The following is a 142,313-nucleotide window of genomic DNA, read 5'->3' on the forward strand; positions in this document are numbered from 1 at the left end:
TGTTTGCACCTTAACTCAGGCACAGGCAAGTCTTATAATTGGATCACAACATGAGGGCAGCAGTATGGTTGCCTTTTCCTGGCTGCTTACCAGCTGGCAGCCTCATGCATGTGCTGATGCCTACCCCAGGGGCAGGACTTCAAACTTCTCCTTCATGAGCTTCTGGGGGCTCCTGCCTTGGCAGGGTATGACCCTGGGGTGACACAGAGAGCAGCACCAAGTCGTAACTCCAGGCAGGGGAGGGAATTGGTCATGGCTGCAGCGAGGCTGCACCAGGCAGCACAGGCTGGTAGGAGAGCAGAGAACCAGGATGTGAGGGCAGAGGCTGGCACTGAAGAGCTCAGGAGTGGCCTGGGATGATGGGCTGTGGAACACAATCTGGACCTGGAGAACCCCCTGCTGGAAATATCTGCCCTGGGGCTGGCTACAGGAATGGGCCTGGAGAAGGAATGCACTAGCCTTCAGGAGGAACAGAAAAAGAATCTGGAACAGCCTGGCACATATAGAAGGACCCCTCCACAGCATCCCACCCTACACATCAAGAAAAGAAAAAAAACCATGAGGACAGCAACACCACATGCCCTGTTCATAACACTGAGACTTTTCCTATACTTTTCATGCATTTATTTTATTTGAATAGTTTAATCTGGAAGGCTGGGAACCCTTGAGGGCTGGTGCCTTCCCCAGTTGATGGCTCAGTCCTGGTCTGGTCAGCCCCCAAAACATGAATTCCTCTTCATGGTCACTCAAGGTGACCATGCCGTGTCAGCCTCTTATTAGCTGGAGAGGTATAGGGACTATTTGTCCTCCTCTGGCCCATAGCAGAGCTTTCACTGCCCTGGCTGGAAGTGGAGGCCTGAAGCACAGCCTCCCTTACTTCCTTCTGAGTCTCTTTGTACTCTGCAGGCATGACAATCACAGCAAAGAGGGTCTTCTAATTGTCTGCAGCTAACTTAGACCCCTCTCTACTGGCTGTGGAGGAGGTGTTGGGGAGCTCACTGGCATTGGGTCTTGCAGCACTGCTGAAGGAGGCTGGGATGGGAATGAGACTCTCCTCAGGAGGCAGCAGAGCCAGGGACACATGCAGGTTACTCCCTTGCTCCTGATGGCACAGGTACCCTGCCAGCCCAGCAGATGATAGCTGCTGCACAAATATCACCATGGCAAAGATCTTCACCTTGTTATGGACACAGGAGGAGTGTTGGGTAGCTCTGGAAGCTGTTCATCCAGTTCAAGGCCTGGAGGTTGCCCACAGGATGCCTGGGTATCCTTTCTGAAGCCCACCATTAGGGTGCTTATTTTCCTTTTCCTCTTCTCTCCAATATAATATTTGTCAGCTTAGAGGAAAACACCCCAACTATGGTCTTAGGCCGCATACTGTGGCTTATGCCCCAAGGACAAGAACATTTTGCCTAGACTATCAAGCTTGCAAAGTTCTTCTGAATCCTTAAGAAAATTTATTTCTTTTCATTCCTTCAGGCCTGGAGGCACCTGCTCTCTCAGCTGTGAAGGCACCACATGGTATTTGTGCTATGTGGAGGAGTGGCAGCTGATCATTTTCCTACTGAGCAGTGTTCAGCACAAGGTACCCAACAAACTTAGCCTGCCCCAGGAAACAAACATAGGTCTTAGACAGCCTACTTTTGGTTTTTGGTTTTGTTTCTTTTTTTGAGTAGGGGGGAGGGGAGGACACATAAAAAAAAAGAAAGAAACTTAAGATCTAGACATCTTCCTCTTCAATAAGGCAGAGTGGTATGTGTATTGTAGGAGATGATTCTATGATTCTACCTACAATAATTTAAAAGGTATCTGGAGGGAAATTAAAGTCTGTAGTCTTCTAGTTTCCTGAAAAATTTCACTGGCAGTGAAAAATCTAATATACAAATAGAATCTGTTCACTGAACAGCTACACTCTCCAGGTGCACACAGAATGATCTTCATACTCATCTCATAAGTATTTACATGACCTATAAAAATATTTCTAGATTCACTCTCAATTCCAGTAGCATCTTAGAATACTTTCTGCAAAATTCTTAACCCATATAGTGCCTTGTAGCATAGTGGTTAGCGGTGGGAATTCTTGACAACTCTAATAAATATAAATAAATTTTACCTCTCATCAGAAGAGCATAAAGAGATTTATCCAGAATTTTTTTCTGAAGACATTTTGACGCTCATGAATCTCACTTAAGGAATGCCCAAACTCATACATTATACTATAGTTTCACCAGTGGAGAGCCAGGCCAATTATAATATGGGAATTCTAAGAGGTAGGGGGGAGGGAGGGAAGGAAGAACAGAAATGAAATAATACTCCTTTAAGTTTTTAAAAAGTATGGCTACCTTATACAGCTCCTAGCACACCTGTAGGAAGCTGACCAACTTCCTTGGCTTCAGAGCTGCCGAGTCCATTTGTGGGCCCTGAAAATATAATACTGTGTTTTTCAGTGCTAGTGTCTTAATTTGACAAGGAAGTGAGTTTTCTTAGGAAGTTGGGGTCAAACTAATCAGTGGTCAGATTTGAATATTGACACCTGGCGTGACCACTGAAGAATTGGACACACCTCTGAGAACACAGTGGGGTAAAAGCAGAGAACGCCCAGGGGAACTCTCACTTTTGTCCCCGTCAGGGAAGAGTGCAGACCTGCCCTGCCCAGCCACAGGCTGGTGGGCAAGGGGAAGCCATGCGGCCTAGGAGAGGTAGGCCAGGGGGTGAAGGGACTGGAACCAGGCCGGACAGAAGGGTGGAGAGAAACTGAGGTGTCTTTGTTCTCCCCCTCCCCAGAGTGGGAGAGAGAGAGCGACAGAGAGCCTGTGCCACCTGGAAATTTGATATCATGTGCTGGCAGTACAGAGTTGGAGTTCTGGGCAGTCAAGATTTCAGACTTTTAACCCCTTCTTGGATAATGAAAGCTTTGTGAAACATTAATCCTCCTTGATCTGAAAGAGAAGAGAGACAGCCTGGGACCTGAGATGTTAGAAGAAGAAATCTAGGTGGGAAGAGATGGTGGAGTGGCTTTTGGCTGGACTTTTCATGTATAGCCATAGACTGAACCAACTTGTCCTGCAACAGAGACTGCATTTTTAGGGGGATGCAATGGTTAGAGCCAAGAGAGTGGCCTATTTCAGTAAGTGATTGTATGTGCAGGAGTGGGTGAGAGTGACCTGCTGCCATGATGCCAAGAGAGTGACAGGAATGAAGAAAGAAAAGTTGAGGAGGGTGTGGTGGTGCCCTCAGTCTTCAAGGAAGAAGAAGATCTCTGTTCTTGAGACCCTCGATCCCAGGGGAGGAGAAAATGGGGGGGACTGTTATCCCAAAATGAGAAACTATTGTTCTTTTGGTCCTTGGCAAAGCATCCTTAAAAGGAACCCTGTGAGTAGTCTCAGTCCATGCACAGTGGTGACAGCACTGTACATGGAAGGAGGATGTCATGATGGCAGATTTTGTTCAGGCAGTGCCATGTGTGACATGGAAAAAAAAGAGGTCTCAACTGTGTTTCCTGTGGGGGTCTGTGGTGCAAGAGAGACTCCTCTCTCCCTTGATGGACTGAGAATTGATTATCTGAGGGGTGGTAACTTGATTGAGGGTCCAAGTTTTGCCTCACTGTGTTTTGTTGGAAATTGGGTGGGAGGAGGAGGAGTGTTTTGCAAGGTTTTTGTTCTGAATTCTATGTATGCCTTTTATTATAGTTGTAGATTAATAAAGTTCTTTATTTTTAAGCTCGAGCCTGCTCTTCTCTGTTTCTGGTTGCATCTCACAGCATTCATTTGGGGAAGGTGTATTTTCATGCGGGCACTGGCATTGCACCAGTGCCAAACCATGACAGACGTCCATAAGTCTAGATCCTCATAAACAAAAGTTTTTTTCCTGGAACTGCTGTCAGGAAACTAGGTAAAACAAATTCTATCAAAGCTGTTTATTACAAATCAAGCACTTATATGTAAAAAAAAAATATCTTTGTATTATTAGTTTTAAAGTGAATTAAAAGAGCTTTATAGACATAGCTGGGGAGGGAAAGCCTATGGAAGCTTAAGTTTCAGACTATCCTGGTATCTTCAAAAGAGATCAGTATTGAATATATAGCTGTATCAGAATTGAATATATAGCTGTCAGACAACTTGCTTTGTACAACTGTAGCATTGCTGGACACGATCTGGCTGTTGTTTATTCCCTATTTTTTTTTTTTTTTAGTTGTTAGAGTTCAAAACAAACACAGATAAACTAAAAAAGTTTATTTACCTGTATTTTTCCTTTAATTCTTAGCAATCACACCAAAACAAAAGTAAAATCAACTAAACAAAAACATTGATTTTAATATCCACAAAGTGTCTGTTCACACCTCATAAATAGGGTGGAAAGAATAAGAACAGCCAGTCCTATAATTATTAAACACAGCAATCACACTGTTTAACTTATTAAAATATATATTCCAGATATGCTCAAAATAAATTAAACACTAGTTAAACGTAGTTAAAGTACGTCAACATGCCGTTCTAATCTAGCTTTTTCATAATACTTCACATACTGAGATACTGGGATGCATTTTCACTTTTGTACAGCCTGTCAATTCCATCTTAAGGCTTTTTTGTTTCTGCTGTGAATATCATCCACAGCTTCAGTTCAGCACCATCTGCTATACACCTTAGGACTCCCAAACAACAGTTTTTCCCTTCAAAACAGCAATCATTTGGAGTAATAAAATCCCCTACTGTGTTGGTATAATTTGGGAGACATCACACAATCACAAATTTTATTTAATGTTTCTCAATCAACTATTTTACCTACTTTTTTCCCTTCATTTTTATTAGCATTTTGATCATGCTAGATAGAATTGGTCTCTTTTTGCCTGCTGATTCAAAAGTGATAAAACGTGCAGGAGAGACAGCATGTTAAATTTTCTGTGCTGTGATACTGTCTTGCTCAGAGATTTATGAAGAATTGTAACCTTTCTGGAAACCCTTATCATCAGTTCTCCAGTTCTTAAAGACAAGAAAAGAGATAAGAGCAAATTCCAGTGCTGAGGTGGCAAGTGGTTTGAAGACAATTGAGTGAAGACAAAGGGATTTTTTTTTTAATATCCTTTGAAACAATTTTTCAAATGTTTCAAATAGTCCTGATCTGTCTGACAGGAAATTATCTGTTTTAGAAATTTTCCTTAAGGCTGAAAAAAGCCTTTAACAACTCTGTAGAACCTTCTAAATTGAAAAAAAAAAAAAAAAAAAAAAAAAAAAAAAAAAGCATAGTTGCATTTTCAAAATGCTTCCAAGAGCATATCATGGCTCTGCACTGAGGTAGTACTACACCTTGTGGCTCCAGAGTCTCAGAAGCTGAGATGTATGTGTGGTACGGGTACATAAGTACTACCAAAACAAGTCAGTTTGCACCAGAAACATCTACCAGCACAGACCTTCATATGATAAGCAGCCTGTAAAGTTAAACTAGACTGTGAAAGGACTGATTCCAGAATCCAAGCTAGCTTCACTAGCTCTTGTTTTTTCTACAGTCTGCACTGAAACCCATCCACAGACAAATTAAGTGCTTGGGAGCTTTGCTTAGTTTTCATTAGTACCCAAAGCATATCATCGAGCTTTGTAACTGTGTGCATACTGAGTTTTTCCTGTTCCACAGTTCAGCATCACAGAGCACAAGTACTCACAAGACTAGACTAGACTGCTGCATAATTAGGAGTGTTACCATCACAGGGCACTTCAAATATCCCTCGTACACATAACATTTAATTTTTCTTTAGTTTGCTTATTGATGCAGGAAATTATTAAAGCAAAAATTAAATGAAAATTGACTCCAGCTTTGCTAAAATGTAAGTAGTTTCTCAACTGTTTAGTCAATTCCTGACTGAAAATACACTGTACTTTCTGCGTATTGCAAAAAGAGAAGGGCATAACAAGATTATGAATTAAGGCGTTGTTTGAGGAGATATGAATAGCTAAGCTGACCTCGTCTGCTTGAAAATAACCAGAACAGTGCTTATGGTCCAGGAAACTTATTTACAAAAAGCCAACAGTAATCAAGAGTGTTTGGATACAACACACATAAAATTAGATAGCACAATGTACATCAGGCTGAGGCTTTTTTTTTTTTCAGCTATCATAGAGAAATGCAGTTTGCCTGAAAAAGCCAATAAAAAAAATATTCCAGGAACCACAGAACACTTACTAAAACCTACAATAAGGTCTAACAGCTAGTATGAGACGAGAAATAAAATTATTTCTGCTTGAAATGATTGCTCTAATCATGGTACATAAATAGCAAGGATATTCTTCTCTATTTATTTTTCTCTTTTTCTTTTTTTTTTTTTTTTTGGTTGGTTGGCTGGTTAGTTGTTTGTTAGTTTTATTGATGCATTGGTTAGTTGCTTGATTTGTTGTTACACAACAAGTTTGCTGTAACACAGAATTAAGAATTTTGTACTTAATCATGAACTATGCCATAGTTCACATACAGGTTCATAAGTCTGTGCAAGAATTCTGCACTTATAGGATCACAGAATGGTTTGGGTTGGAAAGAACCTTAAAGATCATTTGGTTCTAACTTCCCTGCTGTGAGCAGGGACACCTTTCACTAGACCAGGTTGCTCAAAGCCTCATCCAGCCTCGCCTTCAACACTTCCAGGAATGGAGTATACACAACTTTGACAGCAGTGATGAAAAGTTAAAAAGTGTTTAGATACCATGACTTTTCAAAGCCAATTTCCCTTCAGCAGTGAGTTTTTTTACCAAGCTTCAGGACTTAGCAGTCCACCATTTAATTTGAAGATTTTTGAGAAAGCAAGTTACTACCAAGTGCTTTTGAAATTAGTTGCAGCATGGTCGTCTTGGGCAATTTCATAGTCATCTGTGGCCGTTAACATGACTTGTTCTTTATCTTTCACTTCTTATTCCAAGGCATTAGTATGTATCCTATGTGGCTTCAGTAGTTCATTCTTTTCATGTCATGAGTTAATTTTTTTTTTCTGAGAATAAATACTTCTTGTTTAACCTTCTGATATTACTATTAAATGAACACATAGCAGGAGATAGCAGAGAAATAAGAAACTATATGTTAGAATCAACAGCAAAAAAAAAATCTCCTTGATAACTGCAGTCAAAAGCATTCAGAATACAAGCTGGGAAGGCAATTATACAGAAGACATTTTGGTCTTCTTTGTGCAAAAAATGAACTTTGTTAAGTCTCTGTGTTACACTGTTGTAACTTGAATTATTTCATAACCCAGTAAGATTTGTCTGGTTCAGCAGAAACCTTATAAAAATGCATCTTACTTTCAGCCACAGTGCCAGAAAGAAGCATGAGATACTTCAGCTCCATGACTTTGTAACTATATTTACACCATAATTTTTTTGTACATGTATTAGGCACTAAGTAGACCGTAAACAGGGACTATACAATATGTCACTTTAAAGCAATAGACAAACTTATTACCTGTATATCTTCCCTGGAAGATATATGTTCTCATACCTAGCATCTGAAGGCCACTGTTTAAAGCAAAGAACATATTAAAATCAATTTTTATTTACCCGACTTTGAAAATTAATTAATCTTTTAATCTCTATAAATTGAAACGCTATATTTTAGGTGATGGTACTCTCTGACATCAGAATTCACAAGCACACTTACAAATGCAAAACAAGTACAAAGAGAATCCTGCACACAATAAGGCAAATCATCATGCTGATAAAGCCCCAGTGTCATCATCACAGCAATGGAGAACATAGGAGCTGGTGACACATGATAAAGAAAATTACATAGAAGAATTTGAAGAACAGGTGGAATACAAACAATCAAACAAAAAAACACTAACTGAAACCAAAACAAAACAATCTAGCTGAACTTGTGATTATATTTAATGCTCAAAAACATAAATTTCCTTCTTCAATTTCTTTTTTACCAATTTAAAAATATGGAATTTTTTTCTAAAAAGAAGGCCACCTATGGAGTAACTAATTTATGTTACGGATTAATTCTACTGAAAAAGTGATAATTAAAACAGGAAACATTTCTTTTGTGTCAGCTTCAGAATAAATGTAAACTGTTCTCTCATATGCCTTTGGTTAGCCTTTTGAAAATGGAAAAAGTAGGGAGAAAAAAATCTTACTAATTGCAAACAAGTCTCTCTGCTCAATTAAAATTTAAACTAAGTGGAATAATTGTACATATGGCATGCATAACAACAGCAATAACATCCTGTTCAATTCACTGCAATGGAAATCTTTTCCTGCTGTTAATGGTATATAATGTCACCAAATTTGAAAAACTGAATTAAATAAAAAGCGAAAATATGATTCCTTAAAAATCCTTACAGAATGAAAAAACAAGTACCTGACAGGACCTCAGGAAATATGTTTATGACTGTAAGATGGCCAAAGGTTTAGCAAAGGATGACATTCATTGCACAGACCTGTTTCCTGGTGCATGCAACAACGTTTCCCAACAGAGGGGGTGGAAGATGTGATTGCAGCAACACCGTATTTTTAAGCTTCATAAACTCAAGACCCCAACACAGTAGGAAAGAACTATAAATTTTGAGTCACATAAGATTAATGTCGTGATCTCTATGATTAAAAGAGAAATTATTCAAAAAGAGCTGTTACTGAGACTCTGACACCAAACTTTTTTGTGATCATTGCTGACTGGCTAGCAAAAATTCTGTAATTCTGCCACAGATTAATATAATATTTTTGATTATTTGGAGCATCGGTACCAGTATCAAAATTTTCAGTCTATTCTGCATACACAGACATTCCATTTCCCAACAAAAAGCCGTCAGCTCCTTGTCAATTAGAATGTTATGAAATGATACTGCAAAATTTATGACCATCATCATCAACAGACTTCTTATTCCTCAGTATGGCTAGCTGACTGCTGTGTCATATGTCATTAGGCCTGAGCATTACAGTATTTTCTTTCTTGATGTCCATTCTCATTAATTTTTTTGAGCTGTACGTAATACAGGTAGATAGAAACTGCTGATAATCTTTATCTTTTAAACAAGGTTTTTACTGATCTAAAAGTAACCCAATTGCATTTTTAATAGGAAAAAAAAAAAACCAAGACACTGTTCCATCTAAAAGAAAAAATGGCAAAAATGATCATAAATTGTCTTTAGTCAGTGTTAGATGGGCAACAAAAAACTATCAGTTTTACCATACTTTGATGGATTGGGGAAAGAATAAACCATTTACATGGCCTTTTTAAATCAGATTTTTCCAGTAGTTTTCACAATGTGAAACACATTTCTAATAACATCAAAATTGAAGATTTCAGCTTCTATAAAAAGATTTTATAATAATTCATAGATAGCTTGCATCCAGCCTTCGGTTGGTTGGTTTCATAGAATTCATTTTCTTATTGATAATTTAATTTTAATTCTATATATAAAAATCTGTTGAAAATTATTTCCTTTTATTCTAATGACTTCTCTTTTTTTTTAGTTTGGTTTCAGATTTTTGTTTGAGGCTTTTGATATACAAACCAGCTGCATTCTTCAAATGCACAACATGAGCCTCTAGATCAGTGGGCTGAACAAGAAAGAAAGGGAAGGAAGGGCTTATAGAGAAGGACACACTAATTCATCACCCAGTCAGTCTTCATTGATTAGTTTACTGTCAAGTCTTTATTTCTTCTACCTCTTCCAAAATAGTGATTTCTTCTTGAAGATAAGTTGCATTTAATTTTCTGAGGCAAAGAAAGACATAGTAGACATGGAAACAAAAAGTTATGTCCTTTAGGGGAATGACAGTCCAATGTCTACCTCAAGTTAACATGAAAACATCTGATAGACACACCATGGTTATTCAGAAATAGCAATCTAATAATTAGGCAAATCAAACCTTTCTCAGTCAGAGTACGGGGATTTACATAACTGAGAAATAAACATACAATTACGGGTCAGTGGTGGCACAGCATCAAGGTACATGAGAGGAAATATCTCAATATCACTGTATTTAAACCAAAAAACATGGAGTAATTGAGGGCAATAGATGTAGCATATTAAGCCTATGTCTACAGAAATATGAAACCCATGAAAAATCTCATTCTATGTACCAAAATAAAGTACAAATCCTCAGCTGCTAAAAACCTTCACTGATTGAAATGGAGCTACATCCATTTCAATAGCTAGAAACAGAGCACTGGTAGAATAAGTCAGTGTGTCTTGCAATCAAGATAAAGACATGGAACCAAGATAAAAGTTCTTAGAGAATTACAGCCTTTCCACCCCCACTTCCCCACCATTTCCTCAGCAGAATAAATATTGTTTGGAACAGGATTACCCCTAGTGTAATGAAGACTTGATCAATTCCCTACCAATACTGAAGGTGCAAGTGGAGCAGCAGTCTCACAAGCTCTCTGCTTATGCTGCGCACCAGCACCCACAGACTTAGTGGCAGATGCTTGGGCAAAACCTTTTTGCCTAAAGATGGGACTAAATTGTGTTTTCTGGTGTAATCTTCCTCCAGTTACAAGGGGTAACTGCCTGGCCTATTTAGTTTAATTTTAAATTTCACAAATGCATAAAGAGAATGTTTGAAGGTTTAAATACTCTTTTTACCTTTTTTAAATTTCATTAAGAGGAAATAGGGAAAAAATGCCTGTAATAGGAAAAATAAACCTGTCACATTTTTCCCAACATTATTTAAAAGACTAAAGACTTTGTTAGAGCCCTCACAACAGACTATGAGCTAGTTTTCAGGTAACTACTAAAAGATTATATAAATTTCTATGCATCTCTTCAGACCCTGAAAGTTTGGACCTCTATTCCTGTTTGGGATTTTCAGATTTGTCTTTTCTTCAAGCAAGAACTTCACAACGGTTTTTCAGTTCAATTATCCTACTTCCTAAATTATTTAGCTTCCTGCCAAACATTGTTTATACCTCTCTCTTTTTTCTCATGCTGGAATCAATGCCATCAATCCCTTGAGTGTTAATCAAGAGAAGGGAATTAATGAAGTCGCATAATCTTGTCCCATGTCACAGACATTTCTTAAACCACATAGTAAAAAGAAAGAAAAGCATGCTAGACTCAAGAAACCAGATTAAAAAAACACACATATAGTCTGTATTTGTTTGCTGGAACAGGGAGCTGGAAGAACATGGAAAGATTTCCCTGAGTAAAAGATGGCTATTAAGCTTTGGTGGAACCTCATACATTATATCACAGAAGACGCAGGAATTCCCAGATTGAGAAAAATAGCTTTGTCCTTACCTTTAGCATTTGTTACGATTCTGTTGAAATTTCATCCATATACTTAGCCAAAAGAGCTCCGTCCTTTAATTCATCTATTTGCTTGATTGATTGTTTGTTTTTCAAAAGCTTAAATGAACCCACAGAATTATTTCTGTTTAGGTGGCTGAAATATATTTAAAGCCAGTAACATTATCACATCAATAATGAATGCACATATTGGGTTTTTTGCTGTGTGAAATTTGTTTCCTACCTGTTGGGTTACAAGAAATTTTCTTCAAAATCTTTGTTTTCCTCTGTCCAGTTTTATGTTGAATTGTTATTTCACAAGCAGTTAGAAAAACACAGCGCAAAAGCATCACAGAAACAACAGTTGTGTAAAAAATTCAACTAAAATGTGTGTGTTCTCATTAGTCAGTATGAAACATATATTTCATAATTATAAGCTACTGGTTATAATAAAAATATATCAAAATATTTCTGCTATATCAAAATATTTCTGTAAGGCAGACTCAAAAAATATAACAAATATAAAACAAAGGAATTACTCAAAGTGTCGCATTAAAACAGAGAATGTATACCATACAACATATTAATTAGGCTTTATATCAGTACTGATTTTGAAAGGAATGTATTTTCTCTTTTTAAATGGAAATAGATTTGTTTTTAAGTAAACAGAAGAATTTAAATACAAGAAAGATATTTTTATGCCTGTGATATTCAGTGACTTTTCATTGGCCTTATACTTGTGTTTTCTGCTTCATGTTTATCCTACTTAATCTTACTAAGTTGAATGTTCCTGCAGTAAATTTAGCAGAAGCTATTATTTATTTTAGCAGAAACTATAAATTAAATCTATTTCCACTCTTATCTGAAAGATCATATAAAATGTGGTCACTTGTTTTCCAAGATGGTTTGAAAACAAAATATAATCCAGAACTGAGTCAAAAAAATCCTTCTCCTTAGGTACATGCGGTGATCCTGGAAAACTGCAGTTCATATATCCATAAAATCAGGGATTTGTTAAGGTTAAGTTTGGAAAAGATCTCTGAGATCATTAAGTTCAACTGTTTAACTAACCTCTTTGTGGTCATCACTAAACCATGTCCCCAACTACCAGACCCACACGCCTTTTGAACACTCCAAGGGACAGTGATTCCACCAGTACCCTGGACATTCTGTTCTATAGTTTGAACATCATTTCCGTGAAGAAATTTTTCCTGATATCAAACCTAAAATTCCTCTGGTGCAATTTGAAGCTGCTTCTTCCCATTGTGTCACTCTATTACTTGGGAGAAGAGGTGGACCCCCATCTGGCTACAATCTCCTTTTAGGTATCTGTAGAAAGCAGTAAGGTCTCCCTTGTCCCTTCTTTTCTCCAGGCTCAACAATCCCAGGTCCTTCAACTGCTCCTCATGTTGCCAGGTGAAGAATTGCTTGCCCCTAGTGGGCTAATACAATGATAATTTTGCAAAAATCATTAGTCCATGGAACTGCACAATCAAATGTTACGATAAACATTAAACAAGGAGAGGAATAAGAATTTACACTTCATTGATCTAAGGACTCACAAAATAGCGAACTAGACCAGACATGTTAACTTCTCTCCTAATTTGTAAAAATAGCACCAGTTCGTCATGTGGTCAGACACAACTGTGAGGTGGCTGACCACCAGAGATCACCAACAACACCTTCAAGACAGAAGAAGCTATGTGCTGATGGAAAGGAATATATGTTAATGGCTTTGGGAAAATTATTGTCACATATATCTCAGAAAACCTATGAATAGGTATGTGAAATATAGTATGCAAACAGGAGCTTTTTCCATACTCAGCACATAAAACAGGTGGAGCTATCTTCTGTGTATCTGGTGTCACAATGAAGAATGTCCTGCTCCCAAAATATAAAAAAATTATAATCTTAGGGAGTTTGCTTTTTTGCTGTTTTTTTTTTGCAACACTCATAGAATCTGTGTTCCCTATCCTTCCCCAGCTTTGATGACATTCTTCAAACTTGCTCCAGGACCTCAAAGTCTTTCTTGTAGTGAGGGGTCAAAAACTGAATACAAGTACACCACTGCTGAGTACAGAGAAAGGATCCCTTCCTAGTTGTGCTTGACACACTATTCCTAATATTCTCACTAACAATGGCAACATAGAAACATGACTTTACTTCCACGCTAATTAAAAGCTGTAAATATTTTTCTTATCTTGCTTTTCATGTTGCTGTAGATTTTGCACACCTCCTTAATAAGTACATGGCATCAGTGGCAGTACTAGGTTGCTGGACAAAAGGAAAGAGAAAACCTCTACAGCTCTAAAAGTAGTAGCAATCAAGATCTTGACAATAACACATGGCAAAGACAGTGAAAGTACTGGAAATTAACACTAAAAGTCGATTTTAAATTTCACCTTGTAAGTTTTTTAATTAAAAGGGCAAGCTAATTTTTTACTTCCTGGTGGCTCTTCCTGGCTAAATCTTTTAGGAAAATATGTGTGGTTGAGGTTTACTGTGCTTAAACAAGCTTACATTATTCAAACAGGTGGTGTTATAAGGTGAATTAGAACCCATAGTTTAGCAACAAATTTCCATTTCCTATTTGGTGACAACTCCCGGCAAAATAATGATACTGATCTTAACAAAACACTTGATTATCTTGCTTCAAAACATATTTCTGTAACAAACTGATTAATTTCTGAGAAATGAAAGCTTCACTGTATGTGCTTTTTATTTTTCTGTACAAAAGGAATAAAGAATTCCAATATTCAACTGACTAATCAAATTCACTCTGAAATGTAAAGAGTTCATAAAATTAATGTTTCTGATATTTATATTTAAAATTGTACTCGATTTGGCCAGGATGAAATTTAATTTCTACACAGCAGCCTTTTGGGTGCTATGGTCTGCGTTCATGACCAGAACACTGTTGGTAGCACACCTGTGTTTTGTTTATTGCTGAACAGTTCATGCTTGCACAGCATTAAGGCTTTATCTCTTCTCCCTTCTCCCCCTGTGAACAGACTGAGAGTGGAGGGCACATAGCCAAAGAGCTGACCAGATCTGGCCAATGCATTATCTCCTACCACATGACATCTTGCTCAGCAGTGAAAGTTCAGGGAGACGAGGAAGGGAGGGATCTTTGTTGTTCTGGTATTTATCCTTCCAAACAACCATTATGCTTTTGCCCTGCTTCTCAAGGAGCAACATCTTCTGGGGAGTGGCAGACACTCCTCATTTTCCTTTCCATGCAGCTTTTACTTTTTTTATTAAAATGTTGTTGCCTCTATCTATGAGTCTTCCCACCTTCTTTCTTTTTTGTCCACATTCTGCAAATGTGAGTGAAGAGCTAGGTGGATGTTGCTGGGGCAACTTGCTACACTCACTCTATGATTTAACATGATTTTTTGCACTATCCATTCACTTTAATTTTTCCTCTCTACTGCTTATCTTCTCTGATTAATGTATTCACTGGAAAATCTTTACTTTTTTACCTTTCTTCCCCCTTCCCCTTCATATTTCCCTGTGGAAAAGTATGTTTGAACATTTTAAAAATACAAGGATAATTCAATGAGACAAATGAAACAACTATGTGTGTCTCTGATGACACACAAAACTAAGATTCTTAAACAAAACTGTAAGATGTTTAATTTTCATAGAACCATAGAGCATGCTGAGTTGCTACAAATCCTAGCCCTGTGCAGAACCCCACAAAAGTCACACCATGTGCTCAGGAGCATAGTCCAAATGCTTCTTGAAATCTGTCAGGCTTGGTGCTGCGATCACTTCCCTGGGGGGCCTTGTCCCAGCGCACAAACACCTTCTAGGTGACAAACCTTCTCCTGATATCCAACCTAAACCTCCTCTAACTCAGCTTCATGCAGTTTCCTTGAGTCTTGACACTGGTCAGTATATTCTGAGGGTGGGATAAGGCATATGTTTAAGGTTTGAGAAATATTTAAGAATATCCATATAGCTATCCCTTCAGAATCTTATAAACAAGCACAAGGACTTACCTTTGAATCTAATTCAAAATTTCCAAAAATATAATCTGATTTTAAGGTGGAATATTTCATGATGGCAACACAGTAAACATGAATAATATTTTAAGAGACATTGCAGAAGTGTCCCATGGGCTTTTGCATAAAAAATTTCCTGATGCAAAAAGAGTTTCTTCAAAATGAAGCACATTCATTTTGCTTCATTGGAAATAAGCAAATGAAGTACTTGTGGAAAAATGAAATCATAATATGGAGACGCCCTAAAAGTTCTGTGCAGTAAGAAATTGGTTAAAATATGAACCATGTGACTTCCCCTTGAGCATTTCTAATATGATGACAAGAATCAAGATTTGTCAGCAAGCAACATGATGAAAAATCTCTGTGGGCATCCATAGAAAACCAGCGCATTTTTTGTACATGCTTGAGTATGTGACAAAACTCTAATATTGCTTCATACACCAGTGCTTGAAGCATGGATGTAGTTCAGTATGCTGCATGCCATTTTATTCACCAACATAAATAAAAAAGACAAGGAAGAAAAAAATATTTTTTTTAAAAGGGGGTGGTGGCTGATACTCAAAGTAAAAAGACAGAGTAGACATCCTAGAATCAATGCAAATACCATGGAGAGAGAACTCCAGATCTTACAGAGTATATGAGAATTGTTTAAGAATGAAAAATATTGCTGACGGTATTCATTAGAGTATTATGTATAAGGACAGGGGAAAAAATCTATTTTAGGGCTTTCTTGGTACAGAACAAAACAAGTACTGACTAAACAAAAATAAAAAGGGAGAAGGAAGATTCTAATTGTCAGAATACGAGGCTTGACAGCAACTTTTGGGAGCTCTAATAACATGAACTTGGGAAAAGGAAAATGATGTTATGGTATTTCCCATTCCACTTGGCAAAGAAAACATGGATTCATACATTTTAAAAAAAGTTATATCTATCAGAAGGTAGGTTGATGGAGCAACTTTTACAACAAGACATATGCGTCTTCCCACAAGAACAACAAATGTAATTTAAAACATTTTACTTAGAGGTTAGCATAAGATAATTTTGTAATATAAAACTATAAGACTGGACAATTTTAAAATAATTATGAGTAGCCAACTCAACACTCATTTAAGACCAGCCAATCAAGTCAAGAAATGTAGTGAAGAATGCAGTGGTTGAATTACAAACTTCGTTGGCACATTCTCTTAATGACTTGTAAGCTTGGTATGACATCTTAGAGGACTTTTTGTTAAGTACAAAGTACAAAACTTTTGTTAGTTTTTTATTAAGTACAAAGTACAAAAATCACTGACATGTGGCATTAACACCTATGCTGGTTTACAAAACAATGAAAATAAAAATACTTCTGTCATGGTTTGACATGGAAGTGAATTTTCTCAGGAAATTGTGGTCAAACCAATCAGTGCTCGGGGTTGAATATTGGCATTTGGACTGACCACTGAAGGCATGGACATGCCTCTGAGAACACAGGGGGTTAAAAGCAAGAACTCCCAGGGGAACTGTCTTTTTTTGGTTCCAGTCAGTGTGGAGTGCAGACTCTCCCCTGCCCAGCCTGAGGCTGGGTGGGGCAGGGGCAGCCATGCGCCCAGGCCAAGGTAGGCCAGGGGTTGAGGGACTGGAGCCAGGTGGGGCCCCTGTGCATGGAAGGGTGGAGAGAAACGAAGATGCCTTTGTTCCCCCCCTCCAGAGGGAAAGAGACAGAGAGTCTGACAGCACCTGGAATTTGCTGGCAGAGGAGAAGGAGAAGAGGGTGGGGGAGGTGCCCAGCGTGGGAGTTGAAGTTCTGGGCAGAGATTTCAGCCCTCTGGGGAGTCTGAACTTTTAACCCTTTCCTGGGAAATGAGGGCTTTGTAAAATATTACTCCTCCTCAATTTGTAGTGGAAGAGAGACAGTCTGGAACCTGAGATGTTAGAAGAAGAAATATTTAGGTGGGAGGAGATGATGGAGTAGCTTTTGGCTGGACTTTTCTTGTTAGCCATAGACTGAACCAAATTCTCCTGCAATAGAGACTGCATTTTTAGGGGGATGCAATGGTGAGCCAAGAGACCTGCTTCAGCAACTACCATCACAGGAATGGAGAGAACAGAGAAAAGTTGAGGAGGGTGTGGTGATGCCCTCTGTCTTCAGGAAGAAGATGGTCTCTGTTCTCTCGGCCCCAGGGGAGGAAGGAAATGGAGGGGACTGTAGTCCCAAGATGAGAAGCTGAACTGTTGTATCTTTGGGTCCGTGGCAAAGCATCCTTAAAGGAGCCCTATGGGCAGTCTGTCCATGCACGGTGGTGAGAGCACTGTGACACGGAAAGGAGAGTGTCACACTGGCAGATTTTCTCTGGGCGGTTGCCATGTGTGACAGGGAAACACAGGAGGTGGCAACTGTGTTTCCTGGGGGTCTATGGCACAGGAGAGACTCCTCTCTCCCTTGATGGACTGAGTATTGATTATCTGAATGGTGGGAACTTGATCAGGAATCCTGAGTGGTGTCTCACTGTGTTTTGTTGGAAATTGTTGGAGGGGAGGAGGAATGTTTTGGAAGGTTTTCATCCAGGATTTAGTGTGTGTGTCTTTTATAGTAGTAGTAGTTTAATAAAGTTTTTTTTTCCCTTTGTTATTAAGCTTGAGCCTGCTCTGCTTTGCTCTGTTCCTGAACACATCTCACAGCACTTATTTGGAAAGGTGTATTTTCATGGGTGTGCTGGCATTGCACCAGCATCAAACCTTGACAACTTCCAATAGCCAGTTAAAGAAAACAGCAACTGCTGACTTCAGATAAATAGAGCACTTGTTCTGCTACTGTCTATCCAGCTATATCAATCTAAATTCTATGGCTGCTTTCTTTTGATATCTTCAGAGTTTTTCACCAGATATATTATTAACATCAAATTATAACTTCTTTTATGAGAAAGAACTACATTTTCAACATCAAAAATGGCAAGAAAATTGTAGTTTTCTAAAACAGCTAAATATCTGCTGAAGATATCTGTAAACTTAGGGAGAAAAAAAGAAAGAAAATAGATATGGTCTAAAAAGTGTGGTTGAAACAAGAAAAATATTAATGTAAGTTTTTTAATTGTCAAGAAAAACAATAAAATAACCTTGTGAAATTTATGCATCCATTACATAATTCAAGCTATACCTCCTATATGACATTAAAGCTGCGGTAATAATCACATGGTACTCCTCTCTCTTTTTCCTATCACATGATAATTTCTGCAGATCTCTCTATGTAGTTAGTGTGAGAGAGGATAGCCCACATTTCTGAAAACAAATCTCACCTCTCAAGCTGAATCAACAAGTTTCAGAAACCTCACAGAAAAAAGTTACTAAGAATGGTGCTTCAAGTATTCTAATGAAAGTTGGCTTCACTGAGACAGAGTGAGACACTACAGGAGTGAGAAAACACAGAGGATGCCAATTTGTGGGACAGCACGTTTTGTAAGATAATTTGGCTAAAAATCAGTAACAGAGTACTTATATTATGAGTTACAGTCACTATAAGCCCAAGTAGTACATGATATCCACAGGATATTAACAGCTTTTGAATCTAAAGACATTGCCCCATAGAAATGGAGGAGACAGTTGTAGGAAATGTGCAAGCTGGAGACAAGGGAAACATCTGTGCAGCTCCAGAACTATTCAAAAAGCTGCATGCAATAGAATGATGATGATGATACTGTAAATTCAGATTTACTTCTTATTTTTGTCATTTTATGTAAGGATTCTGGAAGTAGGGGAAAGACCTACAGTGCACTTGATAGTCTTATCCACAGTGCTGGAAGTTTCATCTAGATACCTTAAACTTTTTTATTATGTCAAATAATCCCCTTCAATCAATTTCATTGCTACAGTGTACTCACTACTTTAGTCTACTCCCTTCAATTCTACTCAAACACCTGATTAAAAAAGAAAAATAATGTGAACATAAAATTCATGCTATTTTCTTTAACCAAACTGATCAGGACAGACACTAAAATGCAGGGACGTGTCTAGCCTAAGGCTTGTTGCTGCAAGAGAAATTAATGTATATGAGTGCATGTAATGTCCTGAAAATTGCTACCCCAACATCAAAAGTCAAAGCAGATAATGGGAGAGCTTTTCCCTTGGAAAAATGCCACTGATTTCCAAAGTAATAATAAGATGGAATCAATCACTCCAATGCTGGGTAGCCTCCCTTCTAATAAGCCTTTCTACATCTAATGTATGGCAAGCCTTTCATATTAAAGTGTTAGATATTACAATAATCTTCAGAAGCACTAAAACTGGGGAGCAAAATCTTTATATTCTGAAGTATCCTTATGAAACGTGATTCCTAATAATTTGATCAAAGTCTCTCTAAAGTGATTGTGAAATGGTTCTAACAGAAATTTATAACACATCTATTTGTGCCTCAAGGCCATAATAACACCAATCCCGAGGATAAGGCAAACAGCAATACATATAGCATTTGTGCTGGACAAGCCAGTTTCAGCAGCTGCATGCCAATCGTAGGCATGCATCTTTTCTCCATCCAGGCAAGGAAAGAACATTAAATGCCAATGAACCAAGGTGCTCTCCATAGCTATGGGTATTCTCAGTTCAGTCAGAGAGAAAGAGAGAGATTTCTGCCAGGCTGCGCCTGGGAAACAGTTGGAAAGGAATGTAAATAATTCACTATCTCTCTTGTTGTTCACATTGTTTATAGATATGTTCTGCTACCGTGCGTCATTCAGAGCGTACCAATGGTGTGAGATGTTTTTACTTTAAGACCACTGAAATTAGTCTGCACAATGTTCTCTATAAATAGGGCGGTGTATTCGAAATAAATCAGTTCTCTTTCACGTTCTGAATTGGAGTAATTCTGTTCCCGTCCTGCCTCAACGGCGACATACAGCTTGCCCGACTACCAGTTCATTTTGCAGAACCATAACAAACAGGGTTAAATAGGAGTATTTAAGATTACTGGATGGGTGGGAGCTGTGCTTTGTGAATGTGGGAATTTGTGTGGGAACAGTTAGCCAGATTCCCCCAGGGTTTAGAACAAGATCAAGGTGTAGAGTAAGAGTAGGGAGAAGGGGCTGGAGGCTGTTACCTGTTTCTCATATTTGAGAGCATCTGTCAGCTCCAGCTACTCGAGCCAATTCTTTGTTCATACCGCTTGTGGTGCCAAAAATATGTCACATTAAGAATCTCAACCAGACCAGAAAGCAAGTCTCCCCTGCTCTTAGCTGCCATTTCCTCAGCACTCTGCTGTCAGACAGAAGACATATGAGGAGGTAGCTTTCTTGTCACCACAAAAATCTTCCAGATACACCACTTGTCTTGCTATCTGCCCTTATAGAAAACCTCTATGGTTCCCCATGTGCCTCACAAACTGGGAGCAGTTTGCATCTGGCTGAGTTGGAAATGGCCTTGCACTTACCTTCAGACTTCTCACTCCACGTCTATATGTGTGACATGGCTACAATAGTATATTTCCTACCCACATTACGAAAGACAGCAGAACAATACTAAGCCATGGCAGTTTCTAGCAACAGGTGTAATTCTTATGCTTTCTACCTACAAGTACAACCTCTCTAAAATGAAAATGAAAATTTCTTTCCCATAAACAGAGGACCAGAGAGATTCAGAAAAATTACCTTCCTGCTTCCCACAGTGTAGTACTTCTTAATATATAGATTTTTTGAAAGAGAGATGGCTAATGTGTATCTTGAAGTGACACAGATGAGGAGCAGCTAAATCTTCTGGGCTAGAAATCTTTCTAAAACTTCAGAAAGCCAAGCTCATACAAGTTTGGAGGCATACTTTTTTTATAGACCACTGGTAAATGATAAATTAATAAAAATCTTTCATGCTGAATTTAGAGCTACGTGGACTAGAGCAGACAACATATGGTCTGTTTTACATGAAAGAGACAATCTCTGTGACTGTGAAATGCTGCAATTTGTTTACCATCCCTCTCAAAACCAAAATAACTCCTACAGCCTCTATTCTCTCTGCATTACAGGATTTCTGCTAGCCGGTCAGTCCTTGCTTTTTGCCAACAGATGCTGAAATTTTACCTGCAGGAATAGACAGATAAGGCTAAATACCAGTTAGTTGTCTGTACGTTGCTTTTTGACAGTTTTTGTTGTATCTGGACACAGGCTTCCAGAATGCCCCTTTTGGTCAGAATGAAGACAAAAAGTAGGTTCTTAAATACAAATGTGTTTTAAAGCTGCATAATAGATAAGTAATAAAATATTAAGGGTGAAATGTAGATTGAGACATGATGAAAAGTTAAAACAAGGAAAAATCATACCTGATAAAGGTGTTTGATAAGAAGTAACCTTGACAGTAATAGTGAACATAATTTCAAATTATACAGTACTAACCTAGTCTTCCTTAATCTGTTGATTTTGTTCCATTATTTTTTGGTTTAGTTTCATTAAAACTACCTCTATTTGCAGTTTAGATAGGAAATGTGCTCATGCTTCAAAAGACCTACATAAGACATGAATCTGGAGAGAATCAATTTTTAAATAGCAATTTGACAAGATAGCCAGAGCAGTTATAGGGAGGAAGAAGTGCATAACCCACAAATTCCAGTACCTTTGAAATTAAAAAGCTTCTTGAGGTGTTCTAGTACAGTCTGAAAATCCTTCAGACGTGGAAGAACAGATCTGTTTATTTTATATATTGCAACATTAATGGAGAGTGAATAGAAGTCACAATACATTTTGAAATTAAAAGGTATTCCTGGCTGAAGATGTAAATTTCTGATACTTTCCAAAACTCCTCTCTCATGTACCATGCAACTATTCTCTCTGTGATATTTACAGCCACCTAAAATAAGAACTGACCAAAAAACAAATGAAAACTTTGAAGCTTCAGGTCTATGCAGCAATATAAATTAAAACCTTTCCAGAACTCTCAAGTCTACAATCATGCCTCTCAGACAATAGAAGACTACTCATTTAATTCAGAAACACCTAGAGAAATCTGTTTTGTAACATTTTAGGACTTTGTCTTTTCTAAAGCCTCAAACCTTACTCCATTCACACAATTTATTCTGGTAATACCTTATATTGTCTCCTAGAAATTTAGTAAATTAAATAGGAGAAAAATGCCACGAAACTGGAAGGTCTTAAGAAAACCTGAGTCTTGCACTTTGGATTGCAGTAACACATTGAACCATATTTTGAAGTGCATATACATCAGTGTTTCCTTCCAATCATCTGACCTTGATGCTGTACAAATAATTAAAGCCTTAAATTTATTTTTTAAAAATGTTGAGAACACAATAATAGTCACCAGTTTTCCCTTTAAATAATCTATATGGCTTGTTTGAATTAAAAATTCCAATGGAAAACTTGTCCAGGAATGTTTATCTCTCTCCAAAATAAGTATTGGAATGATCAGTGAATTCTAAGTCAGTGGTTAATATGCCTTAGGTTTTCTTTGTTTCTGATATTTTTTATGTCTATATGATTTCAAATAAAAGAAAGAAATATATTATAAAGAATTCACTGGGGGCTTTTGAGGAAGGAAATTGAAATCATCAGCCAGATATGAAAACTGTTGAAATTAGTAACTGCACAAAGCACAAGGAATGGACTGCAATTCCCAGAAGATTGCATGTAAAGTGCAATACTTAAGTGTCGCAAATATGGCTAACAGGTTTTTTCCAGAGTTCATTCCTATTCCAGTACTACAGAGGTGCCACTTACAACTGTTATTCTGATAGTTCACAGCAGCATTTCCCATGTGTATCTGCTACATTGATTTTAAATGGATCAGAAAATGTGAGGAGCCAACAACTGCATAACCTACAATGGATAACCTACAACTTCTTCACAAGCTGGTTGCTAATGAGGCAAGGCTGTAGTTTGGTGAACATTTATTTCAGTGGAAATGCTTTACTAAACCTCTTTGTGATAGTAGAAACAGTCAAACAGACAGAGAATTTACCAGAATTAAAACACCAAAAAAATTTAATCCACATGAGTTCCCTGAGGGGACTGAAAGCAGTATGAAGAACAAATTATGCTAACACAACACTAGAAAAAGACATTACTGTCAAAGTAATACTGACCTTACTGGTGACTTCAGAGATTTCATCTGAAACTCTTCTCACCTCCACTTGGTATTGTATATTTAAAACAGTTTTACTTATTGACCTGAGCTTCTCAGAGCTACTCATATTTCTCATTTGATTTTAAACACAGAAAAATCCACTTTTATTTTTTTCAACATCAAAAACAAAACACCTCTAACAAAACTGTAGCATCCAAGGACACCAATCCAATTGTTTACTTAGTGAAAAAGTATCTACGTTTAGTAAAGCCTTGTAGTACTAAAGACAAAAAAGGAGTACTATAAAACAGAGGATATTTATTGTGTTTCCACAGTTCTGGGTTAATAGCAAATGAGATGTAGTCCCAAAATCCTACTAACAGGTTATCCAGGCCTTCTTTAAGGGCAATTCCTCCTGCACCTGGGGACGAACAACCCCAAATGTCAGACTAGGGGTACAGATAGACAAAGCAGTTCTGCAGAGAAGAACCTGGTGGGTTACAGGCTGTCCATAAGCCATCAGTGCTCTTGTGCCCAAGAAGGTCAATGGTATCCTGGGTTACATCAGGAAGAGTATGGCCAGCAGGTTGAGGGTGGTGATGGTGTCCCTCCACTTGGCCCTAGTGAGGCCACATCTGCAGTGCTGTTATTTTCCAGCTGGGCAGCTCCCAGCAGGCTGGGATGCCCTGTGTTATTCCTCCTCAAGTGCAGAAGTTTACACTTCTTCTCACTGAACTTCTTGAGCTTCCAGTCAGCCCATTTCTAGAGGTTTTTCGAGGATGAGAGCACAATCCCTGAATGGCAGCACAGCACATCAACTACTCCTGCCAATTTTATGTCATTTGCTGAAGGTACACTCTGTCCCATCATCATAATAATAATTAGTTACTAATTAATTACTAAATAAGATATTAAACAAGCTCAGATGCAGTACTGTCATCGGGGATCACCAATTGACACTGGCCTCAAATTAGACTTTGAGCAACTGACCACCACACTCTGGGCCTGGCCACCATTCCACTAGACCAGGCATTTCAATGTGAAAGCTTATATAGCTGACCAGGCATGAACTCTTCCTGATGAAGCCACACAGCTTCCCATGATGTTCTTGTCAGTTTGCCTAGAAAAAGTTTCCAGAGACTAAAGTGACATTTGCCTTCTGCCACTATTCAGGCATTTCTCCCAGGCACCATGACCCAATCATTTCAAGGCATTGTTATTGCAGGGAAGTCTTGACGTCTTTCTTCAATTATTCTGAAGCAAAAGCTCTGAGAATTTTGGCTTAATAAAAATATATTCTTCAGCTAGTCCAAAGGGGAAAAGGAACCCTGGGATATATTATGAGTAGAAACTTTTCTATAGGAAGACTTTCTAACAAATACAAGGCATACTTATAGCATAAAAGCAGATATTTATTTTTTATCCATATCAAGGTGTCATCAAAGATCACTTCAATGCAATTAAAATGTTATTGCTTTCTTTATATTTTCATTCCTGAACCATGAAGTACCATGATATGCCAACATGTTCTTTGACAGACAGCTTCCTTAGCTATAGAGAAAGTAAACTTGGCAATACAGACCTCTTTAAAATGTAAAAACAAAACCATACTTACTTTTTTTTGTTGTTGTTAGTAAAGGCTTAATCTCCTTTAGTTGCTTGGTTTTATCAAGTGTTGCCAGTAGTGATTCCTCAAGTGACCAATATGTGAACTGAACTCACTTTCTCTGAAGGCCATCAGAGCAAATGGATGACCTGGCATACCTCTCTGGGGCCAGGGCAGCACCACAAGCTTGGGATCAACTTATTTTTGAATATTTATCTTGACAGAAAGTTGTATAGATACCACAGCTGAAATATTATTACAGTTTTGAAATCAGCAAACACTGAATAAGAATGAAACACTGAAAAATATTTCATCAATTTAGAGCTCTACAGTATAACAAATTGGCTTTTGCAAATGTATTTTTTTATGTCATTACATAATACACAGGCTCAAAGGCTGACTGCTACAAATTGTCTGAACCTATGTAACAAAGGAAAAAGAAAATGCAATGTTGTATATGTAAATTTGTATATGTAAATTTGTATATGTAAATTTGAACTCAAATATTGCTCTTGTATAGACTGATTTTCAGTTCTCTAAGATGATAGTCTTATTTATAGATCTATTCACCAGAATTTGACCAGCTAATTTAATTACTTTATAAATGCCACTGTTGATTATAGGAAAAGGTTGGAAGTATTAATGAGAAATAGAAACTCTGAACAAAAAGTTCAAGCCGAAGCAATATGTTTAAGATACAATTGCATTTTAGATATAAAAAGCATCTTTACTAAGATTTTGCTGAACCTTGAGTAGTTATGTTGAAGCTGGCAAGAAAACAGAAAGTTCCAGGGAGTAGTAAGAGACAGTAACGATCCTTTCATATTAATGACAGTCAGCAGATACTGAAAACACGATGCAAATCATCTATTTACACTCAGAAATACCAGAGCTGTTAATGCACCTGTGAAGTGAAGAAGAGAGCAAGCAGTAGTAGAGAATGTAGTCACAGCTGGAATCAGCCAAAGTAGCAGATTCAGCTATTGAAAAGAGATGAAGAGACACTCTTCCTGAATTGCTCAGTGTGTAGTAGTTACTCTAGAAGTACAGAACCAGAGTTATGCTGAGTTACAGTTCTATTTATGAGGACCAGTTCAAATGAGGTTGCAAAATCAGGAGAAAAACCATTATTTTCCCACCTCCTCCCATCCGTTATGAAGCAGGAGCTAATGTGTGCAGAAAGTGATACCAAGAAAGCATGAACATTGTTAGTAATTGCTGACTTCTCACTGAGAATTGCTGAAGTATCCATTTGCCATCTGTACCTCTCTAGAGAGGTTTGCTGTCTACTGGGGGCTCACATTCCCAAAGTCACAAAGAGGCTGGTAGTAAAACCAGAGGACTACCATGCACTCCTACTCTTCCAGTAGGAAGAATAGGTAAAACCAGAGGACTACCATGCACTCCTACTCTTCCACACAGAGCCAAATTAGACTGCCACAAGGAGTGTGAAAAATATCAAAAGGGATTTCACATCCTTCAGAAAGATGTTGAAAGGATAAGAACCTTGGGTATGAATGGGTAGCATTCTCCTCTATACCCCTAGCTGGAGACTGGGGATCCAGAAAGAAGATGAATGGATCAAGAGAATGGTTGACTGCATGGCTGGTGCCATGCTCAGGGTTTTGTCTTCTATGGTCTAGGATGAACCCTTGAGAAACAGCTGACTGACAGTGGGGCTCACCTGATAGGATAAGATGAGCATGTTCTGGGAAGGAAACTGTCTGGACTTCTTGGCAGAGCTTTAAACCATAATCAACAAGGGAAACTGATCTATTTCCAAGTGTCAGAGAGGAACAAGGAAACAACAATACTTCCAGGAAACAGCAAGGAAATACCTGTAAATCATCAGCAAGAAATTAGGGAAGGATTCTCCCAAAAGGTGAAGAGATCTCCAGCACAGAAGGGACTATATATATGTAGGTCAGAAAATAAATTCCAAGAAGAGTGTTCATGCTTTCTTGGTGTTACTTTCTGCACACATTAGCTCCTGCTACATAATGGATAGGAGGAGGCTGGAAAATAATGGTTTTTCTCCTGATTTTGCAACCTCATTTGAACTGGTCCTCATAAATAGAACTGTAACTCAGCATAACTCTGGTTCTATACTTCTAGAGTAACTACTATACACTGAGCAATTCAGGAAGAGTGTCTCTTCATCTCTTTTCAATAGCCGAATCTGCTACTTTGGCTGATTCCAGCTGTGACTACATTCCCTACTACTGCTTGCTCTCTTCTTCACTTCACAGGTGCATTAACAGCTCTGGTATTTCTGAGTGTAAATAGATGATTTGCATGGTGTTTTCCTTATCTGCTGACTAGTATCAACAAATATGGTGAAGGATGTAATACTGAAAAAGCTCTTTGCTTCAATCTTCTCCCACCACCAGACATCCCATGTCTCTTAAGTCCCCAAACATCTAGGTGGGATGGGGGAGTGAGTTCTCTCCCACTGTCAATGAAAAGCAGGCTTGAGATCACTTGATGAAGCTGAATAATCACAAGTTTACAGGACATGATGACATGCATCCAGGGTCCTAAGTGGTGATGTTGTTGCCAAGCACTTCTCCATCCTATTTGAAGGGTCATAGTGATTAGGTGAAATCTCCAGGGCTTGGAAAAAAGGAAACATCACTCCTATTTTTAAAAATGGGAGAAAAGAAGACACAGAGAACTGCAGACTGGGGAGTCTCACTTCTGTACCTGGGAAGATCATGCAGCAGATCCTCCTAGAAAATGTTTTAAGGCACATAAAAGACAAGGAAGTGATCTGAGGCAGCCAGCAAAGGGACTGCCAGTAGCAGAGAGGGGTTGGATGAGCTGGGCTGACCCTGCAAACTCCACGCCCCCTCCCTCAAGCCCAACTAAACAGCTTCTGGCCCCAGCTGAACCAAGGCCCCACAATAATGTGGGTAGTATGGAATTAAGCAGTCCCAGAAACTACATCCCTTTTTTACTATAACCACAGCACTAAGGGCAAGTTTTACCTGACCAAACCGGTGGCCTTTTGTGATGGGGTGACTGTAGTGGTTGACAAGCAAAGACTGACCATCGTCATCTCTCTAGACTTCTGTATGGCCTCTGACACTGCTCCACACAATATCCTTATCTCCAACATGAAGACCAATTGTCTTCGAATTGGACATAGATTTGCAGGGTGGACTGCTTGGTAGGTAAGGATTTGCTAGACAGACACATCCAGTGAATTGAAGTCAATGTCCAAGTGGAGCTAATGACTAACGACATTCCTCAGGGCTCTGTGCTGGGACCAGTGCTCTTCAATATCTGTCTCAATTACACAGACAGTGAGATCAAGTTCTCCCTCAGCAAGTTTGCAGACAAAACAAAGCTGAGTGGAATTCTTGATACACCTGAAGAATGAGATACCATCCAGGAGGATTCGGACTATCTTGAGAAGTGTGCCCATGAGAACCTCATGAGATTCAACAGGGCTAAGTGCAAGGTGATGCACCTGGGTCAGGGCAATCTGAGATGTGAACACAGATGGAGAAGCACAGATGGATTGCTCTCTCGTTGAGAGCAATCCTGATGAGGACTTGGGAATCATTGTGAATTAAATCCTGGACATGACTAAATAGTGAGAACTCACACCCTAGAAAAAACAGTTGTGTCCTGATCTGCATCAAAACCAGCATGTCCAACAGGTTGGAGGAGATTATTTTCTCCCTCTGCCCTGTCCTTGTGAGACCCCACATAGAGTGCTGCATCCAGCTCTGGGATCTTCAGCACAACAAAGATGTAGACCTGTTGGGAGGGCCATAAACACAAGCTGAGGGTTGTCTTCTTTGGAGACAGGCTGAGACAGCTGGGCTTGTGCAGCCTGGAGAACAAACGCCTTAGGTGACATCTTATGGCAGACTTGCACTACTTTAACAGGACTTAAAAAAAAAAAGAGGGAAAGCTATTTTTTATGCAATCTGATAGCTTTAGGTTAAATTGGGGAGCCATTTTAAAATTTATATTAGAGTTAAATTAAACATTAGAAGAAATTCTTTGCTCAGAGTGTGATGAGTCACTGGAACAGAGAAATTGTGGATGCCCAGCTCCAAAAGTGTCCAGTGCCAGGTTGGATAGAGCTTTAAGCAACCAGGCCAAGTGGAAGTTGTTCCTACCCATGGCAGGGAGAGGTGAAACTAGGTGATCTACAAGGTCTTTTCCAACACAAACCATTCTATGAAATCTTCTACAAACCAGGACCTAGAGCCTACCTCATCAAGAAAAGGCCATTCAATTTTTCATTTTGCATGGTGCTTCCTTTGCAGAAAGTAAACACAGTAAATCAGTTCTGATGTTTCATAAATGTTCAAGAGGAAAAAAAAAAAGAATATATTGTACAGTGTTAACTGTAAACTAAGCCAGTATCTGATGCGAGACTATATTATTCCTAGACATTCATTAATTAAATATGAGGTTATTTGCTATTCTTGTAAGTTTGTCTTCCTGGCTATCCTTAGAAACAAGGGCACAATACAGAATAAGGAAAAGGAGCAAAATTAAATATGATTTTTTGATTTACTTTTGCACATTGAGCCCATGAGTATTCTACAAGACACATTTCAATTCCTCTGAAAGCAGATTCCTGCTTTGAAATAGCAGTTACCTGTAAAGTAGAACAAAGTGTTGAGTTTTAGGAGGTGTTTGGCAGCTGTAGAAAATGCAGTGCGGAAAAAAAGCACATTTTCCTTAAGGTATCTAAGTACCTGATATCAGAAGCTTGTAAATAACATAAATTGCCATGGTACACAAAATTCCTGTCATTCATAAAATTATTCACTTTCAAAAATTGAAGAAGTATTAAACATACCAATAACAGAATTTTCTTTGGTAGTGTTGTTTCCTAATAAAAGATAATAGTTTAAATTATAATTGCTGGTAAAACAGGTAAAAAAGCAATACAATTAGATCTAATTCAAAATTAGATACGTTTTGAGATGCATATTTTTTTACTACAGTGGAGGACTCTAATAAAGTTATATTTAACATCATATGATAAACATGTAAAGGACATAGAAGTATGACTCAAATGGAATTTGCTGAAATTAGGTATTTCAGTAACAGCTGGCAGCTGGCATTATTACTGCATGTCTTAGGTGTAATGGAGACTGTCACACACCATCTTCCCCTTAAAACAGGTATTTTTTAAATTCTGTTAAAAACAGTGACCAAAAAAAAAAATCCTATTCTATGGATAACATTTGAGGAAGTGATGTTCTACAAGAGCTAGGAATAAAAGGTCTCACCCTGTGGAGGACTTGGGGATACTAATGAATGTAGAATAGACCGTGAGCTAGTTATGTGTTCTTGCAGCCCAGAAAACCAGCCCTATGTTGCAACAAAAGGAGTAAGGCCAGCCAGTCAAGGGAGGTGAGTCTCTGCTCTCCTGTGACTGCACCTGAAGTACTGCATCATTTTCAGCACAAGAAAGATATAGCCCTTTTAGAGTAGATCCAGAGGAGGGCTACAAAAGTCATTGAAACACCTCTTCTTTGAGGAAAGAGCTGGAGTACCTCTCCTTTGAGGAAAGGCTGAGAGAGTCGAGGTTGTTCAGCTTGGAGAAAAGGAGTCTTATTGCAGCTATTCAATATGAATAGGCTTATGAGAACATTGGAGAAAGACAATTTTAACGGGATTTCGAATGACAGGACAAAGGATAGGTCACAGTAAGAAACTGAAATAGGGTAGATTTAGTTTTAGATTGGATCTAAGGAAGAAATTATTTTTGACAAGCTTGGTGACTCACTGGGTGTTGTGGGTGCCCCATCAGGGGAAATATTCACGGTCAGCTTGGACGGGGCTTTGAAAACCTGATCTAATGAAAGATGTCCCTGTCTATGAGGGAGTGATTGGGATAGATGATCTTTGAATGGCCCTTCCAATTGAAATCGATCTGTGATTCCATGAAAATTGGATTGAAAGGTGTCTGAAGTTAAATTGGAGAACACTATTTGGACCCATGACTTGATTGTTACAGATTTTTTTTAGGAACATGTTAACCTGAACTTAAAAATTGCTGGTGATTGAGAATTCGTGTTTTATAAGTAATCTCATTTTTACTTTTAAGGAAAAACAGGCCTTTTGTTTCTCATTCAGATATGTGAATTGAAGTTTTAGTCTTCTGCCTTGTGTTTGCCTGCTGTATTAAAAAATCCTGCTTCTTTCATTCTTTCATTCTTGCATATAAATGCAAGATCATTCATTAGACAGGAATGATCTTGCATTTATAAACATTGACAAGCAAATGGACTTATGAACAATGCTGTTCAATGAACTTAAAAATGCATGGATTTTATTTATGCTAATTTTTTGTTTCTGTCTCCAAATTATTTGTAGCACTTTTATCTGTGACCACAGAAAATTTTAGAGTAAGATTAGCAGCAATGCTAAGGACTAATACGACATGTCTGTTCATGTACTTTCTGTTTGTGTATCCAATACTGCTAATAGTAGAATTTGCACTGGGACTTTCATTTTGTTAACTGAGTTTGCATCTCTAGTTTTTTATTTACAACTCCATTCTACAATTACAGCCTTTGTGATTTACTTTCCTATAATTTTCAGTGGATCATATTAGACTATGACAGAATTCTATAAATAGAATTTCAAATAGAAATGGAATTGAAATATAATTTCTATATCAGAACAGATTTCTCTCAGATGTTTATTACATCAATATCAATACTTAATCAAATAAATTTATAATTTCAATAAAATAAAGTTTGGTAGGATAGTTTCACATAGCCTAATTTCTCTAAGCCCACTTTGACACTATTTTATCCTATTTCAATTTCTTCATATTAATAAAAAATTTTTCTTTTATTATTCTGCTTCAGACCAATGTCAATTTTTCTTATTTTTTTAAATTTCCCCCTGGATCAGAACTTGCTTAAAATCAGCATTAACACCTGGAGACGAATTTGTGTGAGCTTCACTTTGATAGTAACATAACTCCAGAAAACTGTAAGTGGAATAAATAACACATCTACTCTTGGAAATGTTTTTTTCTTTTAAAATATTGAATGCTAGAATGTTGAAAAGAAAACATCTAAAGTTCTTTTTCTATACAGAAGCCTGAGGAGCTTATCCTTTGTTGCTTTGTGTTTTAAATATGGCTACTTAAGTGACATTCTACTGAACAAAACTGAAAATAGCTCATCCATAACAAAAAAAACAAAGATGTAAATATTATCTCACCTAACTGCAGTCATAAGTTTAGGACCATTTAAATTCCATAATTTGAGTCGAATTTCAGTCTCAATTCTCAAAGTCTCAAGTTTTTTAGATTAAAAAGATTGCTTTATTAAACAAAAAGTACATGTAAATCTAGGTTTCTGAAACTCTATATATACTTAAATAATTGTATATAAACAAATTATTAAATAGCAAGCAAAATAATGTTTCACCAGCAAACTCATTCTTACACTACTTGGAAAATTCCAACAAATATCCACAAAATCCTGTGATCTGAAACCATTAATATAAGACCTGTATCATCATTTTGCTGATAGTATTAGCTGACACCGCTTAGTGCCTTAAAACCTTACTTAGTATACTGCTATACTATAAGACTGCTTAGCACAGAAATTTCAATCACATTGGTACTTGAATTTACAAACAGATTAGAGCTTAAAATATGTTTGAATAAAAGGAGAAGTGCTACAGTTTCTAGATGGAAAGTTGTTGAAACTTATCTAAACTGAAAATTCCAAGAACAATTTTCTCACAGAACAGAACAGAGAATTTCTCACAGAATTTACATTCACACAGAATGTAAATGCAAACTATGGGTGTGTTCTCATTTGGATATTGTAAATACCGAAATGTGTGTTTGGTCTTAAGAAAACAACAGATCACATTCATTTTCTAAATCAGTCTATCCCCTTTTATAAAATCAAATCTCTTCCTAAGATCACGTTTTGCGTTTTGCTGTTTCAGCTACAACATACAATGTCTTCATTCTTCAGCTATGCCTGTGTATACTTAATTACAGTGGATGTTTACTTTCAGCAGGTCTACATGCAAATTAGTGGCGGTTGCTGTGAACTTAAAAATAAACATGTTGACTTAAAATGTGAAACAGCATCTTATGAAAGTTCTGCCGCTCCTTGTTTTATCTGTAGTTGCTTGAAAAGACTACAGAAAAAAATAAATAATTCAATATGATTTTGATGTCATTCTGGCCGTCAATATTTTCATGTCTTTACTATTCAGGTGGATTAAAAGAGAGTTATATAGATATTCAGTAGAGTTCTAGAGATTTTTAATCTTCAGAGCTGGAGACTGAGCATTACTTTTGTAGTGTAGGAAGGAGTAGACTCTGTAAAAAGAGAAAAAATAAATAAATCTCAGACTTTAGCTATGTAATCCAGCACAAATAAATGAAGCCCTTAGCTAGAAACACCTGGGTTTGGTCTTGTTTCAAAGGTACTCTGCAAATTATCTCTGTTTCTCAGATCTTCTGCCGGTTCATATTTTATGGAAGATATTCCTTCTACAGTCTGTTTTTCAAAAGCAGGTATTGGCATTATCTATAGCACAAAAGTTCAGAAGCAGAAAATACAAAAGTGATTCATGATCCAAACTCTTCATAAAAAGCAGGGAAGTAAGTCCTGTCTAGGAAGGAAGAAAACTGTATCCCTGAGCTGCTTTGCCCCAGAAGAGCATAAACTTGGCCTCTTCTCAATAGGGTCAAATGCAGGTTTCAGGCAGTCTGTCAGATGTCCATGTTTCCTAAGACTGTAGATACAACTCCATCACTACATATTTTACATCTGTCTCTGAAGCCAATTATGACCTCAGTTTTTTCCTCCACTGCTTTCTTCTCTCAGTTTTAACCACTGCTGTTACCGTTATCAGAATCCAGCACTTTTATAGCAGACTTCAGTTTAGAAATAGAATAAATATTCATATGCACAACTTATAGATGTTAAGGAACAGAAGTTTAGCATAAGAACAGGAAAAGTATTATGAAGTCACACCCTTCCTTTATATTTCTCTTTTAACAGGTTCTGTAGGACCACTATATAGACCCTTAAATTAAATGCAAGGAATAAAAATCTACTGTAAGATTCATTCCACAAAAGGCATTTCTACACATGAACTATTAAAGGAATTAAAATGAGCCTATGGGGTATTCTGTGTCACATGAAACTTTCCCCTTTTTCCTAAGAAATCTTATTAAAGGACACTCAAGTGAGCGAGGATTTCTCAATGATGATAAATATAAAACAGAACAGAAACATGAAGAAATATATAAAGTTTCAGGTGCTATGTAATAAAGATGAAAGCAGGTATTTTACTATAATTGTATAGTGGTTAAATAGTTAGTACCTTGAAGCAGATAATATTGTCAAAGAATATTCTACCAAAACAACAAGGCTTTCATATATATACTGTCCTTGTTGAGGAGGAGAAGCACTTCTTCAGGAATTCAAAATCACTAATACTTATCCCAAGAGAAGTAAGTAAATCTAGAGAATGAGAATATTCTTTGTGTACACCATCAATCAATTGAGGTTAAGGCATATACCAACACAATTAATTTTGTATACCTTTGTTCAATATCAAGGGTATTAATTCAAGTCCAAACTTTTAACAAAGCAGATTTGGCATTTTACTATTAGTCTTATTTAATACAATAAAAGACAACTAGAGTTTAAGGGTCTATTGCTTGTCCTCTTAAAAATGAATGGTCACAATATATATCTGCATTTATGTTCAAGATAGCAGAAAGCTTACTGCAAATTTACACATACCCCTTTCCCTTAGGTCTTCAATGTATGCTTTCATAAACTCTTTCTCAACTTGCTCACGTTCACGTTCATTTTCTATAATTTCTTCAGTGTCTTCACATACAATCGTTTCTACCGGACTGTCCTTGAGACTTACAAATCTAGGCAGAGATTAACACAAAAACGTATGTAAAGGCAGCTGAACAACACTGGCCATAATGAATGACAGTTTAGAAATTACTACCAGAGCTAGAAGCAGAAATGTAAAGAACATTAGCTCAATTTTGCACTATGCCATAGTTAGGATACATCTATTATAGAAATACAGATTTCAAAAGGACCTTTCTCTATAATCCACCTTCCATATAAAAAATTATCAGGTTTATCTTCTTTTCATCTATCTACATAAATCATTCTTCATAATAACAGGTATAGTTCTTTATTACAGAGCTTCTGACTGACTACACTGTAATTTCCCCATCTGTTAATGAGCAATATGAACTTCATCCTAACAGTATTGCCTAGCAATCTAGAATTTTGCCACAGTCATTTAGCTGCAATATGTGCTTCCATTTTTTGGTTATTGCATTACTTGTCTTTTACAATACATGAGAGGACATGCATTATTTTGTAATTGAAAATATTGTAAAGGTAAACTTTGCAGGTGAAAAACTAAGTGGTTACATAAACAACTTATATCATATGCAAATAAGTGCATAGCATTCTGAAAATCTCCGATTTTTGCTCCAAGAAGGAAAAAAATTTAAGTGCTGTTACTTTTAAAAGAACAAATGTTCCAACAAATTATGGCTTTCTAAAATTTTGATGAATTGCTGTAAGTTTGTGATCAGCTTGTGACTTGTTGGCCCAGGTACCCACCAAACACCTCTCTCTGCCCCTCTCTTCAACTAGGCAGGAGAGAATAGCAAATGAAAAAATGGTAAATAAACTTAATGAGAAAAGTAAAACCTATGCATAGAAGAAAAGCAAAGGAAAGAAAAAAAAAAATTACTCTCTAAATCACTCTCTCTTTTCAAAAGGTAATGTCTAGCCACTTCCTGGGAAGCAGAGACTCAATATATGTAGCTGGTTTCTTTGAAAGACAAAAACGTCAATAACCCATGATCCACCACCCCTCTCATTTCTTTTAGCTTTACATGCAGAGCATGACAATATATGGTATGAAACATCCTTTTGGCCAATTGGAGTCAACTGTTCTGGCTGGTGTCCCCAACTGTCCATGCTGTGTCCTCTCCCAGCCTCCAGCTCACCCTCACCCTAAGATGCTTTCTTAGGGGACAGCCTAAGATGGAGAGACAGCCTTGATGCTGTGCCACCACTGTTAAACAACTGCTAAAAGCACTGATGTGTTATTAACACCTTTCTAGCTGCCAGTGCAAGGAATAGCTCTAAGAGAGGAGGGTAATTCCATCCACAGCTTATTCCACTCTGAACCAGACCCAGTGTAGAGTCTGAAATGGTTCCATAATCAAAAACATGAACATTGCCTGCAGAAATGCAATATCTCTGTAACTGCAGACTACAATTTAGGTCTTTTAGTCTTATCCTGCATGCAGCAGTAAGGTGGTATTTTACAGCAAACTACCAAACCAATGTGACCTTACCTAACATTTTCCTAGCCATGTCTCCCTCCCCCAGCAAGATGCTTTTGTCATCACTGAGCTTATCAGCAGCTAGATTGCAGGCTACTGGTCCCACCCTGAAGCATGGTTTTGCAACTCCAGAATTAGAGATGCTATGGCCCAGTCTACCCAGGAATAGCAGTTTAGACATAGAGATGCACAATGTGGGTAACTGTAGATGAAAATCATAAAGCTGCAGATCCTCTGTAATTTCCAATCTTTTTAATGCCTCCTTTACCACTCTGATATAAATTGGGTCAGAATTTGTAGAAATATGCTAGTGAAAGCATTTCTTCTGGGTGTATCTTACCTTATCTTCTTAAGAATATTTCCCTTTCTCTCTCACTTTTACTTACTTTAAACCTGTGGTTGACTCACAGATGGCTGTGGGTATCTCAACCAGGTCATCACCACTGACAACCAGCAAACTGAGCTTTGGCATATTGACAAGAGCTCGTGGAAGATAAGTCAACTTGTTTTTCTGTAGAAGAAGTGTCTGCAATTCATCTAACCTGTAAAGATGTCAAAGATAGAGATGACGTAAAATATTTATTTGAAATAGGAACATCTAGCCAAGATAGTAATACTGACTTGATCTTGTGTATAATAGGAGCAATTGCATGCAACATCTTTGTCTTAAAAAGTCACTCAAGCACTACTTTCACAAAATTTCATCAACTTTAATGGAAATCTTCAGTACTGGGTCAGCATTATAGTATTAATAGCATACCACTGACAAGTAATCAGAAGCATGCTCAAGATAAAAGGTTACCAAATTTACTGTGTTTTCATACAGAAAATGTGGACAGAACATGATATAAAGTTTCACCATGTGCATCCTGCAGCTAATGAAAGATACAGGCCACCAGACTACCCATATGCTGGTTTCTATGAATCAGATATGTCTGTGGTAGGCAGTACATCTCCAGCTATTGTTTTTCATTAATAATTAATACTGTGGGGAGCAAGAGAAAGACCAGCTCCTCGTCGAAAGGTTCTTGCAAGTTGTCCCAATGAAATCAATTTAATGACAGTGTTTTGTGGAGGAACTTTTGTTTTATTTCCCCTGGCTTTCCCTAATGCAATAGAAATTTGTGTCTGTGCCTTTATTCCTTGTATTAGGTAGAAGACAAAGAGCATAGCAAATTGATGAAAAAAATTTGTTTTATTTGACTGGAAGGGTCCCTTCCTAAAACGCTGTTGACGGGCTATGCTTGTCAGGCCCATGCGGTTTGTTTGAATTCAGGTAGAAATATTAAGTAAGGCTTCAGTTTACTGTCAACTCATCTTTATTAATCACAGACTATTGTAATGGTATTACAGACAATGATAATTCACAGAGGTTCTTTGACACCACAGGCATTGAAATAATGAGTCTGAGTGAGAGTATTAGTTTACTGATGTGGGGGTTATCCTGACATTTTTTAGTCTTCTAAATGCACATGAGCCCAAAGTCAAACAAAGAAAACCTTATTTTTTGTTGTCTGATTATGCTATTATAGCATCAAATCTGGCAACTCAGTACAAAATGGAGAAGATAAAATGTAGAAAGGGAATAATTTGAAGCTAATGGAATATAGATTACAGGGGGAAAAGGTTCTATAAGTTGAGAAGGTAACCTTCCCTAAAGGAAAAACATCCTCTTAGGAACTCTTTGAAGTTAGTTAAATCTCTGGTCAGATTCTCTGGGAAAAGATGGCAAGCTTATGTTGTTTGTTGTGAATTACTAGCACAAGTTGAGACCAGTGCTGCTGTCAGAATAATCTGTGGTTACACCATGTCCCAGAAAAGTCTTTTTGCCCAGCAAAAAAAGGCCTTGCAAAAGTTAGGAGTGAATGAGTTTTCTGTGAAGTTTATTCTGCCTCAGGGATTTCTATTCCCAGATAAATAAATAATCTTGAATGTTTTTTTAATAAACTTTACTTAATATGTTTGGGTTTTTTCACTTAAGGGTAGGTAAAGTTTCATAAACCAAGTTGCCGCAGCACTCTAGAGTAAATAGTTAAGCTCACGGATAAGAAAAGTGCTTTCTTAGGCTAGCAAGTCCCATTAAAGGGATCAGAATGATTTTTTAAAAACTAGTTCAAAGTGGTTATCTAAACTGGGAGAGTGAGTATATGTGCACACATTCGTATTTACTTCAGAGTAGAAGGGGAGGATTGTCAATGGGGTTTTTGAATTTTACCAATATTTTTCTTCTTTACTAACAAAGCTTATCAGGCTCTTTGAGTAACTCAAATATGCTTTAGTTCACTTTCTCCTCCCCATCTACCCTCCAGAGAGTTACTGCTGCCAATTCCATATGGTGAGTTCCCTGTGCTGGAACTGGAGCAGAGTATATCCAGTGAACTTCCCAAAAAAAACAATACCTAGATAAAATTACAAATTATTATGAAAGCAGCAAAAAATACATTTTGTTAACTGACTGCCATCAATGAGCTAGTAAAATTAGATTTTGTTCTCAGACCCAGTCCATCAATAACAGAAATATTAGCGTGCAAAAATACCTGATACATTTCCAAATATGACTTTCCATCAACAGTGTCCCTTGAAAGCTTTTTACTTTCTAAATTTACTTAAGAGTTCCTATATCTGTCATTGAATTAAAACATAAACTACCTGTCTATATCTTCTGGGAGATCTTTCAGGCTGTTGCTGCTAATATCCAACCACTGCAAATTAGACATTCGGAGTACACAAATTGGAATAGAATGGAACTTGTTTGCTGACACATCCACAAATGTGAGTTGTTTCAGGTTACTTAGCTAGAACGAAATGGTGCTTTATTTTAGTTACTTTTTGCAAATACAAGAAGACATTTCATTCATCAACCATTTTTATTTCTCTTAAAGCACTTAGAAAGATAAAAATTCTTTTATCCATTTTCAACCATTTTCCAGCCTTGTCTCTTAGTCATCATTTTATAAAGAAAGTAATTCAGAAACCCCTACCCCCCCAAATTGTTCATCACCTTTCTTACAGCATCAGGGGACTGGATGAAATTTTTATTCTTTAAAACCCTACAGGTTTAGATGACAAGTCTGGAACCAGAAAATTAGTAGGTTCTGAGGTAACAAAAGATAATTTTTATAACTAATAGGTTACCATTCTCAAAAGCAGAGATTTGATAACCCTATCAAAATTACAAAGATTTCCTTCACTATAACTCTACTGTGCACTGAGAGTGTATTACTAGCACATTATTAGAAAATGAAACTATCAATTTTAGCCAACGGATAATTAGGTCCAATATTTTTCAAAGATCTTTAAAAACACATCCTCCATACTGTGAACTAAATATACAATAAAGTACACTAGATATTTTTATTGAAATAATTTTCAAATGAATTCTATTTTTACTTTATAAACACTAAATACAATTAAGATTAAGTACAAATGTAAAATATACCTGTTAAAGAAATTAATGTGTTGAATAGAGTTCTCTGTGTAGTGAGTCAATTATACACTCTACCAATGTTCATAAAACCATGCAGCCAGCTAAAGCGAATGTCAAAAGAGTATAAATGTTAACCAAAAAAGTATTATAGAATAGAAATTGTATTTCTGAAGTTCTAATCATCAGTCACCATCACAATTCAACTCTACAGATCATGATACAGAAAAAAAGTAGCAAAAAAATTTCCTTGGCCTTTACCTGAAGGTACCTTAGAATATAGAAATAAAACCTCAAACCAAACACATTTACCACTTCCAAGGCAAGCAGAACACATGCAAAAGATAAAATATGAAAAAATTATAAACTAATAAAATACATTATGAATCCTTGACAATTATTTTTTAATTATTAAGAATTAAGACCTGCAGGGTTTTTTTACATTTTCTATCCCAGCTCCTTTTTATTGCAATACTGCCAGACTTTCATCTTAATTTGACCTTTGCTATTTAAAGTCCTCATCCTCACAGCATGGTGCTGTGACAGAGCTAGTTTCTTTAGGGACATTTTGATGGTGGATTTTTTGTTGTTGGTTTGGGGTTTTTTTTGTGGTTTTTTTTTTTTTTTGTTTTTGTTTTTGTTTTTGTTTTTTGGTTTTGTCCTGCTTTTTGATTTTGGGTTTGTTGTTTTGGGTTTTTTTGGGGTTTTTGTTTGTTTGTTTGTTTGTTTTTGTGGGTTTTTGTGGGGGTTTTTTGTTGTTGTTTGTTTGTTTGTTTGTTTTGTAGTGTTGGGGTTTTTGTTGTTGTTGGGGGTTTTTTTTGAGGGATGTAGGTTTCTTGTTTGGTTTGGGGTTTTGTGGGGTTTATTTGCTTGCTGTTTCTTTTTTCTAGTTATAGCCTCATAAGCTGCAGAATCTTATCATCTTGAGAAATATTTTCAGGGAGGTTTATTGAAGCTATCCTATTACAAATTACTACACAATGAAGTTTATCTTTCAAAAACATAATAGAGGTTCAGAGTTCCTGTAGTCAAAGGTATAATTTCAAAATCTCCCCCCCACTGTCTTAAAACAGTCATGGGTGAGTCATCACCATGGATATGTCTCACCACAGATTCAAAGTAGGCAAACACATTTTATTGTGACACTTTTAACTTTCCAACAATTTGTCATTTTGGAGACTGACTAAAAGCAATGAATATTCCATCATATTCTGTAAATTTTCCAGATACTGAATCTATTTTCCAGAAAAACAGAAAGCACAGCAACTCTTCTAGAATGTAGGAAAAGGACAGTATGGAAAATAACTGGTACCATCTTTATACTGCAATAACTTTGTGATTTCAAATTATTATCACAATTTCAAATCCCAAGCAAATATTTAAAGTTTCTCTAAATTCTGAATAATTTACTAAAATTGCTGATACATGTATTTCAACAAACTCTGCTCCCAAAAATTTTGCAGGTACAGAATTAAAATCATATCCCACAAGTTTAAATGCCACCCAAAATATTCTCGAACCATCCCCAAAGAAGAAAAGCGACAACCTCTAAATACAGAGTAGCAGATACATGTTAAAATATACTTTCTTTACTGTTCACTCAAGTTCCTAAACACTTTACTTTTACATACAGTCACCTGTCACACTGAAACAACTTGGTAACATTAAGATTAGATGGTAAATTTATATTTCTTCAACTAGTCTTCCTGAAAGTGCTTTATGGAATTAAATATTACAAGCTATCTTAATATAGCAGTATTACTTTTTTAAGAAATATAGCTGTTTCTTCCATTTTTCAAATAGTATGGTATATTGATTGGTTTAATACTTTAATACTTGGTTAGATCAAAATATACATTTTCAGGAGCTTGTATTCCCATAAAAATGTACAAACAAAACAAAAGACCATCTACTCTATCAACACAAATTTTGGTTCAGCATGCCACAGAACATTTCAAGCCAGGTTATATTGTGTAACCTGCAAGCCCTCAGTACTTGTACAATATTTAACAAAGCTGTCCATTTTCTAGAGTGTGCTGAAACCTAATGGAGTTTTTAATTTAATATCTTCATTATATGCTACCAACAAATGCCTTTGATAGATGATGCATTGGAAATTATGGTAGCTGTGTATTATATTTTCTGAAGAAAACATTTTGTATTTTATTTCTTCTTAAAGGACTGATGGATTTTTGCACCTTTTGCAACATGTCATCTTCAAACAAGAATGGGTCTCATATAATTTTTAAGTTATCATTCATTTTTGCTTGACATTGATTTTTACTATTTTCCTTTATGATGCAACTTTGAATCAATCACTATATAGCTTTATGCAAGTTCCATTTAAAAAAAATAGCCATATTTAATAGTCTAGATACCTGGGCAGACTTATTGCATTACTTATGTTTAATCATTCTTGTCATTTTTCTTTGACAAACTGCACCATTTATCTTCATAATTTTGTGTTCAGACTTACTCCAGATAACATTGTAGAGGTCCACTGCTTCTTTTTTCTCTGGCAGTTAAACCTCCAGTTGAAAGAAGAACATGTCCTGGACTGAACTATTATTTGATTAATGGGTGTGGTTTTATTTTTCTTCTGCTTTTTTGCTGTGAAAGGGATTTGCATATAAAGGTTGCATGTTTATTTACCATGAATTGCCTACTACTTAGCATCAACACATTAAAAGGTGCAACATTGTGTTAAAATACCATATTTTTCAGTGACATGTAAATAACAGAAACTGCAACCCATCAAAGTCAATACATGATAAGACATGCAAAGGATTAACCTAAATAGAAATGTCTATCCGTGCATTACAAATGCTCTTTTGCCTAGAAATTTCAGAAGTGATGTCAGAGAAAATTTGTACCACTTCAGTAGTACAGACTATCACATATATTGTTTCCCATAGATTGACACATTATTAACCTGATGAACACAGTGGGATACGTATGAAAAAGAAACACCCTAGGAGCAGACTGCATAGTTGTCCACTTAGATATTGTGACTTCAAACCAAGTGCCTATCTTTTCTTTCATTGAACTGTAAGTGTAACCTTTTCTATAATTTCACTGACATTCATGGATAAAAGCAACAATTACAGAAACCTAGTACAAGAATCTTTAGAGGCAGAATATACCTTTCATGAAGATACAGTTGTATATTTATAGCCCAGTTCACCATAAGACTGCTAAATTGGACTCTTGATGGGGCAAAGGCGTTCAATAGTCAATCCAATGGCTTAGAAACAGAGTACTAATTTCATGTGTTTTGTGACAAAACCCTCTGAAGCCTAAAAATAGATTAAATCAAACATTTCATTTGGTAGTATCTTGTGCAGTGCCTTAAAGAGCACAGTTATCTGTCTCAAGCACTGTTAAGGCCGCTGTTAAAGAGAAGGACTTTGCCACGAGATGAGATAAGCACAGAACAGAGTGATAGGATGGCACTAACTCCAGGCCTGGTGGAGGTGAGATTGGGCTAGTACATCCTGGACAACCCAGAAAAAAATTCACACTGCGGTAAAATCTGTAAAGAAGCAGCTGATCAAGTGCTTATCACCAAAGCTCACCCCAAGCTATGGTATGGATAGCATCCATAATCACCGAAGCTCCTCTGAAAAGACCTCAATTGATACCTGGAATTTGGAAAGTAAATTAAGCCACCACATCAGGAGCTTGAGATAAAATAAAGGTCGTGCTATTGTCTGAGTGTTATCTCATGGGAGAGGTTAATAAAGCTTCGGGAGAAGAATCTATCACTGATACTGAGCACAAAGAATGCAGAATTTATGGGCCTCAAGGAAAGCCAACTCAGTAACTGTGCTGAAATCATCTCCATCTGGATAAAAGGTAATTCCTGCAGGGGAAGATCATGAGCACCGACTCACAACCTACCAACCCAAGAAACCCACCAACTCAAAAGGAGATAAAAACTAAGGACATGGTCTTACTACGATTGGAAGTTAGGTTATCACATGACCAATAGAATAAGAGAACAGTGTAGCCAATGATCATTAATTCCTTTGTTTTCTAAAATGTATAAATAGTGAAGAGTATTGAAAGACATCAAGAATGCCACCACCAAGAAGCCCAGGGTGATTAAGGGCCAGGGGGACACTGCTGGATTCAAGGGTGGCAAATGTCTTCTACTTTATATCTCTCTTTCCCCTCTGCCTTTTCTACTTCTTTCTTTCTACCTCATACTTATTGTTAAATAAAATCTGTGTTGTTGACTTCAGCATATGCTGTTGTTTGCACCTTAATTAGGGCAGAGGCATTTCTCACTGATTGGATCATGATATCTTGGTAAGCTATATCCAAGAAATATAAGTGAAAGACAGTCTTCACTGTGATGGCATCATTCTGATTTTGAGTGCTAAAATCCTAAGCCTTTTCTAGAGCTAATCCACCCACAGACATTGTTGTCCTTATGCCAAACCATTTACTTGGAAGCTTAACATTGTCCCCTTTCACTGTTCATCATTTCATCATCCAAACAGCTAAAGTTTAGTGTCTAATAGGGTAAATACAGCTATGATGTTAGATAGAATCTTAGCTAATCTTCTTAGAATTAGAAGTTCATAGAAAGAGACTTCACTTGTTATTAAAGTAGGTTTTTTGTATGCACAAATCTTTCATTAGATCTACAGAAAAATGAGGAAATTAGTTTTATGCAATATTCACAAAATACATGCAATACATGCAACACATGAAATGTTCACAAAAGTATCAGGTATTGATCATTCACAGGTGATTGAAGAATCACATAGTAATAAGGGCAGGACTATCATCACACAGTTAAAAATCTCTATTAATGTGAATTATGTTTTTAAGTATAGGAGCTGTTCCAAGCCAACATAAGAGTCACATGTATGAAATTAAGTTCCCAATTAAGGATTTCCTGAGTTAAAGCCAAAACAAATCTTCTGTCTCAAAAAATAAAATTATGTTAATTACTTATGTTAAATTTTCATAGCTTTGATGCTGCAGCTACACAGTCTGCATATATTATTTGCCATCATAAACTTTGCCATCATAAAATCATCTCATATTCAAATTTCCAGAACTTGTAAATTAAGGACACACTTTAGAAAGGAAAACTAGGCTCGACCAAAGGTCAATTAAAGATTTTTCATTAACTTAAATAGCTCCAGTAGCTCAATTTGGGAGTGTACTCTTCATGTTTCAATTAAAATCATTAGAGGAGGAAGAACAGTAATGCCAGTAGTATATGGACATTAAATGACCTATCCATTTGGATAGGTCATTTGGAGACAAAGTGTCTTTGAACATACCAAAAGACTCTTTAAAGATATATTCTCTTCCTTCACCAAGAGATTATCAATATTGCTTACTCTTACAACAGAATAGAGAGAAAGCCAAAAACATTTTTTCATTTCCGCTTCAAGGTGCATAGCAATTGAAGAAATACTATTCAGATGGTGCCATCTTAATTATGATTCAAGCATGTACAACGATTCTGGTTTGCCATGACAACACAATGCACCCTGGGAAGTTACCCTTCTGGTTCAAAAAATCAAGTATGCTCAATTTAGCTCATTCTGAAACCCAGAATAAATCACTATTTTCCAAAATGAGATATGGGAAAAACATCCAAAAGATACGGAAATTTTATTCTGTAGCAACTTTAAAATATATTATAAACAAAGTTGACAGCTCAAATAAAGAATTATAGTACATTAGCTATAAATAATTGTATAAATACAGAATATAAATATTCTATGGATAAATAATTATATAAATAAAGAATTATATTACGTTTTGTTTTACATTGATAAAATAGAAAACATTCACTTCAAAAGAAAAGATTCTCAAGGATGTTTGAAGAGGTAATATAAGCATAAGAGAACTGAGTAATGATGCAATATTGACAGACGGAAAATAAATAATTAGGAAAATTGTGAGAGAAAATCATAGAGATAAAACTAATAATGTGGTTCTGTAGTTCTAATTTTGTTACAATCACCCCATTTTGATGATTGATGATGAAATCGTTTCACCTTATATATACTGGGGCTGAGCAACTACAACAATCTGTGTTCTACACCAGATTGAGCAGAGATAGCCTAACAAGCTTGGAAAAAAGATTTTTACAAAATGCCAGCCAGAAATCAGCTTGCTAATAAATTAAGTGGAAGACATAATGTTATGGCAAAAAAGATACTTCTACCTCAGCAGCAGAGGTCAAAAGATTTGCAATTTGTGAGCCACATTTATGATACCAAGAATAAGCATCTCTGTGGTTTTTTTGCTTTGCAAACAGAAATGGTGGAAATTCTTTTTGTCATGGCACAGAGTAACTTCACCAAAATCACAAGATTCCTACCATTCACAAGTGCTGAGAACTACAGCAGCTGTGAACAACTGTCTACCAACAGGAGAACCCTGCAACTTGGATCTGGATTTGTCTTCTTGAAGCAGGTGTGAAATTCACAATGAAGATAAGACTACTTTGCACGCTGTGACGTATCTTATCTGGAATTAGACCATGTGTAGTACAGCATATTGTTGTAAAATATCCATTATAAAAATTATTTTTCTTTTCACTCCACAGATTACATGTGTAAGACACTGATAGTATACAAACCTACAATTGAGGACACTGTCAACAATTCAACACAACAGGTCACTGCTTTGTGGCTTGACAGGATTACAGCAAATTTTCTCTTCCTCCTCTTCCTTCCTTTCTTATAGTGCTGCTAGACACACATGGGTTTTTTATTTACTTTCCTTCAGGTAGTGACAAAACTGACAGGAAAATTTTGACTATCTCTCTTCCCAAAGGATTCAGTTCTCCCTATTTTATAACTGTTATTCTTAGGAAGTTTTATGTTGTGCTTTGACATAAACATGCAAAAACAAATTGAAAATAAAGCTAATATTAGTACAATAATCAGATATGCAAGAGGTCTTTTCCTGACTTGGACAAGAAAGCTAAGGAATGGCAAATATGTAGTGTGTACAGTGAGCAGGTTTTTGTACAAATAGATATCTGGCTACTTTCTAAGAATTTGTTGGTGCAATTAAGAGCACGAGGCTGTGAATTCTTACAGTTTTTAGTGCTGCATTGCTACTTTGCACCACTCCATCCAGTTTGTGACCGAATAACCTTAGGGCACGCATTGAATTATGTTGTTCTTATTAGGTGTCTGATAAATATAAAAAATAATACTTATTCATATACATACTTTAGAAAGCTTGCAATGAAGCTGGACTTTCAAAATGCACTTTAGAGATAGAATTTGCCTAATGTGAAATTTACAGAGATGTGACACAGGTTCTGGAGAGCAGTCCTCTAGTAATACTACTCTGCCATGTAGTCTTTGGTAGGAATGATAACATAGCAAGCCTACAAACATCATCTGCTTTTTACTGGAAAGTCTGGAAATTATCTTTTTCTTGGTTGGTTGGTTGATTGGTTGATTGGTTTTTTCCTATTATACGCTAATGAAGCATTTGCTGAAATGGTTTATAAACAAAAACAGCTGCCTGCAAAGAATATATCTGGCCAGGTCTTCAGTGTAGCCAAGAGGATCTTGTATTTCTGGGAAGCTGCTAAGTCTAAATTATATCAAGACCTCTTCCATTAGCTCGGAGTACCTCAGGAAGATATAGGCATGAATGCAGCTGAAGGCTTGTTCCATAAGCCCCTTGGATTGCTAAATATTGTCCTGTGTCTCTTAAACAAGAAAAAAATGGCTAACAAAATCAGTCATCTGGCCTGTCCCAGCATAGCTGTTCAGAAGACGAATTGTGTAGAATCAGGTTTCATGGTACTGAAACAGTATAACCTCAGATACATTTTACACTTTTATTTCTGCACCCTATATCAACATAAGTAGCTTACACACAGAAATTTAATACTCAATTCCCTCTAGATTGTGTCCAAGCTACTTATCTTTGTTTAGCTACATATTGCTGCTAGAGGCATATACAGCCCGAGTAATTTTTTAATAATAAAACAAAAAACTTTGACATATTTGTGTATATCATGTGCAATATCAGATAATATTTTCTGTGGCCATGACATTTTACAAATACCTATATAATGTTTTGAGCATATAAAAGCATGAATATAACAAAAGAAAGTATGACTGCTGAGCAAACACATAGGAGTAACATTTATTATTAACAGCATGCATCTGAAACTGTCAAGATTTTCACAACTGAAAATAAAATCTAATACCAAGAAGCAAAAGCTAATGCAAGAACATTTATTAAACTGACTGAAACTTGGGAAAAGATGGAAAAAATAAAAAAGTAACTTCATTAAAGACTTGCACTCACTATGCGTTAGTGATCAAAAGAGCAAATAAATTGTTGGATATATATGTAATGTGATATACAATAATTAATCCCAAATTACTTCCCACTAAGTAAAACAACACTACACACAAAACACCATAATTCCCAATTTTTCACTAGGTAAATTATAGTAATATAAGGGATTTGGAGATGAACAATAAATAATAACAGAATGAAAATACTTTGTTATTTTCTTTAAATTTTCAGTTTGCAGTAGTTCTGAAAGACCTAAATCAAGATTAGGAAAAACTGTAAAAGTTAGAATAACTGAGTGAGAAATTGGTAATTCATGATGTATTTTTCCTTGACAATGTTCCTCACAAGAGCAACATAACCAAAAAGCATTGCACCTCTCAATAAAATGAAATCTCTACACAATTGCATTCTAGAATTTGCAACAACATGTTTTGAAATTATTTTGCAGAATTCTGATGAAAATGACATTTAGATAAATAATGAAAACCTCTATTTCTATATCACAGTCCAAAGAAGCACAGTTCAAATTGTTTCAAGCTCAGAATATAGTAGTTCTTGTAAAATAATACTGCTTATTGAGATTTCAAATGTCATAACATCTAAAAGTTTAATTTTTAGTGAAGCAGATCTGCAATTTAGGGTTTATTATTCTACTGATATCATCATTACCAGAGCACAAAAAACTGGAAATAAATCTCAGTGATGCAAAGCTCTAAAAAACACACAGAATAATTGTCTATTGTACTATTTCAATACCATTAATAGTGACTACAAACAAATGGGAAAAAAAGTGAAAAGAAACACAGTGGCAGGAAGTCACTTACCAAGGTGAAAAAGTACATCACAGAAAGTGTAACACAGGTTTCCTGATTTCTAGTCTTAAGATGCTGAGGACCACTCCAAGTATGTAGTATAACAAGTATATCAAGACCTTAATTATGGCAATGAAATTAATTGAGATTTAAGATTACCTATATTTTTTAAACCTTCTCATTTCTTTCCTTTTTTGAAAAATGTAGTTCAACATTCTTCAGTTCTGAAGCATCAGATTAGGTCCTCTAATCTCAATAACTTTTGTTGCCTCTAACCACTATTTAAAAGAGCATTTTATAACTGAGAATGAAACATATTTCAGCTATATTAAAGACAGTTTGAAGTAGCCTGGCCTCTCCTTAAACCAACTCTCTTCACTGAAAGGAGTGTATTCAAAGACAAACCACAAGAGCAGAAAAGAAAATAAAATCATGAAATAGTGATGCCCACATGTGATCCAGACACTTGTAGCCCCTCTGCTGCCACTGTCACACCCTTCAGTCATAACTTTCAACTGACCACGTCTGTAGTGCAAGATGAAATGAAATAAAAGCCTCAAGACTACATGGCAGCTAGCAGATGACATGACTGAAGCTAGGAGTCAGTGGCAGCTAGCCCTCAGCAGCCATCTGTGGTGCATACACTCCCCAGTCATATAGCCATATAATCATGTATCGTGTAACCAGGCACAGTCTGGGGAAGTTCTGTCACATTTTCTACACACAGGCAAGTACTGGCCACATATACCCAACATCCACACTGCACATGTAAACTGGGACGTGGAATATCAAATTTTGAGTTACAGAATCTGGCAAACCAAGGCTATCAGTATCACTTTGGATTAGTCCAGAAAGAAACAGTTTGATGTGGCTACAGGAATGTCAATGATGGGGAATCCAATAGAACACATGTCAAAATTAGATTAAAAAAAAAATAAAAAGGTTGATTTTGCAAAGTAAAAGATAAGAGAATTCTGGAAACCTTATTCTTACAACACTGTGTTTTAACCTTTCCATGACGTCTATAACATTTGCTTTTATTATACATAAAATTACACATCTCCTTCTAAATCCCATCAGTAGTAAACAACTATATGACAAGACAAAATAGTGAATTAGATGGATAATCTAAACAGCAAGTGGAGAAATGTCTCCATTTCTTGTATTTGTTCTGAGCTTTCTAGTCATTCATTTCTTAACCTCAATTCATCCTACTTTGTACTACAGTTTAGAAATCCAGGCTCGTGACTTGGCATCTCTTCAATAAGTAAAGCAGGAACCACTGGGACATATCTTTCTTTGAATTCCCTCACAAATTCAACATCTCCTCCACTTCATATTGGGTATAATTCTATGCTCTTTTGTCCAGGACTAGTAAGGCAGAGGTCTTACCTGAGCTCTATATGAGATAAAAAATCCTGGCATGATGTCTACTTTCAACTGATCAGGCTATCTCTGTCTTCATATCTTTCACATTGATCAATGATGACTAAAAATGACAACCTCACCAGGTGTTTTTTACAATTGTGAAGAGTTGATCAATCATGTAACTACCTGTAATTAGTTAACAACTGATATATACCCAGTAATAAATTAAACACATTAACTCTCAAACTTTATTTTTCTTGAGGAATAAATAATACCTCTCATTGCCTGCAATTTATGAAAAAATAAATAGCATGCTTTTCTCTCCCTTCAGCTATGACTCTGTTTTGATTCTCATCAATACATGTATGTTGGCATGAGAAACATTTTTCTGCAAGACAAAACATGCAAGTCTGGTAGTGCTATGTATTTGTTCTGCTCTCTGCTTCTATTCAGTAGCTATATAAAATCTGCCTCAGATTATCTCACAGATGAATGGAGGATATATTATTAGAATTTTGAGAACCTATTTTGCTTTTAAAGAGATTTGGAACTGTTTTGAGAGAAAGCAGAGCTGGAACAGTACCAAATACTCTTTCCTACCACTGAGTTCCTTTACAGTTATATTCATGCTTTTTGTAATTATATAGCCATGTTTTAATGCTCACATTATGCCCCTTTGGTCATTGTTAAGTCTTCCCTTATGCTGTAAAACTACTTGTCTGTCATTCTCTATTACAAAAACGTTTTAGACTGTGAAGGTGATATTACTTTTACTGAACTAATGTAAAAGGTAAAGGAAAGGTCACTGGCACCACAGCATGGAGGTAAGTATGGGTCAGCTCTCCAGTGAAGTGGACTGTTATTATTAGCTGCTGACTTATTCTGATAATGAAGTGGTTTTAAAATGATGCTATATAAATTAGAAGGCTTTGGAAGCACAGTGTCAAGAGGATCAACTGACATATTTTCTCATGCTTAACTTCATAATCCCATTTCCTAACATAGATCCATGTCCTTCTTTAGCCTCTCAACTATTAAAACATTTATGAGTACTCCTTGCAGCAGTAAGGCCTCTGAGAATCTCTTCTGACACCTAACACCTTTGCACCTGCTTTTTTGGGTTTCACACCCCTCCTGTTAATGTTTGATATTGCATCTTATACCAGTTCCATAACACAGCTGTTGTTTTGCATGGATTGACACTGTGACCGACTGCATTGGAAAACAAGCTTTAAGCAAATTCAAAGAGAATATAAGCCCTGAGCAAAGAAGAGGAAGATAAAATTCTGTCCAATGGAGATGCAACCAAGCCAAGCAATTGGAAAACCCCTTCTGATACTGAAAAATGTATGTGCAGAAATGATGGCCCAATTACACTCAACTGGACTCTTCCAAGTGATTTGAAATGAAAAAATTACCAGATGTTGCCTTCCCAGTACCAAGTTAATCCCTTTATTACAGCACTCCTCTCTGTTTTGTGGTCCTGAAAAACCTCACAAATTTTTAGTAAATCTTGTATATGACTCTTCTGCAATTTACAACCATTTTTAACAAATATGATACATGGCTCCTTTGCAACCTCTGAAAAATCTTACAGATGTAAAGATTCAATAGATTCTTTATAGTCCCATTTAATAAGACAGGAAGGACCTGTGGGTAAGTTCTTCCAGTGCCTTACTGGATGGTGAAACTGCAGGGAAGTTAATGTCCTGTACATTTGATTGCATTTTTTATTTATAATTGTTACATGCATTAAAAAATAATAGCAATGAAACAAGACAGGTTTGGAAGCATACAGATTTGAAGAATAATGTGCTGGCAAAACAACATAATATTTTACATTTCTATAGAGATGGCTGGTGTCCCAACCTACCAGGTAATGGCTTTGAGATGTCTCAGTCACTGATTACAAAGACAAGAAGTTATATGAAAATGCCCAGTGGGGACTTATTTGAAGTCTACACACACACGCATAGAGCTTATGCCTCTGTTTTCCTGCTAAATGCATGGCTTTGATGAAGAGGACTGGACAGACTAAGAAAAAGAAGACAAAAGAGACTGAAAATTTTCCAGTTATTGAACCACAGTTTTAAAATATCAATTGGAATTGTATTAATGTATAAAAAGTTATTTATGTCTGTTCTGAATACTGTTGTGTTTGAAAACCATAGGTGACTAATGTTAGTGCCTAATAAATCCCTGATCACATCAGAGGGTTTTTTAGGGCCAGACCTGTTAGCATTATTAAACTATTTAAGAGACAACTATTTATAATTATATTTTTCAGATAAGCAAAGATAAGAAATAGCACCCATTATAACTCCCGTGACCATAGAAAGCCTTTCCAGAGGGAATGCATTCCTGGACCTGTAGGTCATTAATGCAAGTAAACTAATTGGTGACATAAAGATTAGAAGCAGTTATCATACGTTAATGGAATTCACAGTCCTGAGGGATATGAGTCAGTTGAAGAGCAAAGTCAGGACCCTGAGTGCGGCTTTTGTTCCTCGCTCTGGTCTCGGGCAGCTGAGAAGCCCAGCTAGGCGCTGCCTTTTGGTGAGACCAAAGCTGCCGCGTGCACAGGCGCTCTAGGACTGAGCACTCCAGCATAAGTACACAGCTTTGGTAGCTTCATGCTGAGAGGAAGCAAAGGGACGAGAGAGGCACACTTTGCAAGCTTGAGGACGTTCGTTTCTCGCGTGGCTGCAGCAATGGCTGGAGCAGCCGTTCCCAGGCGGCGCGAGGGCAAAATGGCCAATGGACAATGAAAGCATTGGGTTAAATAGGGGGCAGGTGGACAGGGGTGGAAATCCCCCTCACCCAATAGGGACTGACAACAGGGGAGTGACATGGAACATAACAACCTATGGGAACATAACAGAGGTGGGTACAGTGTTCTGGTCAAATAGGATTGCAAAGGTGCGGTGAATGATACAGAACTTTCAAGAAGAACCCAGGAGTGGCTACGAGATGCACATATAAGAGCTCCTATGGTAGACAAATTGGAGCAAACCATTATGAGGGGAAATCGGGGTACAGAGGACCGACCTAACTAACATTTATTAAAATCCCTAACTGAACCAACCTGGCATACAACACCTGAGCTTTAGGAAAGCAAATTTCCAGCTCTTCAAGGGCTTAGTCAATAGCAATCCCTTGAGAAACTTATGTCAGGGACAAGGGTGAAAAGCAGAGCTGATAGGTGTTTAAGGACACCTTCCATAGTGCACATGACTTTTCTATGCCCAGGTGTAAATGATCAGGCAAGGATGACAAGGCACTGGAATGGCTTATCAGGGAACTGCTGGTAAAACTAAAGGGAAAGAAGGAAATACATAGCGGAAGCATGTCAGGTAACCTGAGAAGACTATGGGAATACAGTCCATTTGTATAGGAATGGGGTGAGGAAGGCCGAGGTGAAGCTATAAGTGGATCTCTGCATCCCTGTGGACCTCCATGGGCTGCAAAGGCACAGCTGCCTCCCCATGGGCTGCACCATGGGCTGCAACAGAACCTCAGCTCTGACACTTGGCACACCTCCTCTGCTGTCTTCTGCACTGAACTTGGTGTCTGCAGAGTTGTTCCTCTCACATGTTCTTACCCCACTCTTTTCTGGTTGCTACTACATCTGCACAATAACTTTTATTTTATTATTAAATATAACAGAAGCATTGCCACCATTTCTGACTGACCCAGCCTTGGCACTGGCTCTCCCAGACTTGGAGGAAGCTTCTAGCAGCTTCTGATAGAAGCCACCCCTGTAGCACCCACATTACCAAAACCTGGCCATGCAAACCCAATACAATATGCTAAGGCACACAGAAGACTGGGAGGCAATTCAGGACAGCCAGCAGATCTTCACCAGGGAAACGTTCTGCCCGCTCAGCCTAGTGGCCTTCTACAGTGGAATGACACCATCAACAGATAAGGAAAGGGACATCTGTATGGATTTCTGTAAAGCCTTTAACATGATTCCCCACAACATACTTCTCACTGAGATGGAGACACAGGGATTTGATGACTGGAGAGGTCAGTGAATAAGGAACTGGCTGGCTGGTGTCATCCCCAGCGTACTGGTAAATGTCTCAATATCTGGATGGAAGTTGGGAGAAGTGGTGTGCCTCAGGGGTCTGCATTGGAACAGTGTTATTAAATTTCTTCATCAATAATATAAGCAGTGGGATCAAATGGACCCTCAACAAATTTGCAGATGACACCTAGCTGAGTGGTACAGTTGACCTGTTTGAGTGATGTGATGTGATGTGATGTGATGTGATGTGATGTGATGTGATGTGATGCGATGTCACCCAGAAAGATGCAATGTCATCCAGAGGGACCTGTACTAGCTCGGGAACTAGGTCCACATGAACATCATGAGATTTAATAAGATCAAGTACAAGGAGCTACACCTGGGTTAGGACAATCCCAGTATTAGCACAAGCTGGGGGATGAACAGATGGAGAGTAGCCCTGCCCAAAAGGATTTGGGGTGCTGATGGGTGAGAGGCTGGACATGACCCAGCCATGGGCACTCCCAACCCAGAAAGCCAAATGTGTCCTGAGCTGCATCCAAAGCAGTGTGGGCAGCAGGGGAGGGAGGGGATTCTGCCCCTCAGCTCTGTTCCGGTGAGAGCCCACCTGGAACCCTGCATCCAGCTCTGGGGTCCCAGCACAGGAAGGACATGGACCTGTTGGAGTAGGTCCAGAAGAGAACAAGAGAAATTATCAGAGTAATGGAAAACCTTCTCTGTGAAGACAGGCTGAGACAGCTGGCATTGTTTAACCTGAAAAAGAGAAGGTTTCAGGGGAGACCTCACTGTGATCTTTCAGTTCTTAAAGTGGGCTTCCAATAAAGATTGAGACACTTTTTAGTAGGAACTATTATGACAGGACAAGGGGTAATGATTTTAAACTAAAAGAGTTTACAAACAGACAATATAAGGAAGGCATTTTTAACAACGAGGATGGTGAAACACTGGTACAAGCTCCCCAGAGAGGGGATAGATATCCTATTCCTGGAAACATTCTAAGTCAGATTGGATGGAGCTTTTAGAAACATGTTCTAATTAAAGTTCCTGCCCATGGCAGGGGGGTTGCACTAGATGATCTTTACAGATCCTTTACAATCCAAACTATTCTACGGTTCTATGGTTTTGAAAGGTCTTCATGTCTGTGCTTGCTTATATTAGGACTTAGCTGAAACTGTGCATCAGAAATACAAGATTTAATTTTATCTTTTGAAAACACAGTGTGTTAAAGCAACTATGAAGCATAACATTTTAATTTCTCTGAATTTCAAAGATCAGTATATACAGGATTGACATGAAAATGTGGGTATTCATAGATGCATATTCTGCTTGACAAATTATTCATATACTTTAACAGTCTCTAATTCCTTCATTTTGCACTACCTAGATGATATAGAAAAAAATCTGATCACGTACTGGGACTCCTCAGATATAGCATTGAACATTGTTCAAGGCATAATAACTTTGAAAAAAAAACTTTTTAATTTGTTTTCTGTATCAGAACATCTAGTGCAAACATTTCTGTCTTGCTCCTGGTACTGTGGAATGTCTTGGTCTTGCCTGTCCTGTGACTGACATCATGTGCCATACCAAATGGTACAGATGGAGGTAATTAGAACTTCTTCATATTCTCTCCCTTCTCATTGAAGTTCCTTTGGGTCACATAGATACTGTTGGCTGCAGCAACATTATTGCCAGAAAAAAAAAAAGGAATCCACAACAAAGCTGTCTCTTTAAAATATCATGCACAGGAAACTAATTGCATAATTCAGTAAATAACTGTAGAAAGCAATACTTTTTTAGAGGAAAAAACACCTGAAAATAAAGTCAGAGCAGTTTTTCTACAAATTTGAACCAGAAAATACATTATTTATAATACAGTTTTTTTTTTTCCTGGAAGAATAATTTTATTGCATAACCTGTATAAAAATAATAGTGAGAGTAAAGCTATCCAACAGTTAAAATACAAATGCCAGCATCATACTAATTCTTAAATTCACATGCAAAATATACAAGAAATTTGGAAATAAATCTATCCATCTCCTTCTCCCTGTAACTACTAATATATAGCATCCAGTATAATGACACTGGTGGGAGAGGGACTGGATAAGGTACAGGGCATGCCTCTCCTGAGCACCTTAGCTGGAAGAACAAAGTCCTCTCAACCTAAGGATCTTACAAGATACGTGTTGTATCAGGGACAATTGTGCCCAGGCCTCATAGTGTACCTACCCCTACTGAACTTGGCTACTGAGGTCTGTAAGTATCTGTTACAAGCTGACGACATAAATATAATGTCATGTAGGTTGACTTTTCTTATGTACACTTATATTTTATTTCAATTTATATTTTCACTCATGTCTGGAGGAAGACAAAATTCATTTGCAAGTGCAGCTAATATAGATTTGAACTCCACTGCAGATCCATAAAATTTCTCTGCCAAGTTTTACTTTCCATTGATACTAATCAAATATTGATTTTAACTAATATCTAAAATGTTAGACATAACATCTAAATATTTAATTAGATGATATCTAATAAATATCTAAATCTAAAAATATTAGATATCCAACAATAGAACAAATTTTTAAAAATTAAACTCAAAACATTGAAATAGATTGCTCTTCCTTGGACATAATATGGAATGATATGAAGTCCTAATCCTTGAGAAAGTAAAAGATGAGAGCACATATCCTCAATTTTTTTTTCACATAGCATCAGATTACCTCATTTTAAGATTTAGTGAGATGACTTACAGAGTGCTGAAAGTGGCCTTTACAAACAGAGAAAGAGATTTTTGCTAGAAATGAACAGGCAAGTGAGCAATTTGCTTTCCTCCTGATGCTATGGCACAAGACACGTCCGTCAAGGAACAGTTCCAAAGCACAGCCAAATAGAAATACTGAAAAAGTCCAGGCACTTGGACATACATGTTCCTAATAGGCTGATACAGCTACTCCATGAGGTGCATTTGGGCTAGAATAATGTTATGGTTTTGGATGGGGTGTCTCTCTGGCCATTACTCTATGTAAAAAAACAACCCAAGGCAAAATTAAGCTTCAATAATTTCTACTGGGCTGCAGTTCACCTTTATTACTTCTGAATAAGTTTTACACTGAAGAATACTGATGCCATTCTCACACACTCCTTTAATCTTCCCAGACAAACTTTTAAGGACTTGAAAGTCAAATAAAAATTTAACTTCCTAAGAGAGGATAAACAGGAAATTTTTTTATCAACATTCTGGTTTTTTTTTTCTATTAGTTACCAGGTTTTCTCTTTCTTCCTAATGTTGTAAAGAGAAGCCATTCTCCTACCAAAACAGAGCTTACACATATTTGTTGTACTATAATCTCCAGTTCCCAGTACTGACTCCACATGAGAGACACAGCCAACCCTTATGAGCATTTCACTGGATTAATTGATTTTAGCAACAATTCTATTGGACAATAAATTATATAATCTAACTTGTGGTCATTAATGTTTGTATTGCTTGTCTGTGGCAACATGCTGGCAGTGTGGGGAGTTCAGGGGAAGATGCTCTGCAGAAAGACACCAGAGGCTGCCCCAAATGTATACCAGCAATTCCAGACGGCTCCAATGGAAAGCTCCTCAGCAAAGCTCCTCAGCAGTGTGTGGTGCCACTCTAAAAACTGATTTAAGAAAGAGGAAAAATTCCACCCGAGAAAGGGGGAGAATAAAAAGAGTGAGAAAGAACAGAGGGAATATCAATTCAAAGCAGGAGGAAGTGGAGGTGCTGCATGGTGGAGTAGTCTCCACACTACAGCTCATGGAGGACTCATGCCGCTGCAGATGGATATTCCTGAAAAAAGCTCAGCCCATGGGGAGACCCTACACCAAGGGAGAATAAAAGTGTGAGGATGAAGGAGAAGCAGCTATAAACCACTGTGTACTGGCTGTAACTTCCCTTGCCACCTTGCACTGCTTAGGGATGGAAGAGGAATCTGAAATTAAGTTGACCTTGGGAGAGAGGGGATGAAAAGATTTTGTTTTATTGTCTTTGTTTCTTACTACTGAAATATATATTGACAAATATTAAATTAATCTTCCCAAAGTACAGTCTGTTTTGCCTACAAAAATAAATGAGAAAGAATCTCCTTGTCTTTTATCTTTAACCATGAGATTTCTCAAAATATTTCCTCCCAATGTCACGCTGAAGAGGGGGATGAAGTGATCAGACAGGTAGGCATTTGGCTGTTCAAAGCTAGCCTACCACTATTTTTCTGTTTTCCCTTTTTAGACTGTTTAGACAAATCCAATGTTTTAATTCATTAAACAGTTACCTGCTAATCACTATAACTATTTGTCTGAGAGTCAACATTAGACACCTATTATGTTATCAAGGATTCTGATGCATTTGTTCTGAATAACATAAGCTGTAGTGAGTATGCTAAAGGCCAAACACTTAGCAGCATTTCACATCATTCAACAAAAGTGTCCCTTTAATTATATGTTCAGCTTCCAAAGTTGCCCTTGAAATGTTGATTCTGAGAAACTGAGTTTATGATCTAAATCAGAAGAGCTTGTGTAGCCTACCTCCCAAATCACTACAAATATAAATTGAGTTTCAGCCTCCAGAGAAACACAATAAATAAAGCCAATATTTTCTTCTTGACCTTTTGTACCATACTAACATGATGTTGCTTGTAGTTTTTACTATTCTATAAAGTTATTTGCACAACTCCATTTTTTTTTTCTGTAAATTTTAAGTGAACCATTAGGCCATAACCTATACTCAGTTTTGTGGCTTCCAATTCCATTGAATAGGAGACTTTAGGAAGGAAACAATATTTTAGAACTCTCCAAAAGAAACACGAGTCTCTCAGGCTCAGCCCTGGAAAAATTCATTACATGCACAAGTAGGTTTCCATGCAAAGGCTACCCATAATGCATAAACATGGGTAAATCCTTGCGCTAGAAGACCTCTGCAAGCAGTTGGGAAAATACTCAGTGGTTTTAAAACAACGACTGGGGGTAAATTTACCGTCCACAAGTTTGAATATACTCACTATTCTGAGATCATTTTGTTTAATTCATTTTTCTAATCAGGACATATGATTTCCTGATTCCATTATGAATCCTTTTTACTAGTCAAATTCTATCTGTTTCGTTCCCTGGCTTTGGTATCCAAAGGAGAAGAGGCAGGAGAAAGGAGACCTGCACTGCTTATTCTGTTGCTAGCCTTTCTTTTTCAAGTCCATTTATAGTGGGAAGATTCACTCTGTGTTTCCGTTTCCTTCACATTTTTTTTAGCAATTCTTTTTAGATAAACTACTTTACTATGAAAAGTCAGTGGAGAAAATTAATTACTATTACTTTCCTCAGAAGAGAACATAAGCAGGACTAAATCAGATCTCACATAAGTTTAATCCACTCCAAAATTGCCTGTGAATCACCAGCAACAGATGTTTAGAGAAAAAGTAGGAATCAGTAAAGAAGAGCCTGACACTTTTCCCTAAAGATCCCTCTACTCACCCCCCAGAAATCAGGATATTAAGAACCTGAGAAATACAGATGACAGCTAAAATTGTGGTTAGGTACCAGCCAATGATTTTATTTCCCCCTGATAATAAGTCTCAGAGCAGCTGTGGCAGAGAGCAGTTATGCAGCCAACAGAAAGAAAAATAATGTTGGTGCATGCCTGGGAGTTCTTTTCTCAGTCTATTATACATTCATGTCATTCCTCACACATAATATCCTTTTCAGAGAGATATTTGTGCTCGTAGCAAAATGTAGTGCTGTTTATAGAACTTTCCATACAGTTTTTAAATGAAAACAGACACTGGGAACAAAGTGTGTATGTGAATATGACTACCAAGATGCACTTCATTTTTACAGAAAACAGCTATTTGCAGCCGTCTGCTTATTACCACAGCCAAATCCCCTTTAGGATCCTGTCGTCCTTCATATATCAGAATATATGCAAGTAAAATTTAGTCACTGGAAAACCAAAACAAAGTACTTTGGCCTTATTTAAGTGCTTCTAAAGCATTTTCAATGATATTACTAGTAAAACATTATTGTTAAAAACTACAAGGAATATGATTTAATCTGTTAGGAAAAGATTTGAACACTGTGATAAAATACCTTTTAAGCCAAATAAAAAAGATGGAAATGAACATAGATTGTTATCTTACTTCAAATGGGAGCTCTGTTATTTCCATATTTCCAGACAAATCCAGTTTTTCTAGATTCTCACAATCACCCAGTTCTGGAGGAACTGACTTCAAATTATTGAAACTCACATTGAGCACTTTGAGGTTTTTTAAGCAGCCTGTGAGGGTAAGATAATTCAAATCAGTGTACTTAAAAAAAAAAAAAAAAAAACAAAAAAAACCACAATAACAAGGTATACTCAGTTAAGCAAAGAAAAATCTTATTGTGATGATGAGTAAGATTAATAAATATTTTCTGCAGTGATCACTAATATTTTGAGGCACAGTAGTGCACTTAATCAGCAATGTTTTTAGAGAGAGTTTGAAAGGAGACAGCAAAGACTTTCAAAGATCTTGATTCTTCTAACAGTGAGATACCTTTTGACCTCAGCTGAAACTAGAGAAGTTGGCTTTTGGTTTGGCCACTGTAGAAAATTTGCCTGCCAACTGAAATGCGTCTTAGCAACTTTTATACAACCTCTTCATTGAGAATAATCACTCGTACTAAACTTTCAAGAATTCTGTCTTTAGTATTCTGCACTGCACACTTTTGATTATATAATGGATGTGTTCATGTATTTCATTATTTTCTTTATTGTGATTTATCATATCCACTGGCTTAATTTAAAGGCTGTTATAATATATTATGCTACATTTAGTGACAAAGTTTTTTGTTTCTTCAAATTATAACATTACATAATTGTCAGCAAAAGGAGGCTTAGAAACATAATTAAAATGCAATATCCTGGAAAAAAAAGCAAGTTATTCTGTGATATAATCAAACTGGAAGAAATTTGAATGTATCAAACCGCTAACATGTTAGCAAAGGAATCATTAAATACATAACAAAATGAGAACATTTTATGGAAAGCCACTTGTTGTATGACACAAATGATCACAGAATTGCAGAATCACAAATGGTTTCATTTCGAAGGAACCTTCAAAAATCAAGTACAAAGCCCTGTCCAACTTAACTGAATACTTCCTATGGTGAGTCATGCACAATTTCTCCAGGCATACTGTTCCAATGTCACATCACCTTTATCATAAAAAATTTCTAAGGTCCAATCTGCACCTACTCTCTTTCCATTTAAAGCCATTGTCCCTTGTCCTGTCAGTACAGGTACTGGTAAAAAGTCGCTCCCTACTTTTCTCGTAAATGCAATCTAAATGTTGAAAGGCAGCAATAAGGTGACAACAGAACCTTCTCTCCTCCAGTCTAAACACTCCCAGCTGTCTCATCTTTCCTTCATAGAAGTGTTCCAGACCTCTGGCAATCTTCACAGCCCTTCACTGAAGCCATTCCAACAGGCTCATGTCTTTCTTATACTGGAAGCCCCAGGACTGGATTAAGTATTCCAGGTGGAGTCTCACAGTAACCGGCTCCCTTAAACACACCGGTCACACTTTTTTTGCTCAAGATACTGTTGGCTTTATGGGCTGCAAAAGCACATTGCCAGCTCATATCCAATTTTCATTCACCAGTATTCTCAAGTCCTTCTCTGTGGGGCTGTTCTCTATCCATTACCCCCAGTTTGCACTGATACTAGAAATTGTCCCAGCACATGTGCAGGATCTTGTACTTTCCCTTGTTGACTTCCATGAAGTTCACATGAACCCACCTCTCAAGTTTGTCAAGGTGGTCCTGGATGGCATCCCTTCCTGTAAGGATATCAACTGTATATACTCAGCTTGTTATCATCTACAATATTCAGCTCTACTCATTTATTTTCCTGTTGTATTCCCTTCTATCCAGTGACAGAATACAGCATTCAGAAGGAAATGCAGAAGAAGCACAAATGCAATTCAGCAGTTGGAAACTGGGAGAGAACAGTATCATTGTCAACAAATTCTCAAAGCAGACTAGATATTTCTAAAGTAAGACAAGACACACAGCAACCAAAAACTTACATTAATCAGAGTCCTAGGTCTGGTCAGGACAGGGCTAATTTTTACAGTAGTTGATAAAGGACATGGCCAGGACCCAGATGTTATTCTATACCACCTCACATCATTGTCAGGAGTGGGAGAAAGAGACTTTCTTCCAGAAAGAAGGGGTTCTGGTTTGGCCAAGTAACCATGGCAGAGGGAGCCATCTGATTTATTAATTTTCTATTGTCAGGGCTTTTTTTCTATGTGAATCACGTCTTTTCTTGTAACTTCTGTTATTAGCATTGTGGCTGTTACTGTACATTTTATTAACTTATTGCTCTTTCAGGTAAATTTTTCTTCTCTCTGTGTGTAATCTTTTCTTTTTGTTCCTCCCATTCTCCTCTCCAGAGTGCTACAGGGAGAGGAGAAGGGGAAAGCCAGGGAGCAAGATAGAGTGGTGCGTGGTTTGAAAAGTCTTGGAGGGCCACTGAATTGGGGGGTACCATTCCTAAATCATAAAAATCAGCCTTCTATTTATAACCATTTTTTTTTAAGAAACTGGTGTTTCATTAGATTTGGTTGACACTGCAGAGCACAAAGTGTCCTCAAGTCAGTGTTATAGTAGTGTTCTTATCCTTAAGACATTAACATTTAGTTAAACTTCTTCCAAAGCAAATGTTGCCTTAGAGTTGCTCACCTTTTGCACCTGTGGAAATCCTCACCAGAAGCTATTTATTGCTTCCACAGAAAAGGAGAGAGAAGATGCATAGAGAATAGAAAGTCCTACATTTTTTTTCCCCCTGAAAAATTGTTGCCAGAGCCAGAGACATGCAGTTTGATGGCCAACACTAGCAGTCACCAGATCAAACAGCATTTTATATAAACCTCATCGTTTTCCTTGGACACAACATTGTTTTTAAATGATGACTGGACTGCCCAAATCATCTAACATGTGGTAGGCAAGGCATATATTGTGATAACTCTGTTACATTAATCTCTACAGGTTACAACAAAGAAAAACATAGGGTCTTCCAACCAGCTTCCTTCCAGTTCTAGCTCTGCCAGAAACTGAGACGTATTTCAAAATTCAGCTTTCGTTTTAGGATGGTGACCTTGTTTTCCTTTACTGTAAGCTGCTGGTTTAGTTAAAATAGAAGAAAATATTTCTGTAAGACTACAACAGGCTTACAGACAAATTGTTTGGCCAGTACACTGTCTGACAAGGGTTGTTGGGGTAATAAAACAAATTTAATTGTGTCAACATGTGAACTATGTTTTAAGCACCTAAAAACAATAGAAGTTTAGTCTACTGATCAGAAAACATCACCAGGTTTAGCATCATCATGTAGATGAAGATATCACATGCTAAGTCTCAAAACCGTGAATTTACCACTTCATTGCAGCAAAATAATGACTGAAACAGAAATGCCTTAAAACTAGAGACTCAGAAAATCGCAATTTACTTCCTTAATCAACTAATCCCTTCTTAAAGGAGAGCCAATCCCATTGGAATGAAAGAATAACCATTTATTCAATAGCCCTGGAATGTTTTGCCTGTTCTTTCAGCACTGGAATGTTGTACTGGTTCTATCTGGAATGGAGTTCTTGCTTCTCATAGCAACTCATATGGTGTTATGTTTTGGATTTATCACCAAACAACGCTAATAACTGAGCAATACTAACACAGCAAAAAATTTTGTTTCTCACTCTGCTGCCCCAGTGAGTCAGCTAGGAGTAGGCAAGAGGCCAAGAGGTGACAGGGCTGACACATTGGATCCAAACTGACCAAAGGAATATGCTATAGCATATAATGTCACATTCAGCAGTAAAAGCTGGAGACAGGAGCAGAATGGGAGTGAGTTGTAAGGTCTCTATTGCTTAGAGACTGAATGTGGATCAATTTGTGGTGAGTGACTGCTTTTGCATCATAGGAGTGTTTGCTTCTTCTTTTTAAACTGTCTTTATCCTGATGCATGAGTTTTCTCACTTTTGCCTTTCCCTTTCTCTCCCCATCCTGCTGTGGGAAACTGGACTGAGGGGCACTGACCAAGCTGTATGAGGCTTAGCTGCCTGCAAATGTTAAACCACAACAGATGTTGCTAATTTTTCAGTCACTGAAATTTCCACCTCTCAGTTCCATTAGTAATTGAAGAACTAACTACTAATGGACTACTAAGCAAGGCATCTGGTGTTACAAACATGCTAGTCACTGTCTCATCTAACTCTGTTCAGATGGTTAACTGATGTATTAGAGATGTGGAGCAGAACTATTTATGAAAAAGAAATCACAAAAATATAGCAGTCTTTCTGGGTAGTGTGATGGACTCAAGCACAGCTTCTCTGCCTGGCTTTCACAGCACCTAACACGTATGCCAGTGTTCCCAGTATGGTTTGCAGGTATGAGAAAAAAGATAAGTAAAAAATGCATCACATTTTTTCTTGTGATATATAGTCTCTCTCTAACATGACAGAATGGTACTACAGATTCTACAGTCAATTTACAGTAATCACTGTAACTAAGATTATGAAAATTACTGGGAAAAGGCATGCGTCATGCAATTGAATTTTATTTCCATAACAAATGCAGGAAAACATAGATGACTGGGATGAAGCTTGCCAAGATCTGCCTGCAGGGAACAGTCTCTTGGAATTCTATAGGGGCTATTTTTCACCTCTGGGCTCTTCAGTGGATTAAGTTATGCCACCTGACAAGTGAGTAGTAGTCAAGCAATAACACGCCCTCTAGGGCGATAAGACATATGTAAGACTAACCAGGATCTCCTGGATAAAATCCTTGCATGACCACTTCACATATTTTTTTTTTTTTTTCATTTTTTTCATTTCATTTTTTTCATTTCTCACATTCCATTTGAAAAGTAGCTTATTTTTTACATCTGCTGCTGTTATGGTATTATAAGAAGTTACTGAGTTTCATAATTTTCTTTATTTGGAAAAATCTTCAGATTGCTAGCCTAAATTTATTTGTAGAAGTTTTATAAACATTCATTCTTTTATCTAGTTCATCTTTAAATAGATTTTTTTTCCTTCCCTGGTGTTTACTTCTGATGTTTTCATAGGTAACAGACATCTCAGAATTAATTTTCCTAGCCTGAATAAGCCATTTTTTCTAGTCTCTGCTGACAAAATAAAAATTCTCCTCCTTAAATGGTGCTAATAGACTTATTTTGCATCTGTTGTCATCTAAAATTACTGGATAGTCCTCCTGTGACTGTTCGATTTGGAATTTCATTTCTTTATTTTTTTGCTTTTAATGATCTCTGACATGCTGCATGAAAACTGAATACATGATCTTGAGCTCTGCAACTGTGAACTTAATCTCTGTATTTTTTAGAAGCCTATCTGCTCATCAGCCTTACCATATTTCCACCTGTTTTGCAGTGACAGCACACAGACAAACTATGTCAGAAAATTTCAGTAACCCTATTCCTAAAAATTACAAAGTGATAAAGTCAAGACTGATCCTTGAGAAAATCCACAAATTACCTTCTTCATGACCAACACCTTCTCTTTCTAAACAAACACATTTTTGTCTCTGGTTTAACAATTCTTTTGCTCATTTTATAATTGTGGCATCAAAGTCCATTCTGTTAGAGTCAAACATTCATTTTCCATAGTTCTCTGTATCAAACACATCATGGAATGCCAGGTAAACAAGATCTACTGCTTGAAGCTCAATCATATTTTCAAAAGATAGAAACCAAATTAGTTGGGAGCAATTTGCTTTTCTTTTATAAATTTTTTATTTCAACCTGGTTTCCATTCAATACCACATCTCTAATGACTCCTTCCTCTAAATAACAGTTTAAAATTTTTGTAACAATGTAGATAAGGATAGAGTTGGGCTATATGAGCTGTTGAAATGGTAATACAGATTACAGAGTGAAATCTGCCAGGCTAATTCTGTCAGAGAGAGAGCACAAATGTGTGACTATAAAAAACATCCATGAAAACTAAATATTCTTAAATCCTGTGTCTTGACCGAAGGAGCACAAAATTGTGGAGGGATGAATCCCAAAATAGTCTTCAAATGACACAGACATTGTAATTTGGAGGAGGGAGAATAAGAAGAGTGGTAAGGCAGTATGGACTTTCACAACCCTGAAACCTGCATCTAGGGGCTTATTTATGTCTTCTTCGTGCAGAAGTTCTCCACCATCTTTGTTATGGTGCCCAGTAAAATCAGGCCTAATGAGCATGTAATACAGCCATTGAGGCACTTTAGGAGGGGAGGGAGGTGGTGACATCCCTTCCATGACTGCACAAATGCAAAACAGGATTTGACTCCCACACATGTGACATATACATTCATATAATATTCAAGCACAACTTCTGAATTAAAAGTAGTAATAGTAAAATCATTGCTGTACAATACCGCTTTTAACTACGCTTAATATTGCTCAATTTTCCCTCTATAAAATATGTAAATTCTGGAATTAAACAGCTAACATCTCTGTGTTTTCCATGAAAAGGCAGTAAAAGCCAAAATTAAATCCATGGCCTCCCTGAAAGTTTTCCAAGATTTCTTTTTTAGATGGGAGGTCCAGTATCATAGTTTTGCATTTATTCAAAGCTAAAATTTTTAATTCATTTTTAAAAACCCAAATTGGTAACTAAATACTGTAATTTCTTATAAATAATGCAGCATTCTAATAATGCTAGTACAAATTCACCTTTAACACAAGCCTATATTAGTGGTTCTAACAAGGTGTCAGAGACAAAATACAGATGAGGTTACAGAATGCCTTCATTATCTAAGGATCCTATTCAATGTAAATGTAGATCCACTTGTAAAACACTGGACAACTTTTTACATTAATCTGCAAGCACAGAATCATTAAATTATGGAATGGCTTGGGTTGGAAGGGACCTTATAGATCATCTAGTTCCAGCCTCTCTGCCATGGGCAAGGCCACCTTTCACTAGACCAGGGTTCTCAAAGCCCCATCTAGTCTGGTCTTGAACACTTCCAGGGATGGGTCATCCACAGTTTATCTGGGCAACCTCTTTAACTGCCTGATCACCCTCAGAGGAAAGAATATCTAATATCTCAACTAAACCTACCCTCTTTAAATTTGTGGCCATTACCCTTTGTTCTGTTACTACATGCCCTTGTAAACAGCTATCCAGCTATTTTTATAGGTCTCTTTCAGGTACTGAAAGGTCACCCCAGAGCCTTCTTTCCTACAGGCTGAACAAGCTCATTTCTTGACCCTGTCTCTCAGCCTGTCATCATAGGAGAGGCCATGCATCTCTCTAATAACCCTTGTGTCTCTCCTCTGATATCACTCCAACAGGTCCATGTCCTCCCTGTGCTGGGAGCCCAGAGCTGGATGCAGGGTTCCAGGTGGGCTCTCACCAGAGCAGAGCAGAGGGGCAGAATCCCCTCCCTCCCCTGCTGCCCACCCTGCTTTGGATGCAGCTCAGGACACATTTGGCTTTCTGAGCTGGAAGCGTCCATGGCTGGGTCATGTCCAGCCTCTCACCCACCAAGCCCTTCTCAGCAGGGCTGCTCTCCATCTGTTCATCCCTCAGCCTGTGCTGATACCAGAGTGTGCCTCAACCCAAGTAGAGCACCTGGTACTTGATGTTGTTAAACATCATGGGATTCACATGATCCCTTTCACCCTTTCTACTTTCTTCTAAAATGGGCACAACTTTTCCCATCTTTCAGTCACCTGGGACTTTACCTGACTGCCATGACTTTTCCAGTGTCACAGAGTGGTTTAGTGGCTACATCAGGCAATTCCCTCAAGCTTCTGGGATGCATCTCATCAGTTCCCATAGATATGTCTATATCCAGGTTCCTCAGGAGGTCATGAGCCTGATCTTTGCTTAGAGTGCAAGTGACTTAACTCCCCCAGTCCCTGCCTTCAGTGCCATCCACTCAGGAAGTTTGAGAAGAGAGGCTGCCATTGAAAACTGAATTAAAAATGCCCTCATAAAAACAGTCAACTTGCAATACCGGTGTTTAATACTGTCTCTTCAAAGGGAGGATATAAACAAAATTTTCCTCCATTTCGTACAAGACTAATCTGTTGGAAAAATAACACTGAATACTGAATAAATTACCAAGGTAATAGATGAATTTGCAGTTCCTCGGAATAGGCATTTATGATTCCATTTCTTGGAAACTCATAAAATAGATTTGGAATCTTATTAATAGAAAAAGCTATTTTAGGTATCGAGAAGTCACTTAAAAATCTATTACTAATAGTTTTCCTTTCTGAGTTCTAGAAAATTGGATTAATTATATGCACAAAGGAAGTTTTATACTGTGCAGTAGAAATGAGACAAAAATTCCCTGTGATTTCTTAATAAAGTATGTCTCAAAAGTAATTATTTTAATCCTAAATATTTGGAAAATCAAAAATGGGAGAGGACACAGTACAAATATTTTATTAACAGCTCTTTGAGAAGTATAATGGATTATCTGTGGGACAAAAAAATCCAAATATAACCTTACAGTTCCATACCAGCACAAAGGCTTTGGGAACATATGAAACTTCCATCCACTACTTCCTATGTGAATATGAGAATATATTGAATATATTGTTGGATAGGTTCAGTTATAACAATTATTAATGTACTAACTCTACTTTGCATACAGCAATTGCACTGCAGCCGCAGAGTCAAAGCCAAAGCTGTAATCTCACTCAGAACATAAAGAAAATCCCCTGTCTATATCCCATTCATTATTTCTTCTCTGTTGTTCCTAGACAAACCATTTGAAGACAGACAACTCCATTCTGCAGTGGCTTTTTTGTTTGGTTTTTTTTTTACCATTCTGATTAAAATATTTGCTATTACAGAAAAACTATAAAATCAAAAGTATTCTCAGCTGTCTTCTGTTATAAATATGTTCTTGTTCATGTACATATGTGACTATAAAAGTGCGATATGAAATATCTGATAATGGATTCAACTCTTTCTTCTCTCTGATTCAGAGTGGAGCATTATATTCTAAATCTAGTAAAACAGGAATATGAACTTCAATATTCCAGAAGTCCAGAAACTTCTACTGCAGCAATAATTCTTTTCATTGAAAATAATCTTATCACCTGATGTTCTCTCATACCTTTACCTCTTGTGAGAATCAAAAATTGTCAAAATATGTCTCACTACGTTATCCTCTGCCGGATGATTTGTTGATCTAAAGTTGACTTCAATTCTGTCTGAAGATTAAAGACTCACCAGGATGTATGTCACTGCCAACATCAACTATCTGTCATTGCTCTCAAGTACATTTCAACTGTGATATTTGCCTAGTTATTGCTATTTTGTAAGCAGAAGACAAAATGATGAATACTTTAGCACTTAACGTTTCCAGACACCTTACCTTCTGATTTAGCACTCAGTCCTCACTCTTTGCTTAGATAGAGCTCCCAAATCACACCCACATTGATAATTTTCCTTGTGAAAATTTAGTAGATAAGTTGACTTATATATAAATATACTTAAAATATGAACTATTTCATTTAGAAGCAGTATACAAAAACTTCAAAATATCCAAGACTTTCCATAATATTGTCTTATGAAAACAATTAACATTTCCAGTACACATTAATATCCATCTCTATATGCATGTATAATACATGAAATAAAAGCACAGCTATTTGCAAGCATATCCCCTTACATGTAAACAAAGAGAGGATTACAAAAATTAATTCAAAGCTCCTCTGTAATTTATGCCATAACAAAAAGGGCATTTCCACTGCCTTACTAACAGGTGGCCTATCAAGACACAACATTCAGTAAGACTGAAAAACATCAGGAAGTTTTGGCAAAAAAAGTTCTGAACAGTTCAGGTACAGAATCTTGGAGTGTATTTTTGTATATTTCATTTTAGACTACATCAGTGATTATGCATCATTTTGTGGATAGGCTAGAATTAAACCTAGAATTAATATATAAGTTTATATATATAGAATTAATATAAGTTACATATATATATAAAATATGTATATGTGTGTGTATAAGTAGTATCTATGGCTTAGCAAATTTGTTAATTTGCTTATACGGTGTCTAATGTCCAAATCTGTTTCCACAGAGGAATGCTTAAATTTGATGAAACTTGAAAAATAAAATTTCTGAAAAGTTCCCAGGTAAGAGGAGGATGGTGAGTGCTTTAACACCATGTCTGAGGGAAGCCCTACAATAAAGCATTTTCTAACATTCTCTGGCCCTTCCAGGCAAACATTTGCATAAAAAAAACAGCAACAAAAACATTGGAAGAAATAAATCACGGGTATAAACTAGCAAGATAAATATATCAGAGGGAAAGTGAATAAATGGGAATTACATAAAAGCTACTGATGAGCAGAAATCCCATCATTTTAATGCAATTGAAATAACAGTGGTTGCTACTAGAAACAATGAGACTTTTTTCTTTATTTCCCAAAAAGGTTTGACACAGGCTCTACATTACCTTCTACTAGAACAATCTACTTGTCCCCTGTTTATCAGTAGTGTTCCTCAGGGCTCAGTGTTGGGGCCAGCCCTCTTTAGAGTCTTTATTACAGAATCACAGAATCACTGTGTTGGAAGAGACCTTCAAGATCATTGAGTCCAACCCAGATCATCAAGTCCAACCCAAAGATCATTGAGTTCAACCCAAAGGCACTATTGTTGATCTGGATGTGGAGATCAAGTGTCCCCTAAGTCACTTCACAAAAACTAAGTTGTGTGGGAAGATTGATCTACTAGAGGGTAGGAAAGATATTCAGAGTCATCTGGACCAGCTGGATCAATGGGCTGAGGACAATTATATGAGGTTCAATAACACAAAGAGCCAGGTCCTGTCATTGGGTCACAACAGCCCCATACAGCACTACAGGCTTGGGAAAAAGGAGCAGGAAAGCTGTCTGGCAGAAAAGGACCTGGGGATACTGGTTGAAAGCCAGTCAAACATGGTCCAACAGTGTGCTCAGGTGGCCAAGAAGGCCAAAGACATCCTGGCCTGTATCAAAAATATTGTGACCAGCAGGACCAGGGAAGTTATTGTCCTGATGTACTCAGCATTGGTGAGACCACACCTCAAATCCTGTGTTCACTTCTGGGCCCCTGTCCTGGTTTTGTCCAGGACAGAGCTAAACTTTGCAGCAGCCAGGAGGGGGTATTGCTAATACCCAGAGGTTATTCTATACCACCTCACAGAGTTTTTCAGGGGTAGGAGAAGGGGGAACCTCTTCTGGTCAAGTAAGTGAGGGTGGGTGTCACTGCTTTGCTCTGTAACTGACATTCTAGCTGTTTCCAGTAAATTGTTCTTATCTCAACCCATGGTCTTTACATTTTGTACCTCAAATATTCCTCTCCACACAGCTGAAAGGGGAGAAGAGAGTGAGATGGAATGAGTGAGTGCCACGTGGTGTGGAGTATGCCACGTGGTTTGGAGTGCTTCAGTGCGAACATTGAATTGGGGAATACCCAATTTCTAATCCACAACAGCCCCAGACACTGTGGTGATGCAGTGTCAAGAGAAGGGTAACAGAGCTGGGGAACACAAATTTTATGAGGAACAACTGAGGGAGCTGGTATTGTTGATCCTGGAGAAAAGGAAGGCAACTTTATCACTCTCTACAACTGCTTGAAAAGGAGAGTATAGCAAGACAGGGGTCAGTCTCTTCTCCCACATGAAAAGTAGGAGAAGTGAAAGGATGAGAGGAAATTACCTCAAGCTGCACAAGAGGAGGTCTAGATTGGATACTAGAGAAAAAATTCTTCACTGAAAGGTTGGCCAGGCATTGGAACAGGCCACCCAAATAACAGGCAAAATTACCATCCTCGAAAATGCTAAAAAAAAATGTGTGCATGTGCTACTTAGGGACATGGTTTAGAGATGAACACAGTGGTTCACAGTGGTTTATGGTTAGCCTCAATGATCTTAGAGGCCATTTCCAATCTTAACAATTCTGTGACTGAGATCTGTGTTCGTGCCCTTATTGTGGAAACAGATTTTAATAGCACTAGTGATGTTTTTTTTTCCTTAAGGATCATTTTCATTAACAGTGCATAACATTATAAGAATAAAGAAAACCTTTTCCTGCCTCTACCTGCCTCAATTGTTAAGCAACAGCCCCTTAAAACCCTTTGTTTAATGGTTTAGGGTAGCCTCTGGCAGGAAATTAGCAGCCTCTCCCCTTTCTTCCATGCTATTTCCACTTTCTTCCAAACTACATCTTTTAAGGTGTTTGTCCATTAAACTCACTGACCTATCTGAGTTCTGCAGTCAAAGGGCTGATAAAACAGTGTTCATTTTATGTTCATTATTTCCTGCTTGTGTCTTGTTTATGATCTGTTAGTGCGTTTAGATGCCAGACTGAAACTATAAAATAGATCTCGATGTCCATGTAAAATTTTCTTTCTAAAATATAGTGCTAGTAAATAAACCAAAAGCATGAGTGTTACTTGACTAATACAGTAGTAAAAGAGCAGAAGGTTCTAACTCAGATTTCTGTGTTTCAGGATGCTCTCCCTCTTCCTGTTTTTCTTAGTTAAACTTTTGATATCAAGGGAAATGGAAGTTTTAGTCTTTAAGCTGTTATCTCTTAGTGTACATAAGGAATGGCACTCATGGGAAAAGCTTAGAGCTACTGTATTTAAAATCAAAGGCTGAGGTATTAGTATACCTGGGTGTATGAGCAAGACACTGGCAAACCCACAATGGGTCCAATTTCTTCAGCTCTCAAACATGCTGCCTGTTACAGCTATATTTTTTCCTTGTAAGAGTAGTAAATCCCTCTCAATACCAATAAAATCTGTCAAACAAGCTTTTCTATTGTAAGACCTAAAACCATAGGAGAGGTAGAGCGTTAAAATTATAGTTATGTAGCTTAAAATGGCAAGTGCCAAAGTATTTAAGCATTGAGAATTTGTTTCTTTAAAACTTATAACATCAGGTTGAGTAGATTTAGATTAGATATCACAAAGAAATTCTTCACTCTAAAGGTGTTGAGGCACTGGTACGGGCTGCCCAGAAAAGTGGTGGAAGCACCATCCCTGGAAACATTCAAGGCTAGGTTGAAGAGGCTCTGACCAACCTGGTCTAATGAGAGATGTCCCTGCCCACAGCAGAGGGGTTGGAACTAGAAGACCTTTAAGGTCCCCTCCAATTCAAATTTCTCTATTAATCCGTTACTCTATGATATATCTCTTTAATAAATTAAGATCTTTACTGAGTATCTCAAAAAAAATTTAAATGCATATTTTTTGCAGAGTTGTATTTTTTGTTCCTTTTCCCCTGCAATCTTATGTTTCAATTCATCTTGTTTGAGGCTTAAAATTCTGTAATATTTCTATTTTTCTTAATCTGTAAGGAATATGAAACACCACCTGTTCCCAGAAACAACTCTCCATCTACTTGAATACAAGCAATAACTGCCTTATAATCAGATAACAAAAGTGTGCTAACTTTTTCCCATACTATATCCATGATTCTCAATACAATTTGGCAAGTATAATTAAAGCCAGAGAGATATAAAAATGTAGTGGGGACTGTTCAGTGTAAACAAGGAAGACAATTATCAGTAAATTAACAAGAATATCCATGGATGCTCATTTCCCTGCAATAGAGTTAAATGGTATGAGTATAAATATCTGAATATCTTGGACCAACTCACCAATCTCTGCTGGAAGATGGTTGATTTGATTTTTTGACAATTCCAGTACTCTCAGATCTTTAAACAGTGCAAGGTAGGCTGGAATGGTTTGTATTAATGTATTGTACACATGCCATTCTTTCAGATAGATCTGTTCTTTCAGAGAATCTGGGAGTTCCTGTAAATGAAATAAGAACAGGTAAATAGAAAGCATGAACTTAGAATTTTGTTATTCTGTTTCCAAACAGGGAGAAAAATGCACTTTGCCTTAATTATCTTGATGTAGAATAGTAGTTTGATAAAGCCTTACAGAAGCTGTTTGCTTTTGAGGAGCACTGCAGCTGTCTTCATCACATATTCATTTTTTTAGCACCTAATGAAATTATTAGCTCTAAAACAGAAACCTATCTGAAAAACTCAATCTGTTTGGTGTCTCACACATTTCCTTTTTCCAGATGGAGGATTTCTTTAAAACACATTTCAGTGCTTTAATTCACACATCAAGATGTAGTAAAAAGCAGCACAGGAACAGAAGAGTACATAGAGAATATCTAAATAGGTTTTACTAAAAAAAAAGAGATGTCATTTTGTTCTGAATGCCTGCCAATGTTTCAAAACTTGTTTTCCAAGAGGGAAGAGAAACCATTTCAGATACTATACACATATATCAGCTGGTTTAAATTCCTAAGATGTTGCAGCGATGTTCAAAAAATTTTAGAAGATTTCCTTATAAATAATAAAATTTATTATAAAATTATAAAACAAAATTGAATTTTAAATCAGTCCACATTTGCAAGTATTTTTTGATTTAGTCATGCAGAATCCTTTGCTTTCAAAATTCAAAATAACTTTGAAATTTCCTGTAATTTCTGAGTTATTTTCAGGTTATTCTATTTAAAAAAAGTCTTCAATACATGATGAAACTTAAATTTATAAAGCCTTCCATATTTACAAAATTTCTTTAATTAATTGGTATTCACTTCAGATGTACATGTCTTTGTTTGAATTATGTCACCAAATCCTTTGAACTTGAAACAGACAAAAATCAATTCCAAAAGTTGAAGGTCAGATCATTTAAACTCCACTTTCTTAAGCATCGCATAATTAACCAGTCTGTCCTAGGTTTTATAACACTGTACACTGGTAACGTGGAATAAAGAATCTGGAAGAGGTTCTGCCACTAACTTTGCTCTGTAAGAAGAGATGTGAGAATTTCAGCCTTTGACTATTTTATAATTTTCAGATTTGTTTTCTGTGCATGAAAAATATGACACAGTAAGAATTACTGGTCTTTATAAAAAGAATATTGCCCTCTTCTTTTTTTTTCTCTAGATTTCATACATCCCCCAAGACATTTGTAGGAATGATGCATTTGAATTTTTTTTATTAATGCTGAACTTCTGGATTAGCAATAGTGCTACTTAACTCTTAGTTAAATTAAATCATCTAATTGTAATTGTAGACATACTGGACTTGATCAGAAGCCATTTTTTTGTTGTTATTGCTACTCACTTCAGTTAATTTCAAATTTACACATGCAGACATAAAATCTATGTTTTATTTTTCTGCCTTGTGACCTTCCCTTTCATATTTGATACAGATAATTTCATTTCTTACTTCACTTTCCGATTAGGTGTGTGTGTGTATTGCATTGTGATCCATCTATATTTGTCAGTTTATGACAATTAAAAAATAAAATTCCTCAAACGCCTCAAGGCTGGTAGCAAGAAATCTCTCCAACTTTGTGGAATTAGTTACTATTCCTCGTCTTCAGTGCTGCACATTCTTTTCAGCAAAATAAAATAACAGAGGACAACAGCAAATGCAATAAGTATTCTCTTTCCTATCTTTAAATAATGGAAAATCAGCACAGAGGGGATAGTATTTAGCTGGAGTGTTATAGATATCTCTGTAGGGAAGAATCATGATTCAGAGAGAGAGATGAATAATCAAATTGGAGGGGAAAAGATGTCTATATTAACACACACTATTTTCCACTCTATTTCTCCACAGTGCAGGTCAGTCTCTGCTTTTCTATTGACCTAATGGTTTTTTGCACTTTATTGCCACAACATACCATCTCCAGCTCATTGGTGGCAAATACAGCCCTTTCTCCTCTGAAGCCAACAGCTATGCTCTTCTCCCACACTGAGGGGAAAAGAAAAAAATTCTCCTTGATACATTGAAAACAATGCAGCACACAAGGCTTTCTACCATATCAAACTCACTCACCATTTTAGAAATAATAAGCCAAAATACAATAAATATTTGTTTATTATTAATGTATAATTTTTTTTTAAATCTTTATGTCTGCGTTGACTTGTTTAGAGCACCAAGATATCCCTGCGCAGCAACAAAAATACATTTAGACACGACTACAAAAGAATGGAAGTTGATTCCATTTTTCTACCAACTGCCAACTTGCTTTCCTTTCTTGTGAGTATTTCTTTATATCATATAATGCAAGAATGCAAATACTTTGCTACTATGTGCTTTTTCAATATTTTTCATTTTAAAATGCATTTATGTTTGTGTCTCTGAAACATAAATTGATGTGATATTTTGTTTCATTACAAACTAGATGGGAAACTTCCACAAGCTTTATGTTTGCTTTACTCTCTGATTCTCTTGTGTTCTTTTGTAATCTTCTGCTGCCATGCTAAAGCTGGCAGCCTGCTGATAAATTGCTGCTTGAAGACTGACACTTGGAGGATAGTCAGTCTTTTGCCTTTTACAGCAAAACAATACCTCAAACTTGTTTGATTTTTGGGAGAGAAAAAAGTTTTAAAAGGAAATAAATAACAAACATACAACCATTGCTGATTATAATATCTCTAATTAGGAAAGAATTCACCTGCTAGACCTGAGCCTGAACTAAAGCTGTGATCAAAGCTTAAAGAAGTTTAAGTTTGGTTTATTTTCCAGCTCTATACTTTTATCTGTAATGAGCCAAAATAAAATTTTGGATCCAAATCTCCCACTTGTCTAAAAAAATTTGAACCTAGTTCCAGGCACTCCCTGCTGCAGGTCCCCAGCACAACACTGGCACTGTCCCCGTGTGTCCCCTGTTGTCCCAAAACAAGTGTGTGTTTTCTTTGTCCCAGTGTGTAAAAGGCCAATCCACACAAGCATTCTTTTATTAATTTACAGTTTTTCACAGAAAGGGTTGCTGGGCGGCAAGCCCTAAACCTAAACAGGGCAATTCAACATGTAGTTCATCCTTCTGACATCTGGACATCACTCCCCAACCACTGGCTGCCCAGGGTGATGGCACCCCAAGCAGCTGAAGGCAGACAGGGCTGGGCTCAGCAGGGCCACAAGCACTGGGGCTATGTGGGAGGGGATGGTTTAGGTCAGCTGGAACCTCTGTGTGGAGAGTGCAAGGTCTGCCTTATGCCATGCATTGCTGCTTCCAGCTGGGTCCACCCAGTCCCACACAGCTCTGCACATCCCACTGAGCTGTTATAAGGACGCTGGGGTATGGCCCATTGCCACAACAGCACATTCCAGGGCCCTTTGTGATGCAGAGGTCTCATGATGCCTAGAGACCACTGTTACACAGGGCCACACTCTGGCCCTGAGGTTACTTAAAGAGCACTAAGACCTGGAGTGCCCAATTGCAGGAGAACACTTCCCTCAGGAGGTAGCATCTTTCCTGGATCACTCCTGGCAGAGGCTACCAAAGAGGCAGAGGGTGAAGGACTGGGGGATGGGACCACCAACTCCTTTTCCTCCTCGTCTTCCTCTTCCTCCTCTCCATCTTTCTCCTCCTGCCCATAGGTGGACTACATGCAGCCATATGTGGAGCCTTCCCATTCTGAGGAGGCTGTAATCTGAAATTACTGGTACAGTCATAGGCAGCACTGCAGGCAGAGGATCACTGTATGCCTCTCACCACTGAAGCTCAAGAAATGTCCAAGGCAGCAGCTTCTGATGGCATCAAGCAGGTGACAGCAGCAATGGCAGAGAGCCAGGGAGCTGCTGCACACAGCCCCTGCTGCCCACCCCCAGCTCCTCACCAAACCCTCTGGAAACCCACACCCTCGGTGGGCAATGGTCAGGGGCAGCAGCAGGGGCAGGTCTGGAAGTACCAGAGACCAAAAAGGTCTTGGTAGAGGAGAGGGAATGCTTGAAACTCTACGACTTCCAACACCTGTTTCAAGTGGAACACAATGAAAACCAGAGTTGGAGTGCTAGAAAAGAGAAGCTTCCCCCACCCCTCACACATCAGGCATGGTCAGAGTACTGGGGTTTTAAAAATGGAGTATCCCACCTCAGTAGCCAGCTCTAAGCAGTAGAGAAATGGGCCCAATTTGGACCCTGTTTTATGAGCCCCCCTGGATGGCTGAAATGATGGGTATGAGGATGACAGCACCATCCAGAGCAGCAGACAGAGAGAGACAGGAATCTGCAATTCACAGGCCCTGCTGGTCAAGCAAAGGCCTTAGCTAAGAGGGAGAAATACTTGGAAGATAACAGAGACCATGAGCTGTCCCAAGAAGCAGACAGAACAGACAAAAATTGGAATACTGAGGAAGAGAGTCTTTCCATGCTCCTTCCACATGAGGCAAAGGAAGAGCACTGGGACAGTCAACTACACACACCCACAAGGCACCAAATTGGATCTGCCAAGGTGGGTCCATAACAGGCCTTCTTATGACCTGGATCTGCTGTCTGGCTTGGACAAAGACATGGATTGAGAAGAAGAATGTTTTTCAACCTTGAAAGCGATGACATGTGGGATATGAGGGAAAGAATCCCTTCCAAAGAAAACACTTTCTGGGAGGAAGAGTTGATGGCATGAAATAGGAAGTCAATTGAGCATATCCTACACACGTCTGCACCTACAGCTATCCCCACGCAACAGGCCTCTCTTTTCAGAAGGACACTTGGTGCTCTGTGCAAGTTGTTCCTGCATCACAGGACAGCCAGAGCTATAGCATCCTCCTCTCAGCTTCAGGTGGATCTCTGGAGATGGTAGCTGGCCCTAAGCCTGTGCAGAATCCCTGCAAAATCCCAGAAGCTAAGGGGCTAATGTGTATGTCTCAAACAACAATACACAGATGGATAGCTGAGGATCCAGCCAAGTATTTTGGCAATAAAAGACAAGAATTGTTGATAATAACCAAGGATTTTTGGTAATAACATGCCATGGGAAAGAACAGGATGTGGCTGGAGAAGGCAACCACACAGTAGGCTGTGCTGGCCCAGGTAGTGCAGTGCTTTTCCAGGACAAACATGCTTGTTGTACCTTCCAGAGATAAGCACAACACAATAGCACCTAAGCACATGAACAAGGCCAAGATGCAGCATTTGACCGTAGTGGGATATTAAGGCCACCCAAAACCCCCAAAGGCTTCTAAGAAATGAATTTCCAGAAACATCTGAAAGAATGCACTGTTCATGATGACAAATTTGCACGGCAAGTGAGACACCTGCCTTCAGGCAGGAAAACCTCTCTATAAAAAGTGCCTCCAGTCAAGTCCAGGGGGAATTTCCCATGTGATATTAGAGTTGTGGAAAAAGGAGATAATTGTTTCCTCCTTGTTTCCTCCTAGTTATTCTCCTTGAACCTATTCTGTTTGGCCAGTAAAAAAGCCAAACAGAAAATGGGGATTGAACATGGATTATGGAAAATTAAATGCTAATACTGCACCTTTAACAGCAGTAGTGCCTAGTATTGCTGAGTTAATTGCCATAATACAGGAAGCTCATCCAAGTTTAGCTACCACCAATGTGAAAGATACGTACTTTATGGTTTCATTTCAGGAGAGCCATTGGAATTGTTTTGCTTTCACATGAAAGGAGATGCAATACACTTTCACCAAATACTGCAGGGAGACTAGGGCTCCTCCATGCTAGCACATTTTGCCCTAGCCCAAAAATTATCTACAGTTCTAGTAGATAAGGGGATAATAATATACTGACGATGTATTGATTAGGGGTCCAGACACACATAAAGTGGGAAATATTCAAAATTGTATTATTGAGCACCTTGAAGATGTAGGGTTAAAGATCCCAAAGGATAAAATTCAGTGCCCTGCTTCAGAGAAAAAAATCTTGGGAAGGGCAGTCCTATCTGTGTCCCTGCTGAGATGTTAACCTAAGTGTAGCAAGTAACTGTGCCACAAATAAAAAAGGAGCAAGGATACCTAAGAAGCTCTGCCCATAGCCTGTCATCTCTGCACTTCTATCCCAATATGGTACCCTTGAAAAAGCACTGAGGGATGTTACCACTCCCAAGCACATACTCCACAGGCCTAATCTGGGACTTTTCACCCTGTGGTTTGACTTTGGGCCCAGTTCCTGGAAATCAAGATGCACTGAATGAACCCATATCAAACAGGCAGTATTTGAGCAATCCCTCACAACCGCTGCCTGTTAAAGACTATTTTGCATCCATATATGTTTAGTGTCCCTAAATATATTTGATGGACTATAATGACACCTGGATTTGCAAGATGAGGAACTGTCTTGTACCATTTGGATTAGCTTTGAAATTTAAGATACACCTTATATAGTTATCAGACCACATCAAGGGCAATAGAAAACATAACATGGCAAATGTATACATCAAGCAATTGGACAAAGTGCACCTCTGGAGAACTGAAATTGCAAGTCCAACAAGTATCAAAAAAGGCTTTACAAGTCCCATTGCTTAAAGAACAATATGTATGTGGAATGTTAAATTTACCCAACACAGAATGCTGTATTCATTATGCCTCCACTTCCATTAAGGAAGTGCAAGCTAAGATGAAAGAAATAACTGGCTAAACTGCAGAATTGTTTCAATCCATGAAGCCAAATGACTGGTTTAATGGCTGGAGCCCCATGTAGACATCATGGTTGATGTCTACACTCTGATCATTAGAACTTCTTAGGGTGGGGCTCATGGTTACTGCAGTTCGGAATGATGTTGTTAACTGGATTCATTTTCTAAAGTATTGGAATGGTAATTGTTTCATACATGATTTATTGCATTGTCTCTTCAGCTTCATCCTTATTTTCTCCCTCTGTATGATATGTTCACATCAGCACCATGGATGAAGACATGATCAAAGACTACAACTATTGATCAAAATTTAAGTAAGGCAAGGCTTAATAACATTTGCAGCATATACTTTAAACAAGCACTCACTGGTAGCTATCTTCTGCTTGAACTATCTCCTCTATCTCTTTATGTCTTTCTGCCTCCTCCCCCCCCTCAGCCTTTTTTCCCCATACTTTTAACAAAGTTGGCACACAAAGTAAAATTGGTGTTCTTCTACCAGTATTTGGTCTAATTTGCACCTTCATTTGGGCAGAGAAATTTAATATCAAATTGTAACAGTAATTTACTGATAAAACTCTGTGAGCTTTTTTGGACCCTCTGACTTTTGTCATTCCTTTCAGCCATGAGCATTTACAAATCTGTGGTGGGACATCACAGTCCCAAGGGAGGAGCATGAGGGCTTTTTGTGGGCATGTCAATCAAACAGGATGTTTTGCCAACCTTGCTCACTTGTGCCTGTTGCTTCATGAGAGAAAGAGGAGGGAAAGCCTATGCCGACAGGCAGAGCAGGAGAGCCCCCATGCTCCTCTTCTATGGGCCAAGCTGAGACCCTGCCCTTACTCTCTCCCATGCCTCTTGCACTCCAGCTCCTGACTGGCTGGAGCCCAGAAGCATAGAGTGATTGCATCCCGGCAATGCCACCAGGCTATACATTCTCCAGGCATTTTGGGTCACTGGTTAGTTGGTGGACCTGGCAGTGTTAGGTTAATGGCTGGAATCAATGAACTTAGATGTCTTTTCAAACCTTACTGATTCTATGATTCAATGAAATATAGTATGTAGTGGGACCACCTTTAATACTTTTAATAATAAATGTGGTCATGACTGAGTCAGGAATGTCATTTTTTTTTTTTCCCCAGGGGGAAATCTCCAGGGAAATCTCTGGAACTTACATACATGCAAGAGAGATTTTTCCCTGTCCATTCAATGCAGCAATGCTTTTTGACCCTTTGTAGGAAATAAATACATCAGTGTGAGAAAAAGTTGGGAATAACAAATGGAAATTTTTCTGTTCTCGGTGAAAATACATATTATATTAGACAATAAAATTGTGAGAATAAATACAAAAATAGTAATTTGCTGCCTTGTTTTGTGAGGAAATTAAATGCAAGAAAATAATGATTTATGAGTAATGAATTTTACCACCACTTACTTACTTGCACATCTGACATTAACGTGTTTTAAAGTAGGTATGCATCCAAATCGTCTACTTAGTAAAAGCAGTATAGCCAAGAGCAGTCCTATTCTGTATTTGAGAAGCATCATCAGCTTCCCTCTGCCAATATTGATAACATAACATTTAAAAATTTGTTTATCCTGAATGTTTTGTGAAAAATATATAAAATTCACCGATTCACTAGAGAATAAATATTCATTAATTAGCAGCAGAAAGTAAACACTCAGAGGGGAAAAAGTGTTAAAGTGATTTAATTTAAAAATTCATATGAATATTCATGGCATTATTTTGCCTCAGTTTCTAGTTCTAATGGTGTTGTTTCTCTGAAGAACTAATTTAATTGAGTAGATACATGTTTATGTGTACAGAGGTTCTCAAGTGTTGCCACAATTGTGCTTTTTTTCCCTAGATATTCAATTCAAACACAAAATTCAAAGGTCCATAATACATATATATATATGTGTGTGTATATATATATGTGTATATATATGCATATATTTCACAGTGTGTTTGCCTGTAAAACTCCCAAAAAATATTTTTTTTTTTTATTTTTCTGAAACATACCTTGGAAACCTGAAATTACTTGTGGCACAACACACCATTCTCATGCTTTCAAAGTCCCAAGTGTTTTGCAAACACAGGAAGATTTAGGAGACTCACTGTTGGGGCAATATAACTGGATTATGCCCTTTTTTATTAAAAGAGAAAAAGAAAAGAAAACCCATCCAGTTTCATTCACAATATCAGATTGCGATTCTGTGATTATGAGACCAGACCATTTTTTACAGTATGTTCTTTTCTTTCTTAACTACAAACACTGATTCATTACTGTCCCCAGCTGGCAGAAATGCACATCCATGGGAGGTAGTCACTTGAGTCACAGAACCACAAAATCACAGAATTAATTAGCTTGGGAAAGACCTTTGAGCCCATTGAGTCCAGGCTATGACCTAACACCACCTTGTCAAACCATGGTACCAAGTGCCACATCCACTCTTTTCTTAAACACCTTCAGAGGCAGTGATTTCACAAATTCCCTGGGCAACTCATTCCAATGCCCAATCACTCTTTCTGTGAAGAACGTTTCCCTAGTGTCCACCCTAAAATATTTGTCCGGTATGTAAAAGGGAGACAAGGACCCCTGAACCTTAAGGTTGTTATCAAACAGCCCCAGCCAGATGGAGCTTTGACAGATAAAGGTAAGACTATGTCATAAATGTAGTTATCAACCACTGCCCATAGGCTGAAACTAACTACATGGACAGGCATGGTTAAACCACAACCCAAGTTACAAAATGTCTTTCAGATTCAGAGGGACTTGAATAAGGATCTGCATAAAGAGAAAACTATTTTTTTCAGAATTCATATACTGTTAAATTAAGTTCAAGTCTCTTTAGCTACTTCTTTGTGCCTACTTGTCTAACCTAGTATTTTTTTGTGTGAGCATTTTACTTTCATGTGAGCTACACAGAACGCTGTAGTATGCCATTCACTGTTGCAATCTAACATTTTCTCCTTTTGTTTTTCTGGAATCAAAATAGTTTTCATTTCTGTACTTATCCCTTTCAAGGCAAGCCCAGTGCTAGCTGTATCATGTTTAAGACTCTTATTCCTGCTTCTAAGAAAACCTGATTTGTATTTGATTCTTCTTATTTCCAGATCTCACTGTCACTCTAGTTTTGTTAAAAGCACAAGCTGCACTGCTCCCTTATCTACTTTAACACTGTGACATAATTCCTTGGCTATAAATCCATAAATCACTCACTCTATTAATTTTCTTCACAGAAATATGTGCCTTTAAGGAGGCCCATAGTTGTGAACACTAAAAGGAGAAATATACCAGAAAGTGTTAAAACTAATTATTACAAAATTATTACCCTTTTTCCCTTACTATTTTGTTGCTGTCAAAGAGCTTTATCTTTTCTCAGACATGTTAAAATAAATACTTTACAAGGAACAGTGGCTCTCCACCTAATGAAAATACATTATCATATCAATGATATTTGACAGGTGGGGAAAAAAGTGGCATGAAGTCTCAAAAGAAGGAATTCCTAATAGTAATTCAAAAGATGGCATCTGCTCTGCTTTTCACCTTTACTAAGCTTCTCAGAAGAGGGTCTGACATTATTTTCAAAAAGGCACGATCCAGATTATTTTCAAAATATTTACCCAAGTTATCCCAAACTCTTGTGACTGGGTGAATATTGTTAGGTATCCACAAGTACTCTGGCTATGTAGGGTATGCTCAGAGATAAGGAAGAGACCATGTTCTCCAGGTGCCTTATAGCCTCATGGCGCTTCTGCTGAAGCATGACCAAAGGCAATGACTACATTCCTCAACTGCTAGGTTAATAGTTTGTCTGAATGAACTTAAGGGTCTTCTCCAGCCTAAGCAATTCTATGATTCCATCATACAGTGTTTTACAAATCCCTTTTTTAAACTCCTACTCAACAATGCAGAATCAGTAAGCCAGATGCTATATGAATATGGAGCACAAAGCAGCAGCTTCTTTCTAACCAGGCTACATTTTTACCATCTAGACACCCTGAGCACTCTGACATTGACACCTATGAAAAGGATGTGTTAAAGCCACATCCCTTTGCTGGGGATTACTCCTCTGTGTGACTTAGCTTCCCAGCATCCATAAAAAGAAATGGTATAGCTCAGAAGCAAGCCTTGTTCTCAAAATTAAACCTCTAAGTCACACCAACAACCTGCTCAGATTTAGCTATCAACTGTCTAGAGGATATATTACTGCTTCATAGATGAGAGAAAAGGGGAAACATAATAGAAATACTTATCAGCTAAAAGGAAGATAGAAGATTCAGCAGCTCGTCCCCAAATGGATACTTTACAGGACCGTGCTATTTGCTACTGCCAATGGTAAGTGGCCAGTCAACAGCAAATCCAGCTTGTTATGTGCCCATAAATCTGCACAGGTAATCCCAACTCTGACTTCTCCGAGTCCCTGAGTGCTTAATCACCAAAACTTTCAACTCATAGGTGTATTTGTGTGCAAAACACATGAAAAAAAAAAAAAACCTAAACCACAACTGACACCACAGCTCCCAGCTACATAACATACACACTTCTCTGAGAAAACAGTCATATGTCCACAGATTTTGTTCATGTGCAGATTGCCAGACTGTGCAGCATTGTTTTTATAGTCTGAAAATTCATTTTGCTTAAATGTGAATACCTTCTTTTTGTGAGAAAGTAACAGGAGAAAAGACTATAGCATCTGATTCTGTCTTTGGTTCAGAAGCAACAGTTCAGATTTTAAAGAGCAAAATAAGTGGTATGATTTATATAAGGGAGAAAAACTTTAATTTTTTTTTGCAGTAAGTGGATATACACTTCTTTTGGAATTTTGTCAAGTGAGTTTTCACAATTTTAAAATAATTGTCAGCTGTTAGAAAGTGATGTTTCAATTTTAAAGGAATACTGATCTAAACAAATCAGCTGTGATTGTATTTTTGTCTGCAGACATCTGAACTACACCAGTTTGTTGTTGAAACAGGAAACCCCCTTTAGCTAGACTAGAGCTGGACAATGAGACTTGATGGCTGTTTGATATGAACACATTGAGCATCTGATAAGAAGATATCAAAACCCATGGTGGTTAGGAATGTACTGCTCAAGGTGGCATAATATAACAGTACATAACAGTACTCCAATTTCTCTTAAATTGGATTTTTCCGAACATCAAATTAAAATTAAATATTCTGGAAAACAGAACAAAACAGGTGTGTTTGATTTTGCCTCCTAATGTAAAGCTTAGCTTATGGTGACAAAGCAAAATTTTAATGGTTTGGCAAAAGGAAATAAGCAACAGAAAAGTTTAATTATGCAACCTTCTACACCCTGATACATTAAGGATATTTGCAGGTGCTACTATATCAGTATCTAAGGAGCTGTAATCTCTGTGTCTTTTTTTTTTTTTTTTCCCTAAAGTACCTCTAAGGTTTACAATACCCAAAAGAATGTAGTATTTGACTACACATCTTAAACATCACTTTCAAAATCCCAAGTTCTTGAAAGAAGAGATATGATAGCTCCCGAAAAAACAGTCCTACCAGATGAATGATTGGTATCAGTTGAAGAGTCTCCTTAGTAGAGTTGAATGGGAACCAGAGTTTTCTATAGACCAGAAATTTCAGATATTGTATGTCTATTCAGAAGAAAATTAAGGCAAGAAAGAAAAATGAAAACTGAAAAAGAAAACACCATCAGATTCAAGATCAAATCTAGGATAAAGTTACTTACACTTCAGGTCAATCAAAAAATAATTCTAGCTTTTTTATCAATGTTTTGACATATTTTTTGAATGACAATGCTACATGAAATTCAACATTTTAATTTCACATTATCATTAATAAAGTAATGTTTCTCCAAATACATTTCCATCAAAGCTTTTACAACTCCAGAAATCTTCAGACTATCTCTAACCCACCACTTGCTCAATTTCAAGCCAACACTAATTCACATCTTACCTGCAAGCTGCTATTTCAAAACAAACACATCTGCAAGTCAAATGTGCTTTTTTTCAGTAAGACCCTTGTGGATTGATGCTAATATTAGTTTTAAACTGAGCAGAGGTTGAGAAAGTCTTATCACACCATTAAAGCAATAATACAGATCTCTGATTAGTAAAAGACAGCAACAAGCCAAAAAACATTTGCATCTCTCTTCATGCTCTGGGGAATATTAAAGAAAAAGACATTGTTGCAATATTATTGCCCATACCAAAACTTTTGAGAGGGATGAATTACATGTATCAACAGAGAATTTAAAATACTCATACCTGAAAACTAAACCACTAGTTCAGGCTGAGGTAGAAAATACTTTAGTCACTTCTAAACACTGTGCAAAAGCATCAATTTCATATGCACTTGCCATAAAAAGAGTGAGATTAAAAGATACGGTCCAAGACACCCAAACTCTTCACCAACAGAAACATATTTTCCATTAGATTTACCGTCCACTGCTCTCCAGAAAGCTGAAAAATAAACTTGTCTTGTTCTTTATTTACTCCATCTGATAAGGCATGACTCTTCTTGAGCTGAGGATTCTTCCCATGGGTGACCAGGTTCTTCTCACTGATGTCTACAAAGCCATTCTTGAGGTATTTTGATTGAGGAATACCTTTCTTACGGCACTCTAGTATCAAATTCCATTCCTGTTTTATCCTGAAATAGTGCCAAAAAATGCTTATGTAAAAAAAATATGGCAAGTAAGTTCTAAAGCTTATTCTGTGTTTGCAGAAGTACTTAACAAAATATAATTATTCATCTAAGCTATTGGCTATTTTTTAATATGCATATTAAGAAAATGTGCATTTCCTGGAGTTACACTAAGATTTTCTAGACATATGTATAGGTTTCAAGTGATCAGAATTTCATTCACTGACTATAAAACACTGAGACCTAAAGAATAACCAAAATGTGGAGACTGTGGAGCAAACTGTTACAAAAGTGGGAAAGTGGAACAAACTGTTACAAAAAAGAGCAAAAATTATACCCTTTATTTTGATAGGATAGGAAATATGTTCTTACAGAACAAATTACATGCATAAACAAAATCAAGTACCTGGTGATATAGGAAAACGTTTTCTTTGGGAAGAAAAAAATGGTAAAAAGTACCTTTTTTCCCTGCATTTTCTTGATCAAGTATAATGAACTATTTTAATTTTTACACCAATATCTTCTTAGAAGGCAAAGGTCAAAGTTACCACATGCAAAGTGATTTCAGATTCAGTTTCAGTGTAACTTCTACATCACCTCCAAGGCAAGCTTTTTCTCATAACTTCAAGTGCAAATTCAATTTGATATAATTAGCATTGTCAAGCATCCTCTTGCTTTTATTTAGGAGAGATATGTCAGTTTAGTCAATTAAAGAGCTGCTTGATTAACAGAAGCAAGCCTTTCATACACCAAAACAAGACTCTGCAGGGCCCCTTGTATCATCAATCTGACCTCACACTTTGAATTCTATATCCTGTGATACATAAGGATCGTTTATGTCATCTCCATCCTCTGACAGAAACTTTAAGCTAAAGGATTGAAGAAAACTGAGAGCTTAAGAAGGACACAAAGTTCAGGATGAAGTTACTCTAGAGAAACTAAATATGTTATGTCCTAGAAAGAGAAACACATGCAAGTTTATAAAGTTCAAATAGGAAGTAACAAAATCTTTACACATATTACCACTTAATCATGGGGTTCTTTTCTACAATGCTAGGATGTAAAAAAAAGTCACATGAAACAGAATCATGAAGTAATAGAATTATATTGTCTGAGTTTACTTGATATGATAAAGACAAGAAAATAGGTTAAAGCAGATACAGTTCCTTAGCCCACACTGTGATATGTCATCAAGTTGTGACTAGTATTTCTAAATTTTCTGTTACAGAGGGAGAAATATCCAAACATCTGATTTCACCAAGCAGCTACTAAGGATATCCCCACCAGGTGCAGTCTAGAAGTGCTCAGATGACAGAGTTTTCCCTATCAGCAGACATGATAGTTCAAAAACCTTTCAAATGCTTTGACACATGAGCCAATTCAATTTTTAGTGTTGATTTTAACTATTCAATCTGTCATTTGTATGCCAGAAACTCCCAACAGAACTGATTGTGGATATTGTAATAGCAAGAGATTGCCAGGAAAAGCTATAAAACAATATTTCCATATACTATAAGGAAAAATAAATAGCCCCAAAACACCTACTCATATTTTGTTCCAAAACTTGTGTACCAGTGAGTATAGGTACATATATAATATGTATAATATATGTAGATATAAAAGCTCTGTACAGCTAGGAAGTGAAGTGGCATGGGGAAGGTGTTAACTGAATTTCAAGGAAGAGAACAAAATTATCTGAACTATTAAGAGGCAGGAGCGATAAGGACCATAGGATAAAACAAATAGAATTCTTTTTTTCTAAAATATTCCAAATTTTACTTAGCACTGCTGTTCTGCTCTTTCTCACATTCTCCAGTCCTCCACATAGAGTTTTTCTGTCCATCTCTGAGGCTTAATTCTGCATTACTACCCTCTCATTTCCATGGAATTCCTTCATTTTCTATCAAAGCAATAAATATTTCACTCACTGCGCACTTTAGTGCACTGAAAAAGATTGCACAAAGTGCAATACAAAATGGGGGGTTTTGTGTTCATTGCTCTTCTTTCAAGCCCCAAAAATTACTGACTCATTCCTGACAGTATAAATTCTAAGAATGTTAGAAACTTAAACAACAGAAATAAGACGTCAAAAAGTCTAACTCAATAAAAAGTAAGCTGCATTACTACACACCAGCACTGCTCTGTCAGGTAGACCCCATGAACACTAGAGTAGAAGAGGGCTCAGGTCTAAAATTTTACTTTCCCACAACAAGGAATATAAAAAATTGTAAGAAGGGAGTTACATTAAAGCTGAAAAAACAAACTGCTCTCTGCCAGTCTCCTGATAACATGTATAAAACACAAAACTCAGGAGGTCATTGCTAGCCAAGTAAAATAAAATGCATACAACAAAAATGGTTGTTAATCAAATCAGTCAGTGAAATATTTGCCTCAGAAGAAAGACAGGGGTTAAAAATTAAGCCTACTAGATAATTCAGCATGTATATTGCACACTGATATGGAAATCCTGCGTCAGATTTTCTCTTTAGTTGTATATTAAGTTATGATAACATGCTCTGTTAGTCTTTTAAAGAATGCAGGTATTGTGTACAAGCACATTTAGAACAGATGGAAGGTGAATTAATAATGGAGCAACAAAAGTACATAATTTTGTACAGTACATCTCAGAATGAAAACATTGTATTTTCCATGGGCAAAGGGTCTAATAATTTACAACACTTGGCTGTACCCTCAAGTTAAACACTACCCAAATTAATCACTATGAGCCTTACTGCCCTGGAGTTGCAAATTATGTCAAACCAGTGTGTATGTATCAGGAAGAAAAGATGACAAAGCTGTAAATTTGCAGGCTCAGTTGAAACCAAACCAAAGGGATCCATTTGGCTACATGGTTGTCATTCTGCTCTGTCATTGTCAAAAAATTGAGATGATAGTACCTTTTAAGGGATCATTATGAAAATAAAGACCTTTTTATGTCTTCATTTCATGACAATCCTCAAATTATACAGAATTTCCACCATATTTGTCATATCGGGAAGCTATTACATTAATCTTTAGGAAAGATATCTAAAAGAAAAGGCCTCTAAACCAGTGAGGCAAAAGAAAAAATATTCACACAAATAAAATAATCTTTTAAATATTATATACTTTTAAGAAATTATATTTCTGGTCTTGACATTTTAAAGATTCCTGATATTCCAGAAGCACATTTCCACAAATGACAAATAAGATACAAAACCACAGCTCTCCTGAAGTTTATGTCTTTTTAATACTATTTAACAATAAAATATTTTCATCTTTCTCTAGGCCTTGTTAAAGTCAGATTAAAAACCAACAATTATTTTCAATAGTAAGAAAAATGAAGATAGCAAAGTCAAGCCGAATTTAGATGGGATTATGGATACAAAAATATTTTTCTTGGCCCAGATGAGATGCAAGGTTCCAACTCAGCTAACTGTTATAGTATTTCCTCTTCAATTATACAAATAGTTCATAGAATTTTAAAAAAGGCTGGTTGCATGCTGCTTATGTTTGCCAAAAAAAAAAAAAAAAAAAAAAAGAAAAAGGAAAATTAAGTTTCATACCTATATATCTGTAACACAAAAGCACACCTGGCACTAAGGCAGATGTATGTGGTATAGAGGAATTTTAGTCTGGCAAGTTATTTTCCAATATATAGCTTTTTTACAGTAAGCTTTCAGGACAATATGTTACAGTTATGAAACAAGATCAACAGGGAAGTAGAGGATTCAAGTATTTTCTTTTTGGTTAGTGCTGTATTCCCCTTCAGGTAATCATTTCCCAAATGCTACTTCACTATTGGAGTATACCTTCAGAAAGAAGATTCACAGCATATATTTTTCATTATTATTACATATATTTCTTTTCAAGGACATGGTAGTTCCCTTCTTGAAATTTTATTTTCTCCAACAAAATAATGAATCTAATCAATCTGATGCAAAGAGTTACTCTACAATAAACTCAGTAATTGGACCTTTCAAAGGAGCAATCAGCTTGGAAAAGAAATACGCATTGGTAGAGATTTCAGAGCCATCAAAGCAAATGAGGAGTAACTGGGTTTCTTTCAATTGTTCTTCCTTCAGCAGGTACCCTCTGCTCAATGTCTGATTAGAAGCTCTTGGAGGAAAGCTGTGATTCCTAGGTAAGGAAAGGAAGTTTCGTTAGATGGCACTATTTCCTCTAAACCAGGACACAAGAACTGACTGGGACACTACATGGTAGCACCAGTTTAGAACTCTTGAGCAATGTTTAAATCAGAGCCACTAGCCACTCAGGATCATTAAATAATCCTATGGAATTTTTAGAAGAGCATCGCAGTAGAACTGGAGCTCAGCCCAGTTCAGGAATATTATTCCTGATAGATGAGTAACATTTGCTTCAAATTCAATTGGATTGATTTAATTTCAGTATCCGTGCCAGGCTGTTCCATGCAATTTAAAGGATTGTGGCTGAAGATCAGCTTTTATCTTACAATGCACTTCTATGCATTACTTTAGATGCATGAGCTGTATGCACAAGTGCCTACAAACAAATGCAAATAACTTAGTATTTTTATTAGTGCTGCAGATCGAAACCAAAATTGTTGACTGTAATTTGTGTTTGCAGACAAGGGACTGCCAGCTCCAGGTTTAGACTAGCCTGGAAAAAGTTCTGCACTGGGTATTGAGTGGGAGAATACAGATAAACATAACAAATAAAATCTTAGTTAAGGTACAAATAGAGATATAGCACTGAAGTTTGGCAGAGAGATAGAGACAAATATTTTTTATTAACAAACACATAAACTCTCAGGGAAAAAAAAAGTCAGTCTGCCTGCAAATTGTAGTTTTCTTGTTGCTTTTTACTTTTAATATTCAGGTAGTATATAATTCAAAAAATAATATATGCACTTTGAATTATCCAGACTTTGAGAAGAAATTTTTGGAGAAGAGACAGTGGAAGAGGTAGCTGAACAAACTTTTTGCTGCATGTGTGTTGGTGGGCAGAGAAGGTTGTGCCATTTCACAGCAAAGATTTAGATAGCTAATCTGGGCAAACAGCTCTGGCATTTCCTCACTTGAATGCTTAATTTGTTAGCTTTCAGATTTATCTTACCTACTTTTCACACAAATGACAAACATGTTGCACTCCCTCAAAAAAAAAAAAAAAAAACGTAACTGTATACATTCACTCTTTTTCCCATTAAAAAAAAAAAAAAAAGAGAGAGAAAAAAGAGAACAAGTAAAAAAGAAATCTCAGGAAAATCATCATACCAGATCAAGGTCATCTGACAGCTTTCAGGATTTTGGGGAACAATTAAAGATGGTTTTGATAAAAGATCACCACTACAAGAATCTAAAAGATTAAGTATAAAACAGTGCTATTAACACACACTTCTTTCCACAATATGCACTTTCATAAACATATAGGAAATCTCAGCACACTTTTTTAACAGTTTGTGGTTCATATCGTATGGGAGATTTCAAATTGGCTTGTCTGACAGGATCAAGAAGATGGCATAAAATGAAAATAAGTTTACCCAACACTGTTCCATTTCTTTTTCTTTTATATTCTGTGGTTGGTTTACGTGTGTTCTTTAAACTGCCACACTTTCAGAGTCTCACAAAACCAAAGAGGAAACAGAGGGCTGAATTAAATCCTTGAAGAAAATTTGTCTCATACCAGTACCTCAGAAGGCCAGTATTCTCAGTAGTTTGTTGTCCAGAATCAGCTTTCATCTGGTCAGTTGCTTAAACATCTAACTTGTAAACAAATCTTTACAAGACCTCACCATTTATGCTCAGCTGAAGCTTTTCATTCATTTGTGGGATTTTCCTCTGAAGAAAATCTTCAGTCAAAAATTATCTTACAAGTTACAGTTTAATGAGGCTGCATGAACTAAATTACCTTGCCCCAAGGCAAACAGAGTTCCCTAAAGGTTGACTGGGAGTTTGTCCTCGAATAATACATACTACATTTCACTGCATATTATCAGGTCATTTTACATAGTAACAGAGTATATAAAGGAACTGCACAGCCTCAAAGACATTAGCAAATTATAACCTCTTTGAGGATAACTGGGGTTTGTTAAGCAAAAAAAAAAAAAAAAAAAAAAAACCCAAAGTCCAGATTCCAAACTCTGTTGCATGAGTGTATTTGCAGAGAAACTCTTTTAATTTCAATCCTATTTAAAAATTCACTCTGACTTCTGGCAAAAGTGATTATCTAGAGTCTTAAATGCTAGAATGTAGTCTTCATATCAGGAAAGTTCCTTCTCTAAATGTCTTTTGGGAATTATCATTTTGAATTAAAATACTTTCTTACTGTGGCAGAGCATGAACTTGCATTGGTTTCAATGGACCTACCTGACAATAGTAAAATTTTTATCCCTGAGTATGATACCTGAATTTAGTCAATGCAGACCTCCATAAAATAATATAGTATATTTATACAGGAAAACATTATTTCTATTATTTAATTATAAATACAATTTTATCTATATTTTCAAGCTAAAAATCAGCAAAGTCTTCTCATATTTTTGGTCCGACATTAGAGACCACTGAAAAGCACTTAAGAAATAACTTGTGAGCTGACATTTAGGACCTAAATGCCAATGGCCATTCCACACCAAATAAGACAAAGAGGATTTTTGTTTAACTGAATTTGTCATAGTATTACTAATATTCTTATTGCTTTGACTATTATTCTACCAGCTTTGACCATTCTATAAGGCCTGCACCACAAGAATGAATACGAACTTTGCCATTTGTTTCAGTGGGTGTAATTCATACTCAGGAGACAAAGTCTAATGTATTTCCTCCTTTTTTTCCAGGAGCTCTACAGGTGGAACTAACTGGAAAGCAATCTGAGTGCACAAAGACACAAAACTAAACAAAGTACAATACGTAAATTGCAATTTAAAGGAAGAAAAAGTCCTTTGCGCATGCAGCAAGTGCACCTAGGAACTTTTATTTCTGTGCATTATATCTCAAATTTCCTATCTTTGAGTGGTATGGGAAATTAGGAGAATAAATTTGGACATCATTAGTAGAAAAAGTGCAGGAAAAGTGGTGAAGCTCCACTCTTTCAGATAGAAGAATGGCTACAGTAATTAACCACAGGCAGAAAAAACAGTGAGAATGCATTCATGGAAAAGACAAGTCATTGTAAGAACTTATTCTTAACATATGCTACTGACAAAAGCCATGGGAGCTCAAATTAGCTACCTCAGAGGACATAAGGCTACCTTCTTTCCCTCTTACAGAGAGAATTTACCATGCATCATTTGCTTTCATACTAGTGAACTCAAAAGTTATATTCTGCACCACAGAAAACCAAAACCAAAAAAAAAAAAAAAAAAAAAGTGGCAGGGGGATGTTGACATGTTGACATTAGGACAGAAATAAGGTTTGATCAAGTTTGATCCCAAGTCCTTTCACTAGTGTTTTCTACCGTAAGGGAAACAGCAAACATCTCAGCTGTCATGGTTTGACCCCAGATGGCAACCAAGTTCCACACAGATATTTACCCCTCAACCCTCCAGCGGGATGGGCGGAAGAATCAGGAAAAAATAGTGACACTTCTGCATTAAGAATAGTTTAATAATAGAAACAAAGTAAAATATAATAAAAATATTAGTATTAATTGCAATAATAATAATAATTAAAAGAGAGAAAGAAAACCAAGATAAATAAATTATGTCATATACAACTCCTCACAATGTGGTGACCCACTCCTAGTTGATTCCTGAGAAACAATCACTCACTTCTGGCCAATTCCACCAATTTACATAGTTAGAATAAAGATCTGTGGTATGGTATATCACATTCAGGTCAGCTGTCCTGGCTGTGCTCCCTGCCAGCTCTTTGTTCAGCCCCTCACTAGCAGAGAATGAGACATTGGAAAGTCCTTGGCTTAGCATAAGCACTACTTAGCAACAATCCAAACAACAATGTGTTATCAACATTATTCTCATACTAAATCCAAAACACAGCACTGTACCAGTTACTAAGAAGAAAACTAACTCTATTCTAGTAGAAATCAGGAGACAGCTCACACCAAAACAAAGCCTTATCCCTGCTAGAGAATTCAATCTGAAGGATAAACTTTTTTTTTTTCCTTCTCTTTTTGTTAGGATTACAGTTTTTATTGTAAGCTTTGGTGGAGACAGGAAAACCAAGACTGGTGCTATGGCTGTCTTAAAGAGAAAGGTCCCACAGAAAGGATGGTCAGACTCTGTATTACCCTGGTCAGTGCCAGCTGCACTGGCAGTGAGAATCTACTAGTGAGGGTATCCTGAGAGTGCTGAAACACCACACAAAGGTTCAATGCAATTATGTTCTTAAACAAGGGCACTATTTAACCCTATGCATTTTATGTTTAAAACAGAATGTGTTTTCTATTTTTTTCTCTTCTCAGAGGGAGAAAATTGATAAGTCCTATGTTTCCAAACTTCCCAATGCAGTTTAATATTTAACAGTCTCTTATGGGAAGCAAAACATTGCTTAAAGAAAAAATAAATTCAATATAATAAAAACAATGCAATTATAATTTTGTGTAAGAACTATAATCAAGGTCTTCTTTAATACCGCAAGAAAAAATAACCTAATAATTCTTATTCTCCTTGGTTTTACCTATTCAGAAGCAATTGAATATATCCACTTATTTAACTCCTTTTCTTTCTCCTGTCAACACAACAAAAATACTTAAAGTATTTCTTACTACTGAAACTTGTGAGCATATGTCCACTAATTCTATAATTAATAATCCCTACTTTTATTCAGTATATTAAAAATAGAAAGCTACAAACATATGTTATTTTTCTCTTCAATTTATGTCTATGGTAAAAAATAAAATATATCATTAATATATCACAATCTACGTAGAAAGAGCAGAAATTAATGAAGTATTTTTTGTGCTGCATTTGTCTTACTATCATGTGAGGAAAGGAAGTAAGATGCCATTGAAATCAAACCCAAACACCAAAATCTTAATAATCAACAATTATTTTTTAGTAAATTCATCATATTTGTTATATATATTTCTATTTATTATATTTAGTATATGGCAATGTTAGTGGATAATACAAACAGATTTGGTTAAAATTAATAAAAAGTTGTCTTACTTCTCCAATGCACTTTGTTCTAATCTTTCTTTCTCCTTCCTCTGACGTTCTTTGCTCTTCTTAACTCGAGTTTCCCACAGTCCTCTTATGACAGAAAAGTCAAATATTATCACCTGATGCCCCATATTGTTGACATTAAGCTTCTCCTGCAAAAAAACAAGCCAATTCTTCAGAAAAGGAATAATGAGAAAAATAAAGCTCCAAACTATCAAGTTTCATTAAAATTGTCAGGGAAAAGAGCTGAAGTCATAAGAAATATTAACATAGTACATTTTCCATCTTACCCAATTTATCTAGGGTTTTGTGCTGGCAGTAATCAATGTGGCATACAATTCACTTCTACATAAAATCCATGGCAACAGCTACCCACTGAATTTTTTGTATTCCTTACATTTTTCCCTTTTCAAGATAAAGACAGAGTTGCAAAAAAAGATTGGTTTGATTAAGTAACACTGATGAAAATAGCTTTAAAGGATTTGCATTTTTAATAATTTCTGTGACTAATATTAAAATGAATGCCCATAAAGAATTTATACATTTTAAATCATGCAAAAACACTTCATCTGGAGTTGTTGTGGATTGATCTTTATGACCTCAAGCTATCCTGTTTCAATGGAATTTGTGAAAATCCTGTGTTCCCGTAAGTGTCTGCTTATCTATGAAAGGCATCAAAAGACCAGCCCATAACACACAAAAAAATTTACCTAAGGCAGAGACACGTGACATGGTGAACACGTCATGGTCCCCACTTACTAACATGTCCTTATTCTGGCCAGTCAACAGGGTTGACTCTGCAGCAGCCAGGAGGGCCATGGCCAGCACCCTGAGGTTCTTCACCTCAGCACATGGTGAGGTAGTCACACCTGCCTTTTTCACTTTACTGGAGTGCACAATCAGATAACACCAGGTCATGAGCAATCACACGTGAATCATTCACCTGTCCTATACACTGTTATTAGCATTGTTGTTACTGCTTAATTTTTTTTATTTCACTGCTGTTTCCACTAAATCATTCTTATCTCAACCCATGATCTTTACCTTTTTGTGCCTCCTTTCTTCTCTTGATCCTGCTACAGGGGAAGGCAGGCACAGTGAGAGAGCAGCACATTGTCTGATGTGTTTTGAGTAGGAACACTAAATTGGGGAATACCGTTCCTAAACCACAACATGTGTAGAAACACATCCCAACAGTCAAAGGCTTGGTATCAGTGTATCAGGTTTCATGCAGTTAAGAACTGAGGTCAGCCAGAAAGCAAAGCTCAAACCTCTTCTGATATATATACCTCTTCTGATACAAAATGCTGGAAAACTGGTAACAATGGACAAAGAAAGCTTAGTTACTCATTCTTTAATGGCTACCTCTTTTCTCACCCTGTTGCATCCCGGGTTGCATTCAGATTAGGGGTTTTGTAATGTTAGTTAGTCGGATCTGTGTACCCCCTTGTTCCCCCCGCGATGGTTCACTCCAGGTCACTTACCATTGGAGCTTCTCCACGTCAGTCTTGTAACTACCCCCTGTTCATTCCTGAAATTTCCGTGTCAGTTACCCCATCCCCGCGTCCCCTTTTGTCCCAGAACCCTGTATCCACCCCTGTCGTGTTCCCGTTGGTCGCTGTGGTCCACGTCACCTCCCCGTTGCCTGTCCCCATTGGGCGGGAGGGCTTCCACCCGTGTCTGCCTGCCCCCTATAAAACCCCCCACACACTCGGTCCTGTCGCCATCTTGTCCGCGTGGCGCTAGGGAGCAGTTGCTGCTCTCCATTGCAGCACCACGCGACAATAAAAGCTCTCCAGCCACGCAGGACAGGGTGCATCTCCTTCGCCTCCTCGTCTCCTCCTAGCGCGGTTACAGAGCATGGCCAGCCCCCGCCAGTGCACTGAACACAAGAGCGCCCGGGCCACGGGGCACCCCGGTCTGGCTGAGAAGCAGTGCCTTTAGCCGGGTTCCCGAGCTGCCCTGGACCAGGGAAAAGAATGCAAAGCCGCACCACCCTTCTTTACTGGGTGGACTGCAGGATGTCAACTGGAAGAGAAAACTTCCACAAGATCAGTTTCATGACCATCTAAGGAACCTGAACATACATAAGTTTCTGGGGCCTGATGAGATGCATATCAGAGTTCTGAGGGAATTAATTGGCTGATGTAGTTGACAAGCCAATCTCCCTGATATCCAGACGGTCATGGAAGTCAAGGGAAGTCACTGGTGACTTGAAAAAGAGAAACACTGCACCCATCTTTAAAAGGTTAGAAAGGAGGACCTTGGGCATTACCAAACTGTCAGCCTCACCTTTGTGCCTGGGAAGGCCTTGGAACAGATCATCCTACTAGCTATGCTAAGGCACAAAGAGAACAGGAAGATTATTTGGGATAGCCAGCTGGGCTTCACGAAGGGCAACTCTTGCCTGACCAACCCAGCGGCCTTCTATGATGGAGGGACTACAGCAGTGGACAAGGGAAAGGCTACAGATGTCATTTATTTGGACTTCTGTAAAGCCTTTGATACAGTCCCCCACAATGTCTTTCTCTCTAATTTGGCGAGACATGGATTCGGCAGGTGAACTGTTGGATGGATAAGGAATTGGCCTGACAGTCACATGAGGGTAGTGGTCAATAGTTCAGAGTACTGATGGACATCAGTGACAAGTGGTGTCCCACAGAAGTCTGTATTGGCACCAGTATTAGTCAATATCTTCCTTTATGACACACAAAAGGATTAAGTGCACCCTCAGCAAATTTGTAGAGCACACCAAGCTGAGTGGTATTGTTGATACACCTGAAAGATGGCATGTCTTCCAGATGGACAAACTTGAGAAGTGGGCCTACGGGAATTTCCCACTTATTTTTCCACTTTTCCACTTGGCACAAGTGCAACTTGCTGCACTAAGTGCAAGTACAAGGAGACCAAGGGCGAGGTGCTGTACCTGGGTCAGGACAACCCCTTAAAACAGGCTGGGCAATGAAGAGATGGAGAGCGACCCTGCCAAGAAGGACTTGGGATGCTGGTGGGTGAAAGGCTGGACATGACCTAGCCATGGGTACTCACAGCCCAGAAAGCCAAAAGTGTCCTGGAGTTCATGAAAAGGAATGGTCAGCAGTTGAGGGAGGGGATTCTTCCCTTCTACTCTTCTCTCATGAGAACCCAACCTGGAGTGCTGCATCCTCCTCTTTGTTCCTCAATGCAGAAAAGACATGGACCTGTTGGAGCTAGTCTAGAGAAGGACCACCAGGATTATTAAAGGGATGGAAAACCTCTCCTTTGAGAAAAGACTGGGAGAATTTGGATTGTTCAGCCTGGAGGAGAGAAGGCTTTGGGGTAATTGCCACTGTCCAGTACCTGAAGGAAGCCTACAAGAAAGATGGAGAGAGCATGTAATGAGGAGGAATGGATTCAAACTGAAAGAGATGGTTTAGATTAGATATTCTGAAGTTACTCTTTACTATGAGGGTGGTGAGGCATTGGAACATGCTACCCAGAGAAGTTGTGGATTACCTATCCATGCTCAACACCAGGCTGGATGGGGATCTGAGCAGCCCAGTCTAGTGAAAGGTATCCTTGTCCTGGAATGGTTGGATCTCTCCAACCCAAGCCATTCTGTGACTCTCTGTGTGAAACATAGCATGACTTACAAGATGGTGTTCCTTACAATGGTTCAGTACTAGCATTCCTATGCTGGTACTGAACCACTGTAAGGAACAACATGTAAATCACACTAATCACCTACTAAATCTCTAATGTAAGTATAAAACAAATCTTGATAAAAGAGGTGGAACTATACTTTCTTGCTCAGAGTCACTAGTGGGGATACAATCATCACAGTATACTGACTCTCATAAAATGTAGCTAGATTACCAACAGAGGAAAGTCAGTTATTTAAACTTTGTGTGAGGTTTTATTAGAGAACATATTTATTATACCATTTATAAGCTCAGGGAAAAAGAAATAAACAGTAGAAAAAGCCCTTCTTGACCATCCACTTATCAGTAAAAGAGCAAGCCTCCCCTTCCTTTCCTGTGTGTTTTCAAGCTCATGTCTATAATTTTTTTCCTCAGATGCTACTGTGATCATTTTTTCCAAGCATTGTGTCCTTCAGCTGGGGCTATTTATTATCTGTCTTTCTGTTATAATATTGAGGGCAAAGGGGAAACTATTCTCCCCTCTGTATTTATTCCCTTGTAACTTTGCCACTGTCCCTTTTCTCTTTCACCCGCTTTCACCTACACTTCCCGCTGTAGTACATAGCATATAAAAGAATAATTTATTCTGAGCCAGGAAAACACCCTCATGTCCTCTGGAAAATGCAAAACATGGACTAAAAAGAATTATGCATAGGTACATCCAGAGCAAAGGTATCTACCTGTTTACCTTATTAGTCATTTCAGTAAGAAAGGCCTCTTCAAATTCCAGCAAGTATTGCCTAGAAACTGGTCAGAGACTAGTATCATTCTATTTACATGGCCTTCTGTATCTTAGGATGTTTATATAAAATGTTATCTTTGTTGTTTATAAAGCTGGCCCTATTGCTTATTTATCTTTGCTAACACTAAAAATGAGGCAAAAATAGTTCCTAACCAATCTGGAACTAACAGCTGACAGCAGCTGAGTCAAAACCCCATTAAAACAGTGTAATTAAAATAGTGACCTTATTCTCTGTGGAAAGGTTTGTCCTTTTAAAACATATTCACTACTAATTTACAGGAACTGTTTACCTCATAAAATAAAATGTTCACCTCTGCTTACAGGAGAAAGAAACCCATTGACAAGAACTTCACCCCTCACAGTAACTGCAAACCAGCAGTCACTCTGCAGGGTCTAATTCATTTTAATAGACCAATTCATAGAAGTGTGTTTTAGTAGGAAGGCTGTTGCAGAAGCTGAATTGTTGTGAGACAATGAAGTTGCAGCTGGACACTTGACCTCTGTTGGAACTAGATGGCCTTAATCAACAGAGAGTCTGAATAGACTGTGAAAGCACTCCTTTTCCTTGACTCGTTTCTCACCTTCCTCTCTCACAGGTTAAGTCATCTGTTCTTTATTGAGACACTGATTTATTAAACACTAGGTTGGAAAAGTTCATTTTATCCACATATTGCCTTTATCCACATATAGCTTTCACCCACATGTTGCACTAAGCGGCAAGGCATTGTGGGGTTTTCTTCTATGGTAAAACCAAGCAGAGGATACACTTGGGTGGGAGGTGAGAGCTGTCCATCATAACACCTCAGAAAAAGCAAAGCCACAAATCCTTATCAGATTACAGGGTGACTAAGGCTTTAGAAATATGTGTCAGGACAAATGTGAAATACTTTTTGACATCTACAGCTCTGAAAAGGTCACCTAGCAATCTTCACAGGGCTGTTGCTTTATCCTATATCCTTGTCTAAAAAATGGGCATGAAGTATCAAGCATGATGGCAGAATATGTATTTGCCAAAATTCACCATCATTTTCCTAATGATGAGAAACGAAAGCAAAACTGGCTAAAGCTATGCTTAACTAAGTATAAGTTATTCAGGGTACCTACATATGCATGACAAGAATTTATCACAGAGGAAGCAACTACTAATAATGATTTTGATTTCTAGAAATACATATTCAAATTCACGCACAGTAGTTTCTTTCCTCCAAACGTCAGATTAGGCTTGTAGAGGAAAACTCAAAACAATCTTCTATTATTCACAGGTGGTAAGCTACATTTGGATAAAGAAAAATCTCAATCATACATTTCTTTCTAAATTCTTAGCTTCAACTAGGAACACAGCTATGTTTCCTCCCATAGTTAGGCTATTCACAGGGAATCACTATCATAATTTTGTCCATTTTCAGAAACCACAGTGAAGTTAGAATGGATCTCTAGAGGTCACCTCATCCGACTGCTCTGCTCAAAGCAGTGATACAGTTCTGTACATCCTGCAGCACTCCTCCTCCTCCAATTTCACCATCATTTTGTAATTCAGCATTGCTTCTTTCTCAGCCCATATTTACACGTGATCATTAAGGATAGGCTTTTGTCATACCTCACCCACCCATATGGCAGTAAGTGAAAAACAAAAAACTATTTTTTACCCAAGAAATAGGAAACCTTGCTTTCATTAAGGACAAGTCCTGACCACAAAAGCAGTCATGACTGGCATTCTCAAGACCCTAATTCATAACTACATTGAGTTTGCCACTTAAAGTCATCTTGACTTGAATAACATCTATGTCTAAATTATGCTGTAGATCATCAGCACACCATTCTTAGATGATACATGGTTATAACATTTATCAGTCTTTTGAGTTATTAGTAAGATAGGTCACAAAACAAACATTCGGTAACATATGATAATTAATGTACAGCACTCTCCAGGGGAAAAGGGATTCAGGAACACAAAAAGAAGGCAACGTCATTTACAAGAGAATCATATATGGAGAAACTAGTTCTCTGTGTGTATCTATGCAAGCAAAAAATCTTATCCCAAGACATTTACACCTCCCAAGAAGTTATCTGCAAGACCTTACTCAATATCCTTAAAAGGCAACATACAGGGAACTCAAGCTGTTCTTGTCTTCTTTGTAATGATTAGCTCAGAGACAAAGCTGGCCATTCAGGGTACCTTTTTTTTTTTTGTTGGCTTTTTTTTTTTTTTAGCTATTCTAAGATTTTCCCTTCAGAAGCAGCTACACATTACATTTAATGAAATATTTTTAGGTAATATAATAAATAAATAAATAATCTCAAAATTTTAAAAATAGCTATTTTTTTTAATAAGCATTGCATTTCTTGGCAAGATGATATGAGAGCTTGTAACCAGAGAAACTTGTATTAGTGGTAGAGGAAAGAAATTGGTTTTTTGCTTCAGTCCTTCCTTCTCTTTATGCTTTTTTTAGGAGGAGGGGGAATAAAAAAGTCCCTTTGAGTACCATGGCCTTTGCATCTCTTCCTCAACCAGCAGGCTATGTCAGCCTTGTCCCTGTTTTCATCAATAAGGAAATCACAGGAATCTGTGTAACTAGAATTTTCCTTCTACATTATAAACCACAGATTCTTTCTCTCCACAGGGATGTACAGTAGCCTGAAAAATATTCTCAATTTCATCTTTGCAGGATCCTGTGCCTTCACTAGAGCACATTACCAGGCCCTTCTCCTACTAAGGAACTCTGACTCTTCCGATTGCAGACCTCATCTCAACACTGAGACCCATCCTCTTACCAAGTGAATTTAATAGTTTGCCATTTCTCTGGACCAGCTAAGGTGAGAAGAAGCACTTGCTCTGTAAGAGCACTCTTTTGCTGCCAACATTTGGGTTTGGGTGCCCTATTGCTATAAGCTATTCCTACACATATAGAGCAGAAAAACTGCTTTTACAGACGCTTGTGTGCAATTTCTGTTCTTAGAAAAAAACACCTTTCCTTAATCTTGCAGAAATTTTATTCATTTAAATGTATCTATAAATAGGCCTATTAAAATCAAACACAGTCTTCATGTGTATAATGATATTGAGCATTTGGATGCTCTTAAGCATTTGGAGGATTAACTGGCAAAACCTCATAATATTAGGGATGATTCTCATCATATGTTTTTATATAAATGATATAATATTAATGCCAAATATTATTTCTAGTAAAAGCATCTGCCTAAGTATCTGTGTGGATTATTTTTATTTTGGCATTTATATTATAATTTATTTTATTTTATTGTATAAATTCACCTAAAAGAAGGGAGACTGGTCTCTAGCATCTATTTCAGACTTTCTCTTTTAAATAGTAGGACTCAAAAGCTCTAAAACAGAATCTCTTCAGCAAGGTGTTGAAAATATATAGCATGGAAAAGAAGATAACTACCTTGTAATATCTATAATCTTTATTATTTTTTGTTTATTGTTATTCATGTTGTTACAAATATGCACATACTTCAGATGTCATCTCTTCAGTAAAACTGGAGAGGTTTAATATGCTGTGCCTTAAATGCTCTTGCTCCCTTCAGCTACTGATATCTCCAACCTTTGTTTACAGGTCTGCCACAGATGCTACCACAGCAATCTTTGATAGCAGCCAGTGATCTCATGACCACTCGTGTTTGTTTCCATTTGACCTCTGAACCCTGAGCAGGCATTTGATGGCTGGGTTTTTTCCTTTTTCTTTTTTTCTTTTTTTCCCCCTTGGCTTAATATAAAGGGGGAAAATTATGACTTTCAATGCCTCTGGAAGTGTCACCAACCTGAGTATGGAGGACCACTGGAGGCAACTAAGTTTCAAAATTAGTATGCCTTTTGGTAGCTCTTGGTGTTTAATGCTGAAGGAGTTTCATCTCAGTCACCTGCACTGGCACCACAAGGTACCATGGACCTTGTGCCATGGACCTATCTTCAAAAAAGAGTTTAAGGATACATGAGCTAAAAGCAACACTAAATTCTGGATGGAAGGCCTTCCACAGATAAAAAGTGCTTCTCAAATCATTAAAAGAACAGTTTTCAGTCTTTCTGCACTTATCTCAGCATCTGAGATAGATCAATCAGTGAGGAGCATACTACTAAAAAAAAATTATAAAGACAAGGCAAGGTCTTCTTTGAAAAGAAAGGTAGTGGAGCACAAGAGAAGTATTCTTAGATATAATGACTCTGGGGTCTACCAAGATTAACTGTACCAAACTCTTCTAGAGTTCCTCCCTGTTTACCAGCATTATCTGTCTTCTCTGCAGCGAGTAGAATACAGCCAGTGATAAGTCAAAATTGCATTGGCTTTATTATAGTAGAGTTTAAAGTTCTCTGAACATAGCTGGGATCCGTGTTAATGCTGGCCAACTTGTGTGTGCACAGTATTCTGTAAAACAAGACCTGTGTCTTGAGTCTGAAAGAGTCCAGCATAGTTTTGATACTACAGATACAGCCAGTATTAGTCTCTGTTAACAACTCACATAACACCTGGTTGCCCTAAGAAACAGCGCTGTGTATACTTTCCTGTTCTGTTTTACATTAGTTATTCAATTATTAACATTTTGGTTTATTCAATTTGCTTAACAATCTGGTTCACTTGGGTCCTTTTTCTTTCAGATAATCACTGTGGGAGATCTGCTGCACTCTAATGAGTATTACTGGCAGGATTACATGGAGGAAAATGTGAGTGAAATATTTCCTACCAATCCTGCAAATAATTTCTTAGGAAATAAGCTCACTCACACTGTGCTTCAGAATCATCAAGTCATTTATCTCTCAAGTCTTTAAATAATTCAGAGGAAACCTGACATTTGGATAGCAACTGAACACATTTTTTATGTTATCAGGAAGAAATTAAATTAGAGAAACATGCTGTGATTGAAAGAGCAATAGAGATTGTGGCAATGTTCATGATATACAGCTATACTTTGCTAACTGAGCACAGCTTGTAAGTGGGGTAGTGCTTCTCTGTGACACTTGAGGAGTGGGAGAGGACTGCAAAGTGGGAAGTTGCTCTTCCCTACCTTGTTTTGCTTCAAGTAACAGTCTCTTATTGTTCTACATCAGCAGGGAATTATCCTTGCTGGTAATTTGGTTGGTTTATCTGTCACTATTCTCGCCAAAAGTGCAGATTTGACAGTGAGAGTTTGAGGTCTGGGATCCAAGATAGATTGTGTTTCAGAACACATATGCATACATGCATGTAATTGCTGGGTCCTGGGGAATATGTAGGCAGGGCAATGCAATGGATCACAGTGGGTGTCTCCCTGAAGGCCTGGGTCCCCAGAGATCCAATAAACGTAGCTTCAGCACAGAATAAATACAAGAGGAAAAAGACAATCTGCTCCAGGGCTGGAGAAGGCAGTCTTGACACCTGGACATGTGCCCAGATGTTTTGGGAGTTTGAAATGTTCCTTCCTGCTCTCTCGAGAGTACAGTCTCAGCCAGCTGGCTCCTAGATAAACAAACACAGACAGACAGTGACACTTTCAAGCTATTAATTAGTCCAACTTTCAGTGTAGTTAATTTCAGAAATTAGTGTCTTTCTGTCTATCAGAGCTTAATCATGAACGCTTTGATAAATTAAGGTCTTTTTTTAGTTTTCCTCTTTAGCAATTTCATAGAAGAGACATTTATGAATAGAATCTGACGTTAACCTCTTTCATACACAAATAAATAACTTTTGCATTGTTTACATACCACAGCTAGAAGAAAATATATCTTTTTATTTGCCTACTCATTATAGTTCAGGTAAAAATAGCTATGAACACTATCAGATATGCAAGGGCTGAACTTGGTTTCCACACATTTTTATGTGCATATTTCTCTTTGTCCAGTGCTGCAGCACAATGTTTTACTGACAGTTTTCATTAATCAGTTCCTATTCTAGATGTAAATTAACTAGTCTCACAAACAAGAGTCCTCTTTATCACTGCAGACTTCACATCTTGATTTTTAGACAATTTTTCACAGGGTTATTCATTAATTAGGTCTTTAATTATGGATTAATTAACAGCTGAATTACAATATTCCTTATACTTTCTCAACTCTTGTAACACTAATATGTTTGCCATCAAGCATGATAGATGTTACATAGGGAAGGGGATTTATTACAGATGTATTCCCCTAGCACTTCAATGAGCTGACTAATTATTCTTCCACTGACAATGAAGCTAATGAAACACTGGACTGATGTCTCTGACAAAAATCCTTTTTTTTTTTTTTTTCTTTTTTTTTTTCTTTTTTTTTTTTCTGGGTATTTCTGAGGAGAGGTCTAATTCTCTTAAGATTGAGAGAAGGATTATGTATTTGAAGTGGGCATGTATTTTGAGGTTGTTTCTTATCAAAGGAAAAACAGCTCAAAAGTGTACTACGTATTGGTAAAGGTGTTGAATCTATGAATGTAGCTGTAGCTGGTTTAAACAATTGTCTTATGTAGCATACAACAGAGTCCTGAGAAACCAAAAGCATCTAATCAGTTTTAAGAAATGATCAGAGGGATCCCCCTTAACTTCTCATACATAGATCCATGGCAAATAAATTTGCATTCTTTGTCACTGAGCAAAACACTGAGGCTTTCATATACAAACACTCTCAGATTTCTAAAGCATGTTTCATGTCCATTGTGTTTTTTAACACAATGTTCCATTGACTTCTTATTTGTCTTAATGTTTCTGAACAATTCCCAAGAATTGAGGCTACTATTACTTACCTTTCATGTACCCTTAGAGGGTACAGCCTCTGAAGTTATCTCTGTGAATGACCACATCATAAATGTTATTTTAAACTCTCTGTCCCAACTGACACTAATTAAAAACCTACAAAACTTACAATTTTCTTTTTCTCCCTGGGGGGAATTTTACATGTATTGATCTAAGAATTCAATCCTGTCACCTACCTCTACTGCAGAGGGAGAACAAAAACATATGTCTGACCTACAGCAGTCCTATTTCCAGTGTTAGATATAAGATCTTTAGTCTGTGATGAGTAAAACAGTCATAGCCAACTGCAAAGATGTTAATTTCTGTGATTTAAGATGGTAGATCACATAGATAAGCAAGAGATGATGCTGATTTCAACTACTCCAGCAGTCAAGTTATTTTAGCGCTAATGGCCCAAGCCCCACCATACAGTCATGAGGTGGCATCTGTATTTTATCACCACAGCTGTGTCTTTAGCCTTCCCACAAAACTTTCCTGCATCTGTGGATAGGAGACACAGGTGACATTGACAGCTGGACACCTTCCTTTGGAATAATTCTCCACTTTTACCTTCTGTCTGAGGAGAGCAAAGTGGATGAAACTCTTTGGTATGATTTACCTCTTTGGTTAATAAGCATTATCATCTATCCCTGATCCTTGAAACTGTGCTCAATTAACTGCTGTTCAGAGGAAGAGAGCTGGTCAGCACCTTTTAACCTACACAAAGTAATACATCAATAATAGCACATAAATGCTTGTGGTAGCAAGAACAACAATAATGACAATATTTGACTTTAAATGGTAGGCTGTGTTCTCAAAAGATGTAGCAGGCTGTATTTCCATGCCAGTTAGATTAACTGTAAGTAGCCTTCAGAAACTGAAGTTCTATAACTCTTTTTAAATTCCACTCTAAATTTTGACAGACAGCAAAGATAAATGACTGACCTCTTAAACCATTTTTTTTATTGAAAATCATTCTCACACCAGCATATGTCCTTGAGATGAAATAGCAATGGTTTATTATAACTGAGTCACAGAGTGGAACTTGAAAGGTTTCCTAAATTATAAAGTTTAGATTTGTCACAAGTGTAAATCTATTTACAGGAACTATGCATGAGGTGAATCTCACTCTCTTTAAAAATATCCACCAAACATACTGCCTTGGACTAAATGCTCTCTGTTAAACTATTTTTCCCATATGCATTAGTTTTTAAAGATCCACAGCACAACAGGAGCAACCTGATAGATACTTCCCACTTTTCCTGCCATTTTCCACCTTGACCCCACACATCTGAAGAAACACAATAATCAGCAAAACTGTCACTTACCTACTACTAAAGAACACAAGTGTCCAGAGCTCCTGGGTGTGCTCTGCAGTTATTCAATGTGGGACAGTGAGGTTGTTTATAGCATAGCACAGATCATGGCCAGCCAGATCTGTTTGAACCCTGCAGCGTGACTAGCCTTCCAGATATACTAATATGCTATATTTGTAAAGTGATAACATGATCTGTGGTCTTACAGCGGAGACACCGGCAGGATAAAGTGTCTGTACTGCATGAGTCAACACAGGATGGAAACAACAGTGCTAGGACAGCATCTCCTTTGCTTCAAGGAAAGTGTGACAGAGCTAATATTACTCATGCTTATGTGCATTTGTTGGAAAAGGGGAAGGAGAATATATAAAAAATGCATATATAGTCTGAATTCCCCTAGTACAGGCTACCTTTTCCTTTCCATGTCCATTCAATTCTGAAATAAATATACATATGTATACACAGACTATCACTAATCAGTTTGCATGACTGCAAATTTACAGCAAATTCTGCTTTTTCTTGCTGATGGTGGCTCACCGTTTTTGGGACAGTGCTTGCCACTTGTGTTCCTGCTTATTGTTAGTGGACCAGAAGGACAGGTCTGTGGGAAGCCAGAGACCATCTTGCTGTAGAATCAGCATTGCCAGGGCAGGGGCTGATAAACTCAAGGGGCTCATGTGAGCCATAGGCAAAAGGGCTGGGTCCTGGGGATGCAAGAGGGAAGATGGGCATGGACACAGAAGGCCATCAGGACCCTTATAGCCCTCCTGACAATTAAGCATGAATGGTTGACATTTTCAGATTGTACCTTTAATGAAATAAGCCCATTCATAAGCCCTCCCCAGGGAGGGAGGGAAGAAGATTATTTTCAAAAATAACGGTTTTCATCAGAAATATTTTCAAAAATTGCTTTTAATTTATTTTCTTTTAAAATTCAGCTTTCCAATTAAAATCATTTCATATTTTTAATTTTTTTTAAAACCAAACTTTTTTCAACAATTTCTGCTTATTTTTCATCCCTGCCAGTAACAATAATTTTTAATTACTGCAGCTAGGCTTGGCTTAAGGTTCAGATACTAGTTTTACATTGCTGTGCTTTCAGTGACTTTGCTGAAATCACATCATATTGGAATAGGAAAGTCATAATCTGTGAGTTTAAATGTTTGGTTTTGTCTTCAAGTCTAAAGAAGGCAGTATCAGGATTCACTTTGAACCTTTTTGATGCAATGTGTTTCAAGGTATTGTGACATGCCTGAAGGATCCTGCATCACATATCCTTACTCTTCAGTCATCTTAGTCTTCACAAACATCAGTAATAAATAGCGATCACGACATCCAATTTTTCTAATACATTTTTATTTTCTGATGAAACTACACACAAATTTGCATGTTTTTTTTGCCATGTAGCTATATGGATTTCCTGAGGTAGTGAGCATTACCAGACTTCAGCCAGAAGAGCTGATGAAGAAGTCAGTGAGGGAGACAATACTTTGGAGCAGGGAAAGTACATCCCTTCAGTATTCAAAAGCATGGTGTGTAATTCTCCTTCTGTGCACACTGCCAAGGAAAACATGTTGCTGTATCTTTGTTCAGAATATGACAACATGAAATAATAATTAATTAGTAATTATATTAAGAAAATACTGACCTCCATCTCACTTTTTCAGGATCCATCCCTTGCTGTACAGGTGTTGATTTTGGCAAAAGAAGGTAAGAGGTCTTGTGTTCTTTAAGTGTTTAAATACTGAAATGTGCTTCAGTAACAGAAACGTGTGCTTGCAGTCCTTGGCCTTAGCCAAGGATTGATAGATCAGCTAACCTTCTAACTACAATCATAGCTTACCCATGACAAGGAGAGCCTTGGGATATTTGCTGGAAAGGGAATGAGGAAAAAGATCAGCTGATGAAGTATGCATCACCAACATAAAAAAAAAAAAAAAAAAAAAAAAAAAAAAAAAAAAAGAGGCTATCCTATTAAAGAAAATGCACTAAGGATGCAACTGAGGAATGGCAGGAAAGATTTAGAGGGGTATTAAAAAGTGACTGAATAGGAAGAGAGAGGTGGGGGGGAGAGGGACAAAATTTACAATACTGTTTAGTTGTGGATCTCAGTATACTTGACAAAAAAATACAAAGGAAAAGGAAAACTGTAAGTCAGTACATAAATGCTGGCACAGTATGAAAATACCACAAGCAAGGGAGTAGTAGACAGCACACTGCTCAGGCCAGTGAACAGACAGAAGGCTTGCTTCCTAACAACAAAACACATTGGCAGGCTTGAATCTATTTTAAGGCATGCTAGAGTGACAGAAGAAGGTAGTTTGTTCAAAGGTGTTTGCCTACTGGATCCTGCATCCCAGTTCATCACCAGCAGTATTCATCTGTCAGAGCCAAGCTGACTTTGGCTCAAACACAGCCTTGCATGCCTGCCACAGCATTCCCACAGGAATTGCTCCTCATCCAGGTGATCCAGTAGATTGACCAGCATCTATGTACTCATATGACTTCAGTCTACTGAATCATCCTCCTGGATAAGGACCATTGCCTGGGAAGTGGTACAAAAACAGTCATTTCGTAAAGAGGCCTGGTCCATTTTGGCTGCTGAAGTTCATCAGTCTCATAAAGTGGAGCTATTGTGAAATACAGAAGGAGCCAGCGCTGGACTCCCTGACAACCAAGTCTTGGAAACAGCTTGCAAATCTGACCAAGCTATTGTAGTTTGAAGCCAGCTGCTCCAAAGGCAGCAGCTGTATTGCTTCCAATGATAAATTCACTCTGAAATCAAAACAGCCCTGGTTATGAAACAGTGTACTATCCTAGGATAGCAGACCTTCTACCCATGAAACTGACAAATCCACCACTCAGATAATCCAAATGACATAAATGAGAATTGACCATAAACAGACACATCAAGAGATATTATGTTTCTCCACTTGTGCATTAGCTGTAGCAAAACTTCCCTACTTAATCTCTTCTTTATAGAAAACCCACAAAATAAAGGCAACAAAGATACTAGCAACACAATCTGCTGTGTAAATTATTTCTATATAAGCACATCTATGCTTGTTTTTCTGGTCTGTCTTCCTTGTTCATTCTAAGGATAACAATATGCAATTAAATTAAGGTCAGTAGAAAACTCTAAATTAAGGTCAGTGTCTGGGTAACACAGACTGCAGCCAAGTCCTAGTATGAGGTAGAAGTGGGAACAGCATTTCCTGTAGACAAGGGACCTTCATACCAGCACTTCAGACCTAAAAGACTGACAACAGAGTGGTTCTAGCATAGCTGTAATCAAAACATTTAATAGAAGGAAACACTTGACAAGTAACAGCTTTTTAGGGACATATTTCCCATAAATATGCAACAAAGTAAAATCCATGCAAAGACTTACTCAAAGTCAGGCTGAAGAAAGAATAGAACTTGCTACAGTAATTTATTATGTACTGAACAAAACTGTTCAGCAAAAATAAAACATTTTGCTTGTTGCTTTGTTTTCATATTATCCATATGGCTTTCAGTCTTGAGCTGTCAGAGCTGCTGAGTAAATGTAATAACACTGCAGAATCTGTAAGTCACATTAGAAATCACTTCAGCACGTCAGATTCTTATATCTGTGACCTTTCAATATTAAGGGGTCAGTCCTTTCTGATGCAATCTCAGTATGCACCAAAGATCCATTTTATAACTCCTGACAAAGCTACAGCCCAAAGATGACTGTTCTGAAATGTGCCTGGAGCATTAGAATGATGAGTTGAGTCTCAGGCCATGTTCATAATTCTGGGCTCTGAGTCATACTATTTTGCTGTTCTACCTGTTCCATGAAACCTTTTGTGCGGATTTAACTCTCCTATCATACAGATGCTTCAGCAGGCTTGGCTTGTGGTTCATGTTGTATTTTTTTTTTGTTGAGATTGCACAGCTCTTCTGAAAATAAACCCTTCCTCTGCTGCTCTTTAGAGACTTCATTGGAGATTGTTGACTTAATACAGAAGTCCTCAAAATTGCAGCTCCCAAGCAATCTAGGAATCAGCAACTCTCAAAGAACCACAAGACATCTGTATATCTGTCCCCAAATTTTCATAAATGCCTTAAAAATAATTTCATTTCATTAAGACTGTTTGTCCAAAGGTAAATCAACCTCCAGTAAATGTGCAATAACATTCAAATCATGACAGGAAGCATGTCTAAGAACTCACAAAGGATTGTACAGGCACTGTGAGAAAGAAATGTAGCACTTAAAACCTAGTTGTACAAAGCATCACAGACTGAGTAGACAACAAGGCTGTCTACTCAGGTTAACAAGGTTATAAAGATTCCCAAGCTAAAAACATGTCAGAACTTACATTAGAATTAACATATGATAATCAGCCCTCTGTGTGAATGATGTACACATCTGTAAGTGGAAGCGCAATTTTACTCAACCACAGATTCCTTTTAGAGCAACTTACACATGTACCTGATTTGAACTGAATCGCCTAATTTAAGAAACATTTTCTGAACTAAATAATGGGCATGTCATCTATTGATCTCTCTCATTACATTTAATTGTGCAACAAATTAAAGATACAAGAGCATACCAGGAGCCCACTGGTGTGAATGAACAGAAATTAGATGTGTGTTATGTTTGATTGACCAGTAATTGTTGAGAACAGGAGGCTTTTTTGATAGGAGCCCGGCTTAGAAGACAGCCTCATTAGATGTGTCATTAAAGGGAGCCAACCATAGTGATCCCTCCACCCTGACCAAGTCAGTGAAGTAGCACAAGTTCTTTTTGGGTGCATGTCTTCATCAAGGTGCAACAGGGCAATATCAAGAGACAACACTCATAGCTTTCTAGGGACAATTAAACCTGGAAGAATAAGGGGAAATATAGGAAAACTCAGTTCCACCTTTGCTTGCCATGAGCTCAGGAGAAAACAGACCACTAGGCTACCAAATTAAGCACCTTGACTAGGCAGCTCTAGTGGGTTAATCCTGGCTGGATTCTGGGCACACACCAAAGCTTCTCTATCACTCCCCTTTGCAAATGGACAGGGGAGAGAAAATATAATAAAACTTCCTGGGTGGAGATGAGGACAGAGAGAGATCACTCACCAATACCATCATGGGCAAAACAGGCATTAACTGGAATATTAACTGAATTTATTAGAAAAAAAATTCAGAGGAGGATAATGAGAAGTAGAATAAATCTTAAAAACGCCTTTCTCCTACCCCTCCTCCTTTCCAGCTCTACCTCCTCCACTCTGGCAGCACAAGGAAATGAGAAACAGGGATTACAGCCAGCTCAACACAGTTATTTCTCTTACTGCTCAGGGAGAGTAGTCCTTCCCCTGTTCCAGTGTGGGGACCCTACCACAGGAGTTCTCCACAAACTTTTCCAATTTGAGTCCATCCCATGGGCAACAGTTGTCCACAAACTGCTCCAACATAGGTCACTCTTCCATGGGTGAAGTCCTTCAAGGAGAGGCTATTCGTGTGTGTGTCTCCCATGGATTTATAAGTCCTACCAGGAAACCTGCTCCAGTCTGGGCTGCTCTTTCCATAAATCTGCAGCTCCCTGCCAGGAGCCTGCTCCAGCACAGACTTCCCATGGTGTCACAACCTCCTCTCAGGCATCTATCTACTCCAGCATGGGGCTCCTCCACCAGGTACAGGTGGATATCTGAATCCCTGTGGATCGCTGAATCCTTGTAGATCTCTGTGGGCTGCAGAGGTGTGGTTTTTTGCACCACAAGCTGCAGGGGAATCTCAGCTCCAGTGCCTGCAGCACCTCCTTCCCCTCTTTCTGCAGTGACCTTGATATCTTCAGAGTTGCTCCTCTCACATGTTCTCACTCTGCTCTTCTCTGGCCACAATTACATCAGTGCAATAACCTTTTTTTCTCTTAATCTGGTATGCCAGAGGTGTTACCACCATTTCTAGTTGTCCCAGACTTGGCCAATGGCACATCCAACTTTGACACATCCATCTGGCAGGGATTAGCTCTGCCAGTCACAGAGCAAGCTTTTAGCAACTTGCACAGAAGCCACCCTTGTAGCACCCCCACTACCAAAACCTGGCCCACAAACTCAATACAGCAGCCTATTTGTGTCCGAGAGGATGAAGCGACTCTCCACCTTGTGAAAACCACACAACACCATGGATTGACACAGATTTATGGCTCTTGCCCTGTTGCTTTCTGCAGTGGTACAGTAAAGAAAACAAAAAAAGGTTCCTATTCTGAGCTGGCTAGGAAGCAGCACACAAACTGTTGTCACCCTCCTCCTGCAGACTTGCTGCTTTACTAAACCACAGCAGAAGACAGTGTTTTTAAGTAAGAAACAAAAGGTGCCATCTATTGTTCAAATTACAGGGACACCCACTTCCTTGCACTTGTAGCATTGAACCCTGAGGTTCTTCTGCCTTCAACTCTACTGCTGCTATGGAGAGATGAACACAAATATCTGCTTTTTCCTTTATTCCTGCATTCCACATGGAGCCTCAGAGATAGATCTGCTTCAGCAGTCTATTTTATGGAGTGGAGGTATGTGCAAGAATATAGACTGCTGCATCCCAGCAGTCCCACTGTAGAGCCATTCATATACAGTATGCAGTTCAAAGGGCTCCCCATGTCTATTACTAGGCTATAGACAGAAATTTTCCTGGATGTAAGCATACTAGCTACAGATAGAAAAGACAGAGATGAGAAGCGGTCTCTGTCTACTAATCCAATTGTTTTTGTTTTTAATCCATTACCTGCTGCTAATAAACTAAATGGTTCACCAATAAACAACATAATATTAATTTTTTCTTTTTTTCTCTTTTTTTCTTTTTTTCCTTTTTTTTTTAAATTTTTTGCAGCCCACATGCCTTGTAGGCATTCCTTAACCATCTCATGCTTGGAAATAATTGTCACAAGCCAACACAAAAAAAAAAAGAAAATAATACTGACCTTTTCAGAGCCTCTGATGTAAGGGAAATGAGCTTGAATTGGATTAAATGTAGGAAAATAAGCACCAAAGAATTAAAAAAAAAGCAAAAAACAAAAGATCAGTGAGAACTCATGAGGATGCCATGAGTCATGCCAGCCAGTGAGGAAAAACTGTGACATCAGAAAACAAATTTGGCCTGCAGTGCCAGGTGCCTACTCGTGTCTTTATAGGGAAGAAGGTGTAATCTGACCTCATACCACCATTCTGGCACATCAGACAAGGCTGGGATAAAGGCTTAAAGAGACTTTGGGATTCTGACTCATGACCAAGGATTGCCTGTCACAATAATAAATGCCCTTACATTGCTCACTACCTGCTCCCCACAAGCTGTGTTGAGGTATAAGCAGACTATAAAAGGTTTCTGAAGCACATTTCCCAACAGTATTTTGGGGTGGCAGCAGAAATGCCAGGTAATTTTAATGTTTTGCTGACTCAGGAGACACTTCTTGAAGGGCACATGAGCCAGAAGAAAGAGTTAATTACAATAGAAGTGCAACCCAAGTGATTTAAAGAAAAAATTTGCCTTGAGAGTTTTAAAATTTGTTTCTCGCTCATGTGCTGCCAGCCACCTCTTCTGCCTCTTTCTGCACAATATTTTTGAGCTTTTTCAAAATGCTTATCATAACTTTATAATGGAAAACAGAGTTATGAGGCAAAGTTTTAGTCCATACCTACAAACTTCAAGCAGAGGAAGCGCAAATATGAACATGATCTCCTTCAAAAGAAGCAACTTTCAGATAAACACAGAAAAAAAATCATTAAGTGACTTTTCAACTCTCTGCCATGCTACTGATTATACACTAAATTTAGATTGCACTGGAATGACCTAATAAGTATTAAAAGAGTTCAAGCGAATTTCTTATGCTTGGAGCCCATATGAGTAAGATAGTTTCCGGTTTCAAAGTGACGCATAGGAAGCTAGTTCAAATTAGAGCAATAAAGCTCAATCTAGGGCAGTAACAAAAAGTTTGGGGTCACTGCAGTCCTTGCACCATCAGAGTTAAGCTAACTTTGTAGTGCTTCTCTCTGTAATTTATTTCATTCTCTATACTATGAAAAGAGCTGAGAAAAATTACACTGAATGAAAGTTCAGCCTCAAAACAGAACATTACAACACTGCAGTTGTAAAGACAGCAGGAAGAGCCCTGAAAGGAAGAGAAATAACTTAATTGTGCCAGTCTAATGGGTTGTTAATGGTTTTCATTTATATAGAATACAAGGTTTTTACTTAATAAGAGAGAAATACAAAGAACAAGATTAAGAATGGAGTATTGAAGGTGGATAAGGAGAAGTTTTAATTTCATGAACATTCTTAGGATACATAAATATTGATAATGTAATTCACCCAGAAACAGACAGGCGTCTCCTCTACTCATGACTCATGGGGCTAGTTATCAGAATTAAATATTTAGCTGGAAGACAGTACAGGCTCTTTGCAAAAGAACCTCTATACTTCAGGGACATCAAGTTTGCTGACCTCACAGCTTACAAATCTTCACATAGCCAAAAGCCACAAAATATATATCCTCATGCTATGGAAAGCCTGAGGGTCTGGGAAGCTCTATGAATAGTTCATAGGGTGGATGTGGCACCCTGTTCGAGAAGTCTCACCAGTCATCTACAGAAAAACCAAGTCTGGGTTTGGCAGGTGCTTTGGTTCAGGGATGATTACTGACACTGATTCTAGCAGCCCAGACAGATTTGCCAATCATTCCTGTGATGACACTGACCCACCATCAGGTCTTGTGTGCATAGTCTTCAAGTGGAAGACACACTCAAAGACCTTGCCAACCTTTGCAGATGAAAGGCATCACACCAATTCACTACTAGCAGCACAATAACGATAGCATTATCCATTACTAGTATAGCTTTACACAGTTGAGCTTTGTATTGTTAACAATAGCAAATATTAAAGGTGTTACAATCATTAAATATATATTAGCTTTCAGTCTGTCAAGCAAATATGACAAGAGGGAGCAGTGGCAATTACAGAAGGTAATTACAAATGGAGACAAAGCAGTTTATCACAGCAGAAGATGAATTGTAAGAAAGGATGAAGGACCCTTGTTCTGTCTGGGCAATTCATACAGATTAAACAATAACTTTAAAGTAATTAATCTAGTAGAATGTAATGATTTTTTTTAACAGTTTAAATGGTGTTTAATTTGTTTAAATGAACTATCCCATTAAGACACAAATTCATCATTTTGATTTGGAAGGGAAGTTTTAATAAACCCAACCTTTAGCACAGCTTTAATAATTGTATTATAGATTTATAGATTAATGTCTGAGGTGGAACAAATCCTAGTACAGTGAACTCATCAGTAGGACTGATAATGATTTCTCAGAATGCTTAAACTCAGAGACACAGAAAATAATTTTAATTAAAATATTTGGTTATGTTTTCAACTATTTCCGACAACAGATAAATGTACATTTATAGTAGGACACAGGTTTCTAACACAGAGTCAAAAAGTCATATGAAGTCCTTAGGTACTACAATGGGTATAACAAAATATCCTAAAAAGAAGAGGTATTACTGAAACAGCATTTTTTAGATAGTCTAGATAGTGTGGTGAAAATATCTTCTAGGAAGGCCCTTTTAACTTCAGGATCTTTTGAGCTAAGTTTCCTAGTACTGCAGGCACCAGTCAGATGGAGTTTTTCACCAGCTGATCAAACTCCTCCAGTCTAATGAAAAAGAGGCTCCTGCATCTCATTTGTTTGGAGAAGAGTAGCCCTCTCCTTGTGCTCTACCTATAATTACTCACAGCCAGTTTGTGCAGGTTGTGCAAAGGCAACCACAGCCTTGACCTGCAAAAGCACAGGAACTAAATAAAGGATACCTCAGTCAGATTTCTTGCTTCTGCAATAATTACGAAACATGCAGGATGCCAGGACCAAAGGAACTAAGTGAAACACACACTGTGAAAAGCAGAACAATTAAAACCTGGGTTCCCCAGTACTGGAGAAGAAAAAAAGTATTTAATCAGCACTTCGTTATGCATCCACAAGAAATGGGTGCCAAAAAAAATGGGAGATGGTAAGTTGTTTAATAGTTTTTCATTCAATCTAGTAAGGCTAACTGGAAGACTGTATTTCAGAGATTTGAGATCTGCATTATAAGCAAGTAATGAAGGAGAACCAAAATGAGAAGTTTTGTTTGGTTGGTTGGTTGGTTTTTGTTTTTTTTTTTGTTTTTTTTTTTTTTTTTGTTTGTTTGTTTGGTTTTTGGGGTTTTTTTTCTTTTTGTTTGTTTTTTTTTTTTTAAAGACAAAAAGATACTTTGTGACTGATTCAAATTTGCTTTTAATCTCTTGGAGCATTACATGAGGCCCCCGGCAGGAGGCAGAAGAAGCTGGGAAAAAATCTGCCAGAAAAAAAAACACTACTAAACTTCCTTCAGTCATTTTAGCTTTCTCTCTGCCCTGGGCATATCCATCTGCCCTTCTTTTCTTTTGGCACTGGTACCTGCATTGTTCTAGACACAGAAAGTTTGGGGAGCTAAAGCATAAGAGGAAAAACACCCCATCTCTTTTGGCACCGTTAATTTCTGTCAGCTGAAATCCACACCTGGCAGACCTCAGCAGGTGGGGAGACATGCAGCAGAAGGGAGGAGTCCTGCACTGCCACACTTCTAGGTAAGCAGGAGTGTGGCAAAGCCAAATTAGCTCCGCACTTAGGAAACTGAAGTCTTACTCTCAGACAACCAAGCACAAGCTTTTTGGACTGATGACCAGAGAGCTAATGATTGTGCTGTTACTGAGCAGATTCTAGGAGATTTAAGGGTCTTCAGAAAAGCTCCAAGGATCTCAAAGATCTTTCTGTCTTCTATGAAGCAATTGTACATATGTATTTAAAATCCTATATTTTTAATAGTGAATGTTGACTATAAATATTGATAGGGCCAGCTAAAGTGTGGATGACATTATGTTGAATAAGCTCCAGTAGAGTGAGAAGCGCCTACTGTGCTGTGCTTGTCCTCTGCCATGATTGTCAGCTAAAAGTCAGTCAATGAACATGTAAGACTTTTGCATTGCTTTAAATGATTTCTCACCAGTGTATACAAGGAATCTCTTAGGAACTACCATTTGCTGTCTGGTCCACACAGACAGCTGGTGTCAGATTTTAGGAGTCAAATCCAAAATCTCCTAATGTCTTCAATAACCTGTTCTGGAAGTGAACAATAGCAGTTTCTATGTTCAGACAATAGCAGTTTCTGTCTTCAGACTCTGCTTCTGAGTGGCATATAAAGGTGTATACAGGCCTTAATTCTCTATGATGGCATGTAGTCCAAGCCTGAGTGTAGTGTTTAAGGCATGATTCCATTAGACAGAGTAAACTGAGCTCAATTTCATCAAAAGGGAGAAAGTTTTTTGTTCCTTCTTGCCTTACATGTTCAGATCCAAAGCAAGAGATGAGAAGAGGCAAACTTCAGCCTGGGGACTCCTTGGTAGAAAAGCACACCTGGCTGTATGAAAATTCCTTGAAAGCCCAAGTTCCTTCTCTGCTCCTGGGTGAATACTTCCATCCTTTACCTTGTACCAACTCTGCCAGTAAGCAGTTTCTCTCTGTGGCTTATAATTAACTCAGAAGAAAGAGTTCCAGCAAAATAGATTAGCAGTTTTCTGAGAATGCAATTAGTTTGCAACAGGATTTCTGAATCTAACACATATCAACACAAGTGGGCTGCTCACATGGGAGTAGAAAGAGAAATAAAGCAGAGAGGCGGAGGGAAATTTCATACTATAGGGTAGAATCATAGACTATCTTGAGTTGGAAGGAACCAACGAGGGTCATCAAAGTCAAACTCCTGGCCCTGTAGAGGACAACTCCAAGAATCACAGCATGTGATTTACCCCATCAGTAAAAACAATTTTTTATGTTCAGTTCACCAGGATATGAAACCATTTTAAAATAAGCGGAGGGGAAAAGGGGAGGGAGAGGGAGAATGGGGAGAGGAGGGTGGGCCATCAGGGGTGTGAAGTGGGAAAGAATGTCATAGTAACATTTGGTTTAAGTCATAAATGCTTGAGACATTCTTGGAAGACAGGACATTCAGTTTCTCCTCTGGAGTCAGGTTGCTTCAGTATCTAACTCAGGATCATTTAACACTCCATGTCCACATCATCCCCGAGGATTTACAGCTACACAAGGGGAAAACTCACAATACATTTACTGATACAGGCTTTTTTGCTTTGATTTATACCTTAGCAGTTACAAATATAAACATGGGTAAAAGAAGAAATAGATTTGCAGGATCTGTAAGTTGCTGCTCATGTTTGATACATTCATGGCCTCCTTCTTCCTGAAGAACACAGAAAACATGCAGAGAACAACACAGTTTAATAAATTCCAGTTTAAACAACTGGGAACTTAACGTATGTAGCTGAAGCAACCTCAGCACATACCCCTCCTATGTTTTCTAACCAGCCTGATGCAAAAACATCTTGACAGATACAATCCATAATAAAAACATGCTGTTGGTCTGCTGGCCAGTCCTTGTACCAGCATATTCACAAGGAGGTCTTAAAACTCATCATTGCAGATGAGAGAGATGGTGGTGTATCTGACCACCAGTTTTTTGATTCAACATTTTGTCTTTACATATTTAGTTAATTCTGTTCCCAAGGATGATTTCAGTGGGATTGGTGAACAGGATAAACTGACAGCAACAGAAGTCATGGTTCCCACTCCTTCTTTTCCAAATCCCTTTCCCACTTCCCCTGCCTTTGACCGAGAAACACCCAATCTGATATCAAATGAGCCAATTCAAGTCACAGACCAAAGAAAAAGCAATCACTTTGTTTTGTTATTCAATGTGTTTTCTTTCTGAAGGAATGAGAAGGTGATCAGCCAATGACAAGGAACAGCTCACTGGATGGGAGCAGCTGATGTATTCCATATTAAATGGCATGACCTCCCCTCCCTAATCCAAAAAACCCTGCGTCACATCAATAGTGATGAATACCAACAGAATTAAAAAACCTCTGCCTCACTCAGACACCAGGAACCTTCTGTATTTTCAGCATGATGGGAATAATGTCATAACCAACTCACTGGCTTCACTGTTGAAGCATAGCCTCTCCCAGTTCTGGCTCAACAGTGAAATGATGCAAACTGCTTGTAAAATTGTATGAGCATGTCCGATCAAAAAATTTCGCTGCTGCTTGAAATCACAGCTCACCCTGGGAAAAGGAGTGCATTCAAATGTAAATCTGCCTGAAGATTATAACTTCCAGCCCCACATAAACCGGTTCATATATATTGTGTGTGTGTGTGTGTGTGTGTGTGTGTGTGTGTGTGTATGTGTGTGTATCAAAGAAAATTAATCCCGTTTTAATCAAACTTGGAAAGGCTCCGCACAGCTGGAAAACTCAGGACATTTGTGTGGGGAAGCTGATAACAGCTATCACTGGCTCCTCATTGACTCTTCATTGGCAGCTTCACACTTCTTGCTGTTCTGCAAGCATCAATTTAAAATGGCCTGCAACAGTGCCAGCTCAATTTAACGCCAAGAAGCTGAAGCTAGTAAAAAAGAAAGTATTGAAAAAACTATGCAAGTGTTGCAAGAGAGTCCATGACTTTAAGATAGTACAACTTGGAACACATGTTGCTCCTCCGTTTCAGCAGATTTCTCTTTTTGCTTTATATGTATATACGTATTTTTATATACATATCTGTGTATGTGTGCTTATATGCATAGATGTCCAAGGAATGTTGGCATCCCAGAGTTAAATTTTAGTTATCACCTATTTATATGTGGCCTTTAAAGTTCCATTTCCCCAAGTTGCCTAGCAAATCATTACACATTTTTCTCACAGCTTTGCACATGAAGAAAAGAAGATGCTTTGGTTCCAAGGACTGCAGTACAGCCATTCTGTTGTGCACTCAGTAAACTGCACAAGTCCTGTGAGATCCACCCCAAGCCGCTGCAGATGATGGTGTACTCAAAGCACAAACAGTGGTTACCCAAGGGGCCACCACTAATTTCAACAGTAGTAGAATTGACTGCTTATTAGACCCCATTTGAAGTTTTCTTTAATGTAATGGAGGTATGGCTTCTAGTCCTTTATTCTCTATTGCCTTGACCTTATGTTTTGACCTTGTATTGCAAAATGTGTGCATAAATCCATATTGTCAAACTATTTCTCTCAAAGGGCTGAGCCCTTTGACATGGCAATTTATGTGTAATTTACAATGCCCACAAAGCTTCGATTACTTGTGTTAGGCTTAAAGAGCCTTGGCCAGCTGCCTGACATTCACCTGATGATTTGTTCAAATTTAAACTTTACAGGTGCAAATTTCCTTGAGGCAGGCACCATCTGCATACAAGGCAAGGTTAGCATACAAGGCATTCTGTTTTGTATTGACTTGGCAGATCCTTAAGCCTACCTAGAGATCCTGTGATTTCATGAAGCTTTGACAGTTCTAAAGGCTTCATTCCTCACAGCTTTTAGTTCCATGCCCAAGTAATGGCCAGCGCTGCAGTTTAGAAAGGAAGGAAATGGATTGAAGTTGTCTGCTACTGCATGACTCAACACTGTTTGACATCCTAGACTTAATATAATTAGGATTCTTTTGAATATGAGAAAGCATTGAACTCATTGTTGCAGTTTTCAGTTTTTAATTAGGTATTTCCTTGAATGTGTTACAGATATGGTTTTTTCATTCACAGAAATCTTTCTGTGCTACCTGCTGGCTTTCCAAAATATTCCTGGGGCAATTATGTCTGTGTACGTGTAAATAAATCTTCATCCCACGAATATCAGTGAAAATGCATCTGCTTCTGACACCTGCTGCAAAATGCGTACAGTACTGGGGCAGTATGTGCCAAAAGCACTGGCAGCCTCTCTCTGCTGTGACATATGTTCACTCGGGTGAAATGTAGTGGAAATATCGATACTGGGAGTGGGAGGTAGACAGGTGATAATTGCCTTTCAATTGCTTATTGACTAACTTCCTAGGCAGGAAAGCAGAGGTAGCAGCATTTAAACCTTACAGGGCACAACTTGGAAAGCTGCTTCAAGTTCGCACAGCGAGTTGTTCTTGAAAACAGACGTTGGTAAGCAACGGCTGGAGGGACTTGACAATGCGCTGTTATTTCTTCCTTGCCTTTGAAAGTATACTGAAGGATGATGAGGAAAGAGCCTCCCTACTAGGCTAGAAAGGTCAAGATCCTCTTTACAGCTCTTTAGAGCTCTTGACTTATTTTTTATGCAACTGAAGGGGAAAGATTTCTCTGCTTTTCTAGTGGATTAAATTTTGTTTACATGAACTTCTGCTAAATTTTTTATCCTATATACAACTTTCAAGGAATTCCTCCACCTTTCTCACCTATGCTGCAACTTGTCCTTCTTGCCTCTGCTGAACCCCTTTTTTATAATGGATTCACTTGTGCTCTGCTCTCTGTTTTTTGGTTTTTTTTTTTTTTCTTGTAGTATATTTTTCAGTTTTTAAAATTAAAAGCACAGCAGAAAGCATCCACAGAAATGGACAGTTTCATCAGGACACAGATTTTGGATTCTCCCTAAAGTATTAATGTAACAAATATATTTTCAAAGGTACCTATCCTAGCTACCTCTCCTTGGCCTCACAGACAGTAAGTTCCTGTGCCACCCTATAATTAAAAATTATGCACTGAAGCAACTTTCTGCCATAAGAATGCTGCCAAGTTGGCTGAATAATCCATACTAATTGCCTTGTTGACTTTTGCCTCTCCTTTGTCTTTTACTAACTGTGAACAAATTTCCTTACTCTTCAACTAGTTATTAAAAAATTGAACTCTCCATCTCTATCTAATTTCTAAATACTCTAAATACGAAATACCTTCATAATACTCTGCCTGTTTCTAGTCCTTAATTTAGATTATTTGTCTTATTTTAAGATAATTACAACAAAATATCTCAGCTGGGATTCTTGTGGGAAAGCATTTTTGCAGATAGTAAGCTTTCTCACTTTAGAAAACTTAAAACAAAGAACTACCAGATATGGTAAATGTGTAACCTTGCTGTGTATCCACCAACCTCTGCTTCAAGTTATTAAAAGTTTTGCATGCTGGAAGCCAGCTAGAGCTTGCTGTTTTCAAAGAACATATTTTCCAACCAATTGCAGAAAATATTTTTTTAAAAAAGGAAAAGTCATTTGGGAAAAATATACATGCTGTGCCTGAAAAAGATAATTTTTGTACTAGAAGAGACTTGGTCTTGATAGACAAAAGCCACTAATGGGTGAGGGAAACAGACTTTTACGATCATATTTTCAAACTTTGGTGATACCCAAAATTTCTCTATTTAAAATAATTTTTTTAAGGTGCAATCTTACTTGAAAAAGACTCTCAAGTTTTCTCTGTATCCTTGTCAAAATGTTGCTGGCAATAAATTAATTCATCTCCCTGACCACAGCACAGAGGTGAATTTTTACTAAACATGGTGTTATGGAACTATTTCCTCCTGTCATCCTGACTTCAATCTGCATTAAGCAATAACATGGGGAAAATACAATACTGAAGGACAGCCCCGTTTCTCAGTTTCTGCTGAAAGAATATCAAGCAATTACAGAGCTACAAAAACGGGAAGAGAAGAAATCAAGATGTTATCTTATCATCCTGCCCTGTGGTCCAGGACAGGATAAAAAAATATCCAAAAGAAATCTAATCCTTGTACAACAGACATCTCCAATATTTCTCTATTTTAAAATATTCTTCCTTTATTTTTTGCAGTACAGTAGCAGGAAATTCACTATTTATAATTTTCAGGTGATCAAACACAAAAACACATATATGTCTGAAGGCAGGATTTAGGAGAGGAGCACTGTTTTTACCAGAACTTTACAAGCAAGTTGTTAAAGTTGTTAAACTTTGTTGCAAAAATGAAGAACTTGTACCTTAGGGAGTTGGTTTGGTTTGTGTTTTGTGGGAGGTTTAATGTCTTAACATTTCTGTGGCTGGTACTGTGACTAATGGACCTAGTCACAGTGAAAACATATAAACATTATGAAAAACATAATGGAAATTTTCAAAAGAAGTCTTTATTCTATTAGTTTACCTATAGGCTCGTTTTAAAATAAACGTATTGTTTTCTCTGTGCTTAGTAGAGACTGTGATGCTGTTATCCATGGTAAAAAGGAATTCGTTCCTTTCCATACAAGTGTGTTTTTAGGACTCTGCATAACATAGCATGTATTTCAAGACGACTGTGGTAAGTAAATTAGCTTTAGGGGCTGAGACAGCAGAAATATAGTGTGCATTTTCTCACTTAACAGGATCCTAAGCTGCTAGGTTGCAGAAGGCTGCTGGCCTCAACATTACAACTAGGACATCAAACATGCCAAAAAAAGCATCTTGGAGAAACCTCATACAACAAAACAACTGTCTAATTAATTGAGGGGGGAAAACACTAAGTCAAAGGTCTGTGTTGCTAAAACAACAAAATGGGGAAAATCTAGGTTTATAAAAGATTATTTTAGAAAGTTACGTAGAAACCCAAAGATATTATTTTTTTTTACTAGGTAAGGAACAAGCTCCTGCTCTAGCTTTTCTAGCTTCCACTATCTTCTCTCTTCTGAATGTAACTGTTAACAGCTATTCACAGCTGCTTTGAAATTTCCTGTGCTCCTGAGTGCCCGCCAGAAATGCATTCCAATGGCTCAAAAAGGTTTTTGAATAAAAGGGGAAAATGTGCATGTTCACTGCAGAAAGAATTCCTCCTTTTGATTTCAGCTTCTCAAGTAAAGTAAGGATAAAGAGGAGATTCTCAAAATACTTTCCCAGTGTCTTACCAACAGAAAACATCTGTGGTTATTTTACACTTCTTGTACTCTGCTTTCAGGAATGGAAGCAGAACAGAAATTTCCCACTTTTCTTTGGACTTGAAAGTACGATTTCAGGGTTGGTTTTTCTTCATTTAATAGAAAATTTTAGTAGTACCTAACTAGCAATATTGGCTTCTTCTGGGTGTTTTAACAGTCCTGAGAAATCAAATGAGAAATTTCTTCTAAAGCCGTGTTTTTCTGTACCTGCAGGGATCTTCCTTTACCACCGTGGAAGGTGTAACAGAAAAATCAAGCTGATTGTCAGTATACCTCAACTCACTATCCGGGGATCTTCACACTCTTTTGTGAGGGGGAAAAAAAGGGTAGGGGGATGGGGAGATTGACAAATAGAGATTTTTACACAGGATGTCATTTTCTACAGTGTGTAGAGAGCATAATTGTTCCCTTAAATATCTACAGTTTTTTCATGGACATCTGACAAACCTGTTACTATCTCTCTAATTCCCCAAATTATCTTCCTTGAAAGGAATGGAATTTCCTAAGCAGCGTTTTTTCCTCACAAGAATTGAAAGATATTCTCTTTAGGAAAGAATCTAGGTTTATAATATATTTATTTCAGTGACTGATACAAAAGTTAAAATGGCAAATTAAATAATGTAGTATCCACTTACATAGTTCAAACGACTACTTGTTAAACCTTTATTTTCCTAGGCACCTAGATTACTTATGACTCTTCACCAGATAACTGAGGTGACTATTTTTCACACCTTGAAAATTTTGTTTCTCCTGCCTCATCAAGAAGTTTAATTTGAATGCCATGCTTACTTTAGACGTTTATGTGTATACATATCTCCTTCTATGGTCAGAAACAGTTTTTGCCATGCATGTGCCAGTTCGGTGAACATTTACAAATCTAATTGTGTAACCTGCTCTTTTAGCTATCTCGAAGCCTTTGCTTCAATAATGGCAAAATAAACAAAGCTCATAATAGGTCTCCCTTAATTAATTTACCTCTTATTAGAAGAAGAAGGAAAAAAAAAATATGTGGCAAGGTGGCTTTTTGGAGTGTTATGTTTCCCCTGTTACTCCTTGAAATTTTTCCAGTTTTCAGACTTCACATTTGTTCACAGTTGAAACCTACTTTGTGTTTTTAGGATATCCTTGTGCTTTAAGAACATCTTCTCTGTAAAAGTTTTTTACAGCATAACACTTGCTGGACTTTTTGCTGAGTGGCAGATTTTTAAACAAGTTTGATTTCGATCTCAGTATGGCCATTCCCTGATTTGTATAGCCCAAGTGAATCAAGAATTTTCCATGTGTGTACACATGCAATCTTCTCTAAGAGTGGCTATAATGGGCAATAGCTTGTGCTCACAACTGCTAATAGGCTGTGGTTTTCCATGAAAAACAAATTGCCTCCTGCTGCAGGGCTGTAGAATGTTTAGCCTTTGTTTTAAGCAAAGCAGTGGCAAAATAGAGCTACAACCTATTGTGGAAAGCCTCTGATCCCCAGCTTCCAGTAGGGTCCCTGCTGGCCTGAAGGGATTCCCTGAAAATTAGCAACTACAAGTTTTACAAACCTGATTTACAATAACATCTCATTTGCTAACAAACAACATCAAGATCTCACAAAGGTGGGTCCAATACAAAGAGAGGGATAAACAGATCCTACTGTTGTAAAGATGACAACTTTTATTGGGCAATACAGATAAATTAGGAATTAATTAAAATTCACTACTGTTTTAAAGGTGTAAAACCTGGATCCCAAAGACAGCATAGCTCTGAAACAAAACCTCCTCTTGGAAAAATTAGCACTTGATTGTCTGAAGTCTGGAATAGTTGCTCTGCTCTAGGGCCATGGCCATCAAACTGGGAGTTTGATGAAAATTTAATTGCTGAAGCAAGTTTGCACTTAATGTCCTTAGTGAAAGTTTGGAAAGTACGGATTTGTAATCCAGAAAAACTACTTTTATTGCAAACAGAGGGCTCTCAAGAGCTGCAGTTAGTCTGTGAGGAGACACCACTGGGGAGAAATGCATAACATCTTGTAACAATTCTGTGTTACCTGGCATTAGCCTCTTTCAGAATTATAGCTAGTACACAACTATCTTTAAAGGATTACCTCATATCAACTGGACACACTCACTTGCAGGACAATTTGACCCTTATTTCTGGTACTTAAAAGTACCAAAATTTTAACCTGCTTTTGAGTTTCTCGTCTTCCCTCCCTCCTGGTTTCCTTTCTCGTTTCTAATCTCATTACTACCTTAGATACCATCTAAATAGGTTAATAGACTGCTGCTGTGGAGCACTGAAAATCCATCTAGGCAATCAGTGGTCTGTTTAAAGCAGTCAAGTGAAGCTTTAAAGTAAAGATGCGTCCTGAATCAAAATGTTAGGTCTAAGCACCTTTACCCAGTGACAAACTGAATATAGGGTCATGGTTTGTGGCTGTTTGCTGAGCTGTTCAATTGTCTTGCCTCACATGCAGCCACTAATGGGAGGTTCTAATTTTCTTTTCAAGTGTTTTGAACAGAAAAAAAACCCAAATATTCAAATAGAGGTATATTAAACAGAAATAATCACTGCTGATTAAATAGTATCTGTCCTAATCTTTTCAGTAGATGAACAGAAAGGTCCAACAATCTATGCCTCACGTGGATAACTAGGTCCCGATTCTCCTTGGTGATTTCGCATTGGTCTCCTTTCAGTTTAGGAGAAAAAGAAAAACATGTTCATGCCTTTGGGTGATTCCACAATTATGTTAAAGAATGTAGTAGGCCAAAAATCTGAAAATAAAAGGAGCTTTGCTGCCCCTGTCTTCCGAGATAGATGTTTTTTGTGTTGGACAGCCCTGAAAAAGGAGTGGACAGAGTGACACCAAGGCATTCAGTTATTACTGTAAGTTTAGATTTGGCTTCCAGATGTCCAACAGTAGCAGATGGAAAACAGCAACACTGTTGTCCAAACAGCTTACATTGCTGAATATTGAGGTATATGAGAGCCTTGTCTTAAATGACCTGATAATTAACAGCATCCCTGATATAAACGAAAAAGAAGCTTCCTCTGACAAAGTAAGCCTTTCTTTGGAGATTTCCTCCAGGACATGTAGCTTTACCAGGAGATTCTGACTATAAAGTACTTCAGAAGTATCTTCATTACATTGTGATAAACTAGAGGAAAACCTGGAGGAGCACAAACACTTCATACCAAATCTACCCCTTTGTGTGGGTACAAACAAAACAGTACAAAAGAGGTTTAAAGCCAAAGTTTCTGGCCAAACCCGAACAATTCTCTTTGTGCTTCTCCAAAAAGTATCACAGAGACACATAACATAAGCAAACACCTAGAACTAGCGAGAAAAACAGCACCACCACCACTGTGAGCATGAATAACTGACTGCAAAGACCCTCAACACTAATACAAAGCTCATTTTAGAGGGATTTTGGTAGCACAGATTTCACTGAAGAAACTCTTTCATACATTTCTCATTCTGACCTGTGAGTTTTACTGCCTGACAAAATTATTTTCATTGGTATCTATCAGCTTTTTCACTGCAACTCTAGCCATATTATGGATTTTCTATTGCTTTATCTTCCTCTGAGGTAGCTGAAAATACAAGTATGGATTCTGCTGATTCTCAAGAGGAAAAAAGTATTTTGCTGGTGTGATTACAGCTATGGTAGATCTTTCATCATTTCTGCAGAAAATCTCTGTATCAGTGGAAGGGAGGGAGGGAGGAAGTTGCGGAAGGAAGGAGGGAAGGAGGGAAGGAAGGGAATGGAAGGAAGGGAAGGGAGGAGGGAAGGGAGGAGGGAAGGGAGGGAAGGGAGGGAGGGAAGGGAGGGAGGGAGGGAGGAAGGAAGGAAGGAAGGAAGGAAGGAAGGAAGGAAGGAAGGAAGGAAGGAAGGAAGGAAGGAAGGAAGGAAGGAAGGAAGGAAGGAAGGTTGGGTTTGATTGTCCTCACTTAAATTATTTGAGTGAATTTTTTTTTAGTTTTAGCAAAACTCAGGAGTGGCATTTTAATACTGACTCTATGTCTATCTTGTTGCTTATAAATGCTTTTTTCAATCTCATTTCAAGATGGATCTATATTCTCTTGACAAAGCCAGTGGTAATATGTATTCCTCAAGGAGGGATCAGGAGGAATTCTGATCCTCTTTAGTGTCTTGTGAGTATATGCTCTAGTTTGCCGGGGAAATTCCTGCTGTGCACAGCAGGAGCTGGTGCCAGGCTGCAAGCTCACAGGATATTTTGTGACAAAGTCTGTTTTTTTTCCCATATGTTTAAAATTAACCCATTCTCTGCAAAATCTTGGCAACTGACTTCATAATTTTGAATTTTTCACTGTAACTGAATAATATGCTGATGTTTTGTTTGTTAGGGTTTTTTGGGTTTTTTTTGGGGGGGGGGTTGGGTCTTGGGGATTTTGTTGATGAATACCACTTTTCCAAAATCAACCTACAGATAATACATCCATCTCATGAATTGATTGTCTCTTTGAAAAGATGAGTGATCATCTTGAGCTGCTGATGCCGGTGTAAAGACTTAACATAAATTGTTTGACCTTTTTAGAACTGAAAATCTTTTTTTTTTTTTTTAGGTCATAACAATGTATTTATTTTCTAAGTGGGGAGAAAACTTCCCCTCCCATTCATCCTTTGTTTCAGAATGAGAAAAAATTATCTATGATGAGATTTTGCAAGTTATATTACTCTAAATACCTCTTTATGGATTGGTTCAGGCTTCCAAAACAGGAATCCTTCTTATGAAAATCACTAGAATTTATCCTCTTGTTTTGAGAGGGCTGCCATATTACCTACATAGTTAAAATTTATGTGTTACCTAATCAAGTAGACTAAATCTGTACTAATAACTTAAAGTAGATTAAGTTACTGCAGTAAAAAATTGTTTAAAAAATTCCCAAACAGTTCCATGGTTTGAATATCTTAACTGCACTATAAGTGCAAGAGCACATAAGGATTTATATAAAGTGATCACACCCTTCACTGAAATGATTGTAACAAAATACTTTATAGTTTTGGTCAGTTAAATTATCTTGCTGAGATATCTCATATATTTCTTTTCTGTAGCAAGGTTTTCTCAAGGACTGCAGCCCTCTACTGGGTAGCTATCTATATAAAGGAGTTATGATTCACCAGGTATTATCCCGTGCAGTGGCAACCCCAGTGTGAAGATGCTACACCCCTCTCATTGAGCCTGATACAAACCCGGTACAAGCATTGTTTTTTCCCTAAGGTCATTCACGCAGTTTAAGCCTGGGGGAAGGGGAAGGTAGATGCACCTATTGTCTGCCTCAACAGCAAAACTTGTACAGAATTAAAGAGCAATACATTTTATGTTGTTTTACTAGGCCCAGGGAGCATGTCAAAATTCAATTCAGAGAGAACATTACAGATTTACAGTAATACCTTATCTGTTCTTAGACTTTCTAAAAAAGGTCATGTAAAGCCAAATTAAAGTCTTATTGCAGAATTTTATTTCATTCTGCCCACTAATGAAATTTAAAAGTTTGAATAGGAATAGATTCAATAGATTGAAGGCCAAAGTCTCTTCTTTAAAAAATTAAAAATCCACTCTTAAATACCTGCTTCTACTGGTACTGTTATGTCAGTATGTTTCAGCCAGTATCTTCAGGGAGTGGAAAAAAAATCATTCTATATTTCCATCTGTTTAGATCATTAGGACAAAAATATTTTTGTACCAGCTAGGTCTCATCAGGTACATGGGTAACCAAAGAGTCATTCCACATATTTCCCTCTGCTCGAAGCTAAGTCAGTTCTTCAGAAGTTAGTCAAGTGAGCTGAGACCACAAGAGACTTTAGTTAAAAAGTGCTAGCCTCTCTAGTGCTAGTTAAAAAGTGCTAGGTGAAGACAGACTCCTCTCTACAAAGATTTATCTACAATGAAATTATAGATAAATCCATCCTGGGTATTAGAAAGTAATTGTGAAAAATTGAACACGTGTAAAGAAGAGCTATAATTCAAAATGTAGGCTACCTGTTCCTGACCTTCTTGTCATTATTCATAGGCAAACATTGCCTCGATCAGTGTCAGAATTGGGTTGTCCCTCTCTTTATAGTACATTGGTGTACATAGCTAACAAAAATGTGTGATATTCTTTAGGGAATCAAGCCATCATACCTCCTCAGCTGATTGCATTTAAATAATATTATGATTCTGATATCCATCTTTATATAAACAGCTGCTCATCTAGAAATGGAAAATCAGTTGCAGAGCAACTCACTTTTCTCTCTCTCACTCCCAAGCTGAGGGCTGTAAGCACCATGTTAGATGTTATCAGTAGGGGCATATTTTACTGCAGCTGCTGAAGCTGTGCCAGGACACAAGCTCACTGGAGGAGCAAGAAACTACAGAGTTATACTTTTGATTTACTCTGGTGCACACATTTTCAAAGCAGAGGTCTGGGCTGCCCGTATCCATTTACAGATTTCTTTCTGATTTACATAGAGACAATTGTGATAAAAATACATATATTTGTCAGCACACAAGGACTACAGACTAATCCTTCCTAGTTCTGTATAGCTCATAGAGCTTTTTGATATATAGACATATAGCTTCAAAGGATTGGTTAGAAGTATAATCCACTCTGCTATGAGTTTAGTTAGGTGTTAAGGGGATTCTCACCTGATCTAGGAGACATGAGTTTAAAATGCCTTGGGCTGGAATACGTCTCCAGCCACCTACTGTCCAAAATTCTGGTATAACTCTTATCAATAAAATTTCATGAAAGAGGAGCACAGAAGTCCCACAGATTGTATATGTTGAAGCCAACAGCTCATGAGACACTAGCAGAGTCAAGCTAGGAAAGCATTCTGAACACTCAAGCTGTATCACTTAAAAGAGCAAATTAAGATGATGAGTATGAGAAGTCCCTCATCACTCTCTGCTGTTTAAAACAGCCAGTTATTTGTCCTTTGTCTCACAGTTGTTCAATGTCTCATCCTCTTCCTACAGAAATAAAAAGTACACAATCATGGCCTAACACTGGCCAGAAAGAAAATTTGAAAACAGACATTTTGCTTTTCTGCGGCTTTAAATAATGTTACTACATCTGCTGCTTCTTCCAGCCCTGGCATATCCCAAACCCGGTGGTTGTTTTTCATTGTTATCTCAGAATTTTATTTACACAAGCATTCAACAGAAATCCATTCAAGTCTTTTATGCACCAAGGAAATGTTAAACATGTCACTAGCCAGGGCAGCAGCCTCGGCTCTGACAGGGGCTACCTTGGTCGCCCCAACAGGTGAGCTGCCGAGGGGATATTGGCTACAAGAGACATTCAAGCAAAACCTTTGCCTGTGAAGGGATAAATTGATATTACAGTCATTGGGCTTTATGTTGAGTACTTATTAATGACCTTAGCTGGAGAAGTAGCATTGACAGGATTCCATGAGGTATGGAAAACCTGGATATGCACACCCTCAAAACCATTTTCTTTTATCTGTGTGTGATATAGGGAATTTCTATTCCTCCCTATACTTTCCACTCCTCACACAGATTGATCAGCATGTCCCACACATTTTATGCTCACTGTGGTTACATTTTGGGCAGTAATTTCCCACACCAAGATGTCAGAGTCCTGAAAGCCATGAAATAATATTCACATGGTAGCACTTTCACAGTAATTGAACAGATACTTGTTCTGATTATATAGTGAATATTAAGTCCACTGCCCTCTGATAAAAAAAAAAAAAAAAAAAAAAAAAAGAAGAAAGACGTTTTCAATTCCATAAGGTAATATTTTCATGTGACCCTGCCTGTGCCCCACAAAATATACTAGGATATCCAAGACAATGTCCATTTTATAGCTATTTCATTTGAACTCACTTAGGAAAAGAAGAGACTTATAATCAACTCTGAAGTTTTGTGTTGCCACTTTCAGGGAAACCATTGCTTAGAATAAAATGCTTTATAAGTCACTGCCTGTATTGAGCTGCGTGGGTGGAGAACCAGACACCCTGCTTGAATTCATGCTTTTAAACTGAGTATGAAGATTATTGCTATAAAAGACAACTTCTATGGATAAAGTTTGGCAGGACAGGCCAGGCTCAAAATATCCCTGGACACATCCAAGTAACTAATAGTCTGTGAAAGTAAAGTTGCGTGACTGTACTCAAACCTAACCTTTTCTAATTTCTAAGATATTTAAATTTTCTACTTGCCCCTCTCCTCGTTATATTTGTCATGTTTTGGTTTGTCCAAACAACAATTTCAAAAGGAAAAAACTATAAAACCAAAAATGCTAACCTCAACATAGCCCTTTTTCTCCTCCCACTCTTTTCCAAATATCTAAATGCAAAAGTGAGCTGAATATGGATTTATAAACTTTCTTTTTATTGTCCATAATGACAAAACTAAGACAACACATGTGCAAGAACACCAGACTGCAAAACTTACAAATCTTTCGTGATGAGATCAAAGAATGGTGGTTGCAAAATAAACAAAATAATTAACAAGAGTTAATTTTAAAATTCCATCCTTGAAAAGTATTGCAACATTAACAGAGATTACACTCTAGTCCAGAGGTCCTGCAGAGAGGCAACCTGAAGATTATGTTTCATTTCATTGCTTGTGGGCTTTACTTTTAACCGTTTTTCTTCCTAAACTTCCAACCAAACATAATCCCTTTTTTCCTCTGAAGGCTTCTGTAGGTTTTCATTATTATCTTATCTTCTATTTTGTCACATGGTCTCAGAAAAACCACATTTCTGAACCACAGAAGTTCAGAGCCTTTTTTGGGTTTTTAGAATCTGTTTCACAAGCCTGGTACAGACTTGACCTTTACTGGCTACAGACTCACATTGGAGTGGCCTGTGACTGAATACCCACAGCTTTCCCCAAAAACACTGCCTAATACAACTACAAGGCCAGATGCACAGGACAGAGTCTTGGCCATCTTCATGCACACCAAGTACATGATAAAACTGCACATCCTTTGACTGCTGTGTTGCACTGCAGTTTTGCTTCCCTCCCTCTTCCCACATCTACACGTGGGATTCAGAAGAAAGTGCTGGCAGTAGCAACAAAAGCTCAGAGCAACAAAAAAAGACTCCTTCTGAAGAATTGTCCCTGGATTTGTTTCATTAATTTGTAATTGCAACACACTGCTTGTATCAAAGCCATTCTCTCCCACCATGAAAACAAACAGGTTGACTTGTCAGTTATTAAAGAGATAATACCTTTTGCCTGCATGAGGTAATTCTACTAGAATAAAATGAGTGAAAATAATCCTGGTCAAAACCAACAGTCTAGTTGCAGTTAGTTTTTGTGGGAAGAGCTGGCTTTGACTATCTCAGAAAAAAAGCTGTTCATTTCTATCAAAAAAATGTTTGTATAACTGCATACATGGGCATAGAATTTTTTTTTCTCATGTTGACCATGCAAGAGAAGCAATCTGCCAAGTTGTTTGACAAAGGTAATCTACCCTTTACCCATTTAATTAAGCACAAAATATATTTAAACAGACAGAATCCAAGGAGTGTGGTGTGTATGCCCTGGATGTCAGACATGCTCTAACATCTGAAATGAAGAAGCTCAGAAATGGCCCAGATGCAGCCAAGAATTTATATAATGTGCAAACCCACAGTCAGAGTGAGGGTATCCTATCTCCTTTCCACCCCTGATTTCTGCAGCCATTAAGTGAAAGAGTTAATTCTGCAGTATTGTTTGAAAAACAAACCCAAACTCACTATGGAAATCATTGCAGTCAGTACAGTGTCCTTTACTGGCTTTTTTTTTCTATATCATGATTTCAAAATGGACATAGAACTTTTTTTTTTCTTTGCTTTATGATATCCCCAGTGCACACTTTTTAGGCAATGACAGATTTTTTTAGACACCAGTGTGAATCTGAGGGTAGAGTTAGAACATACTTGCAATTAAGATAGGGTATGATTACACTGAGGACTGAAGCTTACACTGAAGAGAATGGAGAGGTTTGGACTTCCACTGAAGAAACATTCTTTCCTTCTCCATTCAGAAAAAATTTAAAAAGTTAATTGATGCCACCTGGTAACTGTTCTTTTTTACCCGTTTCTTTGCCAGTATTTACACAGTAACAAGCAGACACAGGTCAATAACAGGATCAATAAAAATAATTAAAGCTGAGGATATTAAAATTATCATAATTATATTCCAGACAGAGCTGGGCAGAAAATTTATTCCCTGTCCTGCAAATGCTGAGATGTAAAACATATTCCTGTCTTGCATCAGGACAAAGCCAAGGATTTACTTTCATTTTTTTTACTATTATTATTAAAAACTGGAAAAAATAATCTGAAAAAAAAAAAAAAAGACAGAGGAAGACAGAAAGAGATGAACAGAGAAAAATTTTGAAATAGCTGATAGTCTTTTGGATAGGTCACTAATACTAGATTTTAGGAAAGTCTGAGTCCATTCCTTAGGCTAAATCAGAAAAAGTAGGAATTGAAATATAGGTCTCACAAATTCCAGCTGAGAGCTTCAACAGTCAAGTTATTTTCCTTTTTTTGAAGGTGAGTCCTTCTTCCTGAACAATAGTCTGTCAAAACAATACATTTTCACAGCACCTCATTTAGAAAACGGGCCCTCTCCAATTTGTCACATTTCCAAAAAACCATAGTTACAGACTGCATGCTTATTGTCAGACTCTGGAATGGTTGCCTGAAGGTACCTCTATGCAAGCCCAGAAATTCTACCTGTCATAAACACAGAGCATTTTATTTTTTATCTTTCCCTCCAAAGATGAATCTTCTTTTTGCTAAATGGACACTTGGAATGGACATAACATCTGACAGAATGAAAACTTTACACAGAATAAGCTATATTGTTTAAAAAAACAAAACCAACCCTTTATTTGAATTTTTGGCAACAGACTGTTTTCAAATTGGTTGTGATTTTTCTGTCTTTTATTTCCTACTAGAAATTCATTTTCTCTTTCAGGAGCAATAACAACTATCAATATTCCCATTTCCTCTCCTCCTTCCTCCAATCTCCACAGCATACTTCACCTTCCTCTCAGGCTTCTTAAGTGTTTGGGAAGCTGTGTTGTAAACCAGATGGGACAAAATGATCAGACTGGAAAATAAACTTTTGCTAAATCTTTTGTCAATCTACCTCCCTCTTTTTGGTGAAAAAATTCACAGACAAGTCACTCTCTAAGAGACGTAAAGTTGAGTAGAAACCAGGAAATCCTTGTTCACAGTTTCACTGATCTCTGAAGTCTTATTTTGCTCAGGCTGATCACACACAGACAACTTAAAACTTACATCCAATCATTCCTTTTCCATAGTAACATCACACCAGCAAACTTAGCTTCTCAGAATGCATTGAAGCATAGTGGAATCCTTGCAAAAGCAAGCCTGCAGCATTAATGCCACACCTACTGGCATTGCCTTGTGTGGTCTGAGCATCAAGCATCACTCACCTAAAACAGACGAATTAACTATATCTAGTATATGTAGTAGCACAGTATACAGACTACAGTTTTTTCACCTTGGAATATGTATTATTTGCCCTGTTCTTTCTAAGCAGCACTAATGTAATCCTGTAGTCCCCGTGATTTGTCCTTTTTTTTTTTTTTTTTTCTTTTTAAGTGCAATAATTTCTTCATTAGACAACATTTTTTGTCTAATATTGCCATTCAGTATTAGGAGTTGCTAGACTGAGATGTCCTGAGATGGCAATTTATGCACAGGAAGTCTTGTCACAGATGGAGGAGAAGCGAGATACTCAAAGTCTGTAAAGGGGAACCCTGTAAAACCAAATCTCCCAAATAACTTTTTGAGCGTGCTTGGCATTCTGTCTTGTTAGTGTAAATATATATAAAAGTCTCTTGTTAGTAGGAATGTGACAAAGGGGACATAAGGGAACAGAAGTGGCATGGCTCATTGAAAGAGCTGTTTCATATAAAATAGGATGTTGTTCTGGTTCTTTGATCTGCAGAAGGTTATAGATGCTTCCCCAAAGCTCCTAATGCTGCAAAACTCCCAGTCACTAATAAAGAGCTGGACTGACTTTGTACAGAGTAACTCTGTACACTTTGAGACCTTCTGCTGATCCCTGCTTGGCTGTGCTCCTCTGCACAGCCTGAAGGACAGCAAGCACAGACACTCACCAACATCTGCACTCTCATGCACAAGCCTGTGAGGGTGTTAAAATGTTAACACTGGGGCAAGCATGAGAGAGAGAGAACAGAGAGAATTCAGTCCAAGAGATAGAAAACCAATCAGACTGAAGGTCAAGAAGTGGGATCAGCAGGTAGATAATAGTTTTGAAAAGTAGCTATTTATTTCCCCTGTTCTCCCTAGTTAAAACAATGACGCTAGCTGTTGCTCTGAGAACCTAGTGATCTATAAGCTTTAAGAGACTTTCTTACTTTTCAACAGTTGGCTGCATCTATTCCAACAGGGTCCTAGATAACAAGAAGGCCCTGGCTGACAGCAGCCAAACTAAGAAGTGGTAGTGCCCAGCAGAAACATAAGTTGCAAACTATATTGACTGGTGAGAGGTTGTCCTCGGGACATCCTGATGAATCTTCAGGCACTGTGACAAATACCGACCAATCTGCCAACACAGACAGTGTAGGAAGGGGTTAAAACAAGCAGAACAACTCACTTTGATCCTTATTGTGAGCAGGAAGACACACATTAGCCTCCAATCCCAACGCAGCCCTGAAAAACTCCAGCCAGTGCCTAAATAGTTAACATAGCAATATGGCTTCACCTCAGCAGACACCTATGTACTCAGCTGTGGTAATTTTAGGAAAAACACAAGCCTAACCGGAGAAAGTGCTCTCAGAATAAAATGACAGTGAGGACAAGACACATAAAAATTATTGTGATATAATCACTTGAGGTCAGGCATGCATATTGGCATTGGATCAGATCATTATGTGGGTGCTAAAATGACCCAGAAAGCAGTGCTAGACTAAATATTCGTTAATGTAGCTCTGCATCTAACTTGCTAATTCTTTTGTCAGATGTTTTGCAGTAGTTTATAGAAGGCAGCCAGTTTTGACAACAGCACATAAGACACATACATGCAAGTATGGATTTATCACTGTGGGGTTGGTGGGCAGGGGTGCTTCAGTGAGATTAGCTCCAGCTAATACAACACACTTCCATATATCAGAGGGTGTACCATGATGATATGATTCCTTCACCTACATCAGGGATTGTGTTTCTCTCCCACAAATATTTGTGGCTTTATTCTTGTAAGCAGAATCTGTTCCATTGAATAGATTAAATCTATTACAAATACACACATAAACAGAGAAAAGACCAAGGAAGAGATTTTATATCACTAGATAAACATCAGCACAATTTACTAAAAAAAGAAAGCATTTTTGTCTTGTCAATTTGTATGTGTAGAAATGAAGGGCAGTATTCAAGATGATGAACTGCCACAGCTTCCTGGAAATCTTCCTGTGTCCCTGTAAGCACAGGAAGATTTAACAGAGAAAATTATAGATTTTCACTTAAAAAGGAAATTTATAACTGTTCCCAGAGCAACCAGTGGAAATTAATTAGGCCAGGCCAAGCTCCACCATAAATGTCAAACACACACTCAACTTAAACTGTAGTCATCCCAAATTTGCAAATATTTTCTTGCTGCCATTGCCTGAGATAAAGTTTATTGCTCACTAGAATTCCCCAGCTATTTCTTTTTCATTTTTAGACACACAAAACTATATAATCAAAATGCACACACACTGAGTTCTCATTTCAGGACTCTATGTCTCTTGGAGATTCAGGACACTGTGGTAATCTATTAAACTGGCTCAATATATATATATATGTTTTTAACCCTAGAAGTGGTTAAGGTAAACACTACTGAAAAATCACCATATTTCCAGTAGTTCTGTTTTCTTCTTCAGTTATTCAGATGTGCCATATTCAAACAAGCTGAGCACATGGATGAAGATTTCCTTTAAATACTGTCATGTCAATTCAAATTTTTTGTTATGTTGTCATCTATGCTTAATCTGTAAAAGGACCAAACTGAAATTAAGTAATTGGAAACTTTAATCTTTACTCTGTGGTAAGTGATGACCATATTGATCTGACAATATCAGGAGAGCTTAGGAGAGAAGAAGTAAGTCAGAGAGCTCATAAAAATCAGCTTTTCTGACAGAAAAAAATTTGCACTAATATGCATGTGTATATCACAGCATGAAACTGAAGCCGGCATCCTGTCTTGTGTCCTTCATAATCCTCATTATCAAAAACAATTGCGTTCCAGAAAAAAACTTCTCTTAATTTACCATTCCTGGGTTAAAGAAATACCTCCTCAGAGTGTTTAATGTTATAGAAATCACATCATTAACATAACTGCTCACAATATACCAGCGTTAGGTGACTCAAGACTTTTTCCACCCTATAGTCTTCAGGGAATCATATTAACAATGTTCATGCCAAAACCACTGATTTCTGTGGTCGAGTGACTGCCTACCATGCCAATGTTACATTCCAAACATGAAGAGTACCTAGAAAGTTGGGTTTTCACAATACACCTATCCATTCTCAACCAAGAAATGCCATTAGGCAGTGTCATAATTATTTGTGTTACTCATAGCTGTTTCCTTTCACTATATAACTTGAAAAACAAGAGTAAGTTTTACTATTCACATTTAGTAGCAGATTGTGGGACTACACCATTCACTTTTCTTTAAATCTGTAATTACTCTTCCCAAACCAAAAGGGAAAAGTGGTGCCAGAAGGCCAATCCTCAAGTCAACAGTATGTTGACATGTGCTCTGTACTTAAGAGCATGACTCTATCCAAGCAGATCCCACCTTTGCATTTGCTTTCTCCCACATTGATCCTGCTGCCAGCATAGAGCCCTCCAGCATGCTGGAGTCCAGCATTGCTGAAAGAGAGAGAGCTCATTTCCTTCTGTAGCTTCATGTGTAATCTAATTCTTTAAAATAACCCTTTTATTCAGGATTTCACTCAGGGGGTTTATAGCTTGTTTTTAACCATCGGATTTTTTTGTTCTCAGATGTAGTTCACATACTGTGGCTAACACCCACCGCCTAGAAACTTTTGAAACTGCACTTTGAGACAGCAACCTGTTATGAATGCCTGGATGAAGATATTAAAATTTGGTTTTGCAGCTTTTTCCAAGCATATTACATATGTACTGCATCTGCTGCATACAAATGGTTCTTAGAGATGTTGACCTCTACAGCTCCAGTTCAATTCCTGCAGTTCCCCAGCTAGCATGGAGCAGAAATGAAGCCACTGTAGTGGCAGAAGTTCAGCTTCAACACATGCCTCTCACTTTGAGCACAAGCCATCAGCACACGGTGTCACACGGAGCACATTTTGGATTGTTGTGCCAAGTCCAAGCTGGAACTCTGGGCTGGAACAAAGGACAGGATCCCTCAAGTGTAGCAATAGTCTGGAGACAAAAGGTAGGGCTGTCCTGATGACAGCACTACAGACTATGATATAGTGGCTTGTTTCTATTTAAATTGACACTAATATGTAGGTGCTATTATCATTGATTAAAATAACTGCTGAATCTCTCATTTTTTGCCTGCTAGCCCTGGTGCCTAAAAGGCTAAGTGCAAGAAGGATGAAGCAAGGCACTGCGGAATTTTTAGGATAATCTGATAGCTCATAACACCTGAAAAGGTGTCCTGCCCACCTCCTTCTATCTGTCAGCCACAAATTCCTTCACTCCCCCTTTCCCCATTGGACCTCTTGCTGAGATGCCTCAATTAATAAGACAGAAAACTAGCTCCAGAAAAAAAAAAAAAATAAAGAAGACATATAGATTGGTTTATTCCAGGTAAACAAATTG

At 37.6% G+C, this 142,313-nt stretch overlaps 1 protein-coding gene and 1 long non-coding RNA gene across 2 annotated transcripts; one reads left to right on the forward strand and one right to left on the reverse strand.

Annotated features, from left to right (window-relative positions):
* Positions 1 to 33,112: 33,112 nt before the first annotated feature.
* LRRC2 (leucine rich repeat containing 2) lies at positions 33,113 to 96,435 on the reverse strand. The gene is made up of 8 exons (XM_053931781.1): positions 96,311 to 96,435; positions 87,021 to 87,231; positions 73,835 to 73,991; positions 60,309 to 60,445; positions 38,862 to 39,007; positions 36,599 to 36,754; positions 34,624 to 34,760; positions 33,113 to 33,185 (listed from the first exon to the last, which is right to left on the reverse strand). Exons 1-8 carry the CDS (start codon positions 96,433 to 96,435, stop codon positions 33,136 to 33,138), a joined length of 1,119 nt encoding a protein of 372 aa, XP_053787756.1. The 3' UTR covers positions 33,113 to 33,135.
* On the forward strand, positions 77,406 to 79,480 carry LOC128781812 (uncharacterized). The gene is made up of 2 exons (XR_008428519.1): positions 77,406 to 77,507; positions 77,594 to 79,480. It is a non-coding gene; the product is annotated as an uncharacterized LOC128781812 (long non-coding RNA).
* Positions 96,436 to 142,313: the final 45,878 nt, after the last annotated feature.

The sequence above is a fragment of the Vidua chalybeata genome, chromosome Z (assembly GCF_026979565.1).
Source record: "Vidua chalybeata isolate OUT-0048 chromosome Z, bVidCha1 merged haplotype, whole genome shotgun sequence".
In the NCBI taxonomy this organism is placed as follows: domain Eukaryota; kingdom Metazoa; phylum Chordata; class Aves; order Passeriformes; family Viduidae; genus Vidua; species Vidua chalybeata.

What these genes read in the sequence shown, in the direction of transcription:
- LRRC2 (XM_053931781.1), bottom strand. Translation starts at nt 96,435, where the DNA reads ATGGGGCATCAGGTGATAATATTTGACTTTTCTGTCATAAGAGGACTG. An exon ending in TAACAGAGCTCCCATTTGAA is followed by an intron (nt 39,008 to 60,308) that starts GTAAGATAACAA and finishes ATTTCGTTCTAG; the next exon opens with CTAAGTAACCTGAAACAACT. An exon ending in TGAAGACCTAAGGGAAAGGG is followed by an intron (nt 33,186 to 34,623) that starts GTATGTGTAAAT and finishes CTCTTTTTACAG; the next exon opens with AGTCTACTCCTTCCTACACT.